General features: G+C 42.8%; 4 protein-coding genes, 1 long non-coding RNA gene and 1 other non-coding gene across 10 annotated transcripts; 3 read left to right on the plus strand and 3 right to left on the minus strand.

The window, feature by feature from the left end:
• The first annotated feature begins 757 nt into the window (after positions 1–757).
• Positions 758–11,088, plus strand: TYMS (thymidylate synthetase). Its single transcript, XM_055558960.1, has 7 exons — positions 758–1,167; positions 3,911–3,984; positions 6,020–6,194; positions 7,565–7,666; positions 8,375–8,550; positions 8,872–8,943; positions 10,511–11,088. Exons 1-7 carry the CDS (start codon positions 951–953, stop codon positions 10,646–10,648), a joined length of 954 nt encoding a protein of 317 aa, XP_055414935.1. The 5' UTR covers positions 758–950; the 3' UTR covers positions 10,649–11,088.
• Positions 11,089–11,229: 141 nt separating this feature from the next.
• ENOSF1 (enolase superfamily member 1) lies at positions 11,230–32,688 on the minus strand. Of its 2 annotated transcripts, XM_055558958.1 has the most exons (16): positions 32,562–32,688; positions 29,579–29,687; positions 25,605–25,720; positions 23,070–23,156; positions 22,698–22,724; positions 21,276–21,348; positions 21,129–21,167; positions 20,638–20,720; positions 19,877–19,911; positions 17,437–17,524; positions 15,493–15,627; positions 14,779–14,820; positions 13,838–13,967; positions 13,495–13,594; positions 12,538–12,619; positions 11,230–11,934 (listed from the first exon to the last, which is right to left on the minus strand). In XM_055558958.1, the coding sequence occupies exons 1-16, from the start codon at positions 32,643–32,645 to the stop codon at positions 11,833–11,835; spliced, it is 1,332 nt and encodes a 443-aa protein (XP_055414933.1). In that variant the 5' UTR covers positions 32,646–32,688; the 3' UTR covers positions 11,230–11,832. The 2 variants fall into 2 exon arrangements, with proteins under 2 accessions (XP_055414933.1, XP_055414934.1); XM_055558959.1 differs by lacking the exons at positions 25,605–25,720; positions 32,562–32,688 and having other exon boundaries at positions 29,579–29,641.
• Positions 20,849–25,904, plus strand: LOC129635787 (uncharacterized). Its single transcript, XR_008706450.1, has 2 exons — positions 20,849–20,982; positions 25,532–25,904. It is a non-coding gene; the product is annotated as an uncharacterized LOC129635787 (long non-coding RNA).
• Positions 32,689–38,725: 6,037 nt separating the features above from the next.
• Positions 38,726–103,113, minus strand: YES1 (YES proto-oncogene 1, Src family tyrosine kinase). 2 transcript variants are annotated; one of them, XM_055559653.1, is made up of 12 exons: positions 102,979–103,113; positions 61,657–61,929; positions 57,737–57,836; positions 54,746–54,844; positions 51,886–51,989; positions 51,650–51,799; positions 50,197–50,352; positions 49,854–50,033; positions 45,145–45,221; positions 43,488–43,641; positions 42,086–42,217; positions 38,726–41,289 (listed from the first exon to the last, which is right to left on the minus strand). In XM_055559653.1, the coding sequence occupies exons 2-12, from the start codon at positions 61,919–61,921 to the stop codon at positions 41,081–41,083; spliced, it is 1,626 nt and encodes a 541-aa protein (XP_055415628.1). In that variant the 5' UTR covers positions 61,922–61,929; positions 102,979–103,113; the 3' UTR covers positions 38,726–41,080. The 2 variants fall into 2 exon arrangements, with proteins under 2 accessions (XP_055415628.1, XP_055415629.1); XM_055559654.1 differs by lacking the exon at positions 102,979–103,113 and adding an exon at positions 102,691–102,806.
• A 9,997-nt stretch (positions 103,114–113,110) lies between these two features.
• On the plus strand, positions 113,111–118,041 carry LOC129636267 (uncharacterized). 3 transcript variants are annotated; one of them, XM_055559656.1, is made up of 2 exons: positions 113,111–113,992; positions 117,049–118,041. In XM_055559656.1, the coding sequence occupies exons 1-2, from the start codon at positions 113,510–113,512 to the stop codon at positions 117,103–117,105; spliced, it is 540 nt and encodes a 179-aa protein (XP_055415631.1). In that variant the 5' UTR covers positions 113,111–113,509; the 3' UTR covers positions 117,106–118,041. The 3 variants fall into 3 exon arrangements, with proteins under 3 accessions (XP_055415631.1, XP_055415632.1, XP_055415630.1); XM_055559657.1 differs by having other exon boundaries at positions 117,052–118,041; XM_055559655.1 differs by having other exon boundaries at positions 113,112–113,910; positions 117,052–118,041.
• Positions 118,042–128,987: 10,946 nt separating this feature from the next.
• On the minus strand, positions 128,988–129,059 carry TRNAE-UUC (transfer RNA glutamic acid (anticodon UUC)). The gene has a single exon. It is a non-coding gene; the product is annotated as a tRNA-Glu (tRNA).
• Positions 129,060–144,179: the final 15,120 nt, after the last annotated feature.

Genomic DNA, 144,179 nt, shown 5'->3' on the forward strand with positions numbered 1-144,179 from the left:
AAATTAATTAGTCTTCCCAGAATGTTTTCCTGTTACAAAAAATTTAACCTTGAGTTTGAGAAGTGCCCTATAGCAGAAAAATTCAAGAATCTTGCTTGTCTATCTTTACTATCAATAAAATTGAGATGAGAGGAGAAAGAAAAAAGAAAAACCATCGACTTTACTGAACGCAAAGAAATAGTGTTTAGTATGTTTCATACAGAGCCCACATCTCATTCTTCCTAACCCCAGATGCAGCAAGAAATTTATTGAGCATCTACTATACCCTCAAGACACAGTTGACTCAAGACTGCTGTTGCATGTACATGTATTAGTACCTTTTAAACGCATTATCAAATATTTTACACCCATCAGTGTTTATATTATAAACATTTCACTAATATTGAAAAATTTGGCATGCAAAACTGAAAAGGGCTGGCTGTCATTAACTTAAAAAGCTGCCTTAATCCATTTGCTCCAGCTCCTGGCCTTGAGTGAGGATGCGGGAAAATAGAAATGCAAATCACTTGCAGGAGTCCCCCTCAGTTGTAGGAAACATCTCAAAGAAATAGGGTTTTGTTTTTCGATTTCATGAACACGTGGAAATTGTTTCAGGCTTCCTTTGATCACGGAAAGGCGCGGTCGACCCCAAGTCTTTCCAACAAGAGTGCCTTTTCTCAGGCAACACACCAAGATATAGCTTTAGAATTTCTTTCTAGGCCAAGGGTTCTTCACTTTTAAAATGGAATACAAGCCACTGGGGAAGGCGAGAGCGTTCATAACCCAAGGCCCCGAGACCTCTCGGGACGCGACGGGCCGTTTCTCGCGGGATCGGGTGGGGCCTACGTCACTGAAGCGTCACAGGAAGGGGCGGAGTCCCGCGCTGTGGCGGGAAAAGAGACTCCTGGGAGGCGCTGGGAGGCCGTTCTCGCCGCCGTCCGGCCCTCGCCGCCGCGCCCGCAACCAGCACTATGTCAGCGGCTGGCCTCGAGCCGTTACGCCCGCCGTCGCCGCCCGGCGTGCAGGAGCAGAGCGCCGAGCCGCGGCCGCCGCCGCCGCCGCCGCACGGGGAGCTGCAGTACCTGGGGCAGATAGAACACATCCTCCGCTGCGGCTTCCGGAAGGATGACCGCACCGGCACTGGCACCCTGTCGGTGTTCGGGATGCAGGCGCGGTACAACCTGAGAGGTGAGGCGGCCGCGTCACGGGGGCGGGCGGGCCCGGTGCGCGCGGAGCTGCGGTGGGGAGAGCGCTGCGGACAGGCCGGGCCCAACGACGGGCGTTTAGCCCTAACCTCTGCAGCGTGAGTAAGGGGAATGGCTTTGGCCCCACTTTACAGACGCCGAAACTGGCTCGGACTCGAGACGTGAACTTGCATAAGGTCACACGGACTGGACGGATGGAGCTGGGAGGTAAAAGCAGGCCCTCTGGCTCTTAATCACCCTGCTATGCTCTCTCTGTCCTAAGCGGGCTTGGCTCTGCAGCGCTAGCCCCAGACTTGAGTGCGGGAGAGGATCTGCCCGGGCTTGACCGAGGCCTTGACTGCAGGGCCTCTTTTTCGCCACTCCTCTTCCCTCCGCGTTGACTGTTCCGCTTTGTTTGTAAAAATTGGAGCCCAGATGAGGTGGGCGGGACCTCGGCGTGAGGAGACCGCTGGCAAGCAGGGGCGGAAACTTGGGGCTCGTGACAGTTCTCCCATCTGGTCCAGCCAGCCAGCTTTCCTCCCTAATCTTGAAACAGAAGCGCGAGAATCCGAGAAGTTCTTATTAATTTTTTCTGCGGGGGAGGGGGGGACCGTGCCACAAGGCTTGCGAGTTCTTAGAACCGGGGCCACTACAGCGAAAGTGGGGAGTCCTAACCACTGGACCTCCAGGGAATTCCCTTATTTGCTTCGCTGATGGCTCAGCTGGTGAAGAATCCGCCTGCAATGCGGGAGCCCTGGGTTCGATCCCTGGGTTGGAAAGATCCCCTGGAGAAAGGAACGGTTACCCAGTCCTGTTTTCTGGTCTGGAGAATTCCATGGATCGTATATATAGTCCATGGGATCGCAAAGAGTCGGACACGACTGAGCGACTTTCACTTTCCTGGGGAGAAATGTGTCTTGGAAGTTGTTAGTGCCAGGCTCTCAGGGGACAAACAGGTGGGATGGGGGTCGGCCTCAGACAAACGTCCGTGAAATAGGTGTGGAGGGTGGGTGTGAGTGGGGAGACCAGCTGTTGAAGGAGGTGCACCCGGGTCAGGGCAGAAACCCTCTGCCACACACCCATCGCAGAGACTGGAAAATCCGGAGCTGCTGTGACCAGATTGGCTTGGACAGCTTGGGGAGTTTTGTCTTGAGTAGAGGGATTCACCTGCCTGCAGCTCCTGCGTGATAGCCTCCCATGAGCCACAGGCGTTATTTTCACTCCAGCGTCTCTGCTTAGACTTGGGCGCTGTTGGTTATCTTTGCCTATCTTCAGCTTCCTCATGTGCTCAACGTGGAGGAAATGATTCCCCAAATGGAGGGAATGTAGGTGCTTGAAGACTCTGCCCTTGTTACATGAGTATCACCTGTACAGTCGGCTGAATAGGTACTGAATTTAGAGATAAGCTTTTACATTTTTCGCAGCTGTTAGATGCAGACTTACCACCTCCTGGTGCCTGTAAAATGGAGATCATAATGGAGCCTCAAGCAGGATTGTATTGAGGATCAGATAGGATTGTGCATATCAGGTGTTTAAACATATAACTATTTTTAGTTCAGTTAAATATTAAAGGTCGAGGGCTTCCCTGGGCCTCCCTGGTTAAGACACCATCCAGTACAGGGGGCATGGGGTTCAAGCTGTTAAAGGGGGAACTAGGATCCCACATACAAAATGGATAACCAACAAGGATCTGTTAACACAGAACTATAACACATGGAACTATGCTCAATGTTAGGGAGCAGCCTGGATGGGAGGGGACGTTGGGGAGAATGGATACCTTTATGCCTCAATCTCTTTTCTGTTCGTCTGAAACTATCATAACATTGTTCATCGGCTATACCCCAGTACAAAATAAAAAGTTCAAAAAGAAAAAAGGAAACAAAAGTTTAAAAAATATATAAATAAAGGTTAATTTTCTTTGCAAATATTTAAGAACTAAGAGAGTCCCTTGGACTGCAAGGAGATCCAACCAGTCCATCCTAAAGGAGATCAGTTCTGGGTGTTCATTGGAAGGACTGATGTTGAAGCTGAAACTCCAGTACTTTGGCCACCTGATGTGAAGAGCTGACTCATTTGAAAAGACCCTGATGCTGGGAAAGATTGGGGGCAGGAGGAGAAGGGGATGACAGAGGATGAGATGGCTGGATGGCATCACCAACTCCATGGACATACATGGGTTTGGGTGGACTCCGGGAGTTGGTGATGGACGGGGAGGCCTGGCATGCTGCAGTTCATGGGGTCGCAAAGAGTTGGACACGACTGAGCGACTGAACTGAACTGACTCACTTTTAGCCAGGGCAATATCGGCTGTTACCTGGTGGTGAGCCCGTTCTCCCTGGCAGGGTAATCGTGCAGTAGGAGCCTTCAGGCTGTGTCCTAGGGCACATTCTGTGTGTTCTCTTCAAACCTCTGGGAAGGGTTTGCACTGACGGGGTAGTGGCTGCTGGCTCTTTCCCTATCCACATGGGCCTCCCCGCCCCATCTGTCTGTGTGAAATTCCTGTGTCTGGTGGTCAAGGGTGCAGGAGGGTGATCTCACCTGAAGTGTGTCACTGACTTGGGGCTGCAGCCTTGGGAACCCCACTCTGATCAGGGGGTGCCCGCGTGGGAGAAGTCACAGGTTTCCAGCTCCTCTGCAGTCAGTTCCCAGGCCTTCTGTCCTGGGGCATGTCCTCTCTTTTTACAGAAAAAGTTGGATGGCATGTTCTGTCTTCTCATCTTGAAATTACATGGCAAACTGTTTTCCAGATGAATTTCCTCTGCTGACAACCAAACGTGTTTTCTGGAAAGGTGTTTTGGAGGAGTTGCTGTGGTTTATCAAGGTAAAGAAGTTGCTGCTATTGGAAGTCAATAATCTGTTGTCAGTACAGCACCAGCGAAATCCTTTTAAAAGCGCATCATGTCACTCCTTGGCCTAAAGTCTTTAGTGGCTCCTGTTTTATTCAAGGTCCTTACAGTCCTGTCTCTGCTCTGGCCTCAGCCAGAGTCATGCTCGCTCTGCTCCTCTCACCCTGGCCTCCTTGCTGATCTTTGAGCACACCAGGATGTCCCCATTTGGGGCTGGTACTCACTGCTCCTGCTCCTTGGAATCCCCACCCCTATGTAGCACCCTCACCTTCAACTCTCTACTCAGTTTTCCCTGCCTCTGATCTAAAACCATGATTACCCCCACTCCTCCTTTGTTTTTTCTCTAGAGAAGCCTCATCTTATATATAAGATCTTCCCCCTTTACCCCCTTCAAGGGAGAAGGCAAACAAATGAATAAAATACTATCATTTAAAAATTTTTTATTTAAAATAAAAATTTTTTGATGTTTAGAAAAGTACTGTAAGCTCCACGAGGGCAGAGAATTTCTCTTGTCTGCTGTTTCGTCCCCTGGAACACAGCCTGCTGCACAGTAGGCACTCACAGGGATTGCTGACTGAATATAGATCCCAGCTGTGCTCTCCTGGGGGGTAAGTTAGAAGAGGCTCTTGAGTATTAAGCTGAGCACGGTGATGGTGGGCAGTGGCCACACCTGTGTCTCCCCTTCATCTCTTCATCTCCCCTTCATCTCACTGGTCTGAGACTCTGGCCAGCACTGCTCACAGGGTGCCTAAAGAGATGGGCTCTCTTTTGGGCTAGGCTCAAGCTTGGGCTTCCTTCTGTGGCTTGTATCATCTTGGGCCAAAGCAGGCCCAAGACCGCAACGCATTTTAGCAAAGGTTGAGGTTTGGATACAGATCTCAGAAGAGGATGTTTGCAGACAAGCTAGAGCCCAGGCTGAATGGATGGGGAGGGAGACTTTTGAAGCAACATGAGTAAACAAGAAATGAGTCACTGGAAGTGAAAATAATTAGTACAAACTCAATGACAGAAAGGGAGGAACTGAGATGCTCAGAAATAGAGATCAGGCGCTTGTTTGATCATAAAGCTGGAGTGCAGGATTCCAGTGAGTCCTCACCAGGAAGACAGCAGACCCGCCTCTGATAGTCACTCCATGGGTGACTCAAGATAGAGGAGTTGGCGTACCTACACTTCAGCTGGTGTCTTTGGGCGAGATGGGGAGATGCAGTCTGTGCCTTGGCTCGTATCTGTTGAGTGCCAAGCATTTGCTTGTATTATCTACTCCTCCCAGTAATGTGGGTGGTGATTGCTACTACTGTGCTCTTTCTTGGGTTCGGATACTGAGGCTGGAGGGGTCAGGGAGCTGGTCAGAGGAGAAGCAAGGAGACAGCAGGCCCAGCGCCCAGGTGTGTGGCCTCACTGCCTGCTTGTAACCATTACAGCACATCCTACCCAGAGGCCAAATGGGGTCTTGACCTGGATGCACCATCAGGATACATGGGCCACCTCTAATGAGATGAAATACATAAGAGGAACATAAAGCTTATACTTGGCACCAAAAAAAAACCCAAAAACCCGCCAGCCTGTACTTTGCAAGTACAGGTTGTTGATGAACATAACTTGACAGTGGATCTTGTAAAGATACGTGACTGACATATTTGACAAAAGCTAATACTGATGTCCATGGAAACGTCCTATATACCAGGTCTAAGATACACCAAACACATTGCGAGTGTGGAATAGATTCCTACTGGGGTGTTACACTTAGTCACAAGACACATTTAGTTAAGAAACAGAACTGTTAGATGGGAGCACTGAAAGGACTTGGAGATGTTTAGAAGTCCTGGTTGAGAATAGGAAAAAGGATTTGAGGGAGTAATTGCAAAGAAGGATCAGACTGTCTCGGGGGTCTTTGGAAAGTGTGGGCTGGGACCAGCCTGCCTAGTGATGGGGCGCGTCAGGTGCTGCCCCATCTGTCAACACAGGCCCACTTGTGGGCTTGGAATTCACCGGATGCCGCATCTCTTACAGGGATCCACCAACGCTAAGGAACTCTCTTCCAAGGGAGTGAAAATTTGGGATGCCAACGGGTCCCGAGACTTCTTGGATGGCCTGGGCTTCTCCGACAGAGCTGAAGGGGATTTAGGCCCAGTTTATGGCTTCCAGTGGAGGCATTTTGGGGCTGAATACAAAGATATGGATTCAGGTGAGGAGCTGGAGGGGGGCCTTGGATTTCCTGAGTGCCTTTCACGGCCTGGGTTTGTCCTGTGGCTGCAAGCGAAGCCTGGGGGATAGGAAGCTGATGATGGGGAAATGGATATATAACTTGGACCTTGTGAGAGGCTGCTTCGCATCCAGGGGGAGGGTCGGGTCACACACCAGGTGGTCAGCACTTTTGGGTCTGGGCGCCTTCCGTACCTTGTTCATCAGCAGACAGTGACCTAGTGGGTGGTCGGTCGCTGTGTTGGAGGCAGGTTGGAAGTTCATCTGGGGATGAGTCCCAGGGACTGACTTCCCTGTGGTCACCTTGATCTTCCTTTTCAAGACTGAACCACCCAGCACGCTGCTGGTGGCGCTGATGGGACAGCACCCGTCTTGATCGCCCTCTCCTCCCCACCCTGGTGGGGTGGAGATGAAACATCTCACTCCTGGACGCCACCCTCCTCGGTCACTTGGTGACACCACCTCTCACACAAATTAGTGTTGGTAAAACCCACAGCACTTAACAGATTTCTCCAGCTTTGCAAATTTGTGTGCAGTTTCAGCCCATAGAGATTTATGTAGCCATCAGCACAATCAAGACACAAAACTGTTCCATTACAGGTCATCTTTTTAAAAATCTTTTTCTGGAACTGTGATAGTGACAGGGCTTTCTTCCCCAAATTAAGAACTCCTGGACTCAAGCATAGTCTGACTCCAGCAAATAGACATTTAACCATAGAGATGGGAGGCTTTGCACATCTCAGCTTCCAGTTCACTCCAGGAGGCGGCAAGTTCAGAGACCAGACATGAGAGAAAAGTACAGGGTGGTATATAATAGACAGGCTTCCTGATGTTTACAGGTCAGTAGCAGTTTAGCTGTTACATTGTAATTTTTGGTGGGAATGTTGGAAGGCTAGTATCTAGAGGACAAAAAGGAATCCTCATCATGGGTTGTTGGACCATGTAGGGTAGGAAACATTCTACTGCAGATGCAGCCCTGCCTGGCAGTGAAGTGGGACAGGAATCGCTGATGGTACAGACACGATGTCCTGTGGGGACTGCTGGAAGAAACTGATTGTTGAGGATAAAGAAGGTTTAGCGATAGGAGAAGGGGAAGGAGGGACACCCTGGCCAAGTATTTAAAAGTCTCTTAAGTAGTGGGAAAATAGACTTATGGCTCCAGAGGACAGACCTAGGAGCCCAGACTCAACATAACCCAGCAAAGTATGAGACATCAGTACTGTTCACTGGATATTGTGTGACTGGGCCGGCGGGGCCTCGGGGGGAGGACAGCGTGCTCGGTGACGTGGGGCCGTCTCCTGGGGTGCCGTGGTTTACATGTGCAGTGGTCTCTTGTTTTTGCCAATTCTGCAGAGTATTCAGGTCAAGGAGTAGATCAACTGCAAAAAGTGATCGACACAATCAAAACCAACCCTAACGACAGAAGAATCATCCTGTGTGCTTGGAATCCAAAAGGTTGATGGTGCCCCAGTCATCCTCCTGTGTCCTAACTGAGCCTTGAGCAGAGGCACCGGGTCGGAGGTGGTCCTGGGGACTGTCCCCGGCTTCACAGCTGCTCGTGTGACCCTGGCCATGGCCCAAGTGGCCCCGTTTTTACCTTCAGAGAGCGAGCTTGGGCCCAGGTGGAATTAATTTGTGTTTACGGGCTTTAATTATAAAATAAATTTAACATTTTAAATTGGGACAGTTGGAATTTCAGATCACCTCCACCTCACTATTATGAGCCTTTTAAACAGTTGTAAAATTAAGTTCTCCCGAGGTGTAGTAAATAGCCTGAGTGGAATTTTTGCATTAATCATAGCAATTTGAGTGCAGGAGGGTGAGCCTGAGTCACCAGTCTCTCATGGTCCCTGCAAATGAATTAATTCCCCCTGTACTTGTGGCTTGGTGCCACGGAGGTGGCCCAAGTAATTTATTTCAGCTCGGATGAGAGCGGGTGGCCTCAGCAGTCCTTGTACATCCACAGAGGTCTTACAGTGATGGGCAGGTCTCTGTTGGCCTTATGCCAATCTGGGGTGGGAATGGTCCATGGGGGTCACTGGCCCAGTGGCTCTTCTCACCATCTCCACTGTAAGAGCTGGCTTCTGCTGCTTTTTGCTTTGCTTAGAGTTGTGTTCCTTAAAAACCACCTCCTCTCCTGACTTGCACGTGTTGGCCCCTCAGATCTGCCTCTCATGGCCCTCCCCCCATGCCACGCCCTCTGCCAGTTCTACGTGGTGAATGGGGAGCTGTCCTGCCAGTTGTACCAGCGGTCGGGAGACATGGGCCTGGGTGTGCCCTTCAACATTGCCAGCTACGCCCTGCTCACCTACATGATCGCACACATCACGGACCTGAAGGTGGGCTGCTCTGGGTGGGGTGGAGTGGGGGACTAGCCTAAACACTGGGCTGGGAGGTCCTGTCACGTGGGAGACCTGACGGCTGAGAACTCCGGCTCTTTGTAGTCTTTAGATGCGCTCTGTGTAAATGAATGAACTGCTCAGGGACTTGCCTGGAGCAGTTAATACGACTTTGGATCAACTTTTCTCAAAAGTGATACTCGTTAAATTTTCTTGTGAAGAGCTCTGGAATGTCTGCATGCCCACATGTTTTTACATGCTGTGTTATAAAGGAACTCGAACTAAAGCCTTGACAGTTTCGCTTTCTTCTGTGGGGTTTAGCCAGGTGACTTCGTGCACACTCTGGGAGATGCACACATTTACCTGAATCACATCGAGCCACTGAAAACTCAGGTAAGAAATGTACCTGTCACACTTTGGGGTCTGGTACCTTCTCTTGAGACCTTGTCCATATGGGAGGTGTCCCTCTTGTAATAGATGTTCTCCTCCAGGCTCTGATGGAGCTAAGAGGACAGTCTTCCAGGTTTGTGGATGGTGGTGGACAGGCAGGGACCAGGCAGATGGGCCCCAGTGGCCACAGACACCGAACGTGACAGGTGCTGTGAGGTACTGCATGTGTATGTATTCTTTCCCATTATGGTTTGTCCTAGGATATTGAATATAGTTCCTGTGCTCTGCAGTAGGTTCTTGTTTACCCATTTTATGTATATCAGTTTGTACCTGCTAATCGCAGCCCTCCACTCCCTTCCCCCTTGGAAACCACCAGGCTCTTCTCTGTCCATGATACTGTTTCTGCTTCAGGGATAGGTTCATTTGTATCATGTTAGATCCCACACTTGAGTGACGTCATGTGGTATTTGTCCTTCTGACTTTGCTTAGTATGATTTCCGGGTCCATCCATATAGCTGCTAATGGCATTTCATTGTTTTCATGGCTGAGTAGTATTCCATTCTGTGTGTACATGTGTGTGTGTGTATCTGTATATATACATGTGTGCAGATATATACATATACACAAACCTGATCTTTATCCATCTGTCCATGGATATTTAGGTTGTGTCCTTGTCTTGGCTATTGTGAATAATGCTGCTATGAATACAGGGGTGCATGTATCCTTGAATTATAGTTTTATCTAGATATATGCCCAGGAGTGGAATTGCTGGGTCATCTGGTAATTGTTATTTTTGGTTTCCTGAGGAACTTTTCATACTGTTTTCACCAGTGGCTGCATCTGTTTACATTCCCACCACTGGTATAGAAAGATTCCCTTTCTCCACACCCTCTCCAGCATGTTATACTTTTTAATGATGGCCGTTTTGACTGGTGTGAGGTGGTACCTAATTGTGGCTTTGATTTGCATGTCTCTAATTAGTGATGTTGAATATTGTTTCATGTGCCTGTGGGCCATCTGTGTATCTTCTTTGGAGAACTGTCTCTTTAGGTCATCTGCCCATTTTGAAATTGGGTTTTTCTTGTTGTTGAGTGTATTACAGAGCTGTTTATGTATTTTGGAAATTAAGCTGTTGTCAGTTGCATTGTTTACAAATATTTTCTGTAGATTGTCTTTTAGTTTTATGGTTTCCTTTTGCACATCTTACAAGCTTTGCAAAAGCTTGTAAGTTAGATTAGGTCCCCTTTGTTTATTTTTATTTCTATTGCTTTGGGAGACTGACCTAAGAAAACATTGATATGATTTATATCAGAATATTTTACCTGTGTTCTCTTCTAGGAGTTTTATGGTGTTGTCTTATTAAGCCTTTAAGCCAGTTTATTTTCAACAAAGGATGATTTAAGTGGCAATTTAAAAAAAGGAGTGTCTTAATGAACTCTGAAGGAAAGGAAAAAAACTTGAACCAGAAACCTTTAGTCCCCATCATGGGACTCAAGTAAGGGACATGGGGAGCAAAAATTAAAGCAGGGCGTATGGATCTGGGAAAATAATGGTCTTGTGTTGTTTTTAGCTTCAGCGAGAACCAAGGCCTTTCCCCAAGCTCAGAATCCTTCGAAAAGTTGAGACAATCGATGACTTCCAGGCCGAAGACTTTCAGATTGAAGGCTACAATCCTCATCCAACTATTAAAATGGAAATGGCTGTCTAGAGTGCTTTTAAAGGCATTGTTTGAAGGAAATTTACACCCAGGTAAAAGTTCACTTGGCTCTAAAGGCGAAGGATCTGGGTCAAAACCTGTTAGTGATCTATTGGTTATTATCCATTAACTTTTAAGAATGTTGCCACTGGCAAATAAGAGCTGTGCTGTTCTCTTAGTAATAAAAGGCCTTGGGTTTGGGTGACTCACTGAGAGTGTCTGTACATACAGTGAATTTGAATAAAGACAGGAAAGAGAATTTATATATATTAATTCAAATTTCATAGTGTTTTTAGGAAAATGGTCAGTGCATTTCAAGAATTATATAGAACTAGTTCCCCAAATCTGAGCAAGCTGGGTAACACCATCAGTCATGTTAATGCCTAGTGTGGTTATGAACGTTTAAAGTTTTATATCTTGTTACAATAAATGTTCTGCGTTCATGTTTAAAACTCTGTATTATTTATCTGTGTAGTTCCTGACTAAAGTAGATTAACTGAACCCTCCTAAATAAACACACATGTGCTGTGTTCTGGTTTGGATGTGGCTTAGAGAGGGAATATTTTAGAAATACTGAGTAAGCTAGTTCACCCTATTTTCATCTAATTCTGGCTTTCTTTATCATTAAAAAACAATGATTATCTAGAATAAAGGTTTTAAGGGTTATAAAAATAGTCTGATACCATTTTACCCTCATTAGCTTCAGCACAGTGTGGATTCTCTCATAGGCTTACACTGAGCAAGAGAAAGATGCTAAACCACCTCAGGGCTATCAGTGATGTTTTTAAACTTTTGTTGCAGAGCAGATACCGCACAGTGCTGCAGCACTGTTTGTATTATACTGATTTATGACAAGTGTGTTTTTTAAAGATTAAGGAAGTATTTCAGCATGCTGCTTGTTTTCAAAGTACAGTTCAATGTCTAGGTATCAGCGTGTGATGAAAAATTTAAGAACATCTTCCTGTACTTTGAATTAATTGGAGCTATTTTTGTCTAAATACTACATAGGAGAATTTTTTCTACTAAAAGAATCAAGTAATAATGATGACTAAGCTGATCCCTGAGGTTAGTATGACTTTTAGCTGAACTTGTCTTGATTGGCAGGATGATTTTTTTTTTCCTTCTATTTTTGTAAAACCAGACCCAAGAAATCTTAAGCCTTTTCACTTAAAGCAAAAGGTGTCAGAGCTGAGTGCTTAATTCCCTTGAGCAGTTAGGAGCTTCTTCCAGACTTCACCATCTGGATAGCGGTGTCTCTTTACCGAGTCCTCCTTCATTTCTGTTGAATAACCAGCGTCCTATCAAAGACAAAAAATGGAGTTGTTAATAACCTCCCAGAACAAAAGCCATTATTTTACTTACTTCTGCTCCAAGAAATGCTTTTAAGTCTCAGCCAGAGGCAACTGCATTAACATTTTTAAAAATTCAGTTTGTTTGAAATGGGGGAGAGGTGCCCTGCTGCTTCACAGGGTTAGGTAACTAATCACACTTCCTTTGTTAGTTCCACCTCTGCTGGTGAAAATGAGCCCCAATCTCTTGAACAGGAGGGTCAATGAAACAAATAAAAAAAAAAAAGGTGCAGTCAAAACCTTTTGCTAACTTGCTAGATGGTGCCTGGTTTTTAGTTCTGTTGCACAGGGCGGGGGGCAAGGAGTGCGTATTTTCAGGTCCAGCTAGTGGGGAAAGGCTGCCGGGAGAGAAGCCTTGTCGGGCTATTTCACCCCAAACCCTGACTTTTGTGCCTGGGGACTTAAGACTAAAGAACCATTTGTTTCTAGATAATGAAAACAGACTCAGAGGAGACCAAGGTTTGTGTCCGGGGGTCTAGCTCTCTAGAACAGTAGGGCAGGGCTGGCAGAGCTTCTGAGGAAGCCTGGGGGTGGGGGGCACTACAGGCTCACCTTTGGAGGCATGTAGGAAGCCTCCCTGATCAGCACAGGATACTTGAAATGTTCATGCAGGTGGTCGACATATTCACACATCCTGGGAGGAAGGAGTCGGGTTGGAGTAAAAATGCCTTCAGTTAGATGGGCTGCTGGGCAGAGGGCCGAACACCACTGAGAGAGATGGACTCGGTCTAGGGGTGGCTGATACCCCATGATTCTAGGCAAACCCTTCAGCCTTTTTCTAATCCCTCAAAACCTGCAGGACCTTTCAAGGTTGGTCGAAACCCACCCCCCTCCTTGGTTCTGTTTTGCAGAACTGAAATGGGGGAGGCAGAAAACCCTAGGAGGGTTTTAGAGTTTAAAATCTCTCAGGTGTTTTAAAACTCAGCTGAAGAACGAAATATTGCTTTATAGAAGAAGTTCCCGTAGACCCTCCCAGGTCCCTGTAGACAGACTCCTCAGTCCTGAACTTGATGTTCACCTTTCCCAGGCATGTCTTCATGCTCTCACTACATACTCCTAGTGATCTGTCTGAAGTACGATATTTAATTCTGGGAAGAAAGAAAAGCATAGTAAAACCTGTGTGCAGGTGACTGGAAGGAGACTGTCCTAATTTAAAGCTCATCTGGGGCATGTTGAGAAATGAGATGGAACTAAAAGATGCAGCCAGATGATGAAGACTCCAGCGTTGGGAAGAGACTGGACAGAGGCAGACAGTATGTGATGAAAGCGAGGCTTTAGAAAGTCAGAAATAGGAGCTGGGTTTTGGGTTTGCATTTGGTTGCAACTCTCCCCCTTCCCCCCCCACCCCCAACTTATGTACCTAGAAAACAGCTACCAGGAAACCACCCTTTAAAAGAAAGAAGACTATATTTAGTGGTGGGTCTCTAAACTGAGTTCTAGGATGTGCCAAGTGGCCAAGGTACTGTGTGGACTGAGAGGCAGTACTGATGGTAACGCCACATCACAGACCTGTCTTGGAGGCTTGCAGAGACAGATATGAAGTCAAATATGATCAGATGCTGCACCAGTTCACAGAGGCCAACTCCCCCAGCGTGCGGGCACACAGGAACTAGAAGTGTAGACAGGTTGCCAGTGAGTGCCAAGGAGGGCAGAGGGGGAGGTATGAAGGGGGAATCTGTGGCTTTTCTTAGTGTCTGCAGGTGATTATATCATTAATATTTAGGACTGAAAATCAAAGATTGCCTGATTAAGCTTGAGTTAGAAAAAAGTCAGCATGGCAACTCCAGAGGGAAGCAGGGTATGTGCTGTGTGGGGAGATGGTGCCTGGTCCGTGGCCCCATGGCACCCTTACTTTCAAACTTCTTGGCCATCAGCAACACTGAGAGGTTCTCGTTGACACTTCCCAGCCTGCAGCTGTCAATCTGCAGAAACTTCAGGGCTTTCGCCTGCAGGAGTTGCTTAAATATCACTCTATTGTGGCACTGGAAAGAGAATTAAAACACACCAACAGGAGAGTCAGCCCTCACCTTCAGGGTCTATGAACCTGGTACCGTGCCCACTCCAAAGTCACTCGACAGTGGCCTCCTGGGAGCCTGGACTGTATGCATTCTTTGTCCTCAGTGGGCGTGAGGCGAGCCCTGACAGGCAGGAGGGGACCTCCTGCTCACCTCATTACAAGTCTGCTGGCAGAAGTAAGTATGTGTGTGTGTCTCATGTAAAAGACCGTAAGACTGTGTGTGTCAGTCTCTTGTGTGTCGCATAAAAGACCATCTATCAGGGCGTGACCGCCGCAGGCACTGGTAAGTGGAAGCAGCAGCATCGGGATGAGATACGGGGACCGCGGTGAGCAGGTGACCCAGGCGACGAACAGACACAGGGCGGAAGAGCGCGGCTCCCTTGGCCAGGAGAGCCAAGAACCCGCCCATCACACAGCGCTGCTCGTGGGCAGTCTGTCGCGGGTTTTCGCAGGCGCTTGTGCTCGCTGACAAGCACAGAGAGGGAACACAGTGTTTAAGTAGTTTTGAGGCTGACTTTCTTAAACGGTGCCTACTAGACCCCTGCAGCTTTAAATTGCTGCCTTGTAAATTCTGATGAGATGCTTTGAAAAAGATCAGTGACCTGAGTCACAGGAATTGTAGAAGAATCTACAAACTCTTGACCATGTCTTGCTGTAAAGTAACCCCATTTCTTAGATGAAGAAAACCTCCCATCGCAGAACACAGGTGGTGTGGCCTCATGGGCAGTGTCCACAGGCAGTGCCAGTGTGTGCCACCCCAAGGAGATGTCTCCTACCTGTTCTCCTGTGGCCACGCCGATGCCCAAGGGGGCCAGTGCCTGTGAATACAAGGCAACCTGATGTCACTTTCCTGTTTTTGAACTGACACTCCTAATGTTTGAAAATATTTTGGGGCTGTTAGCTATTTAGAGCTGAAGAAGGAAAGAGCCCTGCTTTGGAGTTATGTGAAGTTTCAGGTGCCGCAAAAGGGGGGCACTGGACCTCCTGGGTCTGATGGCATCACAAGTTCACATCCCACAGCCTGTTCCTCCCCCCAACTCCTTTATAAGTGACCCCCTCTGGCTTCCTAGTCAGTGCTGTGAACCTAGCTAATGGGAGACTCCCTGAGACACAGGATGTTTCTCACATTCTCATGCACGGAGTTCTTCTGACACCTGAAGGGGAGAGAAGCCAAGAGGGCCCTCAGTTTGGGTGGATCTGTCCTGGTTCAAGGGCTCTAGGGGAAACTGAGGGGCAGCGTTCTATGGGTCTGCCTGACCTTGACCTTAGCAAACCTCCACTTTGTTTCAGTCTGGGTGAGTAAAAGATCTGAACATCAGTTAGATTTCTGTATTTACAGAGTACAGGAATCAGGTCTGGTGACCTCTGGGTTGCTGGTAGCCTTTCAACTTTTAGTGATTACTCTCTAGGATAAATAGCAGTGCGAGAGGGAACAAGCCCAGGAATCCTAGGGTCTGAGACCACTGCTCTAGCAGCAGCAGTTTCTCTACCTTGGAAATGGCAGCGTGTCCCAGAATGTCGTCAGGGGAGGTGGGCTCCTCAATCCACAGTGGCTTGAACTCGGCCAGCTTTGTCATCCACTCCACGGCCTCGGGCACGTCCCAGCGCTGGTTGGCGTCCATCATCTGAAAGGGGAGAGAGACCCTTCGAGGGGAGGCTTGCCCACTGCTGACCCTGCTGCAGGGCTGTGCCTCCAGGGAGGAAGTGCTGTCTGTTACTCGCGGTCACTCGGCGCCACGACTGTGGGGCCCAGCATGTAACCGAACAAAGGGGCCGCTGAGATGAGCCTGACATGCCGTCTCGGAGATGGCACCACTCGGAGCTGCTGCGAGATCCAGAAGTGCCCTGGGCTGGGCCCAGAAGTGCTGGCTGGCTCTGAAGCTCCAGCCTGATCTGCATTTGTGCATGTATGCTCAGTCATGTCTGACTCTGTGACCCCATGTAGCCAACCGGGCTCCTCTATCCATGGGATTTCCCAGGCGAGAATACAGGAGTGCGTTGCCATTTCCTCCAGGGGATCTTCCTGAGCCAAGGATTGAACTCATGTCTCCTGCATTGGCAGGCAGATTCTTTACCACTTTGCCACCTGGGAAGCCCAGCCTGCATTTAGAAACCACCAAATTACATTTGTCTTGCAAGGTTCATAGTTTGTAGGAACTATTTCATCACATTCTGAATCACTCACAGTTAACGCTGAGTTTGTTCTCAATGGTCTCTTGCTATTGTCTACTCTGGGTGGCACGATAATAAATAACCCCAACTGTATCATTAATTCAGCACCTACTGCACAGGCGTTTTACGGATCCTGTCCCATTTAATGTCATAATAACTCTTTATGAGGCAGTTCATATTAACCCATGCTACAGACAGGAAAGCTGACATGCAAAGGAGTAACTTGCAATAAATCAAGTAAATGATGATTTCAAGTCTAGGCCTCTGGAAGCCAGGTGCTGAGTGTGCAGAGGTAAGAAAGGGCTTCTCCATCTCTGACATCATCATGCTTGGCCAAGTCAGACCCAGAGACGGATTTCTCTGGTAGAATGTGCTGAGTGGTACACCCAGAATCGATCTGTGTCATAAATTATTTAGATGAGGATGACCTCAGAAGACAAAAGTAGTGTTAATTCATATACAAATAATGGAGCTTTTGATCCTAGGTCAAGGACTCAAACTTCTATTTTAATATATGAAACATGCTTCCAAAACAATTTAAGACTATATCTTATTGTGACTTTCTTTAAGGAAAATATTTTACATGTAATAAGAAACAGAAAAATACACAGGAGTGGCTGATTCTTACATTTATCTCACCGAAAGTTCCAGATTCTTGAGCAGTGGCTCCCAGAAACCCACCTACTCAAAGGCAGCCGGGCGGATTTGTTAAGAAGGGGGATTAAATGACTGACACACTGGGGCACCAATGGGAGAACTGTTTGTTCAGGCACAGCCACACTAGCACAGAGGAACAATCTCTAAATTGATCTTACTGAATGGTTCTGCAGAATAAAACATAAAAACTATCCACCCCCTCACTTATGTTTGTTGGTTTTTAGCTGTTTTTAAGATTGGCCTACTCCAAGACCTCAAAGCTGTACCTCTGACATACAGTGTTAAAAATTCCCAATGTTCTTTAATCCTTGCTTGAAGTAGCTTGTTTTGGCCCTAGCCAGAGGCTTCCCAGGTGGCACTAGTAAAGAAACTGCCTGCCAATGCAGGAGACGTAAGAGCGATGGGTTTGCTCCCTGGGTCAGGAAGATCCCCTGGAGAAGGAAATGGCAACCCACTCCAGTAATCTTGCCTAGAGAATCCCATGGGCGGAGGAGCCTGGTGGGCTACAATCCATGGGGTTGCAAAAAGCTGGACATGATAGAAGCGACACAGCAGAGGCCTCGTAAGAGGCTGCTTGCTTCTCAGCGGCCGGGGAGGGTACTTACCAGTGTCTTCTCAGGCCCAATCATGTTTCTGATGAGTCGGCATCTACGGATGTCATCCTGGAGATCGGCACCAACTTTTACCTTAAACCTGTAACATAAATTTCATCTCATAATTTAGACCTGTTCACTGACTCAGTGAAGACATTTGGATTTTCTTTAGAAGTGACTGTTTCAGTAATTCTTCCAGTAAACTCTTGCCCTTTCCCAATCAATGTTCAGACAAGCCACTCAAAAATAACCCTGTAAGCATCTCTAAAGAGAGATGCTCAGTATCAGGGCAGTAATTCTAAATGACCTGCTGACCTCAAGTCCAGGAGTGGACAGAGCACTAGAACTTTAATAACATGATGGGTTTTGCTGTGCCATGGAAGGGAATTAAGAACAAGAGGCATGGTCAGACCTGGTAGGTGAGCCATATTCCTCTCCCCTCGCTCACTAGCTTCTGTCCTGCATGCGGGCATCAGCCTGCTGCTCTGGAGCCTGGATGGCCTGAGGTTCCCTACATTCCACTATGCCCACCCTGTGTGCTGACAAAAAGCCCCTCTTACATCCTCTGCGCTCAGCACCAAACACTGAAGACGACCATCCTGGGTGGAAGCCTCAGGAGGACTCTCTGAGCTCAGGGGCCTAGGAGATCTCTCCTGGGCCTTCTCTGACCCCCAGCGGTCACGTGTCAGCCTCTCCCGGCTACTCAGGAGGAAGAAAGGTGCCGGCACTTATGAGCACCTGCTGCCATCCCCAGCTGTGCTGCTCCTTTTCAGAAACAGCAACTTTGAGGAGAACCATGAAATCTATTATTCCCAGTTTAGAGAGAAAACAAGGTTGAGAGGTTGAGCAATATCCCCATGATCACACAGCAGGTACTCACAGGGAATGGGGAAAAGGCACAATGTAGATTCCAAACCCATCCCATCCCAAGTGTCCTTCCAGTGCCCCATGCTGCCTCCATCAAGTTCTCACTTCCCTAGCCCTTAGCTGAGGAGTCAACAGGAATTCCATGCCTCTCAATGTTTCGTGGGCATGCAAATCACCCAGGGATCTTGTTAAAATGCAGATTTTTGGCACATGCATACAATGGAGTATTACCCAGCCACTAAAAAGAATGAAAAATTACCATTTGAAGCCACATGGATGCACCTAGAGATTGTTATACTGAGTGAAGTCAGACAAAAAATATATCACTTATAAGTGGAATCTAAAAAAGCTACAAATGAACTTATTTATAGAACAGAAGTAGAGTCAATGGATGTAGAAAACAAACATGGTTACCAGGGGGTGGGGGAGGGATAAACTGGGAGATAGGGATTGACAGATACACACTACTATTTATAAAACACATAATGAATAAGGGCCTCCTGTATAGCACAGGGAACTCTACTCAATACTCTGTAATGGCCTATATAGGAAAAGAACCCCCCCAAAAGTGGATATATGTGTATGTGTAACTGATTCACTTTGCTGTACACCTGAAACTAACAACTTTGTAAACCAACTATACTCCAATGAAATATTTTTTTTTAAGTCACACAAAAAATACAGATTTTGATGTAGCAGGTCTGGGTTAAGGCTCAAGATCCTGCATTTTAAGTTAACTGGAGACTTTTTTTAGTCCTTTTTTAGTCCTTATCATTTATCAAGCAACCTACACAAATAATTTTCTTAATCTACCACAGCTGCAGCAGGGCTGGCTGGCGCTCCTGCTCCACAGACCATTCTTGGACCGGCAGGTGGCCAGACTCCTGCAGAAATCCAAGTGACAGGCACACCGCCTACCATGAGCCACATGTATGGACTCGCAGTAGCCAACGACAACCACAGCTAACCCAGAGGAAACCCCAGGTTGCCCAGGGGTCCGTAACCACACAGCAGGATGGACGAGAAGTGCAGGGGGATAGGCTGGAGAGGAGCTGGCCTGCGGAAGAGGAGGAGCTTGCCTCTTGGGAGAATTCCCAGGAGAATCACCGGGACCAATGGCTGGAAGGTATAGGGGAGTCCAGGGTTCATTACATCGAAGCTCTTCTAACACTCAGAGCCCTTCAACTACACACAGACGCCCTACCAAGCTCAGTGCGTCTGGAAGTTTTCACACAGAAGCTGAATCAACGCTTGGTACTGCAGTAAAGACTGGCTTTCTATTCTGGATCGATGCTTGAAATCAGTGATCTCATTTTACTCTGATGTGCCAGGATTCTAACTAGACTTGTCCTTGGATAAAGCTGGAAATCAGTGGTCTCTTTTGACTCTGATGTTCCAGAATTCTAACTAGGCTCATATCTTATCTTTGGACAAAGGGCCTCAGATGAAACTTCTGAGTCCCAACATGCCAGGCTGCTCCTGGCGAATCTTGACCTCCCTGGTGCCCTTGGCTTCTGGCTCCTCTCTACAACCGGCCTCACTTGCCAACTGCAGAGTCAAGTTCACGATCAGCCAAATGAGTTACCTGGTCCAGCCGTCCTTGAGCGCCTTGCTGCAGAGCTGCGGGGAAAGGGGCAGAGCCATCAACACACACCCTCCCTGGCCTCAGCAGCACTTCAGTCATCTCTGACTCGGCTTCACAAATGCTGTGGCCGCGCCGTGAACCAGAAGAACAACCATGTGTTGTTGAAATTCAGAGCACAAACAGCTTAGCCAACAGAGCAAGGCTGTTTGGTGACTTTCCTTCCTCATCTCTATGGGAACCACTTCATTCATTGTCACAACATCCCTGGTGGGGGGAATGGAGCATCTCTGTCCCTCTTTTTAAAGCTGGGATAGTCTGCAGTGTCCAGAGACCGAGCCGGTGAATGAGTAACAGCCAGAAGCTGGTCCCCCTTCTCTGTCAGCTGCAGGTGAGCACAGGGCGATGAGAAAGGGGAGTGATGCAGCCATGGGCCACCTCTGGTTCTTGAGCATCACACAGGGCAGCGTTCATCAGGATCCTCAAAACCACCCCTGGGACAGCTATCATTTCCCACCTCGCAGTGAGGAAGCCAACGCAGAGCATGGTCAGGGGTCATTCTGCCTGGAGGTGGCTTGCCCGTCCACAGCTGAGGCGGGCTCGCCAGGCTACAGAGCCCTGCGTCCACAAGGGAAATGCCTCTCCTTTTATGTGGAGTGTGTCCATGTATCCAGGATGAAGCCTGGAACCCACAATGATTCAGGAAGGCCAAGAGGAAAATGTCACATCTCCTGCTGTCTACAGAAGCCGGTTCCGCAGCCCACCTGCTTCAGCGTGGCGTCAGGGTAGCCCAGCCAGGCGCATGATGTGGTGTAGGCGGGGTAGCCGTGTGCCAGCATTTGCTCCTCTGTGGAAACAAAACCATCTTCAACAGTTTGCACCCGCGGGACCTCCAGCTTTAGAATCATCTGTGGCTGAAGTGCTGCCCATGGAGAATCCAGCTATTCTGCCTGCCCTGTTCATCCTCATCTCCCAGCCCCAAGGATGTCACACTGGGGCCAGGTTACCCTCCGGAAGGCCCCACTGGCCAAGCCTTCCCCTGTCGTGCGGTGTGACCCTAAAGCCAGCCCTGCTCCTGGCAGTGGCCGAGGTGAACCCTGACCTAAGAGGTAACCCCTGGAGGCTGCTGCATCCATACCCAACCATCTGTCTGTGGGGGATGGAGGGCGGGACGTGATGTGAGACCCCCAAGGACAGGGACCTGCAAAGGTGCACAACGAGAGAAAAATAATGAGAGAATTTCCTCACAACCCACCTCGCTCTTTTTTCCCGACCTGACTTTGCCGCAGAATTTCTGGAAAAAATAAAAAGCATCATACGCTTTTAGACAATGAGGCTCTGGGCCTGGCAGCTGCCAGGGCAAAATAGACCAGGAAGCTCCCAGTGTGTGGGGACGACTCACCGCAGGCTTCCTCCTCCGTCAGGACGTCAGTGATGTACCTGAAATCGATGCAGGACACCAGTGTCCGGGGGTCCTGGTGGCGAGACAGCAGGATGGAAAGGCCCATGTCAGTCCACAAGTGGATCTCGGTTCTAAGAATCTGCTTACGCTGGGCCTGGGCTCATTCTGTCCAGGAAAGGCCCTTTGGGCCCCCTCCTCCTCCCACCCTGCTCTCGGGGCTCTGGCCTCCCTGGAGAGGCCCACACTCTCAGCTGGGCCTCTGGCTGAGACCTCCCCCTACCAGTCTAAGTCAGTCTGTTGGGAAGCAGGTTGTACCGTGACCAACAGTACCTACGCCACTGTGATCCTTCACTATCATCAAAGCCCTTTGAACGTGGAGATTCGGCTTCTTTTAAGACCACTGGCTTTGAAAGAGGGAACAGGATCCAAAAGAATGAAAACTCCACAGCGGGGCAATCTCAGCTGCCTCCTAGTGGTCATCAAATCATTCAATTCTGGGGGCCACCTCTGGCACCTCCCTGGAGAGGCCAGCCTAGAGCCTGCAGGGGGCCCAAGAGGTCCATGCCCATCCTTCAGGTGATGCCCCCATGCCACCTGCAACCATGTCAGAAATGATGCGACAGCCTTTCGTTTCCACTTTCCTCCAACAATCTTCAAGGGCACGGTTCTTTGTTTCTCCTTAATTATCAGGCCAAAAAATAACCAGGGCCTTTGTTAACCACCAGATTTTCAATGACCATCCAAGACATTGCCCCGAGGTGGCTGAAGCTCAGAGAGGTTAAGAGGCATGCTGAAGGTCACACAGCCAGCAAGTGATGGAGCCCGGATTGAAAGCCAGGTCTGCCTGGGTCTGATGTTCACTCCCTTTAACCTGCCCAGTTTCCTCCTCCTTGGCAGTGAGATGCTTGTCGCTGGTATCAACGTGTCAAGGAGAAAGGAAAGGGCAGAGGCCTATCCTTAGAATTCACCCTGGGCTCCTTCCTCAAGGGTCTGATCTGCCATTTGCTTCTGATGTCAAAGCGACCAGATAATATCTTAGTAATTACACTTTGGTCTTCAGAGTTTGAAGCACTTTTCTCAACTAGTTTTTGAACCAATTCTGTGGAGTTTCTAGAGAAGTTAGGATTATTCCCTTTTCATAGTCAGGAAACAGAAGCTTGAGAATTTGTATCACACATGGAAGGAAGCACCGGAGTGGGGTAGGTGGGACCCATCAGACACCCCTGCCTGTGTGAGCACAGCTCTCTGCCACCTCAAACACCAGAGAAGGAATACTGGACCCGACTGCGTGCTGCCTGATCAGCAGCACAGTGACTGATCCAGAGACAATGCTGAATAACGTATCCACTGATAATCGAAGGGCATGGAATCCATGAGATCCATTTCATTTACGGAAAACAGAGTATTAAAGAATTTACTTACCATGTCAACAAGTAACTTCCACAGAGGCTTGAAGAAAAGAAAAGATTTGTAAAACATGTGTGAGGCACCCACGTGCTTTCCAACAATAAATGTGCTAGTGGAAAATTGCCCCTATCAGACCAATGCCTGCCGGTGCCCCAACCCACTGGCTCCAGCTGGCCCTCACCTCTGTGGTCTGCTTTTCTCAGCCCTTTCTAACCTACTCCGATGATGTCCCAACTGCTGCCAATATCCCTCTGGGCAGACAAGCAATCGAACAATTCTTACGTCCCCTGGGAGCCTGCTGTACATGCTTTTGCTCACAGAGGGAGTTGTGTTCCTCTGTCATTTGCTGTATGTTCCATGGGGTCAGAGATGCTGCTGGAGGATTACCTTCCCCTCCTGCTTGGCCCACAGGTCCCACACGGCGTTGAGCACGGCTGCCGTGGCCAGATGCACCACACCCTTCTCAGGACCGATCTGGTTAGGAAACAAAACACACCAGCACTTCTTAGAAAAGAAAAGGATCTTTAGGTCTCCTAGTCAGGGACATGCTTCATGAATTAAAAGGCAGCAATGGAAGCTCTGCCCTAATGCTGGGTAAGATTGAAGGTGGGAGGAGAAGGGGACGACAGAGGATGAGATGGCTGGATGGCATCACCAACTCAATGGACATGAGTTTGAGTAAACTCCGGGAGTTGGTGATGGACAGGGAGGCCTGGCGTGCTATGTTCACGGGGTCGCAAAGAGTCAGACATGACTGAGCGACTGAACTGAACCTCACTTGGAGGTTAAGCCCTTCTCCAGTAGTTTGCAACCTATAGAAGATCTGGAAGAACATTACAAAAAACTCCTGTATATTTCCTCTCTCTTTGTATTTACATATATATACATGCACAAACACACATATATATACACAGGTAAATAAAATACATAAGGAACATTTATTTTACTGGGTCACTTGAGAGTAAGTTGTAGATCCCATGCCCCCTTAATCCTAAATACTTCAGAGTATAGTTCCTAAAAACAAGGACATTCTCTCACACAGCCATAGTGCAAAGATCAAATTCAGGGAATATAATATTGATAGAACACTATTATCTATGAAGACAGTCCATAATCAAATTGCACCAACTGTCTCAATAATGTACTTTCTGTTATTCACAAATGGCATTTAGCTGACATGTCACTTTAGTCTCTTTTTATCTGGAGCAAATTTTCTTTTCTAAAAAAATAATTATTAGTATTTTCAAGGACAGTGCTCCTCCAGCTGGGTTATCTGCAGCCCCATCGTGATTAGACTGCGATGCTGCCACTGCATTCTTGTTGCTGTTATCCGGGCTGTTATTGTTTAGGGCTTCTCTAGTGGCCAGATGATAAAGAATCCACCCGTCAATGCAGGCGATGCAGGTTCCATCCCTGGGTCAGGAAGACCCCCTGGAGGAGGAAATGGCAACCCACTCCAGTATCCTTGACTGGGAAATCCCATGGATAGGGGAGCCTGGCGGGCTACAGTCCACGGGGACTCAAAGAGTCGGATAGGACTGAGCACGCACATATTATCTTTTAGTGCTAGGGTAAGTTAGTATCCTTTAGGCTTCTCCACTGTGTGGTTACCATTTCCCTTTCGAAGTAAGGAGATTAACGTTGCCCCTAAGTTTTAGCATCCACTGATTGTTCCTGCCTCAATCAGTTACAGCCATGGTGCTTGCAATATGGTGGTTTTCTAACATTACCATTCCCATTATATTAGTTTGTATTCTGTGGTAATGACAAGCTTTCCTTTGTTGGTTGTTTGCTATCTGAATGGACTCAGGGACTCTTAGGTTATTCAATCATTTATCAACCATGACTACCACATTGCTTTTTTCTTAAAGCAAAGGATATAGTAAGAGTCTTTATTCCAAGTACCAAAATTCAGAAATAAGGAAAACAAGTAAAATGCCAACAGTTAAATATTATGACGTAGTTAAATACCACCTTTATTGAATCGCCCCAGATTCGACCAATGGGAACTCCTTCCAGGGGATGCTTTTAAAGCAAGTTTCACTCAGTTTGCAGAAGTTAAGAATGAAATCCGAGGCAATGTGGACAATGACTTTCTCTGTGCTCAGGAGACTGAACAGTTGGAAGAAGACAGAGCTGATGTCAGGAGACACGGGCAAGGTGTCAGCTACTGGACTGACCTTGAAAAAGTGAGTGTTAGTTGCTCAGTCTTGTCTGATTCTTTGCGACCCCATGGACTTAGCCTGCCAGGCTCCTCTGTCCATGGGATTCTCCAGACAAGAATATAGGAAAGGGTTGTCATTCCTTTCTCCGAGGGATATTTCTGAGCTGGGATTGAACCCAGGTCTCTTGCATTGCAGGCAGATTCTTTACTACTGAGCCAGCAGGAAAACCCTGATCTAACTGTGATAAAATTCTCTCTCTAGAATCTCACTTTTTTCATGCTTCGAACTTAAGGTTCAAATACAGTCCTACACACATAAAGGCGCTCTGGTCTCTCTCTTCTTCTTTTTTTTTTTTTAGGTCTCCCTCTTCTTAACTTTTGCTCTTCTCTTACGTTTCTGTCCTTAATAACCTCCCCCCACAACTTCAATTCTTCTATTATTTCTCTCTAAAAGGTTCCCATTTGGCACTTTATCTTCTAGGGAGTCTAGACCACTTCTTTCCATTCAGGGAGCAGAGATGAGGTCTGGAAGGGCAGCAATAGCTCTTGGGATCCAAGTATGTTCCGAGTCAAGTCTCACAGAAAGGACTAGATTACCTTAAAATACTGACTGTCCACCTGGTTCAAGCCCTAATTCATCTAAGATGTTTACCTTAATATCTTAAACCTGTCTCTATTTTCACAGTTGTTGCAATCCAAGGACATGAGACTTCAGGAATGCTATTTACAGAATAGTTTCGCAAAGCAAGACACCTTACCCATCTGAGCTGCCCATCACTCGTGAGCTGCCTGTAGAAACCTCTGAAATCCCCAACAATGTCGCCAAGGTCCTTGTTCAGCACGTGGGGGGCCAGAGCATTCACAGCACAGACAACTGTGAAAGAGGATACAATTCTTGATTAGTGTTGGTGTGAATAAATTAAGACACGCAAGTACCGCAAACGAAAATGGGCATTTTATGAAGATAATTTTAAATATAAAAGGTACATGCCTTTAAAAATTGCCTCAAATATGTCATCTGTGGTTGTTACAACTAATAAACAGAATAGTTGTTCACCTATATTCAGAGCTTAATTTCTGAACAGAGCAAATCCATTTTGATTGGTTGCCACATGAAAAGAACATAGACCTGAAAGTTTAAAGCATGTTCCCAAATCATTTTCCTGTTCACTTTGTAAAGTGTCCATATGTCAGCTGCAAAACAAAATCTTGCTATTAAATTGTTCCCAAGGAATAATAAGACTGATTTATAGAATTTTGAGAAATGTCTTTTCATCATTGTCAAGTATAGAAGATATCTTGAATTCACAATATAACTATATTAAAGATGAAATGAATTTGAAATTAGCTTAATATTTACATGTAAAATGTTAAAGTACATTAAAAAACTTCATGAACATTAAACTAATTTGAAGGTTAACCTTCATTTGGGTCAGCATTACCATCAATTACTTATTTTTGGTACTCTCCTTAAATAAGAATTTGTAGTGTTATTTCAGATGAAGAATCAGTTAAAAAAAAAAAAACTGTCTGCAAAGACCCTTCTCCTGTTTACTCAATCTATAAAACACTCTCAGTCTATGTTTAAATGGCCAGAATAATCAACTTAGCCTCAAAGCAATGAATTTATTATAAAAAATGTTGATTGACTTGTTGTTTGGCATAGCCGTTGCTTCAATATTAAAATTTTCACATCACTTCACAGGGTAGTCTCAGAGACACAGTTTTACTTTAGACAGACCTTAGGAGAAAGACATTTTGAAAGTATTTAAACACGTTCACAGGATACGCTTGGCTTCTGCGTGACACAGCCCTCAGGTGATGCTCATACTGAGTATTTAGGGCTGATCCCCACACCTTCCATGTTCTCTAGGGCTCTTGTAACTAGGATGTGGAATGATTCCAGTTCAGACATTTACCCCCTCGAGCTCTGGGAAGACAGAGCCCCCCTCACCCCTTGGTGATTGGTGCTCTTGGATTAGAGACGTGAAGAGTAAGCTGGCAGCTCAGAGAGACCTGTATCAATACCTGCATCAAACCTCCGTCTCACTAAGGAGAGGATTACACAACAGACTGGTTTGTGTCACAGAGCAAATGCATTTAACGAACCTTGAGGATGAGCCCATCTTTTTTGGCTCCAACAGAAGCACAAACAACACTAATACATTCATCGAGAGGATATGGATTCTCCTCCCTCAGACTGAGTCCACTGAAAGAAGTTTACTAAAATTTGGCGGCTTCCATAGAAACTGGGTTGTGGTGACCTAACTCCAGGCTTCCCTGGTGGCTCAGATGGTAAAGAAACCACCTGCAATGCAGAAGACACAGGTTCAATCCCTGGGTCCAGAATATCCCCTGGAGGAGGAAATGGCAACCCAATCCAGTATTCTTGCCTGGAAGACCCCACAGACAGAGGAGCCTGGCGGGCTACAGTCCATGGGGTCGCAGAGTCAGCCTGATTCCGGTGTCTGAAAAGATGAGTGGGAAATCTGTCTGGAGAAACTTGGGCCTTGAAGGCAGCTTACTGTTGACTGAAGCCAGGGCTCTCTCCTGTGACTACATCTGCCTAAAACTTTCTGGGATCCTCCTGCCCGGGAGGGACAAGTCAGAAAGGCTACAGAGAACGCGGGTCTGAGCTCTCATGCTGCCAGGAACCCTTATGGCTGGCTATTTAGTCTCTTTAAAAATTCCACTTTTTTCATCTCTCTTTCTTTTCCTTTACAAAAACTATACTGGTCTCATCTATACTTAAAAAAACAAATCAAGCATAACCTCTCCCTCTCTCACACATTAAGGCCCTCTCTTCACGGTAATGAAAGCACTGTTTTCTTAGATTATAAAAGAATGATTAGTTAAGTAGCTGATAAAGGCTGCGGAAGACATGATGAGCTAATGGAATTTTTTTCAACTTTAATTCGAACACCATGTAATGGTTCAGTGAGATGGCAGTGAGTCACCTGAAAAACGCAGCAAGGTCACAATTAAAATGGTTCTGTCATGCTGTGGTCTGAAACAGGAGGAAGCCAACTCCGTCACCGCAAAAGAGCCATTTGTTCCAGGCACAGAGAGATGGGAATTGATTTCTCCTGCCGGAGGTGTCCATAGGGACAAGTGGGGGTGGGGAGGAGTACGGGAGGCCCCCACCCCGTGAACTCAGCAGCACACCTGTACCAGGAAACACAGGCCCTTCACGGCAGGCCCGAGCGAGCACAGTTCCAAGTCCTGGCTGTTAACAGTGGTTCCGAAGGCTTGTTCCAGAACACGTCTTATAAGCTTGCTGAGTTTGGCACAAACTTTGGGAGCCACCCTGTATGGTTAGAGCTGCATAAAGGTCTCAACCTATACCAGAGAATTAAAATTGCGGGAGAAGCTGAAACATAGCTCTCCAGCCTGCGGGGTCAGTGGTCACTGCCTGGAGAAACATCGACAGTAAATGGTTGACTTAGGGGGTGGGAGTCTGGGAATCAGTGCCCAGGTGCCTCCATCTGCTTGGCCAATTCCTGGTTACCCTTCAAGGCTCATCACAAAGCCTCACCGTTGCTCTGAAGCTGTACTGACCCTCCTGGACAGTTACCGTGTAGTTTGTACTCACTTTAAAACAAATGGTCCTTCTCATACTGCTCTATTGTTTCTTGTACGCCTGTCTCCCTGAGAAGTTCATGCATTCCTGTTCCTTGTACATGGGACTCTGTCCCCCCTCTCTCTCCTTGTAAAGTCATTCCTGCGGTGCCTGGCAGAACATGTAACACACGGGGGTACACAGGAGGAATCCATGGAAGGCCTGATTGATGGATGACTGGACAGCAACCCTGGGAGGGGTGGGGACAGCCTAATGGCACCCACAGAACGTTCAAGAAAGGTTCCCTTGTCCCACACACACACATCTCTTTTATCTTCTTGATGATATTAAAATCATTCAATCGGTCAAGACTGTTCTACAACTAGGAGAGGGCTGACAGTGCAAATATCCATGAGAGAGGGGTCAAGTCACCATCAAAGTCAGAGAATCTATTTCCTTGTTTCAGCCCCTAAGGACTCAGTGAAATTGATCTGGCAGAGAGGTCTTCTTTTGGTATGTATTGAATTTTGTTCTTTGTGCATGCATAAACCAAATTATGCTTTAAAAAAAAAAAAAGCAAATAATTTGTACTTAAATGTTCTGCAGGACTAGCTGAACAGCTGTCTGGGTCTGTTTCCTTGTCTCCAAAAATGTGGAGGCTCAAGACCATGGCTGAGCCCTCATCCAGCTCTGAGAAAAGAAAGACCGACTTGTGGCTCAACAAACTGCCTTCACTGTCTGCTTTTCCCGAGTGAGAGCTCTGAAACCGGGCAGGACCTACGGCCTTTGCTGCAAAGAAGGGCAGTGAACTTGAAACCGACTCTGTGTGGAGGATTCACAAAAGCAAGTAGACTCTCTGTGTGCACAACAATGAGCCTTGTTCCATGAACACATGTCTCCCCTCTCAAGCCCCTCAGCTGCTCACCCACTTCAGGTTCTCCCAGCTCGGCAGAGAGAGAGGGACTGAGCTTCAAAGATGTGCCTGCAGTTCTATGGATAACCACAAGGAGAGAAGCCAAATTCTGCTATTTAAAAAATTTCTCCCAGTGAAATAAGCAAACCATCAAACATTGTTTTTTCTCACGGCAAGCAACATATGGAGGCAAATGAGGTCAGAACTGGAATGTTAGTGAAATGAAGGCATCCTAGGGCCTCAAGAGAGGCCCAACTCACCAACTTCAGTGCCTCTTCCCAGAGTGAAGGTAATTCCATAGCCCTTGAGTCCGTCTTCCGCATCCGTCTCCAAGACAACATAGGCTGCTGAGTAGTCAGGGTCTGTGTGCTGCAGAGGAAATGCCCCCCCAAACCCGCAAACGTGAGAAATCCCCAAATAAACCCAGTAATGATGTCACATAAGAGCAGATGCAGTAAGAGCTCCCATCGGAGGAAACCGTTCATGTTCCCCAAAGCAAACACAGGAGCTCTGAATGGACAAAAGGAATGTCTTCCTGAAGGATGGCAGAGGGACCTGGGGTGAGAGAGAAGACCCAGAAATGAGATCTCTGTTTAGCAGAGGGAATTATATTTAGTATTATGTAATAAACTACAATGGAAAAGAAAAAGGTATCGGGAGGTGGTAGGCTAGGCTGGATCTGGGCTCTCTGAAACCTTGGTGAGCGCCTGGAACATTGAAGGCCTGAGTGGTCCACATTTCTTAAAAGGCTGGTAAGAAACAATTCCAAGGACAGAGGAGCCTGGTGGGCTAAGTCCATGGGGTTGCAAAGAGTTGAACACAAGTGAGTGCCTAATACACACACACACACACACACGAAATCAGTGGAACCCTTTGCTAGAACAAGTATGGGGAACAGTTTCAGGGCTCCTTCGTGAAAATATCCTACTTGTGACCAGGAAGGCTTGCTGTGCTGGCATGTGGGAGCTGAACTGCTGAATCCAGCATGTGGTGAGGGCTGGGTGGCGGGGCTGGGTGGGATGGGGGCAATCCTGAAAGTCATGGCCATACTGCTGAGAACTGCCACGCAGACTTTCTAGTAAGAAGGCACTCGCGGGGACTTCCCTGGTGGTCCAGTGGTTAAGACTGCACTTCCACTGCGGGGGGCATGAGTTTGAACCCTGGTCGGGGAACTAAGATCGCTATGCCATGGGGTGGCCCCAAAAATAAATAAAATGAAAATGGAGGCACTTGGGAATGAGCACACAACACACACCACATCTCTAGGAGCTAATATACATAAGTATTTATGAGCTTGCAATGCAGGTGTCAGATATAATCTCTCGTGACCCAGATGTCCTAAACCGCTCAGGCCAGAGACAAATTCCATTTCTTATTCTACAGTGAGCCAGCAACCTTAACACTTTACAAATTCAAAGAGGAAAGTCAAGGTTTCAGTTCATCAGCAAGCAGTAATTACAGCCACACCTACTGACAGCCTTCTCTGTGTCAGACTCTCTACACACATCTCATTTACACGGATAAAGCAGATCCTGCTATACTCATTTTATAGGTTAGAAAAACTAGGCCTGGAGAGATTGTGTGGTTTCCCCACAGCTGCTATCCCACAGAGGGGCAGAAGCGGTTGCCCTAAATCAGGTATTTTAATTTTACAAGTCAGCATAACTTCAAACGGATGTTTGGAGATTCACAAAGGACAGCCCAATGGGTGGTTTTTGTCATTTACCATAAAATCATATGGGCTTCCCTGGTAGCTCAACTGGTAGAGAATCCGCCTGCAATGCAGGAGACCCTGGTTCAATTCCTGGGTTAGGAAGATCTGCTGGAGAAGGGATAGACTACCCACTCCAGTATTCTTGGACTTCCCTGGTGACTCGGCTGGTAAAGAATCCGCCTGCGGGAGACCTAGGTTCAATCCCTGGGTTGGGAAGATGCCCTGGAGGAGGGAAAGGGATAGGCTACCCATTCCAGTATTCTGGCCTGGAGAATTCCATGGATAGTAGTACAGCCCATGGGGTCGCAGAGTCAGACACGACTGAGAGACTTTCATTTCATAACATCATATGAGAAAGGACACAAGGGTTTTGAAAATCAGGAATAACCTAATCTCAGAACAAAGGTCTTTTAAATCACTTGAGCACTTTTTAACAAGAGGCCGTTTCAGGTGCACACAGAGAACGTGGAATGTAATGAACATACACAGTGTGGCCTCCACGTTCAAGAGGCAAACATTACAGTGTGAATCGAAGTCCTCGGGTACCAATCCCCCTCAGTTCCCCACCAGTAACAGGTAACCACTACCCTAACAAGGAGGCTTCCCACATTCATTACATGCAGGGCAACTTTGTTTTTCCCCTGTGGCCAATGGTGAGTGGGCGTGGGGTGGGGGGAGGAGCAATGAGCATCCAAGGCAGGCAGGACTCATATTTGGGAGCCACTGCAGGAGATGTGGGTGTGGAGTGCCCTGCTAACACTCTCAGGGAACAAAAACACCTTTCAGGGCTCACTTGCCTGCATCTCCAAAGGCTGACATCTACCTGACTCTTCACGGTGACACATCCTCTGTACTCATGTTTTCTGGGAACTTCATGGCATCATTGACTCAATGGACATGACTTTGAGCAAACTTCAGGAGATCTTGAAGGACAGGGATGTCTGGAATGCTGCAGTCCATAGAGTCGCAAAGAGTCGGACACGACTGAGCGACTGAACAATGAACAACATGAGAGCCCCTTTCACATGACCCAACTGCTGTGAGTTTGTCCATCTGGTTTCCAGCCAGCCAGTGACTCCTTCCTTTCACAGATGGGCCCAAGAGGTCCAGAGAGTCAGGGCCTTCTCCTGGCCACACAGCAAGTTGTAGGGGGAGGCAGGGATCACCACCTGAAAACACCCTGTATGCGGGTTTCCTGGGCTCCATTACGGTGGAGGAGCTCGTGCTGTGTTTTAGTGCTTCTCTGGGGGAGCCCCAACAACATCGTTTTGCAAATACGATTCGCATTTCCAACAGAATGTGAATCATAAATATAAAAACAGGAAATACTAAATGCCAGAAAAGAAAGGAACAATAAGAAAAAGAAAAAAACCTAGGAGGATGGGGAGTCTCTAGATACCTTCTCTCCACTTACAAAAGCAACGGTTCCAAAGGTGGGAAACCTTCCAAAGGGCCCCCTCCGGGTGCCCCGCGCCTAAGGGGTCCTAGCGTCGGCGGGGCGGGAGGGCACCGGGACGGACAGCGCTTACCATGGCATCCGAGCCGTGGCCCCCGAGTGACGTGGGGAAGCGCACGTCGTGGACCGAGAGCCGGGAGACCCTGCCGTGCACCATGCCCACGCGCGCCGGGGCGCCACCAACTTTGCTGGACCGGACGCGGGCGCGCGGAGAGGGAGGGGCAAGGAGCCGGCGTGGATTGGCCGTGCGTCCAGGGGGCGTGGCCGCACTCGAGAACTCAGGGAAATTGTCAAACTTGGTGGGACTGGAGGGGCCGGCCCGGCTAAGGATCCCCTGACTCACACGTTTTCCGCGCCAAGTTTCCGCCCAGCAACGGGGGCACTGTTCCCCAAGGCGGATTCGCTCGGCGTCTCCACCCACCCCGCGCCCACTCCCCTCTCCCGTCCCTCCTCCCCCCAGGATCCTGCTCCGCCCAGACTAGAAACTGTCATGTGACCTTACCCGGAGCGGCGTCCCTAGAGGAAGAAACCCGGTCGATTCAGAGTGCGATCGCCTCGCAGCAGATTTGGACCAGCTCCAAATCTGAAGTCAGTCAAGGCTGGCTCAACCAGGATAGCCTTGGGCCAGAAAATCTTGAAATGACCTCAGCCTGTTTGCCATCTGATAAACTGAGGCGGGTGACCACTTATTACATCCTTGCTGATGCAGAAAGCTTTAAATACAGGACCGCTTATCTACCCAGCCCTGCAAGGTAGGCAGGTATTGTCCATTTTACTGAAGAAATGAGATTCAGAGAGTAAGTAGTTTAAGAGACTTGCCCGAGGCCACACAGCTAGATAAGTGGCTAAGAGTACTAGCTGCAAACCCAAGGCTCTGTCCTCTGGGTGGCAGGAATTGTGGGCTTCAGAGCTATAGGATCCCTTTGACAACATGGTGAGGGCTACGGACAGCCCCCCATGCCCAAAACCGCAGCACTGTGCACAGATGTTAAGTTTTTATACCATTTTAGGGATGGTCCACTTAACCTCTTGTCTTGCCTACAGCACGCCACCTTTCAGTTCCTACTTCTAGGGATTGTTTTGACGACTGTTTGGAAAGCAGTGCTATACAGAAGTATTTTTCCATTAATAAATGTTCCTGTGGGTATGGCAGGGATGTTTTCAGGGATCTCCAGGTCACGTCTGCTGCTCAAGGATGCATACACATAGAACCCTGGCCGATGAATTCCTCTGGCTAAAGACTGCGATGGTTAACTCAGATGCTACACTGAGTTGCTACATTGATGTTAACTCAATGCTAGAGAGGCTGGGTGGGCACGAGGAAGCAAAGAGGGGTGAGATAAGAAGCAGTGACTGCAGCTAAAGGGACAGCCAGGCAGCGCCAGTTGATTGCAGCCCTGTAGGAATTAAGAGCGCAGACTGCAGATCATCCTAGTTTCCAAGAGAAGTCTGAAATTTTAATGTTAATAAGAAATAGCCTTTCTCTCCCCCTGGCCTGTCCTACCCACTCTGCAGTTTAGACAGTTAACTTTTTTTTGCTGTCTTGATTTTTAGGGTGGGGGTGTCTAGCTGGAGTATATGCTTAAGTTTTCTTTCAGAACGGTTCTTGGGGCTGAATGATATATTCTGAGTACTTTGTGTTCTGAACATGTCTTTTTCTTTCAAGATTTGAAGGATTTTACTGTGTAGAATTATTAGTTCAACTTAATACTTTTTAAGGTAATGTTACGTCTCATTCTTTAAGAATTTCTTCTTCCCTATTCTCTGGAAAATGTTTGGATTTTCTCTTTATGGTTTTAAAATAACTACTAATATATACTTAAGATTCACTTAGATACTAATTTTACTCCACAGCTGATGGATTCTTTCAAACCAGAAGCAGCATACTGCTTTGGTAATTTTCTCTACTTGGTTCTTCCTCTTTTTTTCATCTGGAATTTATGTTGGTATGATATTAAACTTTGAATCTATCACCATGCTTTAATTAAAAAAAATTTTTTTTTGATTCTTTGAGTTCTGGGCATATCCTTTGGTTAACTATTCCAGCTCACTGACTGGGTCAGTTTATTATACAGGTTCAGTTCTGCCTACATAGCTATTCCAAATGCTGACACCCCCTCCCCACACCCCTGTAATAGTCCCATTACATTTTAGGAAAAATAAAGTAAAATGGACAGGGTTTATAGTCTTATCGCAGCAACGAAGACCCAGCACAGCCATAAATAAATAAATAAAATTATATATATACTGTGTGGGATGAAAAGCAGAAAACACACTGCAAAACAAGAGATTAGTGAATATGAAGACAGAGCAAAAGTATCCAAAATGAAGCAAAAAGGATTAAGCAGAAAAAGAACAGAACATTACTGACCTGTGAGGCAATATTAAATGGTCCTATATATATATATAATTAAGAGTCCCAGAGTGAACAGGGAAAAACTGAAAAATAATCTCCCAGATTTTCCGACTTTGATCAGAACTATAATCCACTGAATCAAGCCTCTCAAACTCTAAATAGAATAACCTTTAAGAAAGTCATGTGAAGCCACATCATAAATAAATTGCTGAAAACCAGGAATAAAAGACTTCTTTTCAGAACGTTTTAAAAATACTTTTATGGACTTCCCTGGTGGCCCAGTAGTTGAGAGTCTGTCTGTCAATGCAGGGGACATGGGCTCAATGCCAGGTCCAGGAAGACCCCACAGACCGAGGAGCAACAAAGCCTGGCGCCACAACTACCGAGCCTGAGCTTGGGAGCCTGTGCTCTGCAACAAGAGAAGCCACCACCACGAGAAGCCCAAGCAAGGACTGCAAGGAAAAGTAACCCCCCTCACCTGTACTACAGAAAGCCCTTGGGCAGCAGTGAAGACCCAGCACATCCATAAATAAACATTTTTCTGTATTAATATCATCTTTCTAATTTTCTAGCAGTGATACAGATTACAAAAACACAAGTTAGAAACCCAGATCTCTGATCCTTTCGGAGGGTTTGGGATCAGGAGATGTAAACCAGGCATAGTTTGCTAATTCCATGGTATATTCTCTCAGTGTTTTAGGAGACCAAGGCATTCCCAGAAGATAGCAATTATGTGAGTGAGTGAAAGGACTCTGCTAGCCTTTAAGGAACACATCACTTCACATAATTCAGTTTTTCTATTAGGATCACTGTCACTCCTTTGGGCCAGGTGTTAGAAGTTTTTATTTCTCTCATCTCTATTACCACTTAGACTGCAGGCATTTCTTACTTCAGACTCTCAGTCTTGCAGCTTACTCATGCTAATTTGACCTTTAAGATGTGCGTGAAGCTGGACTGAACTGCTTCCCTGTGTATGTGGGAAACCTAAGTGCCTGTGCCTCCCAGTGTCTCTGAAGCACTTAGAAGACTTTCTCCTCACTACATTTAAACTCCTTTGTGTGAAATCCACCCCTCCCCTTTGTCGTCAACCTTTTTGGACATTCTCCTAATCCCTTTACTACCGTCAATGCTACCCACCCAGGTCGTAAAGCCGAGTTGAAGTCAAGTTTGTGGTAACAGGAGAACTTATCAAGCATCTTAGATATCTTGTTTCTTAAAGGTCTGTGGGCCTTTCCTGGGGTTCTCACACTATTTAACTTGGCTTTCATTGTTTTACTCATTTTCTGGGTGCTTCCTCTTTCTTCCATTTCCTCTTTTTCTTAGTTCAGCCCTCCTACTCCCTCATTCCTATTCATCATTCATTCTACTCATGAATGATTCACTCCTTCTTGGAGTGTTATACCCAACTGGTTGGTTTGGTGGCGTTTTACCACATTTGGTTTGCAAATTTTTTGAAAAATAGTTAATTGAAAAATCCTTAAGGTTCAGTTTAGAAATCAGAGTTCTGAATATGCTCAACATCTCATATGTTCTCTCCATTTATGGTAACCAGGGCTTCCCTAGTGGCTCAGATGGTAAAGAATCTGCCTGCAATGCAGGAGACCCGGGTTTGACCCCTGGGTTGCAAGATCTCCTGGAGAAGGGAAAGGCAACCCACTCCAGTATTCTTGCCTGGAGAATTCCATGGACAGAGGAGCCTGGTGGGCTACAGTCCATGTGGTCAGAGTCAGACACAACTAAGCAACTAATACTTTCACTTATGGTTACATTTAACAGAATGACATATATTGCTACTGTACCAAAAATGTTACTTTTGTATGAACTCTCACTTTGATGTAATAAGGTAAGTGGTAGCATGCTGAGTATCAGTCAGGGTCCCACATGGAAACGGATGTCATACTCCAGATAATTCTAGGGTATTTACAAAGAGGCGGGCAGGAAAAGGGAACCACAAGAATCAACACAGCAACCAGTCAGTAGAAGCAGCCCTAAGGCAGAAAAGACAGGGGACAGCAGCTGCTAACAGTCCCCCAAACGAGAGAGGAGGTCATACTGAAAGGAACCTGCAAGTGGAGAGGACACAGCCAGCCCAACTCCCAAGGAGGGAGGCAGGAGAATAAATACCTTGACCTCTCAGGTTTCCTCCAGTCTTCTGCCTGAGCTCCTCGCTGGCTTAGCTCAAGAGGAATCCAGAGCGAGGGAACCCACAGCTGAGGACAGGCAAGCCTTCCGGAGGAGTGAGGCTGTGAAAGGACAAATGGGTGACACCGGGCACACACGGCTGGTTTTACTCATAGCTACTCCTGTGTCTCAACAGCTTGAATGTGAATTAATCAGGACTCTGATTGTTATGAAGGAAACTCAACTTGATGTCAAAAAAAGAAAAGGGAGGAAGGAAGGAAATGGAAGGCAGGGGAGGAGCTGATTTTACGGAAATAAATGCTGCTGGGGCCCATGCTCTCTCCCTCCCCTCGGCATGGCGGTTTGTTTTGGATCTAAGTGGGGACCTGGACTCCAGCAATATCCGGATAGCATCTTTAGAGCAGTATAATCAGACAAGAGATGAGACTCATCTAACAGTTCCATGGAGAAAAGTCTTAGAGACTTTACTAAGAGATGTAAATCAAGATTTTGCATAAATGGGATCGGAAGACTGACTAGAAAAGATGTTAAGATATTATTTCTTACCAAACTAACTTATATAAACATAATATAATCCTAACTAAAATCTCCCCTGAATTTTTCTGGAGTATGAAAAATAAAGTCTACAAAGTTTATCAAGAATTTTCCAGAACATCAACATTGGGGGGAAAAAAAAAAAAAGGCTACTTGCTTAATTATTAAACTGCATTATCAAGTGATTAGTCATTGAAGTATTATCCTCGTGTCAGAATGTCAAGTTAACTGGACAAAAACCAATGGGGTGGGAGATGCATGAACCAGTAATTGCTGCTGGGAAAATTAATGGTATGGGGGGGTGGGAAATCAAGCTAGACCCTTAAGTCACATTTTATGCCCTCAAAACTTCCAGGTGAATTAAAGAGTGATGTAAAACACAAAAGCATCAAATAGAACAGATGAGATGAATATTTAATCTTGGGATGCAAAGGACGTTTTAGGAATAAAAAAGATTTGACAACATACAAATGTACAACTTAAATGTCAAAAAAAATACATGCAAAATTAAAAGGCAAACAGCAAACTAGGAAAACATTCTTAAGTTGAGAACTTATTTCTCTACTGTATAAAAATATTTAATAAATGTTTATTAAATGATGTGTTTGTTCATTAAATGTTACTTTTCTGGAATCATTAGGGAAAAACAAAGCTAATAATTTTAGATAAAATAACACTAGAAAGGAATTAATACTATTACCTTATTGGAAATAACAAATGCTTTTGATTGGCCATTCATAATTTAGCATAATCTTATTTTCATTATACCTATAATACAAGTGTAAAACACACATAGAAATAAGGCTTGCATATTTTTCATTTTTAGAAAATTAAATCCCTTATGATCAAAAGTGGTTATTCTATTTTATATTCTTCACATAGAATCTTCTTCTATGAATAACTTCACTTAAATCTCTTAGGTTTGTCAGTACATTAAAACTGTACTTGCTGATATTAAAACAAACAAACAAACAAAAAAACCTTGTAAAAACAATGTCACTCACCTGACATGGAAAATTAATCACACAGAATAAGTTTAATAATGTTCTGAATTTAAAAAGAATTGATTTAACTCTGCTCAAGAGTCCTAACTCAATACTTCCCCCCCTCCAATGGAAGAAGAAACTCAGAATATACTTTGCTTTAAATGCCATTTTTTAAAAAACTGATAGAACATATGAATAGTGGCTAAAAAGATAAATGGGTACATTCAATGAGAATTTTTATTTCAATTATCCACAAAACAATATAATAATACTTTATAAAAATATTAAGTTTTAGGCTACCATTATTCATTAAAAAAAGTGTTTGTGCTAGAAGGCTGTTTTTACCAACTTCCTTTTTTGGTAAGGAACACAAATTAAGAGGCTGAAGAAAAGCTGTTGGAAAAAATCGTCAAATGTACAAACTTGTTTATTTTTCTCAGGAATTTAAAAATACATAAACCATTTAAACTGAATACACATTAAGTTAGTGTTTTATTTCCTAACTATACAATTGATATTATAAGGAACTGCTCCATTCAATTAAAATCTAATGAATGCCATCAACTTTTTCTGGCTTATTTTTCGGAAGGGAATTATTAGTACATAAACATAATTTTATCCTTTTTAAAATGCTTAGAAAAATTGAAATATCATAGTTCACACAAAGCCCTTTAAAAATCTGAAGTCACAGGTTGAGGCTGTCCAAGGTAAATGATGACAGCAGTCTTCTTGGGAAGCCCGTGACGGCTTCAGTACATGCAAGTTACGCAAGCGTAAGAAACCGCTGCAAGTTTTAGGGCCAGAACGACTGCCAACCTGCATGAAGTTCATCTGTCACATTTTAAAATGGTTTGGATCTCAACACAGATACCACAGCACAGAACTGTTTATTTAATGACCAAATCAGGTAAGTGATGATAGTTAGTAATGATATTCCTAAAATGCTGGGACCGGATGTGTTGCTATATTTAAAATATAACTACAAAAGAGAGTGTTTTAAAACGTAAATACCAGACTTTTGTCAGACTCAGTTCCTTTGCTAGACACTTACACCCATGACGCTGCCATTCAAATTCATAATTTGGGATTTTAATTTTCTTTTTGAGTTGGTCATAAAAATCTGGCGTACTTTAAATATGCAACAACTATCCCCCTCTTTTCACCAATTATACTGAGTACGTTCTCCTCAAACCAACTAAATTCTAAAAGGGGAAAAATGATCATCATTAGGTATACTTAAAAAGGGAATGCAGATTTCAACATGGACTTGAAAACTGGAGTTCTAAAAACGTTCTGCATAGAAGCTGTATCACTGGAATTAGTGGGAAGCCTTAACTTAGCTATTTGAGGCTACAGGACTCATTTAGTGTTTGTGTTAAGAAAGATTAGTTTTATAGTCCTACCTATAGCTCTTAAAATCTCAGAAAATAGATTAAGTGAGGAGCTTTGAGTGCCAGCAAAGCCATTTTGTCACTCCGTAACATCAACATTAAACACAACATCCCATCTCTCTATCTGTAAAACTTTCACATTTTCTTGTCTCATATTTCTTTTAAATACATTTTCCTCTCTGTTAGTCTATATTCAGTATGAGCAAAAGTGCATTCAAGTCCCTGATCTAGTGATATTTTCCATTTGTGGCACCCACCGTTAACTACATATTAGCAATCTCACAGTACCAGTCTACTTTTCAAAGATGACTGTTAAAAAACGCTGAGTTTATTTTTTTCATGCTATCTAAAGATTAAAATATTTCCCCTTGGATTGTACAATTTCAATTATATATTGCCTTTAAAAAAAATCAATGCAACCTTACAAAAGATTAGCTCACTTTCTAATTACCTTCATTATTTTAAACTGAGCTATTAAGAAATGATTAAAATGAAAAATGTCTTCTATTTTCCAGTTTCATGAGTATATTGAGTATTAACACAGTGCATTATACTTTCAAATTCCACTGCTGTCATCTAACATTTAATCAAGTTTTAGATGCAGTTTCCTTTCTGCTTCTAAAAACCTGGCCCACTTCCATGCAAACAGAGGCATATATAAAGGTTGCATATTAACTGTTCAACTTAGAAAAAACTTCTAAGAAGAATAAATGCAAGATATATTAAAAAACTGGAATGGAATTGTTTGGTCCCGTGAAAATTCCATAATTCTAGATTTTATTATGGTATAACTGATTTTAATCTCCCAAGTTTTGCCTATACTGATTGATAAATTTCTCTTAAATTATAAGTTTGGGGAATAAAAGAAAGGGAGTGATTCATAAGCAGTAGCCTTGCTGCTCTTCATTGTCATGCCATCATTCACATGGTCATCCAAATCTTAACTATACTTTCTTTGGACCCTGAAATCAGCTGGAAAAATTCGTCATTGGTACTTTAGAGTTTAACACTTGGAAAAAAAAAAAGTGGTTTTGTGCAACCATGTCTGGAATTCCAGTTTACCATCAAAAACATGCAGGGTGAAGAAGCTTTTCTTCTTTTGATTCCTGTACGTAAGTGAGGAAGTCTACACAAGTTCTTTACAATTTTGGCAGATTGGTGCATATAAAATAGGCTTCTTGGATTATAAATTTTCTCCTGGCTGGTACTGTGGCTCTGTAGCAGTGAAATAGTCTTCCAGGAAGGACTGGATATATTCAAATGTTGGTCTCTCATCAGGGTCCTTCTTCCAACACAGATTCATCAATTCGTGGAGGGACTCTGGGCAGCCCTGCGGGCATGGCATCCTGTACCCTCGCTCCACCTGCTCCAGCACCTCGCGGTTCACCATACCTGACAGACGGGCGCCAAACAGCGAGAAACAGTGAGAAATGGTGCCCCTACACACCATGAGCCAAACAGAACTGACCCCCCACCACTAATTCGACATCTATTCAAGTGAGTTTCTTTACTGAAACGATCCTTTCTGACAGAGAAATAAATGTTAAATGTCAAAGGACATCAGCAAAAGCTTAGAAAAATGCTAATCTGTTTCAACATATCTTTCTTCATTCCACCTAAAATCTGGTTTTTAGTACTCATGCTTTTCAAAGCCAACCCCAAACTTGGGCTAATGAGGAACAGAGACAAGACAGTGTCTGAAAGGAATTCAGAAGAATGAGTTCTAGTTCTGGTTTTGCCAAATATACTGATTATGTTACTTTATATCAAGTCACTTCCTTGAAACAGTTTCCTTATCTAATGTCACCTGTTTGACTTTGCTTAAATTTATTACACAGGTCCTTTCTTGTATTCCTATGTAATCCCCAACTATTTCATCAGCAGCTCACCCTGTGTTATCACAGGCTAAGCATACCCTCAGTTACTTGTGGGAGGAAGGGAAGGAGATGACGGAGATATATTTATGCTCATCATCTGAGAAAACAGTAGAGCAAAAAGACCCTTTTAGAAAAGGGAGAAAGCTATGCATACAGAGCCCCATCTCAAGGACTGTGGCTCTCACAGACTGCTCACCATCCAATGCCAAAAAGAGAGAGGGAGGGAGGGAGGGAAGAAAGAAAACAGATAAACAAAGAGGGAAAAAAAGGCCTCTCCCCCATAAACTCCAGGTACATGAATGCAAGCTCACCTGGATATGGCACTCTGCCCTTTGTTACCAGTTCTGTCTGTAGAATTCCAAATGACCATACGTCAGACTTGATTGTAAATCGACCATACAGTGCAGCCTCAGGAGCTGTCCACTTGATTGGAAATTTTGCACCTAAAACAGTATTGACCAGCTTGCTTCAGTAACTGGTTTCTTTCTGTGCACATATGGCAAAAGCAGGGCTCATTTTCTGTCAGTATCCCTACTGCACCTGTCATCAGTGTCAAATTCTTCAAAAGTACAAGATCTTCTTTAATACTATTTAAAATTCCCGTTAGTAGAAAACACACTTCTTCCCGATAAGATCTTCAATGACATAAAAAAGAGCATGGCTGGTGGGGACAGAAAACCATCCAAGAAGGAACAGAGAGGTAAAGACGCTAGTAAGAAGCAACCAAAAACATGGATTATAGGATCTATAACTTTTTCAGTCAGTCCAGCTGCCTGCGTGCTGCAGTCCGTGGGGTCGCAGAGTCGGACACGACTGAGCGACTGAACTGAGCTGAGCTCCTAGTAGTTACCACTGCTGGCTGCCAAGAGCATATTCCGTTGGTTCTAACGTCCACTGGTTTTCGACCATAATCTCCTTTCTATATTCTGATCTCTCTCTACAAAATTTTACTGTACTATCATTTTGAAAAGCCTGTATTAATTTACTCAAAAATTTAGTGTCTTAGCACTTTTTATGCACATTATGCTAATTGTTAGCCGAGACACAAAAACACAGCCTTTGTGATGTTTATATACTTATAGTGAAAATAAGATTATAGGTGTCTTAAATACTTAAAGTTACTTATGTAGATATATAATGTTGTAAAATACAGTTCTTTAGATGTTCTGACAAACAGAAGATCAATTTTCATTAGCACAATCATAAAAGGTTTCATTTAAAAAGCAGTAGCGAAGTTTAGCCTTAAAGAGTGGTTAGAATTTCCGCAGGTAAAGGCTGAAGAAGAACAGGAAGACCCTCCAGCTGGAGGGGACAGCACACAGGTACGGAGATGGAAAAGAAAGCGCTGGGCTTCTAGCGCTTCATGCAGTAAAACCTGGCTGGTTCTGAGGTTTGTTAGAAACGTTATTTTAAAATGTTTCTTATTTGTTGGCATGCCAAGGGAAGTGTGAAGAGGAGAATACTGCTCGCTGTATTCATAATGCAAACAACACCCACAGTGAGGTGCTTCTCTAGGGGAAAGAGCTATCAGAAAGCCACAGTATTATGCACTATGTATCATTTTATGATCAAAAATCAATGTTTCTATGACTCTTTTGAGCAGGCCTAGAGCTGTTTGCTTAATTCTGCACAACCCTGTATGTTCAAAAGAACGGTAAGAAAATCCATTCATTGAAAATGAGGTTACCAGCATTTATTAAACAGTCATTTTACCTTGTCTTGCCGTATATTCATTGTCTTCAATTAACCTTGCTAAGCCAAAATCTGCTATTTTGCACACAAGGTTTTCTCCTACGAGAATATTAGCAGCCCGAAGATCTCGATGAATATAGTTCATTCTTTCAATATAGGCCATACCATCAGCAATCTTGGGAAGAAAAACAAACATATATGGTATGAAGGGAAGGATGGAGAGGGCAATTCTGGTTAATGTTAAACCAGATCACTGAAGACACGCCTCTGGAAAAGAGATGATGGTAATGGGGCAGAGTCTAGTAGATGATAGGAAAAACAGAAAACCTTTTAATGGAGCAGGGAGAGAAGATGAGGAGGAAGAGAGGGGTCGAGAGAAGGAGAGGGGAGAAGTGGGGAAGGGGGAGAAAAGAGATGGCATGTGACCCACAAAGCCTGAAGCATTCAGCTGGCCCTTCACAGATGAACAGTCTGCCCGCCTCCACCATAAAGGGGCTCAGAGCCTGGAGCTCAGGCGTATGGACGAGGCTTGATATATGCTAAGGTCGCACAGGCGCAGTTTTCTTGGTATAAAGTTTCTCTGAATTGCCAGATCCTGTGGACATCTGGACACTCATTTTGAGAGGAGCCTTAGATTCAATGTGTCAACCAAAGCCAATAATAGGCCCCTTGAATACCTACCACACATCTGAATAAAACTTTTAATAGTTCTCAATTATACTTAAAAACAAAAACTCAGAAGAGTAAAACTATCACATCTTAAACTGTATACCCCGCCATCTAAATTCTTGTTTGGGACTATATTAAAAAAAGAAATTCAGCATATACTTTATTTTTATTTAAAGACCAACATGATTAATTACTTAAGGTATATTGGGCCTTCTCTGGTGGCTCAGAAGGTAATGAATCTGCCTGCAATGTTCTAGAAGACCTGAGTTTGATCCCTGGGTTGGGTTGGGAAGATCCCTTGGAGAAGGGAATGGCTACCCACTCCAGTACTCTTGCCTGGAAAATTCCATGGACAGAGGAGCCCAGAGGGCTACATTCCATGGGGTCCCAAAGAGTCGGACATAACTGAGCGACTAACCCTTTCACTTAGGTATATTACCTTTCCACCTTCTATCCTAGTAGGATCAGTGTGACTCTGTGTTGCTTAGTATCCGCTGATCTACCACAGCCCACTCCCAGCTTTGGTCAGGTCTTCTGAAGTATATACTTCAGATTTCTAATATTTTCTTTGGAACAGCAATCATTCACCGTCTTAACACGTGTCTGCTGAAGTATAAATACGTACAGATTTTGTATTTGTGGATGCATATGTTTCTGAAAGGCCACAGGATACAGGGCAGCATGGTACTGGGATCACTGACTCTAATACTTGTAAGCTGTACAAATCTTAGACACCTGGCTCCTCAGATACTACAGTATCTGTAATATACAGAGATTAGACTGGATTATCTGTAATGTTCCTCCCAGCTCTAAAACTCCATGATTTCACCATATAAACAATAGTATTCTGAGGAGCCTGGTGGGCTGCAGTCCATAGGGTCACAAAGAGTTGGATAAGACTGAAGAGACTTAGCACGTGCACGCGCACGCACACACACACACAAGATTAGTTTACATTTTTAATGCGCACTTGCAGTTCAAATGGACACACGGATGAACACACAAGTACCTGAGCAGCCATGTCAACCAGCTGTGGGAGCTTCAGATACTTTCCGTCTCCCTCCTTCAGGAAATCTAATAAGCTCCCTGTAACAGACAGCAAGACATTCATGAACAATAAACAAAATTTAACAAGAGTAAAATGAACTAATTAGGATATAAAGATGTAATACTGTCTGTTCTCTAAAAAAAAAAAAATCTTGAAGGGAAGGGAAATGAAGGGAAGCAAGAGCCAGAGAGAAGTTGGCGAAAAGCGGACGCTGGGACCACAGGAGGGTTTTCTGTTTAAATGAAAAGATGAAGAACACAGTGTAAGAACTGTCCTTAAACAGAGGAAATGGGACTTCTTTTTAGCCTGCAAGACAGACTGATGATACATAAGCACTCTGCATGACAATGTGGAAATACAGAAAGAAGCAAAAGCTACAGTTCTTTGTTTCTGGGCTCAGAATCCAGATAAAGTGCCACAATCAATCCACTAAGCAGAACATCATTTGGTGTAATGATAATTGCTAAAACAGTACAAAAGCTGCAGAGCCCAGAAACAGCAGGAATCGGGGATTGGAATGTGTCATTTAGACAACTGTTTTTCTTTGCTCTTTAACCAGTTACAACAAATCCCCCCTTCCTTAAGTGTTCCTTATATCCATTCATCGGAGCGTTCTAGGTGTACCAGTGGGCCTTTAACTTTTTTTTGGTCATGGGTTATTTTGAGAATCTGATGAAAACTGCTGACTCTTTGTCTAGAAAAATACACATGAGTATGAAAAAACTGATGGAGAACGTCACAGGAAGTTTTCTGGACCCTCTGAAGCTCATTCATGGCAGAGAGCAGGTACTTGATACTGTGAGACCAGTTCAGAGCAGTCCTTCAGTTTGCCCCATGCACGTCTCTAGCCTTATTTCAAACCAGCTACCTTCTGCACTTTCCACTACCCATGGTTTCGCTCCCCATTTCCTTACAGCTCTGCAGAAATACCAGTAACCCTTCTGTTTACCCATCCACATCCCTCATCATCTTAAAGGACGGTACAAGACTTGTCTTTTCTACTGATTTTTCTCATTTTTATTCCAACCTAGGTAATCTCTCCCTCAATTTCTATGTTATTCACTGAATGTGTCAAACACCTAGAAATTCATTATGCTTTTGCTTGAACTTATTTGTTCATAGCAATCTGTTACTTACTTTTACTGAAAATTAACTTACTGGGTTAGGTCTTCTTTCCAAATTCAATGTAAGTTACTCAGATGGCTTTATTTCTTTGATGCCTTATTAATACTAGCAGACTTTTTATATTAGAAGCATTCAATACATTTCAATTATTAATAATTTCTAGAGTATCCTGCTTCCTTGGTGGCTCAGATGGTAAAGCGTCTGCCTGCGATGCAGGAGACCCGGGTTCAATCCCTGGATCCGGAAGATCCCCTGGAGAAGGAAATGGCAACCCACTCCAGTACTCTTATCTGGGAAATCCCATGGTTGGAGGAGCCTGGTAGGCTACAGTCCATGGGGTCGCAAAGAGTTGGATACGACTGAGAGACTTCAGTTCCAGTTTCCGAGTATCCCGACAATCAAGAGAACACAAGAAGCAATGAGTTCAGTTGGGTTACAGAGGGCCCAATTCTGAGTGCGTGAAGAGCAAAATGGGGAACTACTGAGTTTAAAAATGGAAGGGGCGTTTGTGATCCTGCATTCTAAATATCCCATCTAGATATAATCCTAATCTGTCAATCTGACAACACAGACCTCTACCACATTCCCCAATTAAATACTTCTTGAAATCAATACACAAGCTAAATGGCCCATTAGCTTTATCTCCACAACACTCTTATACTCTCGATATCCTGATTTAAACTTCCTCCTGGTCCCTTTCCTCCTTTTTAGTTCACCCTAACATACTCTGACGTAGGATACCTGGCAGTTTTTCTGGGCAGAGATTCCTTGTTAAAAATGCCATGTGCTCTGATTCATGTTGAGGTTTAACAGAAAAAACAAAATTCTGTAAAGCAATTATCCTTCAATTAAAAAATAAATAAAACATTTAAAAATGAAAAAAAAAAAATGTCATGTGCTTTGGGAGCTTTAGGTAATGTTTTAGCCACCAATTAGTTCAGTTGCTCAGTCATGTCTGACTCTCTGCAACCCCGTGGACTGCAGCACGTCAGGCTTCCCTGTCCATCACCAACTCCCAGAGTTTATTCAAACTCATGTGCATGGAGTCGGTGATGCCAACCATCTCATTCTCGTCGCCCCCTTCTCCTCTTGCCTTCAATCTTTCCCAGCATCAGGGTCTTTTCAAATGAGCCAGTTCTTTACATCAGGGGGCCCAAGTATTGGAGTTTCAGCTTAAGCATCAGTCCTGCAAATGAATATTCAGGACTGATTGCCTTTAGGATGGACTGACTGGATCTCCTTGCTGTCCAAGGGACTCTCAATAGTCTTCTCCAACACCACAGTTCAAAAGCATCAGTTCTTCGGCGCTTAGCTTTCTTTATAGTCCAACTCTCACATCTGTACATGAATACTGGAAAAACCAAAGTTTTGACTAGATGGACCTTTGTTGGCAAAGTAATGTCTCTGCTTTTGAATATGCTATCTAGGTTGGTCATAGTTTTTCTTCCAAGGAGCAAGCATCTTTTAATTTCATGGCTGCAGTCACCATCTGCAGTGATTTTGGAGCCCCCCAAAATAAAAGTCTTCTGTTTCCACTGGTTCCCCATCTATTTCCCAGGAAGTGATGGGACCGGATGCCATGATCTTAGTTTTCTGAATGTTGAGCTTTAAGCCAACTTTTTCATTCTCCTCTTTCACTTTCATCTAGAGGCTCTTTAGTTCTTCTTCACTTTCTGCCATAAGGGTGGTGTCATCTGCATATATGAGGTTATTGGTATTTCTTCCAGCAATCTTGATTCCAGCTTGTGCTTTATCCAGCCTGGCAATTCTCATGATGTACTCTGCATATAAGTTAAATAAGCAGGGTGACAGTATACAACGTTGACATACTTCTTTTCCTATTTGGAACCAGTCTGTTGTTCCATGTCCAGTTCTAACTGCTGCTTTTTGACCTGCATATAGATTTCTTAGGAGGCAGGTCAGGTGGTCTGGTATTCCAATCTCTTGAAGAATTTTCCACAGTTTATTGTGATCCACACAGTCAAAGGCTTTGGCATAGTCAATAAAGCAGAAATAGATGTTTTTCTGGAACTCTTATTTTTTTCGATGATCCAACAGATGTTGTCAGTTTGATCTCTGGTTCCTGTGCCTTTCCTAAAACCAGCTTGAACATCTGGAAGTTCACATTTCACATACTACTGAAGCCTGGCTTGGAGAATTTTGAGATTACTTTGCTAGCATGTGAGATGAGTGCAATTGTATGGTAGTCTGAACATTCTTTGGCATTGCCTTTCTTTGGGACTGGAATGAAAACTGACCTTTTCCAGTCCTGAGGCTACTGCTGAATTTTCCAAATTTGCTGGCATATTGAGTGCAGCACTTTCACAGCATTATCTTTTAGGATTTGAATAGCTCAACTGGAATTCCATCACCTCCACTAGCTTTGTGTGTAGTGATGCTTCCTAAAGTCCACTTGACTTTGCATTACAGGATGTCTAGCTCTAGGTGAGTGATAACACCATTGTGGTTATCTGGGTCATGAACATCTTTTTTGTATAGTTCTTCTGTGTATTCTTGCCACCTCTTCTTAATATCTTCTGCTTCTGTTAGGTCCATACCATGTCTGTCATTTATTGTGCCCATCTTTGCATGAAATGTTCCCTTGGTATCTCTAATATTCTCAAAGAGATCTCTATAGTCTTTCCCATTCTGTTGTTTTCCTCTATTTCTTTGCATTGATCGCTGAGGAAGGCTCTCTTATCTCTCCGTGCTATTCTTTGGAACTCTCTTAAGAATGTCAGTTCTAGTTTTTCTGCTGCTTTTGGGGGAGGTATTTTCCCGAGTCAATGGGCAGCTTGTAGTTGGTGCTGTCACCACTAGGTGGCGGCACCTCACTGACCAAGATGGACATCTGGAGAGCGATGACGCCATCAGAGGCTTTCACTGTGATTAGTGACTCATTAATACTGAAAAGAGGAGATAAAATTCAAGAGGGTAAAAAGCAGGCCTGTCAGCAAGCATTCTTGGTGACTTACTGGTCCCTCTTCCAATGCATCATCAGCAAAGGGGAAAGAGGGAAGAGCAACAACCTTTCTTTCTCCTTTCCCTGCCCTAATCCACCCTGTTACTGAAGATCCCACACCTTGGGGTCTGGGGTTTGGAGAAAGACATCCTTCAGCTGACAGCATTGGAAAAAAGAAGTTTCTAGGAGTCCTCAGAGTATATTATAACTCGATAAAACTAATTTTCTTAACTTTACCTGATTTCTTCATTTAGCACTTTAGACACAAATACCGTTCTGATTGCGTTGTTTTAAATCAACTAGTGCAAATACTTTTTTTCATATTCTACTGCCTCTGGTCAAACGGAATGAAGGACTTTACTTTCAAAATAAATTCAGTGCCTTATTTTCTTTTTCAACTCTGTGCTATCCTTCAGAATAACTGGGACTAATTACTAAGTATTCTGTTAACATATCAGATTTTCTCTTTTCATATGTCTACATAAAAATCTCCAATTAGAAAACACAAAAATCTGTATGCATAAAGATAGAAATGACAAAATTTATTAACACGAATATCCCAGAGATACTGATGTACACATACCTTTTGACATAAACTCAGTGACAATGTAAATCGGCTCTTCAGAAACAACAGCATATAGTGGAACAAGTTTATCATGTCTTAGTTTTTTCATTATCTGAGCCTCTTGAAGAAAAGCTTCTGGCATCATTGTACCTGGCTTCAGTGTTTTGATCGCTACTTTTGTGGTTCCATTCCACGTTCCTAGAGAAACAACCCACATTTCACTATTTTAACCTATATTTTAAGAGATTTACAACAAACTTCAATGAGCAGCAGTAAGCTTACATATTTCAACATATCATAAATGATGGCCTTTTAATCTATGGCCAAACAATGAAAGAAAATGAAAGTTCAGGCTCCTTACCCATCCAAACTTCACCAAAACATCCTTGTCCTAGTTTAACCTCTAGTCGCAAAGACTCTCGCGGGATTTCCCAAGCATCTTTTGCTAGACCTTGAGTCTGGGGTTTCACAGTTGGACACACAGTTGTTAACTTATGGCATAAACCATCGGCATGTTCTAGATAAATGAATAAACTATACTGTAAATGAATGATTTACTAAAACTGAGGTATATATACTTGTACCAGTGTTTTTAAAAGTTTAAATCACAGGAAATAAAAACATGATGTTCTATCAGTTTTATTACAAAGGCACAAACACAAAAATGAAATTGCGTAAAAGAAAACATACAAGAAGTGAAACATTTTATTAAATACATTTTAAAGTTATTATTTATTGAATACTTATGTCCCAACTATCGTGCCAATTCAGCACTTCACAAATTCATATAAAGGAATCTTAGAAAACTTAAGCAACTTTCTCAAGGCCACCCAGTAAATATGTGATGGAGATGGGTTTTAAACCCCAGATCAGACTGCCTCCAAAGTTCTGCTTTTGATCACTGTACTTTATTTCTTCCCCAAAGAGAATGCTACCATTAACAGCTATTTCTAGAATCCACAAGTGTTAAGCAGCACAATAAAATCAAGGAAAAACTTCTTTAAAGGACTGATTTTCAAATAAAGGGAGACACAAAAACAGGAAACTCCAAATTTACAATGGTTTGACTTGCGAATCCTGTTTACACACATTCCGTTCCACTCTTAACAAGTAACCACACACATCCACATTCTAACAAGTGCAATTACAACTGATGCTACTGCTTGGTAATGTGCTGAGTCAATGTCAAGACTGATGATTGACTTGATAGACTCAATTTGCAGCTAGCTGTCACTGAAGAAGAAATTGTCATGGAAACTTGTCACCATTGCCTTCTCCATCCCCTCCCCTAGTATTAATCATTTAAAGACTTGCGGATGCATTTATGTATCAAATTGGAGATTAAACATTTTGAGACAGAAGACTCTAATACTGACTACTGTTCAAAGATCGGTGAAAGACTGATAAATGTCTATACTTGCTACAGCTTAATTTTCCATGAAAACAAAATGCACCTTCAGATCACATTTCATTAGAGTCCCACTTCACCAAGTCTTATGCGATCCAGCTTATGCTGAGGAAGGCAACCCAACAGGACACATGATAACAGCTTTTTACTAATGTGTTTAGTTTTACCTACTTAGTAAATATCCCAAAATAAAATTTTGCTTTTTCATTGTCACATCTATTTGGCATATCATACCGGAGCTCAACTCAGGTGGTAAGTATTTCTGTTCTTCATTTTAAAACTGAAATACACTGGGCACATTCTGTGTGAGAAGCAGCACACTAAACCTTCAGAGGCATGAAGACATGGATCTGTCCTCGTGAAATTAAACACAAGGAAGTAACTTTCACCTGTGAAATGCACGTACCTGTGTAGTGTTTTACCAGTTTCTGCAGAGTATCAAACTGTGCTCTGGTTGTGATGTAGTATCCACCGTTGTCAAGTTTCCTGATTTTGTAGTGCTTCACATTGTCACCCCTCACCTCATCCCAGTCCCGAATAGAGAGGGAATAAGCACCTAGAGGGAAAATGGACACTCTTACTGTGTCTTCCTTAAAATACTGCCTGAGGAAAATTTTATGCTTGTATTAACAATATTCATACCTTTAGTAGTTTCACTCTCTCTTACTAAGAAAATACCTCGCTGATTCCCAGGATTCAGAAGTAATCTTTCTGCATCTTTTCTCCCCATTTTGCCAAAATACCATCTGGGGGAAAGAAAGAGTAGTGTTCTGAGTGAGAAGAGTCTAAGCATCAGAAAAATTAAGCACAGATATTAGTAAGAATGGAATGGGGTAGGGAGGATGACAAAGAATAAAACACAGCTTTAAAATATAGCAGAACAAAATGGAAGGTCTTTCTTTAATAAGAATATTACAAGTATTACTGTCAGAATATATTCTGTCATAGTTTTTTCATGTACTAACTACTCAACAGGTTTCTTAAACTCCATGTGGCAGTCAGAGGAACAGTAAATACAGAAGGAAAGGCAAGAGTGACAGACTGCCTTTTAGACAATGACAGATGGAAATATTCACATTACAACAGCAAGAGTGAAAGGGCTTTCCTGGTGTCTTAGATGGTAGAGACTCTGATTGCCAATGCAGGAGACCTAGATTTGATCCCTGGAGATTTGATATGATCCCCCAGATTCAATCCCCGGGTTGGAAAAACCCCGTGAAGAAGGGAATGGCAACCCACTCCAGTATTCTTTCCTCCAGAATCCCATGAACAGAGAAGGCTGGTGGGCTAGGTGTTGCAAAAAGTCGGACACGACTGAACAACTAGCACACATACAGAAAGAGTAAAAGTGGTTCTCTGGCAGCGGTGATCATTTGTATTCTGTTTTGTTGTTCAATCGCTCAGTTGTGTCCAACTCTTTACGACCCCATGGACTGCAGCACGCCAGGCTGCCCTGTCCTTCACTACCTCCCAGAGCTTGCTCAAATTTATGTCCATTGAGTCTGTGATGCCATCCAACCACCTCATCCTCTGTCGTCTCCTCCTCCTGACTTCAATCTTTCCCAGTATCAGGGCCTTGTCTAATGAGTCGGCTCTTCACATCAGGTGGCCAAAGTATTGGAGCTTCAACATCAGTCCTTCCAATGAATATTCAGGGTTGATATCCTCTAGGATGGACTGGTTGGATCTCCTTGCTGTCCAAGGGACTCTCAGGAGTCTTCTTCAACACGACAGTTCAAAAGCATCAATCCTTTGGCACTCAGCCTTCTTTACGGTCCTACTCTCACATCCATACATGACTACTGAAAAAACCATAGCTTTGACTAAATGAACCTTTGTCGGCAAAGTAATGTCTCTGCTTTTTAATATGCTGTCTAGGTTGGTCATAGCTTTTCTTAAAAGGGGAAAGCATCTTTTAATTTCATGGCTGCAATCACCATCTGCAGTGATTTTGCTGCCCAAGAAAATAAAGTCTGTGCCACAGAAGAGTGGAGAAGTCAAAAGGACAAAATCGAAAGTGACAAGTGCCAAAGCATAACAGAGAGTTATGGACACATTATACATCACAAATATAAGCAAACAAACATCGATCGAGCACCTACTATGTGCAGGGGGCTGTGTTAACTGCTGTGATACAAAGTATTTATGGATCCCAGGCAAACCTGCTTTGACATAAAGGTACAGGCATGTCTCAACTGCGTTTTGCTCTACTGCACTTTGCAGATGCTGTCTTTTTAAAAACTGAAAGTTTGTGGCAACCCTGCTTTGAGCAGCTCCATCAAAGTCATTTTTCCAAAAGCATCTGCTAACTTTGTGTCACTGTGTCACGTTTTGCTGTCTTGCAATATTCCAAACATTTTTTTCCACTTAAGACAGCAAATTTAATTGACAAATGTTGTGTGTGATCTGACTGCTCTATCAACTCTCCATCTCCTCTCTGCATGCCCCCGAATCTCTGAGACACGCAATACTGAAATCAGGCTTACAATGATCTCGAAGTTTTCCTTTCTCTGAGTGAAAGAACAGTCGATCAATGCAGCAAATTTCACTGTTCTTTTAAGAAACTGCCACAGCCACCCCAACCTTCCGCAACTATCACCCAGACCGTCAGAGCCATCAACACGGAGGCAGGACCCTCCATGAGCAAAGCGATTATGGTTTGCTGAAAGCTTAGATGACGGTGAGCATATTTCAGCAATAAGTATTTTTAAAGAAGGTATGTACTGTTTCCTTTAGACACAAGCTATTGCACACTTAACAGACTACAGTATAGTGTAACTATAACTTTTATATGCACTGGGAAACCAACTCACTTTACTGTAATATTTACTTTATTGTGGTTGTCTAGAACCAAATCCACCATATTTCCAAATATGCTTGTAATGTCACTGAAGGTGAACTTTAACGTTTTAAAAGTTGTAAGAATGGTATGTAGAACTCCCATTTACCCTCCACCCAGGATTCCTGTTAACACTGCTTTGTCATATCCTCTTTCCCTGTGACGTGTGTGTGTGTGTGTGTGTGTGTGTGTGTGTTTTCTTCTGAACTGAATGACAGTCACAAACATGCTGAAGCACTGCCCCTGAACACCCCAGTGTGCACCTCCTAAAGACGAAGACTCCCCCACACCGCCGTGCAGGAAGCGCCTAAGTCCAGGAGTGAACACTATGACACAGTAACACCAACTGAGGGCAAGTTTCTGAAGTGAAAGAGTCTGTGGAATATCAAAAGGGCTAATGCGATGTTTCTAAAGTGGGGAAAAAAAAAAGAATAGGGACTAGGCATAATGCAGTATTATAAATGCAGCTTCATTTATGATCCTACTGTAAGCAAACACTATGGCATTAATTATTAATTCTCAAGTAACATCTATTAATACGAAACATTAGCTGTATTAAGACTGGCATGTAATTGTGTGTGTGTAAAATTGTGGCTAAGCAAAATGTGCATTAGACATTTTAAAAAATCAAAATAATTAATAAAATATGAAGTGGAGCCGTACTCTTCAGCCTGAATGGAATCCGCCGGGGCTACGTAATTGCTTGGGATGTAGCCGTTCTTTCCTGTAGCGATTGATCTCGCCTCCCACCAGTCTCCTTCCCTGCAACACACAGAACAACAGTGACCACAAGGCGGACCGCAGCCCAGGACACAGTCTGCCGCAGTGCCGTCTTATATCTGAAATGGACAAGAGAGGTACTTCCAGTTTTAATTTATGCATTCGTTTGATCAAGAATTAAACTCAAAGAATAGTATTTAAAAAATAGGTTACATGAATTAAGGAAATAAGGCTAAGCAAAATCACAAAAGCGTATTTTTGCTCTGAATCAAAAAACAAAACAAAAACCCTGAAAAACAAACCCCCTTAAAAAACCAAAACCCACCTTAATTTTACTTACAAGATCTCTTTTTTTACATAACTCTTTCAACCTAAGACAATAAACTATACTGAATAAAACAATTTGGCAAGTAAATCTTTCAGATTACTCAGTTTCGAGTACATGTTTTCTCCTTTAAAAGCTTTACTGAGATATAATTTGTATACCATAAGATTCCCCTAAGATTTTTTGAGTTTTGCAACCATCAACACTATCAATTTCAGAACATTTTCAATGCCCACCAAAAGAAACTGTGTACCCATTAAGAGCCACACCCCATCCCGACCCTTCCCCATCATTTCCAACCACTAATGTGCTTTCTGTTTCTGTGGACATGTCCATTGTGGGGCCATTTCATGTAAATGGAACCACACAATATGTGGTCTATTTGAGTGGCTTCGTTTACTAAGCATAATTTTTTCAGCATTTATGAGGTTTTTTTTTTTAATTGCTAAATGATCTTCTTTTTAACAGTACAAAAAAGTAATGTTCCTTTTTAGTCATATTGGGGGGGAAAGTTCAGATGCCCTAGAACTCTTATAGCCAAAATATTTAGCAATGAGCGATAATAAAAAATTTAACTCCTGGAACAGTACATATTTATAAGAATGTTATCCATGAATATCCAAATAAGACTAAAATTAATTCAGAACATGAGATGTACATGTAATTTTTAACATGTAAGCCTTGAACTTTCCCCGAATTAAAGGAAAGGAGTGTATATTATCAATCTACAATGAGGAAGACACATGGATTCTGCTGCTAAAGATTAAATGCATGTTTGGCTTCACCAGAGGAAAGGTACTGAGAACACTGTCTACACTGCAATTTTATAAATGCCTGAGGTGAATTTGCTCTCCAAAAAATGAAATGGAAAATCCTTTGGATTTTCAAATGTTTACAAACTCAAGCACTTGCCTTGTAGCTTCCTGGGATATATTAAGTACATTCAGACACACAAACTGAAAACTCTGACCCTGATAACCGTTCAATGATTCATTCAGACTTTCACTACCTTTTTAAGTGACAGACCTTACAATAGGGTGTACCAGAAACAGGGGAAAAGTCCTTAACTTCAGGTAACTCTGTGGAGGGCAGGATCTGTCAACCTGAGCATGACTGACCTCTGGGCTGGCTAACTCTTTGCTGTGTGAGACTGGCCTGCGCACTGTCTGATGTTGACTAACAGCCCTGGCCTCTGTCCCCAGATGACAGTTGCAGCTCCCTGGCTGTAACAACCAAAAATGCTTCCAGACATTACCAGACGGGCCCTGGCTGATGCGGCCTCTGGCTGAGAACCACTGGTGTACAAGAATGACAGTGAAGTCAAGTCACTCAGTCGTGCCTGACTCTTTGCAACCCCATGGACTATAGCCTATCAGGCTTCTCCGTCCATGGGATTTTCCAGGCAAGAGTACTGGAGTGGGGTGCCATTGCCTTCTCCAGGGGATCTTCCCAACCCAGGGATCGAACCCGGGTCTCCTGCATTGTAGGCAGAGGCTTTTACTGTATGAGCCACCAGGGAAGAGCCAAAAGAATGATAGGCAAGTGATAAACTACAATTCAAAACTGTGGTGGCAGCTGTAACTGAGCTTGGCACAGGCTGCTACGTGAACATTTAAGAGAGACACCCAATCCAGCAGGAGGTGGGGACTGGGCCAGGCAGGGAAGGTAGAAAGAAAATCAAGGAAGGTAGCCTTGAGAAAGGACACAGGAAAATACACTTTGAACGACAGATAGAGTTGGCTAGATAAAGGAAGAAAAATGGAGACAAGAAGTCACATTTCAGAAAGAAGAAATCACATGCGTAAAGGCACAGAGAAGGGGAAAACCCTGGTGTATCCAGAGCCACAAGTAACTGAGTCTGGGAGGGCAGTGGAGTGGGGAAGGGGGAGAGGCTTGATGAACGATGCCCGCTCTTATTGCTGTTTCGTCTTCACAGCAGTGAGCAGTTACTGAAGGACTTTAAAGAAGAAAGACAGGATTGTATTTCATGTTCTCGAACAATAACTGGTAGCAAGTGGGAATAAGGATGGAAGGAAACATGCCTGGATGCAGAGAGACCATAAATATCTATTTTGAGTAGTTACAAAGTGGCTGCTGTGCCTGCTAATGAAATTATGGGATCTGTTTTTCATAACAAGCATTGAATTTTCTAAGGTGGATCACTAAATGACCAAAAGTCTGAGAGTCACAAAAGGCAAGAGACAGTTTGGGACTGCAGGGGCTCCTCAGCCTTTTTCTTGTTTTTTGAGAAAGAGATAAAATCTTTACACCACCTGGTACTTAGAGAAAAGGGATCATAGAAATCTCTTTATAAAGGCTTTTTTTTTTTTTTTGAAGTAATGTACTTACTTTCATATATTCTCTCAATCCTCATTCTTAAAACTGTTTATGGCAGAACCACAGCAATACAATTTGTAGAAGTTGTAACTTTTGGCTTGAGCAGTAGTCTTCTGCCACGTGTCTAAAAGAACCAATGTATCATCCAACCCAGTGGGCAGAGACCCATGCCCCACCACTCTTGTCTCTGAATCATCAACTAGGTCAGTGGTTTCAGTGTAAAGTAGGCTGCCACTGGTATTTCTCCCTTGTAAAAAACTTGTAACACTTACGTGTTGTTAATTATTTGAAATCTTTCACCTTTCTTAAATGAAAGGTCTTCTGTAGTTCTAGCTTCATAATCATATAAGGCCACAAATACTGTAACACCACCTATTGGGTGAAAGAAAGACCAAGGTAAATTATACAGACAAATTAACAACACAGAAATTTATTAGTAAAAACATTGCCAATGATGATAAAGAAAGCTTAAGCATAGTTCTCTGCCTAATGTCCAGAATCAATTTTTAGAAGTTAGAGATTTGGGCCACTGAAGTTTTCAAGTTAATAAGATGATGTCTTAAGGTCTTCCATGAGACTACTATACTGTACAGATTCTAAAATTCTATAGAGCCAGAGAAACCTTTTTAATCATGATTCATATTTGCAACATCTCTAGTTTGAGAAGTGATGTGGTGATCAATGATTTAGTCACTAAGTTGACTCTAGCAACCCCATAGACTGTAGCTGCCCGCCAGGCTCCTCTGTCCAGGGGTTTCCCAGGGAAGAATACTGGAGTGGGTTGCCGTTTCCTTCTCAAGGGGATCTTCCCTACCCAGGGATTGAACTTGAGGTTCCTGCATTGCAGGCAGATATTTACTGCTGAGCCACCAGGGAAGCCCAAGTTCAAATCAATTTTTTTTGGCAGAAAAACCATTAACAAGTATTATAAACTACTGGCATGGATCATCTCAAATTCTTAAAAACAACAGGTGAACATTTCTATCCTTAATACTTACTGTGTAGCACAAGGAACTCTACTATGTGGGAATAGAAATAAAAAGAGTATATATAACTGATTCACTCTGCTGTACAGCAGAAACTAACACAACCTTGTAAATCAACTATACTCCAATAAAAATTAATTTAAAAAGACTAATGATTAACAGTAATAGCTAGGTTTTTAATTAATATTATTTATTATATTTAACAGAGATAAAAAACAGCATGTTTTTCTTAGAAAGTAAATGGTATGCCTGGTAAGGATTATAAATTAAAAAAATAATCATGTCATATAAATCACTGTATGTGGATGCTTAAGAGATTAGCAATTTAAATAATCAAATTATTATCTGCAAGGGGAAGAACAGAATCTCATTTATCTGGCTTTGCTCCTGAGGCCCAGCCATGCATTAACTACCCATTTGGCATCTCAATGTCTATCAAGCATTTACAACTTATTAGGTACAAAATAAAGGTGTTGATTTTTCTCCTCCAACCTGTATTGCTGAAGTCTTCACTATTTTAGCAAACACTACCAGCCAATCAGGTACTCAAAGCCAATCCCATTAACAGCATTGCCAGTTCTACCCCTTAAGTACCTTATCCACTTCCTTGTCCATTTCAGTGCTTCCATCCTAATCCAAGGATGTTATTCCTGTTATTTCTCACTGGGAGTGTAGTAGCCCAACTCACTCTCTATCTGCTTTCCCTATATCCATTCTCTACACAGCTAGCCAGAGGGAGTGTGGGGAATTCAGAGTTATGGGGAATTCAATCGCGCAAATCCTGTACTGATCTCTTCAATAGCTTCCTTCTGACTTTGAATAGAACCCAAACTTCATACTATGGTCTGTGCATGTGTTTGAGTCACTCAGTCATGTCCAACTCCTTGGGCTCCCATGGACTGTAGCCCATCCGGCTCCTCTGTCCATGGAATCTCCAGGCAAGAATACTGGAGTGGATAGCCATTCTTTTCTCTAGGGGATCTTCCTGACCCAGGGATCGAACCCGAGTTTCCTGCATTGCAGGCAGATCTATGAGATCCTGAGAAATCCTGGCTCTTCAATCCCTTGTCATGTAATTCCACCCTCTGCCCGTACTAGTTCTCATGACTGCCAAGGCCACCTGTACCTCCTGAACTGCATTTGCTGTTCTCTCTCCCCAGAAAGCTTTTTTCCTAGTTCTGCACACATTTAGGTCATTTTCATCAACCAGACCTCAGCTCAAATAATTTCATCTCAAGATGGTTTTTCCTTGATCATTTAAAGAGCCTTCACCAATCATTCTGGTTAGCTCCTTCATAGTATTTATGAACTGTTAAATCATCCTGTTTAGTTGTTTTTATAATTATTACCCAACCCCCCTTAAAATGTAAACTCCATTAGGACAGAAACCTTGCTTCTCTTGCTTACAACTCTCCATACTGTACTCAACACACAGATACTCATTAGTAAATGAATATCCATGAATGGACTATTTCACATAAACATGCTGCTTTAGGTAACATTTAATCATTTTGGATTACTATCTTTCCAGAACATGTAATACTGAAAATAAACTTATTCTGGTGATGGAGAAATAACCATCATGACCATCTATTACTATGTTATTATATTGTTAAGTATTTAGAGTCAAGGGGCTGAAGTTGGGACTCTAACTGGCTCTCTGATGTCCACAACTCCTCAAGTGAACAGTCTATAGATGAATGTCTGATATTCTCTGGTCACTATTTTTGTCCTGGAGGTGAGCAGAGGTAAGAGACAAGTTTATAGTCCAAGCCTGTAGAAGACATTCTTCTTTTCTCCCCAAAAGTTGCTCAGTTTGATGCTGGCAGCTGTTTCCCCAAGTCTAAGGATAAAGAGCACACTCCAAGGGCTGCAAGAGGGAGAGACCAAAGAAACTCGAGTCCTTGATGACATGAAAAAACTACTGGTTCAAGGAATCCTAGAACCTCCCCTACCTTTAAAAGTCAGTTGCACTTCTGTTTGTTACTCAAGGGAAAAGCAACCTGGCAGGGGACCCTTCACAGAAGAACTACTTCTCTTTATAAAGTTTCTGACTACCTCTTTTTAGAGCATTTCTGGCTCCATGAAAGGCTGTCGGCCATCACTTCTGACTGTTCTCTGCAAAGACACTACAGTGTAATAAAGTTTTAGAACAGGGCATTAAATATGTGCCCTCCTGGTTATCATCTGTGACTGAAAAAAAAAAAAAAAAAATCACTTAACCTGTGAGCCTCAGGATTTTTCTTTTTTTAATCAGCAGTACCTAACAGAACTGTACTATGATCACGAAATTGCCTTTACCTAACACATTAAATAACTATTATAATACTTTAATAATGGCCAGCACTTGATAATCCTCAGAAGTTGGTAGCATTCTAGAGGGAAGGAGATACATTTTTAATCTTTATATTCCCAATGCCTGCCACACAGTCAGCTGCTGCTGCTGCTGCTAAGTCGCTTCAGTCGTGTCCGACTCTGTGTGACCCAATGGACGGCAGCTCCCAGGCTCCCCCGTCCCTGGGATTCTCCAGGCAAGAACACTGGAGTGGGTTGCCATTTCCTTCTCCAATGCATGACAGTGAAAAGTGAAAGTGAAGTCGCTCAGTTGTATCTGACTTTTTGCGACCCCATGGACTGCAGCCTACCAGGCTCCTCTGTCCATGGGATTTTCCAGGCAAGAGTACTGGAGTGGGGTGCCATTGCCTTCTCCGACACAGTCAGCACCCAGTAATTATTTGAAAAATGAATTAGTGAAGTAATTAATGGTAACAGTGTGTGCGCCAGTCACTCAGTCATGTCCGAATCTGCGATCTCATGGACTGTAGCCTGCCAGGCTCCTCTGTCCATGGAATTCTCCAGGCAAGAACACTGGAGTGGGTTGCCATTCCCTTCTCCAAGGGATCTTCCTGACCAAAGGTTTGAACCTGGGTCTCCCACATTGCAGGTAGATTTATTACCATCTGAGCCACCAGGGAAGCCCAATTAATGGTATAAACCAGTACATAATCACCATCAGATTACTGCCAAATTTCTGAGAATAATATCCATGTAGGGTTTACTTTGTATGTTGGAGATTTTTAATTTTCACATAAACTTAAACACCCCATCCCTAGCCCCTGGTAACTTATTTCTCTTACAGAAGACCAACTTGATGTATCTCTTGCCCAGGGTCACATTCTCAAACAGACTGTCCATCTAAAGCTCACCTGTTAAACCAGCAGGATATGAACTTGGCACCACTGAAAACGAGGAAGATGCTCCTCCAAAAGGTGTCACCGCTGAGGACCCTCCGAACGGCGTCATGGAGAGGCTGCTGAAATTGGCAGATGTGCTCTTCGTGGAGGATGTTGGTGCCACCACAGCGTGTTCTCCTCCATAATGGCTGACTCCTGTGCTGACCGGCTCTGGCGTGTTTTCTGGTCTATATTTAATGGATGGACTTTTGTTCTCTTTACTTTTAATGCAGCCCATTATCAAGCCTACAAAGGTGATAAGGCAAAGTGTGAGAAGCAGTTAACATAAAGGATACTTCAAAAGAGGTATACTTTAACAGTTGCCTTTAAGCCAGGCATTTCTCTCCTGCAAAAAAGTAACAATAACAAATAAACCAAAAAATCCTAGGCAGCTAAAAATAGTCTCTCCTCACTTATTTTTATTATAGTTCTGCTAACATATCATTCTAATCATGTCATTCTCCAGCTCAATCACTATTAATGGCTCAACGACAACAGGCCACAGCGTACTGGGAAAACCGTGGGCTCTGAAGACAGAAGCCGAAGGTCGAATCCTGGCTTCCTACTTTCTAGTGGAGTCATTTCAGGTCTGTTGCTTAACTTCACTGCAACCTCAGTTCCTTGAAAAAGGAGAACAATATCACCTACTTCATAAGGTTTTCCATGAGAAGTAAGTTTATTTATCACAACTTCTAGACTATCTCTGGTACACAGCAGGTACTAGCAAATTCTGGCAGTTTTCCTTCTATCTATACCAGCGCTGTATAACAGAAACAGAATCTGAGCTGTATCTATAACTTTATTTTTTCGTATCTATAATTTTAGATTTTCCAGTAAACACATTTAAAAAAAAAAAACAGGTCAAATTAATTTTAGTAATATATATTTCAATATGTCATCAGTATGAAAAATGTTAATGAGATTTTTATACTCTTCTTTTGTACTAAATCGTAGAAATCTGATGTGTATTTTAAACTCACAGTACACCTCAATTTGGACCAAGCACATCTCAAGTGCTCAACAGCTGTATGTGGCTAGTGGCTACTCCACTGGACAACGCAGTGCTATATCTTCTCCCTAGTGATGGACACACCCTCAAAGCTTGCCAAATCTGATTCCAGTCTATCTTTCCCACTTTACCTCCTATCATTTCCTCACTTATCTTGTGCATAAAAGAGAAACAGTCTCAGAGTTGGAATGTCTTTAGATCACTATCTTAAAACCGGTATATTCAGAGGACGTGACAGTAAAGCACAGTATAGGAACATGACTGGGACTGGAAGCTTAAGTATCTACTGAAAACCCTATGAGAGAATGACAAGCTAAATGTATGAAAGGCAGTTGCTTCTGAAAGTGTTAGAAGGACTATAAGGTAGGTTGGTTCATAATGTGGTAGTTGGAAAAGAAAAGCCTTTGAAGTATGTGAAAGTTTCTAGAAACCCTGAAGGAAAAGACGAAGAGATATATGATTAACTTGGGGGTGGGGGGCCGGTATGGGCATAGAAACTTTTAAGTGAAACTAAAGACATGAGAAGTAGGGAAAATGTCCCTGTACTTGCTCATGCTCTTACTTGCTCTCTCAACACAGGAATGTACCTTATAAAAATTAGTTGAGGTTCTTAATATAGACAAGGGCTTCCCATGTGGCTCAGCTGGTAAAGAATCCGCCTGCAATGTGGGAGATCTGGGTTCGATCCCTGGGTTGGGAAAATCTCCTGGAGAAGGCAACGGCTAACCACTCCAGTATTCTGGCCTGGAGAATTCCATGGACTCCATATATAGTCAGTCCAGGGGTTGCAAAGAATCGGACACGACTGAGCGACTTTCACACATTCACACAATATAGACAACTCTTACACATGAGAAAATATACATAGCCCCTTAGAAAAATCTGAATGCCTATCAGGAGGCAATTCACAAATGAAACATGAAAGGCCAATTAGCATATGAAGACATGTCCAATCACCCCAGTCTTCAAATAAATGCAAATCTCTAAAGGTATCCTTTTTGCTTATCAGATTGGCAAATTCTGACTCAATACTCAAGGCTGAGGCATGAATTTTAATCATCAATATATACCCACAAAATACATTAAGTTGCAAAAAATATTTTAAAATCTGTACAGAGGATTTTCAATATTACCAATATCTGAAGTCTAAATATTAAGAAAATATTTTAATAATGACACAGACTTTGAAAAAACAGCAGCTGTATGATGGAAAAAAAATTATGAAAGCCAGAATGGGTGCTAACTTACTTTATAAACCAATTGAAATATATCATTTCATAACCAAAGTTACTGTACCCCTCACCCACCCTCATTTCCATTTCCAGCTTTCTTAGTTCCTCATTTTCACCTTTTTCTTCACTCAGGATTCCCGTTAAGGTCTTTTCTTCCCATAAGACATCACTTCTAACCTAACTCTTCCTCCGTAAGTTCTATCTTTTTCCCCCTCAGCCTTCCAGTTTTCCATGACTTTTCTTAACCTGTCCTCCAGTTTCTTTTTCTTAATCCAGAATCTTTGGTCCAACTAGTCCCAAATACACAGGAGCCATCACTGCTGCCTACCTCTTTTGGAAACATAATTATAAATGTGGAATGTGACTTCTATTTTTAAGTAATCTTCAGGTGTAAAATGTATTTAAGATTTTAATGGATTCTCTTAGAAACATGATTTAAAATACTTATAAGTCAAAGCCTCTTTCAGGTTGCAAGCTACTAGCTTACAGATATATTAGTTATTAATAACATATATTTATTAGACACTCTAAAGGGAGCCAAAGATGGCAAGAAATGGTTCTTTTTCTTTAAAAAGGTTGCAAGTAAGTGTAAGAAAAATCATAGTATTGTACAATGTGAAAACCCTGGAGGAAGGCATAGCAATCCACTCCAGTATTCTTGCCTGGAGAAGCCCATGGACAGAGGAGCCTGGCAGGCTATAGTCTATAGGGTTGCAAAGAGTTGGACATGACTGAAGCGAATTAGCACGCATGTATGTATGCACAATGTGAAAACTGCCAGAGTGAAAACAAAAAATGCCAGAGCAGAGGTATATACGAACATGTTGGGAATACCATTGAAGTCATCAGCTCTGCTTTGAGAGCTTGGGAAAGAAAATTCTGCAGATGGTGGCACTGAGCTAGGTTTTGAAGGGCTGGAGATTTAGGAAAGAATATTCTAGAAGGAATGAAGAGTGAAGAATGGTTCCAACGTTTAGAAAAGCAAGGTGTATCAGGGAACAGAAAACTGTGGCAGAAATATAAGGGGGTGTTTTTGAGAATGGTGGGACAGGCAGCTAGTTAGAGGAGAATTTACATACACAGAGGGTTATTTGCTAAGAAGTAACTTTTAGATTTATCCAGGGAGCACTGGAAAGTTGAGATCCTTAAAAAGCTGAAGAGCAGAAAATATGTGTTTGAGAATAACTATGGTGGAAGTACGAGTTATAGACTGGAAAGAAATAATGATGGCAGTTAGTTAATTCATAAAACTACTGCAAAGATCCACGTGAGGAAGTACAAAAGCAGGAATACTGTGGGGCCAAAGGTGAGGGGGAGATGAGAGGTCAACACTAAATACAATAATCAAGTTTAGATGGTTTGGCTGGTTATGGGTAGATGTGAAGAAAAAGGAGTCATTTAATGGCACCCCACTCCAGTACTCTTGCCTGGAAAAATCCCACGGGTGGAGGAGCCTGGTAGGCTGCAGTCCATGGGGCCATGAAGAGTCGGAAACGACTGAGCGACTTCACTTTCACGCATTGGAGAAGGAAATGGCAACCCACTCCAGTGTTCCTGCCTGGAGAACCCCAGGGACGGGGAAGCCTAATGGGCTGCCGTATGGAGTCGCACAGAGTTGGACACGATTGAAGCGACTTAGCAGCAGCAGCATGCACTCCCTACAATTATCGGACACTTTAGAAGTAGTGACTAACTGTGTGCTAAAGGGCTGGATGACTCCAAAGTTTCTAGTTTGAACTGAACGGAAAGCAACACCATAACGGAGGTAGAGAAAAGAGAAACAGGTTTTTCTGGACCAGCATGTTCAGTTTCAGAAGTTAGTTTTGGGGGCCTGCCGCGAATGATGTTGCAAAATCGAGTGGGGGACTGATAATAAAATCTAAAACTCACAATGAGGCAGAAACCAGAGAAAAAGTAAATGAAAATATTTTCACAGTGTTATCACACCTTTTGGAGATAATAAAACTCACCCAAGGTACAGATTTGGAGGGGTGTGAAAAATTAATACAGTGCTGCAGGACACCTACAGATAAGGGATAGGCGGGCAAGGAAATTAGGAAGCAGCAATTAAGAGTCGGGAGTGCTTTCATAAGTTTCAAAACACAACCGGAAAGGATTATCATTGATTTCAAGATGGGGCAGAGGGAAATGGCAACCCACTCCAGTGCTCTTGCCTGAAGAATCCCAGGGATGGGGGAGCCTGGTGGGCTGCCATCTCTGGGGTCGCACAGAGTTGGACATGACTGAAGTGACTTAGCAGCAGCAGCCGAGTTTCAACTGTCTTTGTAGCACTTTTCTTTTTTCCTTAAAAGAAATATGGTAATGAGCTAAGTGTGGGTGACATATAATTCTTTTTGTTAGTTTGAAGTATTTAACACATTTTTAACAAGTAGAATAGTAAAGTGGGAACAGCGAGATAAGACTTTCAAGAAGAAAATGGCTAATAATGATAAAGACCAACATGAAATCAAGTAGCATTTAAACTGATTTTAAAAGGCCAGCTGATTAATAATCAGGAGCTCACTGATGACTTTCACAAGAGCATTTCTTAGCATCATGAAGAGAACAGATTGCAGTAAATAATAAATTTAATAACTAGCCCATGAAAATATGGTAAATTCTGGAATGCAACATCTTCGTAAGTTGGGAATGTACACTTTTAAAAATTTTTAATTGACGATTGCTTTACAATATTGATTTCTGTCATACATCAACATGAATTAACTATAGGTATACATATGTCCCCTCCCTCTTGAATTTCCCTCCTAACTCCCACCCAGCTCTAGATTATTACAGAGCCCCAGTCTGAGTTCCTGGAGTCACACAGCAAATTTCCACTGGCTACCTATCTGCATGTTATGTATATGCTACCATGCTACTCTCTCCATCCATCTCACCCTCTCCTGCCTCCCCCCAACCCGTGTCCACAGTCTGTTCTCTATGTCTGCATCTCCACTGCTGCTCTGTGAATAGCTTCATCAGTACCATCTTTCTAGATTCCACAGATATGCATTAATATACGACATTTGTTTTTCTTTCTGATTTCACTCTGTGTAAGAGGCTCTAGGTTCATCCACTTCATTAGAACTGACTCAAATGAGAGAACGTACACTTTTTATCAAAATGTTTTCTATGATTCCTTTGTCTAGTCCACAGATCCTCTCCTTCAGAGTCTCAGTGTAATCTACTTCAACAGACACTCAGTTCTCAACAGCCATTCTCCTGCTGTGATAAAAGAACCCTGATTTTGTTCACTTTCCTCCCACTTGACAAGTCCTTCATCTGTCCAGCCTCAGGAAGAAAATAATGACTGATTTAAGCCACTCATATAGTCGTATCCCTTTGCCAATTAACCATGTAAGCCTCGAACATGGGCTTCCAGGAAGTTTTTCTCACTTGTAAAAAGGAATACAAGACGGAAATATTCCATTTCCATTCCCTAGATGTCATTACTGTTCCTGCTAAATCTGAGATTACAACACACCCGTGTGAGAGGAGGACACAAACATACTGAGAAAGGGAGGGTAGGAAGAGAAAAGGAACGTGGGTCCTTGACGCTGCTGCTCAGGTATTGAACTGTGTAACCCTATAACTCAATGAAATAACCCAAAGAAATGCTCCAAAAATCTTATTACGAAAGATAAAGTAGCTATTGTAAAAGTCAGTTTTCTTGTTTGGTTTTCAGTTGCAGTTGAAAGGATATTAAATAATAAACTACTCAAATCACATGACAATGGTTAATGCATTAAATACCTTTTCAACATATCCAGGTACAACAGCTTTGAAAAAAACTGATCTTTTCTCAAAGTATTTACATAAAGTCTGAGCTATCCTCAAAGTATTTACATAAATCTGTAAAATTTATAGTCTATAAAGGTAAACTTATATTTTGGGGGGACTTCTCTGGTGGCCAGGGGCTAAGATCTCAGGTTCCCAATGCAAGGGGCTTGGGTTTGATCCCTGGTCAGAGAACTGAATCCCACATGTTGCACCTAAGAGTCTGAATGCCACAACTAAAGATCCAGCAAGCGGCAACTAAGACCTGGTGTAGCAGCCAAAGAAATAAAATACAATTAAAGAAACTTTTTTAAGCAAACAATTTCATCCTGATATTTGCTTGAGCATAAGGTGCACAAATATTTGCTGAAAAAGAAGGCTTTACCTCAATTTGAATGTTACTTTAAGATTTTCGGATAAATATGAATTTAAAATTTAGATTATGGAAATTTCTTCACTTAGACCCTATCAGATAGTCTTTCTTAAAAAATTTTTTTAAAAATCAACTTTGAGGTATAATTTACTTACAATAAAACGCACCCATTTAAAGTGTATAGTTCAGTAGAGTTTTGGCAAATGTCTATTATAACTGTATGGTCAATATTATAATTACAATATAGAATATTCCAATCATCCCCAAAAGATACTATTGTACCCTTTTCCCAATTAACCTAACCCCCAACCCCAGCCCTAGGCAACCACTGATTTGTTTTCTCTAACTATAGATTATCTTCTCTAGAGTTCCATATAAATAGAATAATTCTATATATAGTCGTCTTTGTGTCTGGCATGTTAACTAGCCTCTGTGGAGGCAGCTATGCTCACCACTGTACCACCAACGCTTTACTGGGCACTGTGTAGCTGAGATACTTCCATATTGTTGCCTATACAGGTAGTTCATTACTTTTTACTAAGTAGAATCCCACCATATACCATAACTGTTTATCCATTCACTTGCTGATGGCTATTTGGGCTGTTCCAGTTTGGGGCTGTTATAAATAAAGTGGCTGTGAACAGTCCCGCACAAGTCTTTGGGAGGGTAGATATGTGTCCTTCTCCCCCACCTCACCCCTCCTCGTCTCCATCAATTCCTAGGAATGGACCTGCCTGATCATATAAAGTTAAGCATGACGATAAGAAGCTACTAAACCGGTTTCCATAGTGACTGTACCATTGTGCATCCCCACCAGCAATAAAGGTGAATTATCTATAACAACGTGGAATTCCTGCAACTGCCAAGATGGTTGCCCTGTTCCTGCCATTGCACCCCCTCACAGGCTTTTCTCAAAGTATCAGACCTAGCCTTTTCCTTCTTTCTTTCTAAGTATTTTATTAACTTACTTTTGGCTGCACTAGGTCTTTGCTGCTGCACATGGATTTTCGCAAGTTGTGACTAATGGGCTCAGTAGTCGTGGAACACGGGCTTAGTTGCCCTGAGGCATGTGGAATCTTCCTGGACCACGGATCAAACCTGGGTTCCCTGAATTGGCAGGCAGACTCTCACTCACTGGACTACCAAGGAAGCCCAAGCTAGCCTTTTCGATTACAAATCATTTCACATCACTCTATGCCACAATCCATCCAAGACCTTGCATTGACTCAGAATAAAAGCTAAAGTTCTCATGATGGCTTTCGAGTTCCCACCATGGAGCTCCCAACACTTCTCCTACCTCATCTCCCACACTCTGCCCTTACTTGCCCCAAGGCCTTGCTGTCCTTCAGATGGGCCAGGCAACCCCCATCTTGAACCACTGCACCTTCTTCTCTCTGCCTGGAAAGCTCTTCAGCTGCATAACTGCCTGGCTCGCCCCTCAGCCTCGTCAGGTCTCTGTACCGCAATCACCTTCTCTGACCACCCTACATAAAGCCGCAATGCAACACTCCCCAGAGCACTGCCTACTCCCCTTTTAACCTGCTTTATTTTTTGATAGCACTGACACTATACAAAACATAAGGGCTGAGAGCACAGACTGTTCGGTTACTTGTTTACTGGATGTACAGCACAGCGCTTAGGAACACAGACTTTAGAAACAGAATGTTTGAGTTCAAAGTCCGAGTCCACTGCTCAGCAGCTGTGGGAGTTTTGGCAAGATACTCAACATTTCTATGCCTCAGTTTCCTCATCTGTAAAATGTGAATAATAAAAGCAAGACTCAAGGGTTACTGTGAGGATTAAATGAGTTAATATATGTAATGTGCCTACAAGAGTGCTGGCATATAATAACCACTAATGTTTGCTATGATGGTAATGACTAAGGATAACGTTGGCTTTCCCCTCCAGAATATAAGATTGAGCTTTTTTTTTTTTTTTTAATTTTACTGAGGTATAACATATATGCAGAAAAGTAAATATAACCAATGTACAGCTCAATGAATGAGCACAAACCAAACACCTATGTACTTATCACCCAGATCAAGAAACATGACTTAAACTACCACCAACCATCCTACTGGAAATATACCTGAGAGTAGACTGCTGGGTCACAGAGTGTTTCCAGAGTGCTGTAGCAATTTATAATCCCATCAGCAGAATAGGAGAGTTGTCAGCGCTTCCTGTTTTCACCAAAACTTGGTATTTTCGATCTTTTAAGATGTATCTGTTCTGGTGAGTATGTAGCGAGTGGTCTCTCACTGTGTTTTAAAATTTCATGTTCATAATTATTAATGAAGTGAGCACCTTTTCATATGTTTATTGGCCACTTCTCTTTTGTGAAATGTCTATTCAAAACACTTATTCACTTCTGTACAGGACTGTCCCTTTTTCTTATTGATCTATAAGGCATTCTCTGTAGTATTCCCAGAACCTAGAAAAGAGTGAAAGTGTTAGTCAGTCAGTCCTGTCTGACTCTTTGTGACCCCATGGACTGTAGCCCACCAGGCTCTTCTGTCCATGGGATTTCTAAGGCAAGAATACTGGAATGTGTTCCTGTTCCCTTCTCTAGGGGATCTTCTTCACCCAGGGATTGAACCTGAGTCTTCTGCATTGCAAGCAGACTACTGTTTGAGCCATCAAGGAAGCCCATTAATAGCTGCAATACAGGAGACTGGGGTTCAACCCCTGGGTTGGGAAGATCCCCTGGAGATGTGAATGGCTACCTACTGCAGTATTCTCACCTGGGAAACCCCATGGACAGAGGAGCCTGGTGGACTACAGTCCATGGGGCCACAAAGAGTCCCATATCCAACCCAAGGAGGTGCTAACGTGAATAATTTTTATAAAGGAAACCTCTGTCTAGAACCTTGTCGAGGACAAGTCTTTCAATGAGAATAAGAACCAACTCCTTAACTTCCCCAATTTACTTTCCCAACCACCTGCTTATCTTTCAAATTTAGATCTGGGATTGGGGGACACAAAAAAGCCAATCAGACTTTACTATTCGAATCAGAGAGCAGAGACTGTCCTTTAGGTGGGGTAACAGGATGTGCCAAAGCTCAGAGATAGGGGAGAACAAAATGGGCTTTTGAAATCCTAGTTTGGTGCTCTAAAGTATAACCAGGAGAAGTACGAAGGGGAAAGACGAGGCCAGAAGAGACAGCAACATGGAAGAGAGCCTACACTACAAGGATCTTCTACTTCCTTCTCCTTAACACAAACTGCTTTAGATGCATGAGTATTCATTTAACTTTTGTTGAAAGAATAAATCACCGAATCGTAACTTGATTCTGACATATTCTTTTCAACAACTTGCCTAACATTTGTTTCTCTCCAAAGGGCCAAGCATAGCAAGCATTCTAGAAATACTTGTAGGTTTTTCCATTTCCTTATCAATTCCGTAAGTCAGAAGTTTTTCAAATTTGTATCAGGCACTTATATATCAGAGTTACCTATAGGGTATCAGAATATGCTTTGTAACAGCATGTTTTGCAGAGCTGGAGCAAATTTGAGATGGTCTGTTTACATCCAGCTCAGTCATTAGCAAGCAGCACTTCACTTTGTACTTTGTTAGGGTATTTTGTTTTGATGATATTTTACACTTTGACAGTGTTTCATGTTTCAAGAATATCTTTTATTATTCAATTTGATCCCATAATAACCCTAATGTTACGGAGAGGGAAAAGTAGGTGTAATCTCCACATCTTTTATTTGAAGAACCTGAAGTCTGGGTGGGGGAAGTCACTGGCCCAAGGAGATGAAGCTAGAAATGAGCACAGCTAGGGAACTGGGTCTAAATGCAAGGCTGTCCTCTTTCCCCCACACCCATACAGCCTCTGGGGGTGCTTGAGCATAAAATTTTCTTTTCTTTGACAAGTTATTAAATATCTGCCTGTCAGAAAATGCTACAAACATGATAACATTATTGGCAGTCAGCTTCACTGCTCCACCCACAACACAAATCCACTAACTCTGAAAACTGCAGCCCACCCCTCTCCACCATGGCAATGTTGTTTTATTACTAGTGATAGTGACTAAACATTCTCGATGACTTATATTTTTGAACTAAAAAAAATTTTTAAACGTATATCATTTCTATAAACTAACTCTTGCAAGTTAACCAACTGTGATATTATATGCTATATCCAGCAAGGGGGTAAAAAGCTCTCATTTGTCCCTGTGCTCTACAGATTAAAAACACATTCAGTGATCTTTTCTCTAAGTTTCATTTTTAAATCCCCTCCCTTCAGCATAAGTACAGAAGATAAGCAGGACACAAAAGAACAGAAAACAGACGGAGAAGAGGAAACATCACCCTGCTGAAGGGCGTGTACTCTGTCTAGTAAAAGCAAACAAAGAACTTAATTTTCCAAAAGTCAAAGGAGAATAGAAAGTGTGAGCAATGGAAAACTGAGCTTGCAGTCTCACTGACAGCAATCTTCTACCATCTTTTATTTTTTTTCTTTTTTTGTACTTTAAATACGCAAACAAGTGATCTTAAAGAAAAAGCCAACTCATTCTAAATTCTGGGTTACTCCCTATGGTTTCTTTAATGAAGTCTGGCATAGGATCAACCATAAGGACATGATGTAAAGAACACTTAAAATGTACTGTTAGGAAATACAGTAACAAATTACAAATTAATGGGAAACCCCAAGATATTTATTACTTGTATTTAGAAGCATCCTTCTCTCCACAAATTCAGTCAACTCTTAAAAAAAATTTTTTTTTTAATCTTCTCAGGTTTTCATGCCTTACCTACTGTTCTTTGTCAAGGTTTTTGCCCGAGAAACTACAGTCAACAATTAGATACTACTTTCAAGTCCTTATGGAATTTAAATGCCCCTCAGACATTGTATGAATTCTTTTTGCATTGTAGTTTTAAACCTTAAAAATATATCATGCAACTATTTCTAATGTATATACCTTTTGTTTATCTTTTTAAGACTCAAGAAATTAGATACACGCATTTTTAGAAACATCAGTTTATAAAACTGACCTAGAACTCTTTTGCTTTCTCCAAATTCCTGTAATAATTTTTTCCCACTATGTTTCTCCTGTGACAATATTTTGAGTTTCAATGCCTGTTTTAGTCAATAGATTTAAAACTGCAAAGTTTAATTGGTAAATAAAATACACAACTGTAAAGATGAAATGAACACAGATCTGGAGAGAGGGAGCTTTTGGCAACCGAAGTAACAGCAAGGAATAGTCAGGTGTGTTTCAAAAATGAAAATAAGTCACAAGGGGAGGAACGTGGGAAGAGTTCAGGGAAGCAAGGCGAGAAGTGAGTCAGTTTAACCTGTTTCCACCCTTAAGAGACCTGGAACCTTTCTGATCTTTGACACCCTTTGGTGCATGTCTTGTACCCTGTAAAATCATAGTCTTTTATCAGCAATAAGCAGAAGCTGTGTCCTTGCCTCTCAAACTCAGGCTAGCATTTCTAGTAGTAAGAGAGGTTTTAAAAAATACATTCTATTGGTATCCAAGAATTTAACTGTAGCATGTGCATATTATGCAGGTTTAAAACCACTATTTAAAACAACTGCTTATTCTGAAATAATATTAGATGTATGGAATAATTATAACCTTCTTTTAAAACCCTGTCTTTTTTAGCTTATTTTGCTACCTAACATCCCTTCTCAAACAAGATGTTATATTACTCCATGAAGCAAACAGTTTACTTTGCTTTAAAATACTTGTTTCAAAATCTGAATTGTCAAATATGTTAAAAAGATATTTAAAAAAATTTTAACTTCCACGAAGAAAATTCTGTCCTGTCAGCAATAATTTTTTAACTACGGTTTTGTCATATAATATGTACTTAACAAATGTTTATTTTTCTCTTTCTTGGCATTGATTTTGAAGCAAACAAAAGCTAATACAAATCTCTAGATATCTACTAGGTAAAAGGATATGTTAAGTGCCAATTGTGCCTTTAAATAGGTCTGTTTTTCCTTCTAAAAATAGAAGTCTACAGAATAGTGGTAATCACACAGTAGAATGGCAAAGACAAGCAATGACTTTCTAGTGATTTGCTGGGAGTGAACATGACATTATTATTATTTTTTATATTAATGGAAAAGTCTTTCAGATTCTCTAAAGTATCAAAATTCACTAGATACCCACAGGCATTCCCCTCCAGAAACACAAAGGGTGAAGACGAAAGACTAGTTTTATAGTCTTTATATCCACTAGTCAAAATATCCACTCTCTGCAAGAGGCTTTGTTAACTGGGACAGCTGTCTTCCAGGGATCTCAAATTCATCACGTTCAAAATGGAACCTGCCGTCTTTCCCACCAAAAGCCACTCTTCCTTCTCTCTGTCACCAGGTCAGTGAATGGTAAGTACACTGTTCTACTACCCCGCTGCCTCAGTAAGACATCCGAGAGTCATTCTTAACTCAAACCCCTCCCAGGCCCCACATATCCAGTCAGTCACTACTAACTGACCATATAACCTGTAATCGCCAACATTCTTCCACCTTCCCCTCAACTAATTACTACTTCCCTTGGCTATTAATCATTTACTATCTGGATTATTGCAAAAGCTTCCTTCGCTGACCTTCACTGCCTCCAGTGTTAAAGAGTTTCTCCAGCCTTTCCTGGGTGTAATGTGAAGGATGTCTGTGTTTTCCGAAGAGAAAATCTATTAGGAGCCTTCAATGTCCCTGTCCAGTACTCTTTCCAACATAAAGTCTAACTTCCTTAATGTGAAATAGAAGCCCTTGAAGGATTTGCTTTATTTACCTCTCCTGGCTCATCTCTTTCCAACCATGTCCTTGCTCTCTGCATATGAATTTTTTTTAAAGATCCTCAAATGCACCATTTTCTTTTCATAAATGCTTGCTACAACTTACTTCTCTCCTTACGGTCAGCTCAGTGACTACTCAGCCTTTGGCTCTTAAAGGTTCGAGGCATCTTCCCTGACCTCTCATGTGCTCTTATAATACATTTCATTCCTTCCCCAAAGCATGTACTAAATTGCCACTGCCTGCGAGTCTCTGCTGTAGCTTGGCCTAGTGTCTAGCCCACAAATGATGGCCAATAAGTATCTTTAGTGAGTAAGAATTGACTTTGGGATTAGACATACATTTCAATTCTGGTTCTATTTCTTTGTAGCTACTGGGATCCTTGATCAAATTATTTCATCTCTCCTAAAGCCCGGATCACTCATTTTTCTAGAGGAATGATACCTATCTTGCAAGGCTGTGAGAAATTAGCTGATACTGTATGTAGAGCAGCTACCAGGACCCTACCAAAAGCAAACGCTCTCTTTAGTTAAGACTATTCTGGCTACAAGGACAGAACTAACTAGAGACAGATTAAGCAAAATGGGGGTTTTAAATAAAGGTTACAGCAGTGTCTCAGGAAATCCAACCCAAGGTCATAAGAAAAAAAGCTAGAACCAGGAGCCCAAGTCATCAATAGTTACTTTGTTCCTTTTCTCTCTTCCTCTTGGGTCCTCCTCTCTCTGCTCACTTCCTCCCAATATCCCTCTTCTTTCCTCACCTCCCTCTCTCCTCCCTGCCTATTTATCCCCTCTCTGTTCCACCCCCTTCCGGTATTTGTCCTAGTTTCTCTCTTTCGCCTGATCTGTCTCATCCTTTTCTCCTGTGGCACGATGGCTTTTGGGCTCTTCACATGCTGGAACATGGATGTCAGCAGTTCCACTGCTACAATCTTCATTTTAGAGCCAGAGGGTTCTCAGTATCAATTTCAAATTTTTAAAGGACTCTAGCCCCTATGGGTCAGCTACCTGCCTCTGGGTTGGTCTCTATAGCCAAGAGGTGGGATCACCACCTGAAATAGCAGTTCCCTCTTAACCATGAAATGGTGGAGAAGGTCCTAGAAAATGAGAGTCTTAGCAATCAAAAATGCTAAGCTTCCATCATGTGAAAGCTATTAACATTTAGAGAGCATTATTTTATTCAAATGAATTATCTCCAGTAAGAGTATATTAGTAATTAGTCAAATTTTAAGTTACACTTCGATTTTAAATTTTATATGAATAAAAACTGTGATATCAGCATATATAAAAAGAATTAACTCTATTTCTAACTTCCTGAACTTCTGATCTCAATAGCTAGCTAATGATGCAAAACAGAATACAAAGGTTTATTTATTATCTCTTATTGCCATACTGGCAATAAAACATTTACTATAAAAATGTCATCATTAATAAATCCTCATTATCATGGATTCCACATCTGCAAAATAATCTGCTTGTTAAGATTTATTGCCAACTCCCAAACCAACGATAACTTTTGGTGCTTTGGTAGGTTTTTGCAGATATGAGCAGAGCTGTGAAAAATGAGTTGCCAGATCCATACCTCCCCAACTCAGGGCAAACAAGGCGCTCATACTGTAAACAAGTATCCTTTCCACAGCTTATCTAGTGCCACTTTTCTTTTTTGTTTTTGTTTTTTGCATTTTTGTGTTTTTTTGTTGGTGATGTCACTTTCTATTTTTAAGGCCATACTGTTCAGCATGGGGTATCATAGTTCCCTAGCCAGGGACTGAACCTGCCCCCCTGCACTGGAAGCCTGGAGTCTCAACCACTGGAACACCAGGGAAGTTCCATCACTGTTTAAAACAGGATCCCAGGCACTACTGCTCAAGTGCTGTCTACTGTTTCTAAGCACAAGCAGGGTGTGGTGTGCCTCTGGAGAAAATGTGCTGGATAAGCTTCATTTAGAACCAAGTTATAGAGCTATTTGTAAGTTCAAGGTTACTAAATCAATAATATACAATTAATAAGGTGTGTATTTAAACAGAAGCAAACATAAAATGGATTATACACTGATCAGTTGACAAAACGTTATAACCAGGGGCTTACAGGAACCTAACCTTGTATTTATTTCCTCTAGGAGCAGTGGCTCAGTATTCATTAAACAAGTGTTCAAGGTGACTTTCTAGAATATAACTACTGCAAATAATGAGAAATGACTGTACATAATTATTTTGAGAGAAGATTTTCGTAAGTATGTCAAAAGTTAAACTTTTTGAAAACTGATTCAGTTCAGTTCAGTCGCTCAGTCGTGTCCAACTCTCTGCGACCCTATGAATCGCAGCACGCCAGGCCTCCCTGTCCATCACCATCTCCCGGAGTTCACTCAAACTCACATCCATCGAATTGGTGATGCCATCCAGCCATCTCATCCTCTGTCGTCCCCTTCTCCTGCCCCCAACCCCTCCCAGTATCAGAGTCTTTTCCAATGAGGCAACTCTTTGCATGAGGTGGCCAAAGTACTGGAGTTTCAGCTTTAGCATCAGTCCTTCCAAAGAACACCCAGGGCTGGTCTCCTTTAGAATGGACTGGTTGGATTTCCTTGCAGTCCCAGGGACTCTCAAGAGTCTTCTCCAACACCACAGTTCAAAAGCATCAATTCTTCGGTGCTCAGCCTTCTTCACAGTCCAACTCTCACATCCATACATGACCACTGGAAAAACCATAGCCTTGACTAGACACACCTTTGTTGGAAAAGTAATGTCTCTGCTTTTGAATATGCTGTCTAGGTTGGTCATAACTTTTCCTCCAAGGAGTAAGCGTCTTTTAATTTCACGGCTGCAGTCACCATCTGCAGTGATTTTGGAGCTCAAAAAAATAAAGTCTGACACTGTTTCCCCGTCTATTTCCCATGAAGTGATGGGACCAGATGCCATGATCTTCATTTTCTGAATGTTGAGCTTTAAGCCAACTTTTTCACTCTCCTCTTTCACTTTCATCAAGAGGCTTTTTAGTTCCTTTTCACTTTCTGCCATAAGGGTGGTGTCATCTGCATATCTGAGGTTATTGATATTTCTCCCGGCAATCTTGATTCCAGCTTGTACTTCCTCCAGCCCAGCGTTTCTCATGATATACTCTGCATATAAGTTAAATAAGCAGGGTGACAATATACAGCCTTGACGTACTCCTTTTCCTATTTGGAACCAGTCTGTTGTTACATACTGCTAAATTTCTCTCTAAGAATATACTTTTAAATAATATAATCTAAAATGTTTTAAAGTATTAAAGCATTTTAGATTGTATTAAATACATTAAAAATGTATAGCTTATTTTTCTATTTTAAAATTATATCTTTAAACGTATTAAAACGCTCCAACAATTTCTATACCACTTTTGCATTTTTGAGTGAATTAAAACTCATGAGATATTACATTGTATTGTTTTGCCCCAAATAGAAAAGTATTGAATTTGCTAGCTATGTATTTAATTATCAATTACTAAAACAAAAATCAATAATGTAGCAAATCAAGAATAGGTAGTCAAGACATTCAAATTTTTTGTGTATCTAATACTATACACATTTACTACATTTTGTATTTTTTAATAAATGAGTAGAATAAGTAATATACATAAGGTAAATACACTGAAACAGCTGCCTGATTAAGCATGTAGGTAAAATAATAAACGAATTTAATCATAATCAAGTAAAAATGTTTCTCCTGATTAGATGACAATGATAATTTCAAAAAGAGCTAACACTCACTGAACAGTATGTTATAGCTACTGTGCTTATAACTTAAAAATGGATTATCTCATCTAATTTTCAAAACACTCTTAAAAAAACAATTACTGTTACTTTCCTTTACAGATGCAAAACCTGATACACAGAGGGTTAAGTGACTTGTCCAAGATCACACAGCAAGTAAGGCAGTAAGACTCCAGAGCTCCATGGTTTACCACGGTCAAACTGAACATCTTTAAAGTTTCAAGTTGTATAAATGTGTCTCTGTTTTCTACTTTTCCATACTACCTGCAAGATATGGTCTGAGGTATTTAGTACAAATGAAATTCCTTGCTCTGAATCCAGGTTTACTGAATTAGAATTTCTGGAAGCAGAACTTAGGAGCCTACATTTTATCAGACAGCCCCAAGTGATGAGCAGGCACTTATTTTTAAGTAATGATGAGAGCCACCATTGTTAAGTATATGACTAACCCCTTATTCCTATGCATGGATATTTAACATTCCATGAAACAAGTTAACTACACATTGCTTAATGAATTTCTGACTGGACACAATTTTCTCCTGTAAGTACTGACAACAGAATCCTATATGCTATAAAACATAAAGAAATGGTACACAGAAAGTATTTTTTCAACTTTTCCTAAATAAGATGAATACATCAAGTTTTTCATGATCCAATATCACTTCAAGGAAGAAACAAAAACTGAAATTATAAAATAAAAATAACAACTTCCTACCAAATTAGTGAGCTACAGCTAAGGCTGTATTCAGAGCAAAATTCATAGCCTTACACACCTATTACTACAAATAAACTACTTAAAACTTAGGGAAAAACAAAACCAAGTGAAAGTGAAAGCCACTTAGTCGTGTCCGAGTCCGATTCTTTGTGACCCCATGGACTCTAGCCTTCCAGGATCCTCTGCCCATGGAATTCTCCAGGCAAGAATACTGGAGTGGGTTGCCATTCCCTTCTCCAGGGGAACTTTCTGACCCAGGGATCAAAGCCAGGTCTCCCACATTGCAGGCAGATTCTTTACCATCTGAGCCACCAGGGAAGCTCAAGTAGCCACCAGAAACCCCAAAAGAGGATTTTTATTTGTAAATTATACTGAGATTTATTTTCCTGCTATTTCTAATTAATTTTTCTTTTAACTTTATTTCATTATTATAATGGAAAAACTTACAATACGATTTACAAATAAAAATCAATGAAACAGATAAACCACTAGATTTCATCTTAAATCCAAACATGAAAAGGGAGAGTACACAGTTTTAGGTTTGAGAATACTAGAGGAACAGAGGATCTGAAAAAACTATAAACAGGAACTTTGTACAGCTCTCTTCTAATAAAGTTTTAACAACTAGATGAAAGAGGTGCCTATCTAGGCAAATGGAAATCAATTAATTTAGCTAAAAAGACAAAAAAAAAGAAAGAAAAAAGTTAGTAACTCAGTTAAAAGACAGGAGACCTAAATAAATCAATAAGCATGAAAGCTGTCAAAAACTCTATGAAAAAAATTATTAAATATGTCATGGGTAAATTACTTGACACTTCTCAAGAAGAAATTAGTTCTATGCTCTTTTGGGCTTCCCTGGTGGCTTAGATGGTAAAGAATCTGCCTGCAATGTGCGCGACCTTGGTTCAACCCCTGGGTTGGGAAGATCCCCTGCAGGAGGAAGTGGCAACCCACTCCAGTATTCTTGCCTGGAAAATCCCATGGACAGAGGAGCCTGGCAGGCTACAGTCTATGGGATCACGAAGAGTCAGACACGAGTGACTGACTATGCTCTTTAATCTCTGGATGCTTCTGAGAAGTTCCCTTCTTACTTTTTACTGGCATTCAGTACCTGACACTGGTTTGGGGCTGCTATGGAACAAGCTGGGGAAACAGGGAAATCTAGTGAAGAGTTTCTGAGTCAGGCCAATCTTCCCACTCTCAAGAATCTTCTCTCGGGAGGACTGCTAACAAGTATCAGTCCCTAGCAAATTAAGAGTTTTTCTGAGGAAGCACCTGCACTGAAAAGCCCTTAAAATACCAGCCATCAACAACCAGTAGCAGCACTTTCCTTGCCCATCACCAGATGTGACCACTGACGGTAGTTTTTTTTTTTTTTTGACTTAGAATTTTTATTGAGAGTCTAGACCAGCCCAGCAAATGCAATGCAAATAATAAAAATGTATATTTTCTACTTTTTAATCTCAAAATATATCTTTTGATTTTTCTAATATTTTTGGTATAGAGATTTTCTAAGAGTGAGGCCATTTGTCTTTTTAGGGATGCAATTTTCTTAGTTCTAAATGTCTTTTCAACAAACACTGGGTAATCAAGAGACCTCCTTCCAGATCATCACCTAGGTTACTCAGAAATTCTCCATATTCATTCATGAATTCAAAAAACACTTTGAGAGCCTAAAAGTGGAGTTACAGCAGAGAACAAAACAAAGCGCCAGTGCTTAGGCAGTTTGCACTCTTACTGGGAACAGTGACAGACAGCACTGGGCATTGACTGTATGCCAGACACGAAGTACTCTGGCACACGATAACCCACTTCATCTTTAAAACCACCCTGTGAGTTAAACGCTACTTTTTCTTTTCCTTTAAGGATGAGAAAACTGAGGCATAGGGATAATGCAACTTGCCTCAAATCAAAGATAGCTCCAGGCAGCCTGGCTCCAGAACAATGATGCGAGTCACATTCGTAACTTTAAATCTTCTAGCAGCCACATTTAAAAAGGCGAAAAAATAGGGGAGTGGTCCAGTGGTCGCGACTCTGAGCTTTCATGGCTGAAAGCCTGGGGTTCGATCCCTGATTAGGGAAAGGGCAGCGAAAAACAAGCAGGTGAGAGTATTTGTAATAACATCTTACTTCAGTTCAGTTTCCTGGTGGCTCAGAGGGTAAAGCGTCTGCCTGCAATGCAGAAACCTGGGTTCGATCCCTGGGTCAGGAAGATCCCCTGGAGAAGGAAATGGCAACCCACTCCAGTACTCTTGCCTGGAAAATCCCACGGACAGAGAAGCCTGGTAGACTACAGTCCATGGGATCGCAAAGAGTGAGACACAACTGAGCGCCTTCACTTTCACGTTCAGTTCAGTTCAGTCGCTCAGTCGTGTCCAACTCCCTGCGACCCCATGAATTGCAGCACGTCAGGCCTCCGTGTCCATCACCAACTCCCAGAGTTCACTCAAACTCACATCCATCGAGTAGGTGATGCCATCCAGCCATCTCATCCTCTGTCATCCCCTTCTCCTCCTGCCCCCAATCCCTCCCAGCATCAGAGTCTTTTCCAATGAGTCAACTCTTTGCATGAGGTGGTCAAAGTACTGGAGTTTCAGCTTTAGCATCAGTCCTTCCGAAGAACACCCAGGGCTGGTCTCCTTTAGAATGGACTGGTTGGATCTCCTTGTAGTCCAAGGGACTCTCACGAGTCTTCTCCAACACCACAGTTCAAAAGCATCAATTCTTCGGCGCTCAGCTTTCTTCACAGTCCAACTCTCACATCCACACATGACTACTGGAAAAACCACAGCCTTGACTAGACGGACCTTTGTTGGCAAAGTAATGTCTCTGCTTTTCAATATGCTATCTAGGTTGGTCATAACTTTCCTTCCAAGGAGTAAGTGTCTTTTAATTTCATGGCTGCAGTCACCATCTGCAGTGATTTTGGAGCCCAGAAAAAGAAAGTCTGACACTGTTTCCCATGAAGTGATGGGACCAGATGCCATGATCTTCGTTTTCTGAATGTTGAGCTTTAAGCCAACTTTTTCACTTTCCTCTTCCACTTTCATCAAGAGGCTCTTTAGTTCCTCTTCACTTTCTGCCATAAGGGTGGTGTCATCTGCATATCTGAGGTTATTGATATTTCTTCCGGCAGTCTTGATTCCAGCTTGTGCTTCTTCCGGTCCAGCGTTTCTCATGATGTACTCTGCATAGAAGTTAAATAAGCAGGGTGACAATATACAGCCTTGACGTACTCCTTTTCCTATTTGGAACCAATCTGTTGTTCCATGTCCAGTTCTAACTGTTGCTTCCTGACCTGCATACAGATTTCTCAAGAGGCAGGTCTGGTATTCCCATCTCTTTCAGAATTTTCCACAGTTTATTGTGATCCACACAGCCAAAAGTGAGTGAAGTCGCTCAGTCGTGTCCGACTCTTTGCAACCCCATGGACTGTAGCCTACAACGCTCCTCCGTCTGTGGGATTTTCCACGCAAGAGTACTAGAGTGGGTTGCCATATCCTTCTCCAGGGGATATTCCCAACCCAGGGATTGAACCCGGTCTCCCACATTGTAGGCAGACGCTTCACCATCTGAGCCACCAGGGAAGTCTTCCGCACACAGTCAAAGGCTTTGGCATAGTCAATAAAGCAGAAATAGATGTTTTTCTGGAACTCTCTTGCTTTTTCGATGATCCAGCAGATGTTGCTTAACATACCCAAAATATTACCATTTCAACATGTATCAACAAAAACAGCTGAATTATTTACATTCTTTCTATCATACCAAGTCTTCACAATCTGGGTATATTTCACATCTCAATGTGGACCAGCCACATTTCAGCCGTTCAACTTCCCATGTGGCCAGGAGCTACCTGACACATGATAATTAACACTAAGAAACATGTATTTGCTTTTCCTTCCTATTCCTAGGGCTTCCCTTGTAGCTCAGCTGGTCAAGACTCTGCCTGCAATGCGGGAGACCTGGGTTCGATTCCTGGGTTGGAAAGATTCCCTGGAGAAGGGAAAGGCTACCCACTCCAGTATTCTGGCCTGGAGAATTCCGTGGATAGTAATATAGCCCATGGGGTCACAAACAGTCTGACACGAAAGAGCGACTTTCACTTCACTTCCCTATTCCTAGCCCAGAGCTCCTAAAACCCTAGGAATCTCCTGATAAGAGCAATAAAAAGTGAAGGAACACCTTCTGTTACTTACAACAAGGCCCTGAGTTTCTCTCAGTGGTAACCCCTAGAAAGCCCTTAATGGTGGGGCAAGGCTGGATGCCAGAGGAACCAACCAGGTCAGTGAAGTGGTGGAACTCTCAGACCCACCAAATACTCCCACCTCGGGGGAAGGAACAGAAGCTGGAGGTTGAACTAGCCACCAAAGGTCAATGATTTCATCACTGAGTGAGTCCTTCAGTTGTGTCCGACTATTTGCAACCCCAGGGACTGTAGTTTGCCAGGCTCCTCTGTTCATGGGATTCTCCAGGCAAGAATACTGGAGTGGGTTGCCATTCCCTTCTCCAGGGGATCTTCTCAACCCAGGGATCAAACATGGGTCTCCTGCACTGCAAGAAGTGAGGCCTCTGTAAAGAAGCCTCCAGAAAAATCTTAACTGAAGGGGTTCAGAGACCTTCCAGGTGCTGAAGCGACCTGGGGGTTCTGGGAGGGTAGCTCACCTGGAAGCCCCAAGCCCTTTCCCACGCCCCTTGCCCCTCTTCTATCGCCCATTTCCAAGCTACATCCTTTTATAATAAACCAGGAGCCAAGTAAATGAACTTTTCCTGGGTTGTTAGCCATCCCAGCAAATTATCAAACCCCAAGAGGTAGACTTGATAATATGAATGGAAGGTAATGAAATAGAGATAAATGAGGTGAGAATTTTTAGGTGAACTCTTCAGGTGTAATTATGCTTTGCTACCATGTACTTCCCAGGTAGACGGTAAAGAATCTGCCTGCAATGTAGGAGACCCTGGTTCAATCCCTGGGTCAGGAAGTTCCCCTGCAGAAGGGCTTGGCAACCCACTCCAGTATTCTTGCCTGGGGAATCCCCATGAACAGAGGAGCCTGGTGGGCTACTGTCCATGGGGTCTCAGAGTTGGACACGACTGAGCGACTAAGCACAGTGCATGTCTATTTAAAAATAGTTTCTCCAGATTTTTGGTACTTGAAAGTTTATAGAGTTCTGCTAAATTAGGTTAGGGGCTTCCCAGGTAGCTCAGTGGTAAAGAAGCCACCTGCCAATGCAGGAGATGTGGGTTTGATCCCTGGTTCAGGAAGATCCACTGAAGTAGGAAATGGCAACCCACTCCAGTATTCTTGCCTGGAGAAACCTGTGGATGGAGGAACCTGGCAGGCTACAGTCCATGGGGTCACAAAGGGTTGGATACCATTGAGTGAGCACATGCGCATGTGCACACACACACAAATTAGGTTAAATGATGGGAATTCACTGAATACCCAGATCATTTCAAGTAAGATAAAATACTGAAACACTGACTGCTAAGCAAGTCTAAGTTTCCCTACTTTTTGAGAAAAAAACTAAAGATTCTTGGGTTCATTAGAAATATCCAACTAACATAATATTGTAAATCAACACTTCAATTAAAAAAAAAAAAGAAGGACTTCCCTAACGGTCCAGTAGTTAAGACTGTGCAGCAGGGCCAGGTTCAATCCCTGTCTGGGGAACTAAGATTCCGCATGCCCGGCAGTGCATCATATGGCCAAAAAGAAAAGCAAATTATGCTATAAGGAAATGAATGTTTCTGGAGGTTATAGAATACATTCGTCAGTTTGCCAATGAGAAAATGGTGGTATGATAAAGAGTCCACAATTGATTACTTCTTAGTTTTCATCAGAAATTGAGGTTGTTAAGAGTTGAGAATTTTAATTAATATATATAATTAAAACTAAAAATTAATAAGGAAAATATCTTTGTATGCAAGTAAAAAAGTATAAGGAATGGAAATGCATTTTGTTAAGGGAAAGAAAGTAGGGGACAAATTAATATGGATACAGAAAGTTTAGAAGATTTGCAAGAGAAAACTAAAAAATCTTTAGAAAGGAATTCTGTGTGTAGTCAGGACTAAGATTAGAATGAATTTCACTCAGTTAATGAATTTTAATATTAAAGGCAATATGGTACAAAACTTGAATATGTTTTCTTTGTTAAGAGAACAACATTTTTGGGGGAGGAAATACTGGGCTGCTAAGTTTCCTTACCTTTTAAGTAATTTGTTAGAACCTTCTGTATTTCCTGTTGAAATCTTTTATTGTCATTTTATTAAATGAAAAGTACAAGTATTATTTCTCAGCGACCTGTGATCCTATTTGAAGCTTGGCATGCAACATGTCCATCCCCCAGGCTGAGGCAGAGCTACACCCTGTTTCGGCAAGAAGTAGCCAGAGCAGCTGTCACTCCAGCCCCTCAAGGATCTGGGGAAAGCTCAAACAGTAGCGGGGACTGAAACGAAGTCCTCCCCAAACCAAGTTCCATTATCAAGTTTAGGATTAATCTCTTTATCCAAAACTTTATCCTTTTTTTGTCCCCTCTGACTGCAATCCTGTGCTAACTGAACACTAATCAACCGGAATCAGATCCCTACAACAGCTATTGTAGATATCATCAGTAACATACAAGATTGGGTCATTTCTTTAGGGCAAGACAGCTAACTGACTCCTGAGCCATGGACCACCTGGGCAGAGAATCATAAACCAGAAACATCCTGACTCCCAAAATTATGATCCAGAAATGTCACAAGACCATGGTTAATCCCCGCCTCTTTGTTCTTCCCCTTTAAGAATGTCCCCAACTCCAAGACCCACTCCGGTATTCTTGCCTGGGAATCCTATGGACAGAGAAGCCTGGTGGGCTACAGACCACTGGTGTCGCAAAGAGCGGGACACGAAAGACCAAGTTGCAGTGGACCCGAGGCTTGTCTCCCACTGCCTTGCGCAGGGCCCTTCATCAAATCCTGTTTTTGCTAACAACTCCCGCTGTCGAGTTTGCCTTTCTGCACTGCAGACACACCAGCTCTCTGCTTGGTTTCAGAGCCTGGGACATCTTATACCAAAAAATAAATAAGCAGTAATCAAAACAAGATGTGGATATATCGTAGTGTACAGGAAGCATCCTGAAGAGGCTCTTGCTTGCCAAATGTAGGATGAAATTGAGTAAAAGGAATAGCAACACTAATGGATTATAACCTGTTGGCTAAAGAGAAAATCCAAAAATCACTCTGATAACACAGGAGAGTGAAAGGAAGATTTTCTTAGAGAACTCCAACTAATAAATGTAGAAGGAATTACAGGATTAAGAAAAGCATTATTCTGCAGTCATTTAATAACCAATTCAGGAAAGACTCACATTCATGGAAACTAAAACTATTTTCCCATGTATCAACTATTAATGAAGAAGAAAAAAATGCTAACTTTACAGTGGAGAAGCCCGACAGATATCACATTACCAAAGCAGAGTTAATACTGCCAATAACAGGACAGACTAACAAGGGGTGCCTTGCTCCTGACGGGCTCTACACGGCAGGGCACAATACCCAGATGCAGTATTCCTCCCGTAATCTGCATCCAATCACGAGGAAGCACAGAGAAATCTCAACAAGGTACACTGCACAAAACAAGCATTCTGACTTTTCAAAAATATCAACATCACGAAAGATAAAGGCTGAAGAACTATCCAGATTGAAGGAGACTAAAGAGACATAATTAAATGCAGTGCATTGGATTCTGGATTTTTGCTATAAAGGACATTATTGGGATAATCAGAAAAATGTGGATTATGGACTGCTGCATTAGCATCCTAGGGCTGCTAGAAAAGAAGGAAGGAATAAAAGAAAAGAAAAAGGCTTAAAACAACAGAAAATATTCTCTCACAGTAAGGGAGACTAGCAGTTCAAATCAAGGTGTTGGCACGACCATGCTCCCTCCAAAATGCTGGAGAGAACCTCTCCTGCCCCTAACTTCTGGTTGTGGGTGGCAGCCCGTGGGGCTTGGTTTGAAGCTGTATCACTCCACCCCTGTCCCTCTGGTCACATGACACTTTCCTCTTAACAGGACACCGGTCATAATGCACTGCTGCTACTGCTGCTAAGTCGCTTCAGTTGTGTCCGACTCTGCGACCCCATAGATGGCAGCCCACCAGGCTCCCCCATCCCTGGGATTCTCCAGACAAGAACAATGGAGTGGGTTGCCATTTCCTTCTCCAATGCATGAAAGTGAAAAGTGAAAGTGAAGTCGCTCAGTTGTGTCCAACTCTTAGTGACCCCATGGACTGCAGCCTACCAGGCTCCTCCGTCCGTGGGATTTTCCAGGCAAAAGTACTGGAGTGGGGTCACCCTAATTCAGTATGACTACATCTCAACTAGATCACATCTGCAGACACCCTGCTTCCAAATCAGGCTGCATTCACAGGTGGTGGGGCCCAGAACTTCTAGCAGAACTCAATTCAACCTACGACAATGGTCTATTAGATGACTGCATTATGGGGATGTTCAAACCCCCGAATTCTATTTGACGGTACTGTGGGTGTATAAGAAAGTGTCCTTGCTTTAAGGAATACACACTGTAGTACTTATGGGTAACAAGAATGACACTTGCAAGTAACTTTCAAGATGGGGGTGGGGGTGGGGAGGATACCCACCTCCAGGGGAATCTTCCTGACCCAGGGATTGAACCCCAGTCTCCTGCATTGCAGGCGGATTCTTTACTGACTGAGGCAAAATGTTAGCAACTGGTATATCTGGGTGAGGGAGCTCGAGGAATTCTTTGCACTATTTTTGCAACTCTTCCATAACTTTGAAATTATTTCCAAATAACAAGTTTTTCTAAAACCACACATGAAATAATACCTATGAATAAGCTTAACAAAAAAAATGTTCAGAGTCTATATTGAAAAAATAAAACACTGTAGGATATAAAGAACCTTAATAAATGGAACCATGCCACTTATTTTTAGATAGTAAGATCCATTATTATGATGTCCATTCTTCCTAAATAATTAACAGTATCTACATCAAAATCACGATGTTCACATGAAGAAGTAGATGCATAAGAACAGCTGAGAAATTTCTGAAGAGAGAAAAAAATGAGGAAATGTGTCCCACTAGTAACCACAACCTCATGGTTCAAAGAATAGACTGGAGTTGGAAAGCTGGTGGCAGTCTTAGGTTGTAACTTGAATAAACATAACTTCTCAAAGCCTATTTCTTCACTTGCAAAAATAAAGACATTGAGAATACTTAACTCAGTTGCCTTCTCTGGCAGCACATGCGCTAAGACGTGAACCAGACAGAGAAGACAGACACAGCCCCCATGCAAGGACAGGCACGCTTGTGAGGGGCTTAGGGCTTCAGAGATTTCAAGGGAAGAAAAAAGAAAGGAAATCCTTTCATTAAACAAAACGGCTACACATCAGAACATTTAAGCCAGATTTTCAAAAGAAAAAAAGAATACCCAACTCAGAGTTTTGTAAGAAACAATCAGGTAAAATACGTTACAAGTATTTGTTGTTGTGATGGACACACATGTAAATAATAATTAGCTGCTGCTCCTGCTGCTGTTATCAAGGTCACAATTACCCTCACCTAGCTATGTGGTACTGGCCAAGGACTAAACACGTAAATATCAGAAAATAAAGAGTGCCCTCAAACAAGCCTGAGAGTAAGAATCTGTAAATGCTAAAGGTGGCATTCGGAATCAGTGGGAAAAAGGAAGAGATTTAATAAACAGCTGGTGTGCTCCATCATCTGATGAAGGAAAGAACTGGAGTCTTATCTCACAACATAGATAAATTTCAGAGTAAAAAGCTAGATTATTTGCAATATAAACCAAAACAAAAACCCATAAATAGAATTTTTAAAACGATTGTCAGTTGTGGAAAGTATTCTTAGAATACAAAATCCAGACGTTACAAAAGGAAAATTATTTGCAATAACTTTTTAAGATTAAAGAAAAATATTAGAAAAAATAAAGACAAGCAGCGATATGAAGGAAATGCTTGCAGCATTAAAGATGAGTATCCATAGTATACGAACAGTCTGTAAACATCTATCAGAAAAAGACATCTCAAGAGTAAAATTGGCAAAGGTTACAAGCAACCAGTTTACCACCTGGAAAAATGCAAAGTAGCCTTCAACTGAAAAAGCAAATAAAAATTGTTCACATATATAACTAACAAAAATAAAACAATGTTCACAGACATTATGGGACAAACACCCATGCTCATATACTCCAATTTATTTTTTCTTTAAAAAACAAAACCCAGAAATACATAAAAAGAGCTCTAAGCGTGTTAATATCCCTGACTCTGAATATCATCAAAAAGATAAAGCAACGTTTATAGGGACATTAGAAGATTTAATAATTGGAGAAAGGGGAAAATACAACAGAAAAAGAAAAAAAACATGGAAAAGGAATCACTGGCCCTTGCCTTTAGAAGGAAACGAAGCTTTATCAGGTCGGACCACTCACCAACACAGGAAAAGTACCACTGACAGATGACCCAGAGTGAGTATTCCTGCAAACTCCAAAATGTGGGTAAAGGATTCCATAAAGCGCTGCTGGACAACTGTTAAAGGTTCCTTCTTTGTATTAATAACATTCCAATTGTTTATAAATGGTAACTGTTTAATAAACTGACAGAATTCTGTCCAGATTCAAAGGCAACTTTCAGTGTCTGCATTTATTAAAATTCACCTTTTAAGACGTCATTTAATTCTTTCTTTTTTTGAGATGTCTGTCTCCATGATTTCTATTACTAGTGGGGTCCTGCGAGTATCAGAAATGTCTTTCAGAACCTTCCAATGGATTCGTTGAGACCTAAAAGCCTGATATCAGTTAAAGCTAGATGCCCTCTTATTATCTCCTAACTAGTTTCTTTTACTTTTTTACTAGCTTTTCCACGAAAGAATATCCTCTTGTTACAGAAGTCAGGAGATTAAGAAGACATGTCAAGCTCTTTTTTACTACCTATTATTTCAACTTTCTGAAACTGCAGATCTGTGGTTTCTTTCTTCTGGCTGTGGATTTATCTCTAAGAGTTGTCTATGCTGTCAGATTTTCCATCTTGTAAGCATCAATCATCCTAAAAGTCCTACTCATCCTCTGATAATATCCTAAGAGGTTCTTGACCCTTTCTTCCACTTGACCTTTATTACAAGCTCCTCCTTCTGACTTAAGTTCTATTCATTAAAAAAAAATTCAAAATCAAAAATTAAGCCTCAGGAGAAGTGGCTTAAAGGAGCAGGGTGGGGGTGAGGGGTGGGAGGGAAAGTGCGCCTTGAGATTGGGGAAAAGGGAGGTTTTAGCTCCATTGTAATTTCCACCTACCACTACCCCCAAATTCTTTGATACACCTACTGTCTTTTCTCAATCACTAAAAATGCTATAGAAATGTAGATAAAAGTCCCGTTCTATTCTGACCCCCTCCCCTCCCAGAGTGTTTCCTAAACTTTTCTATTAAAAAGTCTAGGGCATTTTTAGAGTTTTCATTACTTTAGGTGGTAAACTGCCCATTACAGTCTTAAACCATCATTATTAGTTTGCTTCTGTACTCAAATAAAGTGCTGCATTCAATATGCCATCAAATATGGAAAACTCAGCAGTGGCCACAGGACTGGAAAAGGTCAGTTTTCATTTCAATCCCAAAGAAAAGCAATGCCAAAGAATGCTCAAGCTACCACACAATTGCACTCATCTCACACACTAGTAAAGTAACGCTCAAAATTCTCCAAGCCAGGCTTCAGCAATACGTGAACCGTGAACTTCCTGATGTTCAAGCTAGTTTTAGAAAAGGCAGAGGAACCAGAAATCAAATTGCCAACATCCACTGGATCATTGAAAAAGCAAGAGAGTTCCAGAAAAACATCTATTTCTGCTTTATTGACAGTGCCAAAGCCTTTGACTGTGTGGATCACAAGAAACTGTGAAAAACTGTGAAAGAGATGGGAATACCAGACCACCTGACCTGCCTCTTGAGAAACCTGGATGCAGGTCAGGAAGCAACAGTTAGAACTGGACAGGGAACAACAGACTGCTTCCAAATAGGAAAAGGAGTGTGTCAAGGCTGTATATTGTCACCCTGCTTATTTAACTTATATGCAGAGTATATCATGAGAAACGCTGGGCTGGAGAAAGCACAAGCTGGAATCAAGATTGCTGGGAGAAATATCAATAACCTCAGCTATGCAGATGACACCACCCTTATGGCAGAAAGTGAAGAGGAACTAAAGAGCCTCTTGATGAAAGTGGAAGAGGAAAGTGAAAAAGTTGGCTTAAAGCTCAACATTCAGAAAACGAAGATCATGGCATCTGGTCCCATCACTTCATGGGAAATAGATGGGGAAACGGTGGAGACAGTGTCAGACTTTCTTTTTCTGGGCTCCAAAATCACTGCAGATGGTGATTGCACCCATGAAATTAAAAGACGCTTACTCCTTGGAAGGAAAATTATGACCAACCTAGATAGCATATTGAAAAGCAAAGACATTACTTTGCCAACAAAGGTGTGTCTAGTCAAGGCTATGGTTTTTCCAGTGGTCATGTATGGATGTGAGAGTTGGACTATAGAGAAAGCTGAGCGCCAAAGAATTGATGCTTTTGAACTGTGGTGTTGGAGAAGACTCTTGAGAGTCCCTGGGACTGCAAGGAGATCCAACCAGTCCATCCTAAAGGAGATCAGTCCTGGGTGTTCATTGGAAGGACTGATGTTAAAGCTGAAACTGCCAATACTTTGGCCACCTGATGTGAAGAGCTGACTCACTGGAAAAGACCCTGATGCTGGGAAAGATTGAGGGCAGGAGGAGAAGGGGAAAACAGAGGATGAGATGGTTGGACGGCATCATTGACTCGATGGACATGGGTTTGAGTGGACTCTGGGAACTGGTGATGGACAGGGAGGCCTGGTGTGCTGCGGTTCATGGGGTCACAAAGAGTTGGACACGACTGAGCAACTGAACTGAACTCAAATATTGTTGCCTGAATTAAGAAGATACCATCTATGTCTACATCTTTCAAATAAATATCCTAACCATGTTTACCCAACTAAATTGTACAGCTTCGGGCAACTACTAGGTTACTTCCTCTCCCCTACCAAGGCAGGGCCTGCAACTTTTCCACTAAAAAGCCCGTCTCCCCTTCTATGGTGCGACGTTATTACTGGAAGGTAACTGCCCTGCCAAGGACTATTTGTCTCAGTTCTACTTTCAATCAAACGCCCGCATATGATACCATCAATGAAGGGAAACTGACAAGTGCCAGAGTTCTTAAGAGCATGGCTGCCAGAGACATAGCTAGGGACTTCCCTGGGGGCTCAGACGGTAAAGAATCTGCCTGCAGGAGACCCAGGTTCAATCCCTGGGTCGGGAAGATCCCCTGGAGAAGGGAATGGCTACCCACTCCAGTCTTCTTGCCTGGAGAATCCCATGTACAGAGGAGCCTGTTGGGCTATAGACCATGGACTCTCAAAGAGTCAGACACAACTGAAGAAGAAAAAAAAAAAACAACAACGAAAAATAAAAGCTAGGGACTATGATATAAAGAAAAACCCACTTACTAAAAGTACTTTTCTCACCTCTCCTTACATTTACACGTCACTGCTAAATCAAATTTCAGTTTCTCCATCAGACTCGAGTAGTGTTTATTTGAATTCATCCTGAGCATCAGTGCCGTTGTTTAGCGCTGGGCCTGCCACTGCAAGGAGTCCTGAGGTTACCACGTGAGTTTTCAGCGAGGAGCTAGCTGCTGACATTGCTTTCTCCCATGCCCAGGGTAGAAAAACACTGTCAGCAAACTGTTGCACTCTCCCACATTAAAATATACATATATATTTAACATGTGTCTACTATGTGTTATTGTTCTAGATACATGGGATAACTTCAGTAAACAAAAGCAAGATCCCTGCCCTCGTGGAGCTTACATTCTAGTAGCAGCCATTGCAAGCATTTAGAGTTGGCACAGTTTTTTGCTGTTTGGCTGCGCTGCATGCCTGGCATGCATGGAGGCCAGCTCCCAACCAGGGACAGAACCTGTGCCCCCTGCAGTGGGAGCACAGACATGTAACCACTGCATCATCAGGGATGTCCCTGGCACAACATGGTAAAACCTATCTGCCAACCCTCATGGAGACTCAATACGCACAGGCAGTAATGGAAAAGTGCTGGTGGTGATGTACTGTAGATGTTCTATGTGGGATAATAATGCTACAACATCAAGCTGTATTCCCATAGGAAACAGTGCTCCAGCTTATTAATGAAGATAAAGGGTACATTCTTAGATGAGAAAATGCAAGAAATAAAAGGAAGCCAAGGTGGTAAACGAAATCACTGCCAATGTAACGGACACAGTGGCCACAGAGTAGCAAACAAAATTTCCATTCAGAGCTTGAGATGACACTCTTCATCCAGAGAGCAAGGAATTCAAAGAACAATAAGATTTAAAGGAACAAGCCAGTATGGAAGAATCCTACTGGATTTCCTCTAGAAGGAAGTGCAGCTTTGAAGGCTGGTGGGTCTGCACCAAGTTCAGGAAATCACCATCCTCCCCATGGAGCAAACCAGAAAGTTTATCTCCTCCTGCAGCATGAGCCCAAAACGTGATAAGGACAACGTAGATAAGACAGAGCTTTCAGCTATTTCTACCAACTCATCTAGGAATAAATCATGTACTCAGCAGAAAAGAAGGCAATACTGTACAGCTTGATCCAGCTTTGAAATTGGAAAACTGATACGAGCATAAACTACAGACATATATATGGGGGAGGGGTGCTGACTTTATACATACAGACTATATATACACTTTATAAACCCAAGCTTACAAAAGAACAGCATTTACTACAGTTGAGTTAGAGTAGTAACCCATTTCTGCATGCTTCTTTGTTCTTTTTATTAATAAATTTGAAAAAAAATTATTTAATTGAAAAACATTTTAATGTAATTATTTTCTTTATCCACACTGTATGGCTTGTGAGAAGCTTATGAGATCTTAGTTCCCTAACCAGGGATTGATTCCGGGCCCTCGGTTCTAACCACTGGACCGCCAGGGAATTCCTTGATGAATTAAATTTAGATAGGAAAAAAAAACTTGATTGGAAAAGCATGTGAACACTGTCTCTTTGCAATCGGGCTGTACATCCTGTTTCATAAAAAAGATAAAGAATGCTTTGGAATTAGTACATTAATTTTCCATTACAAACCCAAACTTGTAAAAGGAAAGCATTTGCTACAGTCTACTGTAATAACCCATCTTTTTCAGCACATATAGTATCTGACTTTGACACCTATTATGAAATATGCACCACAAAGCTACTTCCATTAAAAAGAAAAGTCTAGGTGTTGAAAATTCTCAGCCCCAATGCAAATGCACACTTTAAAGAAAAAGGAAAAAGATAAGAAATCCCCCTTTCCATGGCTGCTCCTTAACCCTAAGGAAGGCGTCTCATAAGAAACAAGCTTGCTGTCAGTCATTCAGGCACATCAACTAGTCATGTGACCTCGGCAAATTACATATCCTTGTTGATCCTCAATTTTCCTTTGTGTGTAATGAAAGCCTATCTTACACATGATTCTTCTGTGTTTTTGGAAAGGCATTTCAAAGATTTAAGTTAAACATGATAATGTATAGCAAAGCATATGTCATAAAACAGGTTTTATCCCTTCCTTACCCAACGCCTAAGAGGAGGAGTGAACGGGTGTGAGACAGATAAAAGGACGTGAAAAGGAAAATCACAGACTCCGCATTACGTCCACTGCCCAGTTTTCCCTTCTGCCTTCCTTGTTTTCGTTTCTCATTCCCAGTCTTTTGACCTGCTTCCATTTTTCACACTGTCCTACAGGGTCGGAGCAGGAGGCAAGCTTCAGTACAAGCGGGCGGGAGGAACTAGGGAATCTCCTGTCCTTGTATCAAGCTTAGAGTCCTCACATCCTAATATGGAGCTCAGAGCAGTGATTTTTAAATAGTGAAAAGCAGGGAAGGTGGGGAGAGAGGGTGGCTGGCAGAAATACAGGTTCACCCACTGTATAATCAGAGCATTTGGTAGGTCAGGTATTTCCTGTGTTCACGGAGCCTGGTGAATTAAAAAAACCAAACCAAACCTGAAACCAATCAGAACATATTTACCATAGAAACACTGTTATATCTGTATATTAGGCTTTTACAGGTAAACTCTAACGGGCTGCCCAGAATCTAACCAAAAAGACAAACCCTACAGAAGAGAACTTTTTGCGGAAAAAGTATTTTTACTTTCAACCTTAAAATTGTAGCTTCTTTTCTTTCCCTTCCTTCTCTTTCTTTCTATTCAATACTCTGGAAATCTTAAAAAGCTAACCATTTTCAAATGCCCATGGCTTGTTCTAAATATTAATTACACATATTAAAGAAAAATATCCAAAACTACTAGTCTGCCCTTTTGTCAATTAAAAAAGTCAATTCGTTTTAACACTAATGGCTCTTTTCCTGACACAATGGGGCACAGCTGCCATCCAGGCATGACTGTTAACTGACATCACAACTATGAGCTTCAGTGAATCAGTAAGTCCTCACTTTTCTAATTTTACTGCAAAATAAATCTTAAAAAAATTTTAAAAGCCTTGCTTTCAAATGTGTTTTCTTCTAGTAAAACTTCTAGGTAGGTGTTGGGGAGCCTGTGTATGTGAGTCACTAACACCTGTAAAGAACTAACATCTAGAAAAACATCAACTCAAGCCTAAATTCAATCCGTTTACTAGAATCTAAATCTATGCAGTGCAAAGAAAAGTTTCAGATGTATCACACCCTAATACCACCAAAAACCAGAGAAGTACTCTAACGGATTATCACACTAAGATCAATCTAAAAAATTCATTACAGCCTCCTAATTATAGCCAGCTCCACCCAACTGTGAATTCCTAGAAGGCAGTAGTCATGCTGCCATCATTTTCATAACATCAAAACTGGCACTGTATTTGCTGCATCATAGGTTTAATAAGTGCCCACTTATTGAATGGAATACACTGCATTTGCTTGAGAAGTCCAGTGTTAAGTCCATTGGTCAATTTTTTACCCTAACTTTTACTTATATGATATCTAATCAGATCTCAAATTTTAGACTCCAAAGCATTTCCTTAATATTTTTATCAACATAAAAACCTTCAACTGTAGTAGAGTCACATAAGGCGTTAGAGAACATGTGGCTGAACTATACCCCCATTTCAAATGGTGAGACTGAGGCCTATGGAGTTCACTGAATTGACCAAGACCACATAGCTTAGTGGCTAAGAATCCACTTGCCAAAGCAGGAGACGCGGGTTCGATCCCTAGGTTGGAAAGATCCCCTGGACAAGGAAATGACAACCCACTCCAGTGTTCTTGCCTGGAGAATCCCATGAACAGAGGAGGCTGGCAGGCTGCAGCCCATGGGGTTGCAAGAGAGTCAGACACGACTGAGTGACTAAACACCAACAAACACAGCTCTTTTCCTGTCAGAACTGGAGTTAAATCCAGGTGGCCTTCCACCTTTTAGTCTGTCCTTATTACATTATGTTACCTTCTCTGCTCTTTTTCAAATGCTTGACTGCTGTTATTTAAAAAGTATCCGAAAAAAATAAAAAGTATCTGTAAGGTGGAAAATATCAATACTAATTGCATTAGAGTAAATGTAAGAAATCCATTGGAGAAGGGAATGGCAACCCACTTCAGTATTCTTGCCTGGAGAATTCCATGGACAGAGAAACCTGGCAGGCTACAGTCCGTGGGGTCTCAAAGAGAAGGACACGACTGAGCAAGTAACACACAAAAAATCAATAAACTTGCCATGGAACGGTTTTAAGTATTGACTTATGCAGCAAAAGCCACTGATTTTCTCCACCTCATCCAAATTTCTACTTAATGCTAAGAAACTGAAAGTTACATTAAAAAAATTCAAGAAGTGACTATCTCCTGTAATCAGTTTAGATCAACGCATTGTTAGGAACAGAGGCTGAAACTAGACAGTCTTTAAATTTCAGTGGTCAGTCTTTTCCTCCCAGTACTTCCTGTCTCCACCCCCACCAATAATTCAGCAGACATACCCTATGACCTATGCATTCTTTCATATGTTAGTTACATCAAGAAGATGAAGATTTCTTCATCGTTTTGTCCTTGAATATATGAATATAATTAAGTCATAATTATAATACTGTCACTGATAGGATACCACATGTATTTTCTTAGAGTCTAAGATCTTGGGTTTTCAACATTCATTAAAATAGTTTTTAAAAAATTAACATAAACTTTACTAGAAACTAGTATAACTTCAACAACAAAGTTTCCAGTTTATGTTAGAAATATCAAAATGATTTTTAAGTTCACATTTACAGTTGAAACTTTTTAAAAAGTTTTGTAAAAGTGATTTTCTAGGCCAAAACTTTGAGGGTTAAAAATCTAAACAAACAACTTGTTTTAACATTAGCTTCTGAAAAAGCATTAAGCTACTTTTGCAAAATTTTAGTACAGGTATGTTCTTGCCTGGAGAATCCCAGGGACGGGGGAGCATGGTGGGCTGCTGTCTATGGGGTCGCACAGAGTCAGACACAACTGAAGTGACTTAGCAGCATCATATCTTAAAAACATGTGTGGATAAAGTCTGTGTATATAAACTCATATAAATATACACTGAACCACATCCCTGTATACAATTCAAGATTTATTAAGGATTTATTCTCCTAGGGACTGATCTCAAAGATTCATGTGAAACAATTGCTTACTACAGGTCAAGTATATCACGGTCAAGAGATGAAATAATTGGAAAGGAAGGAGAACTATGCTTTGATACCAGGGTTCTATGGGAGCACAGAGAGGGGGTCAACACACCAGTGTCTACTTGTAGAGTATGTGCCACAATAACAATGTCAAGCGTGCGGTCTTTGGAACGTCTTCCCTCCTTTTGGCTATGTAAGTTTGAGAGCTACTTCTCCCAACACTCTCTATCCCCTACCCCAAACTGACCAAATCTTGAACCACTAAATTTGAAAACCTGAACCAGCAAGGGGAACTACCTAGATCTTCCAATGGTATGGTAAAGAGGGGCTCCCTTGGTGGCCAGAGACAAGGGTTCGATCCCTGGGTGGAGCAGATCCTCTGGAAAAGAAAATGGCAACACACTCCAGTATTTCTGCCTGGGAAATCCCATGGACAGAAGAGCCTGGCGGTCTACAGTCCATGGGGTGGCAAAGAGTCGGACACGACTGAACAACAACAATGGTAAAAGAGAGAACAGATGTCACTGCTCTCTGCTTGGCGTAATCATAAACTGAGAAACATTTCAGAACCTGCAACAATTTGCCTGCAGCATCTTCCAGGCTGGGGCTTGCCATATACAGCTGATGCCGTGTATGCATTTGCTGATGTCCATCTTCTCATACCCCAGGAACAAAGGAAGAACAACAGGAAAAATAATCTGGGGTTCCCACTTGCAAAACTCAAGCAGTCACAGGGGAGATGCCCTGTGCAGCTAGCTCTAGAAATAATCCCTCTTGAAGGTCTTCCACTTCCTGGAAGAAAAGCTGAGAGTCCAAAGAACCTGTGTATCAGCTCTGCCACCCACCAAACAACAGTAACAGCAGCAGCACTTCCAAGAGACACAGTTTAAAGCAGCCGAGTATGTGGTTCATATAAGCTTCAGAGAATCTGAAATCCCAGCTATACTCAAATAAGGGGCACTGCTCTGGTGTGGGGGGCGGGGCAGGGCGCGCGGGAAGCAGGCTCAGTCCATCAGTAACCTCATTGTACGTTACCCTGTACTCTCAACTTACAGCATTCCCTCTCTGTCCTGGAGCGAAGTTCAAGATCTTAAAGAATAACACCAGGTAAACCCAAGCCAGGAGGTGTTGCTATCAAGTCTGCTAGTTCCAAGACAACAGTGGTGCTGCTGCAGCCAACGATTCCTTGGCACATAGACGTGTTAAAATGATACTGGCAGCGGCCCCGGCTCTTCTCTTTCACCCTCTGCTGTTACTACAGCTCCTTTGGCTAAATCTGCCTCTGAGTTTAGACAGGAGCTGGATGGTTCATAATCACCCAGCAGCTGCAGCTGAGCAATAGGCAGCCTAATTGTGGCGCTGGAGCAGCTGAGAGGAAGAAAAGAGAGACGATATATCCCACTGCAGCCACACACAAGACCAACCAGACACCAAGATACTTTAAGAGGAACAGATGACTTCCTGTAAAGAAAAGCAGTTGTACCTCGCTAGAGGAACTTGTATTTGTGTTATAGACCTGTTTAAACGTGAACTCAAGGTGACCTAAGCCATGCAGCGTTCTGAACAATGGAAGATCTTAACTAAAACTTCCTGTAAATATTTCACACAACAAAGCCAGCGCCACAAACATCACCATTATAACATAACTGAAAGTTCCTGTGATGTAAGAATGTGGCACAGACATGATCTCTTCAACTCTGCTTTACAGCAAGGCCAAGAAAGAACACGGCAACTACAGCAACCCATTCCATACAGCAAGTAAAGCACAAGGCAACGATTCACAGCATTTCAGAAACTCCAGTACCATAGGGTCCCCTGAAACAAAACACTATCTCTTCAGGTGCTGTTCGGCACATCTTCATGAAGTCTGAGTAAACTAAAACTTATTTTAAGCTGATAATTTTAAGATATCCTTAAGAACATCAGAACAGAGGCTGAAATGACTGATCTGAAGGATTACTGTTCCAGAAAACTGAAAATGGATGAAAAGACCTATTGCTTTGATACCACAGTTAAATTGAGTCTTAATTACCACAACTTGCTGAAAAATAGGGTATATTTTATATCTGATGACAGAACAGTGTCCACTAGTTTAAAAACATACTCTGATTACCTACTATTTGTTATGTACAACATGCAAAACTGAAGACGATTTCAAGTTAAATCTGGTGTCTTGTCTCAAAATATTAACATAATTAACATGTTATTTACATGCAGAAGTAGTTACATACACCTGCTGGTTATCTGCCAGTTACCATTTAATAGGTCTAACCTGTTTGCAAATGGGCAACGCAAGCAGTGTTCTAAAGTCATCAAATATTAAGTTCTTCCATGAAGTCTTTCATAAAGCACATTACACATAGGCTTCTTTAAAGAGGGGAAAAAAAGTTTCACACAGACTAAAACACAGATTCAGAAAAGCAATCATGGCTTAATGAACCACACACTTGCAACACCCTTGTAACCACTATCAGGTGAAAGAACACTCCAGGAGCCAGGTCCCAATCACAATTTCCTCCCTCCTCTCTAATCTTGGTACTTCTCTAGAAATCACTTTCTTGCAGGTTTTTAAAAAAATACATAGTTTTATCACCTAAGTTTGCATTCTAAGTCACCAGACCTTGTACTGCTCTTTAAACATTTTTGATATTAGGCTGCTGCTTTTTTTTTTTTTTTAAAGCTATAATGCTAATAGGAACTAACAATAAGCCTTGTCTATGTTAAAGAGATTCACTAGATTAAGAGCTAAATGTATATATAGAGAAAAATTACATTAATTATTTACTGCCTAAAGAGATGCAAAACTGACCTCTATTATATAAACAAGACCTAGAGCACGTGTCAGTAATGTTTCATTTACACTGGTTCACTGCTATTCTTTAAAAATATTTATTATTTTAACACAACATATCATGAAGATTTATTTGCACATTGATTTTTCAGCTTGAGAACCTACTGATTTATAAAAAACAACTTGAGCCATGTATTAGTATTACACTCCAGCCATAAGACAAATTCCACCTATCCCATAAGATAGGTCAAAGCTGTAATTTCACTTTCGGTTAAACAGAAAGGAGTCAATTTTGTGGTTTATGAAGTCAGCAAAAACATACTGCAAAATTAAAGCTATTATAACATTATGGTGGTTACAGCAGAGTATGTATTTTAAGAACCCTTTTATATTTCATCCTGGAAACGTGGATATGAACTGTCTTGTATTTAGATTCAGAGCAGTCTTTTTTTTTTTTTTTTTCAAATTTAGGACCCAATGAATTGTCATCTAACATTCAAAATCTCCACTGAAGTTTAGCTAATATCCAAAAATTAAAATACAATTAAATGTCCTTTTCTTAAAGGGTCAACTATGGCAGGGGTCTAATCTATTAGTACAACAGAATAAAATATAAATATTGAAATACAACTTTCTCACAGAATAGATGAAAAACCATACTTAATGCATACAAGATCCTCGGCTTGTAATACAGGACACTTCATTACCTGTCCATTCAAAGTGTGTCCTGTCCATTGTGTGCTAACCATTGCGCTAGTTAAGAATTAACTTTACCCCTTTGCCTTAAATGCCTAGAGTCACATGTATGTATTAGTAATATTTTCCTTAGCGTGTAGTTTTAACTACAGATAATTTAACGGGATGGCTTAAACACACTTAGAACTGTCAAGATAACTTTGTCACTGCATTCCTGGAGCTGCAATGCACGAACATACCACAATCACATGTGTGTGTACGTGAGATCACCTATGTGCACGCACGTACCAGTGGGAACACACACACATAATAAATGGCATATACATAAAGTTTGATCCCAGTGGAGACTGAACTTTTCATTTCTCTAACAACTTACAAATCGTTAGACCATGTGTCAGGCCGTGCCTGTTTTAATTAATTAAGCAGAAAGTAATTCTACCCGATCCGAACCGCCTCGGGGCCCACCCACCACAAAACAAAATCAGTCCCTAGGTCGGACTTGATTTTCGAAGAGCTTCTTAAAACAACGCTGCCCCATGCCCAATAGAGCGAAAGCTGGAAGCAATTACCAAGAAGAAAAACACACATTAAAACAAGATTTTCTATAACACATGCGGACAGAGAACCGAACCAAGGCGGGAGGCGGAGCGGCAGAACGGCTGTAAAAGCGCACGCTGAAAACGGCATATTTCCCAACCCCCAACCCAAAACAAAGGAAAACTTTAACATGTTGCGGTTTTCAATCAAACCAAGTGCAGCCGGAGGCTCCCCCGCCCCACCCCCGCCCGCACTCCCGGCACAGATGCCGTGGGCACAGCCGACCCGTGGACCCGCGACCCCGGGCCGGGAAGGGCCGCTGCCTCCGTCTCCCATTTCGGCCCGAAGGGGCCTCGCCGCCCCCTCGCCGGGAGGCCCTCCAACCTTACAGACGCGAGTGCGGGACTCCCGCCGCTCCGGGGACCTTAGGTCGGACCTGGGCGGAACCGGGAAGGACTGGACGGGGCGGAGACCGAGCAGGGGGCGAGCAGGTAGCGCCTGGAAAGAGACACGCCCGCCGGGCCGGCCGGGCCGGGGGAGGGGAGAAGTTTCCCCCGAACTTCCCGACTCGGAGCGGCGGGGGCGGGAGCGGCGGCGCCTCCGGGCGCTGGGCCTCGCGCTGCGGGGCCAGGGTCGGCCGCCTCCACCCGCGGCGCCCCCGCCGGCTCCTTACCTGCGCTCCGGCCGCGCTCGCATGAGTCGCCGCAGCAGCGGGGAAGGGTGGCGGGGAGGGGGCGGCGGGCGGAGACCAGGCCCGCGGCGCCCGCTCCCGTCCTCCACCTCCTCGTCCCGGGCGCCGGGCGGCAGCGACGACGGCACAGCCGGCCTCCGGCTCTCCACTTGAGGAGGAGGGAATTCCCGGGCTCCCCACCCCGCGGCCTCACGCTCCACCTTCTCCCCGCGCGGGGCCCGCCCTCACTCCCGGCCCCGCCCCCCATGCCGGCCCGGGGGCGGGGGCTACCTGCGCGCGCGGTCACCCGCTCACCGGAACTCGCGCCGCGCCCGGCCCGGCTCCGACGACCCCGCCTTCCGGCACCGCCTCCGCCGCCGTCGCGCGCGCCCCCTCGGGGGGCGGGCCGCCCCTCCCGCGGTCGCCGTCTGCGGCGAGACCGAGTCGCTAATCCCGACCCAACATGGCGGCGGGGCCCGGGGCTGCTTCCCGGGGCGGCTTCCCGAGGCGGCTCAGGCTGAGGGGGCGTGAGGAGGCGGCTTTTCTCCACGCGGAGAGCAGGCCCACAGCGCCCCCTCCCCGCTCGCGGACCCCGCGGGTGCCGCGCGAGATGGGGTGGGCTGCCCGCCCCCTCGCTTTCTCGCGTCCCTTCGCCTCGCTCTGTGTAGTCCCGAGGGCTTTGTTTTCGTGGGGGAGGACCGGGGAGTTTGGGGGGCTGGCTCTTGGCTCCTCGGTACTAGGCTTCCGCACCCTTTATCGTGGGTAGTAAAATCTCAGTCGCGCCGCTTGAGCCAGGGGGGCGTTCCTAACAACCTCATCACCCGCCTGATCGCCGTCCAAAAACGCTCGCGTCTGGCCGCCTTCCGACCCGGGGATCCTGTCCCAGCCCCGGGAGCTTCCTGTTGACTGTAGGTCGAACCAGCCTTGCCGGGAGAGGGGACCGAAGCCGAGTTCTGTTGGCGACTCTCTCGGTAATGGTGGTTTGGGCTTATCTTGGGACCAAGTATTCTTAGGCGATGCTGGCGATGTCCCAGCGGAGGAACTGCGGGGCCGGGGGGCGCCGGAGCGGGCGACAGGTATTACTGTCCCATTTGACAGCTGTGGAAACTGAGACTGCCACTCCAACGAAGGCAGAGCACCCACCAACTAAGACTCCTATATTTTACAGCCGGTCGCTAGACGGAAAGGGGAGAGTGCCTAGAAGGACCCGGAATTCTAAAATGTGGGCCAGTCAGTGTCAGAAAGGGCTGAATACGGAGTCTCTTCTGCTGAAATCACTGCCCTGTCAGACTCTTAGATTAACTTCCTCTTCGTATTTCCTCTTTAGTGAGGTTATTAGAACTACTAATGTTGGGACTGTTGGTTTCCTTTGTGGTTTTCAGCGAAATTCAGAATCATCCTTGATATACACAAAATGATACAATCATATGTGTCAGTATTCCGGTATTCTAGGAATTTAGGAAACTCTATATAAGGGTATGAAAAAAATGTTTTTTCAGCTCACTAGATGAACCAAAGATAGGCTTAGACATTTACATTAACTAAAAGGTACTTTAATATTAGATTTAGCTACCAAACCCTCATTTGCTCTTGCGTGTCATGGGCATTAAAAATTTCATGATGGTTCACCAACCACGGTGGTCCACTGGTTAAGACTGCACTTCCACTGCAGAAGGCAGGAGGTTCCATCCCTAATCCAGGATCTAAGAGCCTCCTGCCTCTTTGGCCAAAATAAATACATGAATAAATAAACATGTCATGAAACTTAACATTTAACTTTTTTTTAACTAGAAAATAAATTCCTTGAACTGTTACTTTTCTAAACTTCTATATAAAACAGAGATTATATCTTTGTCCTAAACTCATCTTCAAAACAAAAAAAACACTTCTCAGCTTCATAAAATCAATTCTAAAATACTAGTTAAAAATATGCTAAAATCAATTCTAAAATACTAAAGTCAACTCTATAAGGGGTGAGGTGGCTTTGAAAATATTCTGTATGGAGTTTTAAAGGTGGGCGAGGGTGTCAAAATCTCTCCATGTTTTGTTACATTCACTCATCCTTGTTTTCATCTCTTAGCCATCATTTTTATTTTATTTTTTTAAACCTCATTCCCTGTTTTTTCTTCTAGAATATTCATCTTAATATCAAGCTTCAGTCTGTGAATATTCTTGCAGACTTTTCAACCTTAAACTCAGTGGCTCATTTATTTCTAGGCATATTTAAAACAAATGGGACAGGACTTTTTTGGTGGTCCAGGGGTTAAGAATCCAACTGCCAATGCAGGGGACCCGGGTTCAGTCCCTGCTCCAGGAAAACCACCACATGCTGTGCGTCACAACTACTGAGCCCTCGGGCCCACAAGCTGCACTAAAAGAAGCCACTGCAGAGAGAAGACTGTACCTGTAAGGAAGAGTAGCTCCTGCTACCTGAAAGTGAAAATTGCTCAGTCCTGTGGACTCTTTGCGACCCCATGGACTATACAGTCCATGGAATTCTCCAGGCCAGAATACTGGAGTGGGTAGCCTTTCCCTTCTCCAGGGGATCTTCCTGACTGAGGAAGATCAGACCTAAGGATTGAACCTAGGTCTCCTGCATTGCAGGCGGATTCTTTAACAGCTGAGCCACAAGGGAAGCTCCTACAACTAGAGAAATCTAGTTTCTGCTTCCTACAACTAGAGAAATCCTGCACATAGCAATGAAGACCCAGCGCAGCCAAAAATAAATACACACACACACACAAACAAAAAACAAGCAGGACAAAGAACCTCAAGTCTCACTGAGTTTGGTTTAATAGAAGTTGCTTTCAAGTGACTTCTGTTCATTTGTGAAAAGGACAAATGAAGAAGCATAGCCTCCCACAGGGCAGGGAGATCTGCTATGCATTAACCTTATGGGTTAAGGGTTCAGGAGTCAAGGAGCCCAAACCATGGGGTCCCTGGGTGAGTCTGTCGGACAAAGGGGAAAGCTTGAAATAAATGAGTGAAATGTGTTAAGTCCTTGCAAAAGTGAAGCGCAAAATTTGTTTATTAATACTTAGAATTACTTGACTGATGTACAGTTTACAGTACATTTGGAGTTTAGCTAGGGCCACACCCTCTCACCCTGAAACATCTGATTCTGCCAGGAAATGGTTGTGTTTGGAATAAACCTTTCCTGCCTGCTGTCAATCCTCTGCTGCTGCTGCCTCCATCTCTCAGGCTATGATGATAATCTTCTCTTCCTGGTAACTAGAGAGCCTTGTATTCCTACAGAGGGTGCATGCACTGGTCTCTGCTCTTTATCCTCACTACTACCCCCTACCCAAAAATGCCTTCCCCCAGGCTTGAAGTACCTGCCCAAAGCTTGGCGCTCCTTAGGTCCACTCAGCGCCTCAGGTTATCTTCACTACCCCAGCTTTGCCTCCTCCACCTGGCCAATTAGGGCGAACATGAGGAGCCCTCTAAGCAAAGATTTGGAAAATCAGGCAAAAGGAAATTATTCATCCTTGAATATTAGGCTCATTGTGCCAAGCTCCGTGGAGAGGTGCTGTAACCCATCCATTTCTGATACCTTCGTTGCTTCACAGACTGGTGCTCAACTGGGCAATTCATTGGATGTGTAAGGACATCTCCGACAATGAATAGACATAAGAAATGGCAGTCTTACATGAGCTTCAGCAAATCCAACCCATCTTTTTGCCCTGTTTTGTTGCTCTCTCCAGTGTCTAATTTCTTGACCACCTGGTCTATGATCTTAGATTTCCATCCTGTGCCTGGTATGCCTCCCCAGCTCCAGGACTATTTTTTGGAAATCTAGTCTTTGCTGTTGGAATCTATTCTCGGGTCATCCTGGTTTATTTCTGTGACTTCAGTTCTTCCTAGTTCTCCTGCATTTTGGTCCCAGGCCTGTTGCATGTAGACAAGTCCCTACCAGCGTCAGCAAACTTACCCCCACCCCCAACCCTGCACCACTTTGCCTATTCCTAGGTATTTTATTTGGCTATACGAAATGGCATGTGAGATTTTACTTCCCCAACCAGGGATTGAACCAGTGCCCCCTGCAGGGGAAGTGCGGAGTCTTAATCACTGGACCACCAGGGAAGTCCTTGCCTATTCCTAGATATTGTTGTTTTTCTGTCACTAAGTTGTGTCTGGCTCTTTGCAACCCCATGAACTATAGATTGTTGGGCCCCTCTGTCCTCCATTGTCTCCCAGAATTTGTTCAAATTCATGTCCATTGAGTCAGTGATGCTATCTAACCATCTTCATCCTCAGTCACCCTCTTCTCCTTTTGCCTTCCATCCTTCCCAGCATCAGGGTCTTTTCCAAGGAGCCGAAGAGTCAGCTCTTTGCATCAGGTGGCCAAAGTGTTGGAGCTTCAGCTTCAGCATCAGTCCTTTCAATGAATATACAGGGGTTATTTTCTTTAGGATTGCCTCTTTTGATCTCCTTGCAGTCCAAGGAACTCTCAAGAGTCTTTTCCATCAGCACAATTCGAAAGCATAAATTCTTCCAGGCTCAGCCTTTTTTATGGTCCAACTCTCACATCCATTCATGACTACTGGAAAAACCATAGCTTTGACTATATAAACCTTTGTTGGCAAAGTGATGTCTCTGCTTTTTAATACGTTGTCTAGGATTGTCATAGCTTTTCTTCCAAGGAGCAAGCATCTTTTGGTTTCATGGCTACAGTCACTGTCTGCAGTGATTTTGGAGCCTGGGAAAATAAAATCTGCCGCTGTTTGCACTTCTTCCCTTCTATTTCCTATGAAGTGATGGTATCAGATGCCATGGTCTTACTTTTTCTAATGTTAAGTTTGAGTTTCAAGCCAACCAGCTTCAAAACTGCTATCACAGGACAGAGTAAGGAACCAGGTTGAGAGCTGGGAAGTCTGAGGTTATGGCTGAGGTTCCTAGGTAATCTAGCCTTAGCCATACCTTCAGACTTTCCTGTCCTCAACTTGGCTCCTTACTCTGTCCTGTGACAGCAGTTTCAAAGCTGGATGGCACCTGGCATCTTCTCACGTGCCCTCAGCGGACACACAGACTGCGGTGGACACCTTTGGAAGGTGTCTCTGGAACCCAAGGTCCTGTCCTCTGAGAACCCCGCCTCTGCCCGTAGCCGGTGTGTAGCCCTTTGGTCTGAGTACCCAACTGTCAGGCTCTAGCTTGAAATTTGGAATTCGGAGGAAGTGACACAAAGGTGACCCAGGTTATTCCTGGTAGGGTGGTGAAGTTGAGGGTCCAGTGGCAGTAGGTGAGCCTCCAGGGGTGGGGGCAGAGGAGCCAGGAGCAGCAGGCAGTGGTTTTCAGAGAGAGAACAAAGCAGATGCACAGTGGGAAGCCTGTGTGCAGATAAGAGCTTGTAGGACCCCAATGGTAACTCTACTTGCCTTGAGCCACATGTAAGACCCCAAGAGGGGAACACAGCTGGCCAATCAGCCCCACCTCTGGCTGCCCCGGGGAGTCACTGCTTTTAGATCACAGCACAGAAGCACATACATACGTCTTCTCCTAGAGCAGCGGTCCCCAGCCCTTTGGGCACCAGACCAGTTTTGTGGAAGACAATTTTTCCACGGACCCGAGTGGAAGGGGATGGTCTCGTGATGATTCAAGTGCGTTATACATTTATTGTGCACTTTATTTCTATTATTATTACTCTAGCTCCATCTCAGATCATCAGGCATCAGATCCTAGGGGTTGGTGACCCCTGTTCTAGAACACCACCTCCATCCTCAAAAGACTGCTCAACACAGTAATTCAGGCAGCAGACACCTGAAATTGACATTAGATGTTGAAGTCCATTTGCTAGCTCTGCCCTATAGGCTTGTAATTTCCTCCCAGGATCTATATTTGCAATTCCTGTAGCCATTATCCAGTGGTTAGCCTGATACATTAAGCCAATGTGTGGTCAGAATAAGTCAGTGTCTCTGACAGTGAGTTTAAACCCCCGACTAAAATTGCTACCAGATTGCTACTTCCTGGAAATCTTTTACAAATGGGTTATAGAAAGTAGAACATAACTTTGCTTGAAGGCAAGAAGTTAGAATGTTTACCTACATCAAAGATTTAGAAAAGAAACTGCAAGTCAGTCAGGCTCTTATCTCTTGAATTAACTGACATCAGATCATAAAACATAAAGGATTGGAATCAGGGAACTTTTTATTTTTAAATATTTTGCAAGATAACTTTGTGGTCTGGTTAAAAATATGTTTAGAATAAAGCTGTGTTTTTGAAAACCTGTTTTAATATTTCTTTAAGCTAGGCCTTCTTTTCGTATTTTCAGTGGTAGAGATCATTATTTTTTACATCTGTGAGCAATTAAAATCAGACAAGATCTTATTATGTGATGTAAACCATAATGCATTTTTAATCCTTTAGCAAAATGTATTTAAGCTTATTTTACTTGTATATGAAAAGGGCTTTTCAGTACTTGAAATAGCTCTTCCTTCTAAGGGAATAAGTGTTAGTTGCTCAGTCGTGTCTGACACCTTGCGACCCCATGGACTGTAGCCTGACAAGCTCCTCTGCCCATGGAATTCTCCAGGCTAGAATACTGGAGTGTGTTTCCATTCCCTTCTCCAGGGGATCTTCCCCACCCAGGGACTGAACCAGGGTCTCCTGCATTGCAGGCAGATTATTTGCCATCTGAGCCACCAGGGAAGCCCCTTAAGGGAATAAGGTACACAACAAATACTTAACGTAACATCTATGTTTTGATGAAATGTCCTGTGAATGAATTACTGTGACCAACAGTACAGATACAAGGATTACCTGCATCTTTCACTGAATCCTCATAAACACCCTGGAGGTTGGCAGTATTATTCCCATTTGAAGACTGGATCCCTTCAGCTTAGAGAGGTTAAAAAACACACAGCTAATAAGAAATGCTCCAAAACCTGTTCAACAGAAAGTCACTGTGATTGCAGAAAGGAATTTTTCTTTTTTTAGTGTTATTTCAATGACTATGTAAAACTGCATTTATTTCTCCAAATTCTAAAATAATTAAAATTGGTAAACTGCCTTTATAATTAGGAAATGCAAATAAAAAATGTGGGATTCTGGGACTTCCCTGGCGGTGCAATGGTTAGGACCCAGCACTTCCACTGACATGGGCCTGGGTTCAATACCTAGTTAGGGAACTACGATCCCACAAGCTGCTCAGCCTGACCAAATAAATAAGTAGATAAACAAACAAAAAAAATTTTTTTTTAAATGTGGGATTCTGTGCTTCCCTGGTGGCTCAAACAGTAAAGAATCTGCCTGCAATGCAGGCGACCCAGGTTCAATCCCTGGGTCGGGAAGATGCCCTGGAGAAGGCAATGGCAACTCACTCCAGTATTCTTGCCTGGAGAATTCCATGGACAGAGTAGCCTGGTGGGCTACAGTCCATGGAGTTTCAAAGAGTTGGACACAACTGAGCAGCTAACCCTTTCACTTCATTTTATATCTTCACATTCTATTTCTAATCCTACCTTTGCTGTCATATGAAAGCCATTTATTAAAAAAAATGTGGGATTCTACAAATTCATAGGAAATTCTTTATTGGGTAATCTTACATCCCTAAGAAAGAGTTGGGGGCAAACTTAAAAAGATGTATGAGATTAGCCTTAAAAGAATGAATTCAATTCAGAAAGAACATATGAATTAAGTATAACTTTCTGGAGATTAGTATTTGGCATCTATCAAGGCAGTCTTCCAAAGACATTTCCCTCAAATCATGGTCTTCAACTGAAGAACCTAATATCTGAAAAGTGACTGTATGTACAGCATATATAATTTACCTTGCCAAATACAAAGGATGTATGTTAAATCAACATTAAAGTTTACACTTTAATCTGCTAAAGTTAAGTAACTGTAGTTAAACCTTCCAAGTCAACTTAACTCAGTGCTCACAGTCAGTAAATAGGTCATAACCCGCCCCTCCCACACAAAAAAGATAAAAGCAAAACAGAACAAAAACAAAAAAACAGGTTCAAGAAGGAAGGGATATAGGTATACCTGTGGCTGTTTCATGTCAATACATGGCAGAAACCAATACAATATTGTAAAGCAATTATCCTCCAATTAAAAATAAATAAATTAAAAAAAAATGGCTAAGAACCCAAACGAGGTAAGGTTGTTGAATCTTTTAAAAATCAGCTTATTCATTGGTTCATAAAACATTTATAGAATATCTCCTAACAAATTCTGTATATTTCACTTTATGCTGTATTAAAAGAGATCTTATGATTTTATTAACTTGAAGAACTGGAAAAATCAATGGCAGGATACTGTCTTTGTATTGGAATTCAACAAACCTAAATATTAAGATTTTCAAAGATGTTATGTGGATTTTTTTTTCAGAGAAAAAGGAATTACTATACTACCAAATTTAATGTTAACATACATAGTTTTGGACATTTTCATTAAAGACTAATAAAATTAGTGTTTATAGCTAATTTAATTTTTAAAAGAGATTTTGTTTTGTTCAGAAGAGCTAGCCACTATTTAAAAAATTTTTCTTTTAGCTTTATTGTCATCATCATTTTTATTTCTTTATAGTGGACTAGGGCTTCTCAGGTGGCACTAGTGGTAAAGAATCTACCTGCCAACACAGGAGATGCAAGAGATGTGGGTTCGATCCCTGGATCAGGAAGATCCCCTGCTGTAGGAAATGTCACCCGACTCTAGTATTCTTGCCTGGAAAATTCCACGGACAGAGGAGCCTGGTGGGCTATGATCCACTGGGCTTCAAAGAGTCAGACACAACTGAATACACACACACACACACAGTGGACTAATCTACAGCTATTTCAAATTTTTGAGCACTGAGTTCTGGTCATTGATTTCTGTGGGCCCCTGTGCTTCTGAATACTTGAAACCATGTTTACTAAAGAATTAACAACCGTGTACTGAAGAATCAGTGTACAATGATTCATACTTTAGAGGATGCTATTTAAAAATTCCAAATGTGACTAACTTCAAAGTAGAGATTTTTTTTTTTTTTTCGGACACCTGGTAATTTTGGCATAAAATAGAAAATTGACATTCATGTTCATTTTATGTAAAATGAATTCCAACAAGTTTAAGTAGAAGCAGAGTTGGAGACTAAGTAATGGATGTTTTGAAAACCAGACTGGAAATTTTGTTTATATTAGAGTGAAGCCCTTTTAAAATTTATTTGAACTTCTGTTCAGGAAAATATTTAGATTCTCCTTCGCCGTCTTAAGGACCTATTGTCTAGGTCCTTAAGAGTTATGGATTTTATTTGAAAACCTTGAAACAGAAAAAAAATAATTCCTCCTTTTGTAAGAGTCTCCAAGTCTCACATATTCTCTTTAAAAATCACCGGTCTCATTTCCTTTGAGATGATGAGCTATACATCCAAAGAACAAAGCATTTCCTGAGTCGGTTTAGTGTACATGTACACAGGGTTAGTTCCTGAGTGTTTGTTACGTACCCTCAAGAATCTGGTAGAAATTAAAAAACAAAACAAAAAAGTCAGAGAATACAGAAATTTATATAAAACCCTGAGATGATAAACAGCACAGAATTATGTAAAGTCCTAGCAAGGATTTGATAAATTTGGTCATTTAGAAGTACGTATAAACACTTAATAAGCTTTACTTACCTTAAGGTAATCAGTTTGAAAATCCATAGAAAGCTATGACAGTGGAAAGATGTTTGGACTGGGAATAAATATCAATTCTTGTCCAATTGCTAGTGGGTATGAAATTTCTTTAAGGGTGAAGAAAATATTCTGGAATGTGATAGTAATGTTTGCACAACCTTGTGAATATACTAAAAACCATTGAATTGTACACTTTAAAGGGTGAATTTTATGGTATGTAAATTATGTCTTGATTAAAAGAAAATCCTGGTTCCAGAATTTTATGCCCTTTTGGAACTCTAATCCTTTCCCCCCAGCTTTACTGAGGTATAACAGATAACATTGTGCAATAGGGGAGACCTGGGTTCGATCCCTGGGTCAGAAAGATCCCCTAGAGAAGGGAATGGCTACCCACTCCAGTATTTTTGCCTGGAGAACTCCATGGACAGAGGAGCCTGGCGGGTTACAATCCGTTGGGTGGTAAAGAATCAGACACAACTGAGCAGCTAATATCCAACAGTAAAAATTGTGCAAGTTCAAGATGTACAATGTGATGACTTTGATGCCTGTATACATTGTAAAACATTATCACGATAAAGTTAGCACATCTAGCACCATTTATGCTACATAGACTAGATCAAAGCAGTAAGTATAAAACGCATGCTAGGACTTCACTTTCACTTTTCACTTTCATGCATTGGAGAAGGAAATGGCAACCCACTCCAGTGTTCTTGCCTGGAGAATCCCAGGGACGGGGGAGCCTGGTGGGCTGCCGTCTCTGGGGTCGCACAGAGTCGGACACGACTGAAGCGACGCAGCAGCAGCAGTAAGGAAAGAAAAGCTATTATGTAATTTCCAATGGAAAGAGTAGGATACTGGGACAACCGACTATCCATTTGGAGAAAGGAAATTTTCTTCAAGATTTTCTGCAAATTTATTGGCCATTCATATTTCTAATTTTGTGATCTGTCCTTTAGCAACTTCCCGTTTAGGTGTGACTGTCTTTATGAATTTTGAAGTGTTCTATTTTGAGATTTTGAATTCTTTACTTTTCATAAATGATGGCAACATTTCCCCCAAGTTTTCACGTGCCGCTTAATTTTATTTGTGGGTTTTCTTTTAGTACAGAGAAACTGAGAACTATTTTAGTCAATTTATCAATCTCTTCCTTCTTGGTGTCTTCATTTTGTTTTATTTTAATTAAAAAATTATGTATTTACTTTGGCTGCACTGGGTCTGCGTTGCTGCATGGTCTTTCCTTTCTCTAGCTGCGGCGAGCGGGGGTTACTCTTCCTAGTGGTGCTCCGGCTTCTCACTGTGGTGGCTTCGCTTGTGGCGCATGGGCTCCAGGGCGCAGGCGTCATGGGCTCCAGAGCGCAGGCGTCATGGGCTCCAGAGCGCAGGCGTCATGGGCTCCAGAGCGCAGGCGTCATGGGCTCCAGAGCGCAGGCGTCATGGGCTCCAGAGCGCAGGCGTCATGGGCTCCAGAGCGCAGGCGTCATGGGCTCCAGAGCGCAGGCGTCATGGGCTCCAGAGCGCAGGCGTCATGGGCTCCAGAGCGCAGGCGTCATGGGCTCCAGAGCGCAGGCGTCATGGGCTGCAGCACATGTGCTCAGCAGTTGTGGCGCACAGGCTTCAGCTGCTCCCAGGCACGTGCAATCTTCCCGGACCTGGGATCCAATCCATGTCCCCTGTATTGGCGGGCAGGTTCTTCTCCACTGTACCACCAGGGTAATCCCTTCTTTTAAATCACCGGTCTTAAAAATCTCCTTTCCAACCTTAAAATTATTTATATACTTCTTCCTAGTATTTTTGTGATTTTCTTTTGCATTAAAAAAGTTCATCCATTGGCCCGCTGTACAGCACAGGGAACTCTGCTCAGTGTTATGTGGCAGCCTGGATGGGAGGGGAGTTTGGGGGAGAACGGATACATGTATATGTACGGCTGAGCCCCTTTGCTGTTCACTTGAAATTATCAGAACATTGTTAGCGGGATAACCTCAATACAAAATAAAAAGTCCAAAAAAATTTAGACCATATGAATATGTTTGATGTTGTAGGACAGGAAGTAACAATTTTCTTTTTCTTTTTTCCCCCCAGTGGATGGTGAGTTGTACCACTATTCTCTTCTTTCCACTGGGATTGCATTTATCTCTTTTTCTTGCTTGGTTGTTCTGATCAGAACTTTTGTACTGTGCTGAATAGGAGTTGTGAGAGTGGGCACTTTTGTCTCATTCCTGATTTTATAGGAAAAGCTTTCCGACTTTCACCAGTGTGATGATAGCAATGAGTTTCTTAGATATAGTTTATGTTATGTGAGCTATGTCTCTTCTACATTTGGTTTCTTAAGAGCTTTGATCATGAAAGGGTGTTGAGTTTTGTCAAATGCTTTTTCTGCATCTATGGAGAGGATCATATAATTTTTATGCTTCATTCTATTAATGGGATGTATCACGTTTCGTAGCTACTTAAGTAAGTTTCCCAAGTTCTTAACACTTCAGTTTTTCCATTGTAAATTGAAGGGAGTTTATCAGAGCAAAGCTTTTCATACTGTGGTTTGTGATTCCTTGGTGAGTGGGAAAATCAGTTTAGTGGATGGCAAGCAGCATCTTTTAAAAAATGAAACAAATATATGGGCATATTTGTTGCTGTTGCTTAGTCACCAAGTTTTGTCCAACTCTGCAATCCCAAGGACTGTAGCCTGCTGGACTCCTCTGTCCATGGAATTTTCCATGCAAATGGAGACATAGCAAATAGATTTTTTTTCTTTTAGGATTTTTAAAAAAATGTGGATCATTTTTAAAGTCTTTATTGAATTTGTTACAATGTTGCTTTTGTTTTATGTTTTGGTTTTTTGGCCATGAGGCATGTGGGGGATCTTAGTTCCCTGATCAGGGTTCGAACCCATGCCCTCTGAATTGGAAACAGAGAGTCATAACCACAAGATAGGTGGAAAAATTTTTTTTAATTCTTTTTTTTGTAAGGAGCATGGTATGCAATGGAGATAATAGTTTTTGTAATTTGGTATAAGGATCATATCCTTAACACCAACTTAAGACTCAAGTCATTTTTTGTTGAAATGATAATTTTGACAAGATGATAATATAATTAGAATGACCCCACGGCTGCAACTCTGATGGTGTAGTTATTTGGTATCACTGCGTACTTTTCTCCTGCTATTTCATCCGTCAAGTTGGTTTCCCAAAGCCCCAGCACAAATGGCTACCTGGTCATTTCCAGTGTGAGGACCGTGTCTTTCACTTCTGTATATCCTCTTACAGTATCCAGAACCATGCCATGCGTGCGGACAGGGCTAAATGTGTGCTTGAGCAACGAATATATACATGAAGCTGGTTTGGAAGAGACGTAGGAATACTTTCTTTGTTAGAAGTGAAAAAGGATGCCTCAGCACTGGGACATCAAGAACGACAGTCCCGTGCAGCAGTGCTGAGAAGCAGCAGACAGCAGGGCAAAAATGCAGTAAAGTCCCCTACGTACAGACCAGTTCTGTTCTGAGATCGTGTTCATTTAAGTCTAACAGAATGAGCCTAGGTACTCAGCCAACACGACCAACTATGTAGTACCACCCTGTAACAGGTTTGTAATACTTGTCACACAAATAATATTTTAAAAAAACAAACACACAAAATAAAGAGAATACTTTGAATTTCACAGTACAGTACCTTGTTGTACTATACTACAGCTGGCATACAGAGGTTGACATCGAGTGAACAGGCAAGAAGACACACTGCCTGGAGGAGGGAGAGGAGGTGGGAGATGGCAGAGCTGAAGGGTCGTCAGCAAGAGGAGATGGAGGGCGAGCTGCAATGTCACTCCCATCTGACGCTGATGGAACCCTGCTCGCATCTTTGAAAGTTTGAAACTTGAAGGTTCGTGTGTAGGAGACTTACTGTATGTAGAGGCGGCCCAAAGGCCGCTCAAGGAAATGAAGGCAAACTGCGACCCGGAGACTAAGGGCAAGTTAGGGCAGGGGTGATGTCATCAGAACAACAGTAGAGGAAGACAGTTTTGGCAGCAGACTTTGAAGAAAAAAAAAAAAAAAAAAGAGGGGAAAAAGGAAACGGGAAAAGGAAGTCTGCTCAGCACGCAGGATGACATTGGGGTGGGAGGGGAGCTTCCTGTCACAGCTTGATGTTTGCAGCATCTGGTCACCTCTCATAACAGGGAGACTTTAGAAACCTGAGCTTTCTCAAGCTGCCGGTTTACAATACGTCCGGATTCCATGGCCTAACAGTGCTGGCAGACGGGCACATCCGAAGGCAGAAACAAAACACAGATGGAAGACAAATGTGTCTCTTACACTGAGGCCATTCCCGTTAGTTTTTCCTATTTGGAAAAGTATATAGGCTTCCTCTGTTTTGGGAATTTACTAGTTTTGTGTTGAAAGTTTTCTTTTAATAAAGTGATTTGCAGATCGTGACATGTGGCTAAGAGACCAACAAAGAAAACAGTTGTTTCCAAAGCTAGTGATATTTTCCACGACCTATTTTTCTGTTGCATTAATTTTGCAAGATCCCACACCTTACTACATATACAGTATGGTTCCAAGTTTCCTGCAACGCCATTGTGCCCTCTAGCGTTTGTTAGTATATCATGACGGCTATGTTGGAGTTTTAAAAAGTGCTCAGAGGTGCACTGACTTGAAGAGCAAGAAAGATAAGGATTTCCACCTTATCATTTCTATCAGTCATAGAAGTGTGGCTATGTTATGGTAACAAATCTCAGTGGCTGAAAAAAACTAAAGTTTTTTTTTTTTCTTTTTCTAGCAGAAGGTACCAGGCAGGCTGCTCACACCCATCTACACGCAGCATCTTGGGATCTAGGTTTCCTGGGTCTTGTGAACTCTGTCACCTGGGGATTCAGCAGGACAGGGAAACACACGGAGAAGGCCTGCTGGCTCTCATCTACTCTACCCTGGAAAGAAAACGTGTCACCCTGCTACTTTCCACTGGCAAGAAAGTGTCCCCAGCCCAATAACCAGACAGCCTGGAGGGCAGGGAGAAACACAGGGAAGACGTGGGGGGCACCAGCGGCCCCTGCTAAATCTTCTATGGGAGCGCCTGGGAACGAACGCATGAGAAATTCCAGCTGAATTATTTTGGGAAATATTTTTGAAGTTTTCCAGCAGGAGATTATTCAATCAAAAAGAGAATAACAATAGCAGTTTTAATGTTCATAATTCTTTATCTTTCAATATGACACTCAAATATCCCCTCTGTGCAAGAGCAGAAGTGTAGGGATAGATTTTTTTTTTTGATGTGGACCATTTTAAAAGTCTTTATTGAATTTGTTACATTATTGTTCTGTTTTTTGTTTACTTTTAATGTTTTGGTTTTTTGGCCAGGAGGCACGTGGGATACTAGCTGCCTGATCAGGAATTGAACCCACACCCCCTGTATTGGAAGGTGATGTGTTTACCGCTGGACTATCAGGGAAGTCCGAGGGACAGACTTTTAAGTTAGTGTCTGTTCTGATTGACTTTTGTGTGAAATGAAACGTCCCTTCCTTCCCTATTCTTTGTGAGAACTACCCTACTCCTCTTGCCTCTCTTCCTTTGATGTTTAAGTTGTGATTTTATTTTAAGAACTTCTTTCCAACTTTGATTTGGAAAGCTGTTACCCAAGCTGTTCTTTTTACTGATATCCCATCTTGGAGACATATATTGCATTTATTTAAGAAAGTTTGCAAATTTTATCTATTATTAGCGAAATATATTTAAGGAAACCTTATAGTTATTAAGTATTGAGCTTGATGGCTCTTTTGATTTTTTTAATTGTAAAATATATATAACATTAAAATTTACCATTTTAACCATTTTTGTCTTTTATTCATTTTAAAAAAGTTTTGGCCACACCCTGTGGCAATGTGGGACTTCAGTTCACCTGAACAGGGATCAAACAAACCCTCACCCCCTGTACTGGAAAGCCATCTAAACACTGGACCACCAGGAAGCCCCTAAACACTCTTTTCTGCTCTGTAGGACTGCTGTGAAGGCTAGGATGAGTTAGTATATATAACTCTTAGTACCGTACCTGGAGGCCTCAGGGGTGCTTTGTGCTAGGTAGCCAAGGGCTGGTGGCTGGGTCTCTGAGGGATTAGAAGAAACATCCAGAGATGAGAGGTTGTTTTGGTTTGAAAACCACTGGGATGAATTTGGGATTGACAGCGTGGAAACATGGACTTTGATCCTGCCTTCACCAGAGTAGCAGTGCGATTGGCGTCAGGTCCCTTACCTTCTCTGGATAGCAGTTTTCTCCTTGCTGAAATGGGCGGGGGCGCTCTGACACCCCCACGTTCGAGTTCGCGGAGGCTGGGATTCAAGCAGTGCCCCTCCGCAGCGTCTTTTGAGGTCCGCGGGCGCCACCCTGTGGTAGAAATGGATAATGCCATCAACCGGCTCGGCAAGACTGAACACGCAGGGACCCAGTTTTCTAGATGGATTTTTATCTACATACAGAAAAATTTCTCCAGGGACAGGGGGCCTTAGCCAGAGTGGGAGTGCCCTCTTATTAAAATAAATGGAGCATGATCTGGACATGGCACGGTAGGCAGAATCTTATTATGGCAACGGGAATAACTCATCAAAACACCTGAATAATGTATAGCGTGCTCGGCCAGTTCCAGAGAGTGGGGTCCAATAACACTAACTAAAACTTGGAATCTGTTTAATTCAATGCGTTTTTTTCTGTGTTGAAACCGTGACCTTGAAAATGACTCTATCTTCAGAGTCAGGCCTAGCTCATGAGTTTCTGGGTATACTTGTTAAATCTGCTCTGTGTACTGTTTATGTCCTGGCGTTTGTTGAACTGAAAGTCAAGGTCACTCTGCCATGAGACCCAAAAGCCTCTTCTGTCTCTAAAGGATTTTTAAATGTCTGATTAGTAACATTGGAGAGCTGGGTGTATGATTCAGAAAGGTTACTGGGACAAACGCTTCAGGGAATGACCTTGGCTTCTGAATTTCCTTCCATGGGCAGAGAGGGTGTTTGCAACAGAGGCTGTCAGGAAACAAATATAATAAAAAGATAACAGACCAGAGGTCAGAGGGAGTTGTTCTGTCATTTCACCAATGTTTGAACTCTGGAGGAGCAAGATCCATGCCTCTGGTTTGGGACTGCATATACCCTCTCCCTAGGTTTAAACCCACTTTTTTTTTTCCCTCCCAGCAAAACTTCAGACTGAAATTTTACCTTCTGAAGAGCTAGCTTCAAAAATTGCTCAGAAAATCTCCTGTTCCTTTATATTTAAGGTCATTTCATTCCTTCTATGAAGAAATCTGTGGATTACAAACTATATCATCCTGGGAATTCCCTGGTGGCTTAGTGGTTAGGATTTTGGGTTTTCACCGCAGTGGCCCGGGTACAATCTCTGGTCAGAGAACTGAGATCCTGCAAGCAATGCTGTGTGGCCCCCCACCAAAAAAACCAAGAACTCCCAACTCCCTCAACACCCCACCCCCATAGTATCCAAAAATTGTTATAGGCTGATATTAAACCACTCAGCCACTTTTGTAATCCTATAGGTCAGTCCTCCCTAGAGAAGGAAATGGCAACCCACTCCAGTATTCTTGCCCTGGACAGAGGAACCTGGCGGGCTACAGTCCATGGGGTTGCAAAGAGTTGGACACGACAGACCACAAAAAAAAAAAAGCACCCCCCCCCCAAAAAAAAACCCCAGTCAATCCTGTCATCCTATCCTTCAGCTCCTTGCCCTGCAGTCTCAGATCTAACTTTCCAGCCAGATATAGACACCCAAAGAAATGTAGACTCTACTCCTGTGTGTACAATGTTGGGATATTTATACTCATTTGTATTTCCTTCTCGTTTCACAACAGAAGGTGTGCACCCTCCACTCATGTTCTGGATCCTATGAACTCTTATCTCCTACCTTGCTTGCTTTGTGCCATGTGCTCAATTGTGTCTGACTCTTTGTGGCTCCATGGACTGCAGCCCACCAGGCTCCTCTGTCCATGGAATTTTCCAGGCAAAAATACTGGAGTGGGTTGCCATTTCCTCCTTTAGGAGATCTTCTCCACCCAGGGATCGAACCCATGTCTCCTGTGTCTCCTGCATTACAGGCAGATTCTTAATCTGCTGAGCCACTGGGGAACCCTATGTCCTACCTATATATCAACTATCATCCTCTTGTGTATTTCCAGCTTCTCCTCCTGAACATATAGTCAGTCATGCGTAAGTGATTCCCATCTTCAAAGAAAGATGGAAACTCGATCCTATTCTCCACTTCAGTTACTATTGACAAGGAATTCTCCACTCCTGGTCTGAGTCGACCCTCCTAACAGGGCAGGTGTGTTAATCTTTCTGCACCTCCACATAGGAGAATAATTCCCTATATGATAGTCATAAAACTTCCAACTCAGTCATGCTAGGGAAACTATTCTGCTAAAATGACCATGGCCCGATTCAGCAGTTGATTTTCTGACCCCTCTCACATACTTGTGTGTAATGATGCCAGAACAACCAGATCCTCCCCTGTGATTTCCTTTCCTGAACATCCTGAGATCATTCACTCTACTAATTACATGTCTCAAACGGGTGATCTATCTCTTCTTGTCATTGTTTAGTTGCTAAGTTGTGTCCAACTCTTTTTCAACCCCATGAACTGTAGCCCACCAGGCTCCTTTGTCCATGGGATTTCCCAGGCAGGAATACTGGATTGGGTTGCTATTTCCTCCACCAGGAGATCCTCCTGACTGAGGGATTGAACCCACGTCTCCTGCTGGCAGGCGGATTTTTTTTTACCACTGAGCCACCTGGAAGTTCATTGCCTGATGATTAACTTCCTCTTTTGTGACGGGATAGGAAGGGAAGCAAGGAAAAATCCCAACCTCTCAACTCGCTCAGAGGCTTTCATAAGATGTGTTTACAAAGGGACGATTTTAGAACACCAAACCAAGCCAAACAAAATCCTAGGGCCACAGTTTTCAATCCTTTTCTTGTTCACTCATCGGAAAAAGTAAGTGGTGCTGATTGGCGTGACCAGCATGGCCTTTGTTAAGATTAAGAACATGTGAGTTCTCCTGATGTATGTTTCTGGCTAGTCCTGCTTGAATGTATACACCTCTGACTGCTGTGCGCTTGGAACTTCGGATCTGGAGCAAATGTGATGACCCACTGAGCGCTCATTATTGCTTAATAATGTTAGGGAATTCAAGCACTGGGACGTACACTGGCCCCTATAAGTCTCAGCCACAGGAAGCGTGGGGTGGAGATTGCTCTCCTGGGGCCCATTACTCAGAGAATGCTTGCCTGCACCAAATGGAAACCATCTGGCCAAGTGAATTTACTGTCACGAGCTGATCACACTGTATATTTTCATGTAGATTTAAAGGGCTAGGTTTTTCGGGGGGGGGGGGGAATTGGCACTTTAATCCACTTAAGCCATTTTTTAAAAATTAATTTCAGTTTGAGACAGATATTTTATTTTATATTTTTGGCTATGCCAACAGCCTGTGGAATCTTAGTTCCCCATCTAGGGATTGAACCCTCGCCCTCAGCAGTAAAAGTGCCAAGTCCTGACTACTGGACTGCCAGGGAATTCCTGAGGTAGGTATTTTAGATCAAATTAAAAGTGATCATTTTCCTTTATAAGTATATTTGGTCCCTCAATATTGTTGCTTTTCAAAAGTGTGTCTGACTGTCCTTAACCCATATAGTAAGATAATGGTGATAAAAATACGAAGGAGAAGTAGACATCTTTTCAATCCCATGAATAAACTTTCCAGCCAAAGTGTTTCTGGCAGAGGATTCCATTTTGTATAGTAAAAAGATTTTAGACAATCTGGAAACAGCCTAGATTGCTTGATGTAATAATAGCTATCAGTTATTAAGCATACAGAGGCTTCCCAGGTGGTGCTAGTGGTAAAGAACCTGTCTGCCAATGCAGGAGATGGAAGAGTAGCGGATTTGATCCTTGGGTGGGGAAGATCACCTGGAGAAGGGCCTGGCAACCCACTCCAGTATTCTTACCTGGAGAATCTCATGGACAGAGGAGCCTGGTGGAATACAGTCATGGTGTCGCAAAGAGTCAGACATGACTGATGGAGCACACACATACACACACACATTAAGCATAGAACACATATGTGCTGCTACATAGATGTGCTGAGTGTTTTACCTGAGCTATAGCTCACTTACGGAGAAGGCAATGGCACCCCACTCCAGTATTCTTGCCTGGAAAATCCCGTGGACGGAGGAGCCTGGTAGGCTGCAGTCCATGGGGTCGCTAAGAGTCGGACATGACTGAGCGACTTCACTTGCACTTTTCACTTTCATGCATTGGAGAAAGAAATGGCAACCCACTCCAGTGTTCTTGCCTGGAGAATCCCAGGGACAGGGGAGCCTGGTGGGCTGCCGTCTATGGGGTCGCACAGAGTTGGACACGACTGAAGTGACTTAGCAGCAGCAGCAGCTCATTTAATCCGTACACAGTAAATACAGAGTAGTTAGCAGTTTTATCTTACAGATAAAGACACTAAAGTTTGAAGGAGCAGAGTACCTTGCTTCCTGCATGATGGGTGAAAACCCAGATTGGTCCAGATTCTAAAGTCTCTTCCTGGGAGTGTCTTAGATGCAGAATCTCAGGGCCCCTCCCTGCCCCCACCTGTTGCATTTTAATAAGACTCCCAGGTGAATAGTATGTACGCTGTGTGTGTGTGTGTGTGTGTGTGTGTGTGTTGCTACAGTCGTGTCTGACTCTTCATGACCCGATGGACTATAGCCCGCCAGGCTTCTCTATCCAAAGGATTCTCCAGGCAAGAATATTGGAGTGGGTTTCCATTTCCTCCTCCAGGGGATCTTCCCCACCCAGGGATTGAACCCACGTCTCCTGCATTGTAAGCAGATTCTTATACCCACTGAGGCATCAGGGAAGCCCAGTATGCCCATTAATGTTTGGAGTTAGATTACACAGCGATTTGAGAAGATATCTGAGATCTCCCTCCTCTGTCCCCCACCTCCAATTTTCTTCATCAATCTGTTAAAATAACGAAAAACAAATTTTTTTAAAATTTAGTTGCTGCTGCTGCTATTTAGTTGCTAAGATGTGTTGGACTCTTTTTCAACCCCCATGGACTGTAGCCTGCCTGGCTCCTCTGTCCATAGGATTTTATAGGCAAGAATACTGGAGTGGGTTGCCATTTCCTCCTCCAGGGGATCTTCCTGACCCAGGGATCGAACCCACATCTCCTGCATTAGGCAGGCAGGTTCTTTACTGCTGAGCCAGCTGGGAAGTCCCCTGTTTAATTGCTATCACTCACCAATACTTCACAAACACTGCCACATTTAAGCCTCATACCAAGCTCATAGTATCAATACTATCATTCATACTCATAGGTAAAGAAATTGAGTCTTAAGGAGATCAGAGAGCTAATATAAGAATTGGAAAAGGTACTATAAATACGCTCAGGTGAAATTAAAGTTCAAAATGGTATAAAATATTGCTTCTTTTGATTTCCCTTTTAACGAATATATCATAATAAAAAAGCTAAAAATTGTAGTTATTTGTTGAGTGCTCACAATTTGCTCAGCACTACAGTAAGTGCCTTATTTAACCTAAATATGTGAAACTATTATGTAAATGAATTTATTCTCTCTGACACATGGACCAATACCATAAAACCATTTGGCTTGTTTCATCACAAATTTATGGGGGCTTCCCTGGTGGTTCAGTGGTAAAGAACCTGCCTGCCAATGCAGGAGACACCAGTTTGATCCCTAGGTCGGGAAGATCCCCTGGAGGAGGAAGTGGCAATCCATTCCAGAATTCTTGCCTGGGAAATCCCACGGACAGAGAAGCCTAGAGGGCTACAGTCCATGGGATCCCAGAGTTGGACAGGACTTAGGGACTAAACAACAACAGCAAATCTCAAATTTATGGGTGGAAAGGAGGAATGACAACCATTGATTAACTGTTATCAGCAAGCCATCTGACCATCAGCCAGAGACTCTCAGTCAGGTGTGGGGCTCCCTGCCAGGGACATTTGGAGCCACATGGGGGCCATTTATGGTGGTCATGGAGCATGGGAGGCACAACTGGCACTTAGTGTCCTAGGATAAGAGATGCCAAATGCTGCCAAGTATGGGATCTCACACAACCGAGCCTCAACTATCCCCAAATGCTCTTGGTACTCTCCTCGCGGAACGGAGGGAGACCTCTGCCACAGTTTTTGTGTTTATAAAACAAGGCTCAACCTTGGAAACAAGTGTACTGATTATTTCCATTCACAAACACTTACCACATCCTGCTGCCAAATCATTCTGATGAACCCACTAGGACACAGATTATACTGAGAACCTGGGGGCTTTGAAGCCATCAGAAGTGCAATGGTCAGAGGGACCACGAGGATAGAGCTCTTCTCCCCTTACCTAGCCTTCCGTCCCCACCCTGGCCGGTGTTGGATCATCAGACATCCCTGGGAAGAGGAGGACCAATCTGAGCATGAGCCTCACTGAGGCAGGTTTTCCTAGCAGGTGGGGTTCCGTGCTTGAGCTCCTCTTCCTCCATGACTTCCAGGTGTAGGAGTTCCTGCCCAAGCCCCAGACTAAAGGCGAAGGTCAGGAGCATGTGTGTGTGTGTGTGTGTGTGTGTGTGTGTGTGTGTGTGTACTTCACCCTTTGAGGAAAGCAGCAGGAAGTGCACTCTCTACCCTTAGGCCTAAGCCCTTCTCCAGGCCTGCTATTAACAGAATTTATGTTAGGGGCTTTGCTTAGCTATTAACAAAGAGCTTCTGTCTTTCCTTTGGTGTTCCTTCCCACCGCGCGTGCTCTTCAGTCAGCCTGCGGAAAGGCGCTGGAGGAGGGGGCTGGGGGACACTGAACTTGGACTACCGTTCAGTTGTAGGAGTAGCTGCCATGTCTATGAAGCACCCACAGTGTGCCTCAGTGCTTTTATTTACATTATTTTCTTTTCTCAAACAACTCTGATAGGTATTGTCCCTGATGTGGAAGGAGAAACTCTGAGTAACTTGCCCAGGATTACTTGATTGCTAGATACAAGAATTGAAACTAAGGGACTTTCCTGGTGGTCCAGTGGTTAAGACTTGGCAGTTTCCACTGCACGGGGCACTGGTTCCATCCCTTGTCTGGGAACTAAGATCCATAAGCTGTGCACACCAGCCAAAAAGAAAAAAAAAAAAAAAAGCATTGGAATTAAGGTAGTTTTCTAAGGTCTGAAGACATTAAATAGTTTAAAAGACAAAGCAATTTCTTCTATGTTTTATGATATAAGATTTATCAACAAAGTACTTAAAAAAAAACTTTATGGGTAGATTCTGTTGGCTGAAATAAAAACACATGGTGTAAAAGTTGTGAATTAAGTTTTATTCAGGGGTAGAAAACCTGCTTACCAATGCAGGAGACGGAAGAGACTCGGGTTCAATTTCTGGGTTGGGAAGATCCCCTGGAGGAGGGCATGGCAACCCACTCCAGTATTCTTGCCTGGAGAATCCCATGCACAGAGGAGCCTGGCAGGCTGTGGTCCACAGGGTTGCAAAGAGCCAGACGCAACTGAAGCAACTTATGCTCCCACACACCTTACTGAGGACTGTATCTCAGGATACAGGCTCTCAGATAGCTCTGAGAAATTTCTCTGAAGAGTTGAGAGAGGAGTCAGGATATAGATTTTTTTTTTTTCTGGGAAAAACATATAGTTAAGCATAAAGATTATTGCTGATCCCAAAGAACAAACAACTCAAGTTAATGATTTTAGTGGTTTTCTACGTATGGGAAGATTCAGGAATCTGGGGTCACTGAAAATTTTCCTTGGATAAGTATTTTAACTATCTGGAGATCAGTATATTCAAAGCACAGAATGCCTCCTGTTTTTCTCCATACTAGTCCCCTCAGGGTGCGCTGTCAGTGGGCCAGTACAGTGACTAATGGCTTCACCCCAGTAGAACTGGAATGGTAGGCAAGATTTTTTTCTTTATGATCCAAAGTTGTATTTTGGGAAAAAAAATTCACTGTTTCTTCCCTAGGAATGTAGGTTGCTCTGATTCTCTGGCAAGGATATAAACCAGGTTCCTAAATTTTCCCAACACTTTCAAATGTGCCATCTGCGTGTCTGGGATCTAAAGCATATGTATTTTCCTCCATTCAACAACACAGAAGACTGGCATTTTAGTCATTTGTCACTACGAATTGATGGCAATTCAGCTCTTGCCAGAAGTTTGCTCATGACATCTGATGAGAGAAAGAGAAAAGAAAAAAGATTTTTGGATATTATTATGTTTATCTCTTTTTCTAGGGTCTCTATGTTATTGGATTGTGTTATGTTAAGTGATTGGAGAAGGAAATGGCAACCCACTCCAGTGTTCTTGCCTGGAGAATCCCAGGGACAGGGGAGCCTGGTGGGCTGCAGTCCATGGGGTCGCTAGGAGTCGGACACGACTGAGCGACTTTGCTTTCACTTTTCCCTTTCATGCATTGGAGAAAGAAATGGCAACCCATTCCAGTGCTCTTGCCTGGAGAATCCCAGGGATGGGGGAGCCTGGTGGGCTGCCGTCTATGGGGTCGCACAGAGTCCGACATGACTGAAGTGACTTAGCAGCAGCATGTTAAGTGAATAGAGAATAATGTTCTGACTCAGTGTGTGTGTTTGCACATGTGTGTGTGTGGATAATCATGGTGGTCTCACTAAGTTGTGTCAGCCTCTTGTGACCGCATGGATGTAGCCTGCCAGGCTCCTCTGTTCATGGCATTTCCCAGGCAAGGATACTGGAGTGGGCTGCCATTTCCTTCTCCAGGAGATCTTCTCAACCCAGGGATTGAACCTGGGTCTTCTGCATTGCAGGCAGATTCTTTACCGACTGAGCCACCAGGGAAGCTGTGTATAATCATACTTCCTTTAAAAATATCCTTATAGGAGGATGCTGTGCTCCAAATAGCAATGCTCTTTGGCTAATCTCCCATTTGACTAATTTCTAGTGCTGCTATAATTGATCTAGCAGAAATGATGGGTGTTCTTTCTTATCTTACCGTTTAGGGTCTGTTTCACAAAATTGGATGTCTGATGGGGGAAGACTTTCTTTTCAAATACAGAAGGCTGGTTCTTCAGTCAAGGTATACAAATGTCCAGATTTTCACACTGTTTGAATAATTATCCACTACCTTATTGAACGTATTTATATAAGTATCCTTTGCGAAGTTCCTGCTGGAGTCTAGTTTGCCTTTATGGAGGAATATTGAACTCCGGGAGTTGGTGATGGACAGGGTGGGCCTGGCGTGCTGCGATTCATGGGGTCGCAAAGAGTCGGACATGACTGAGCAACTGAACTGAACTGAACTGAACTGGTATGTGCCTTATTCTATTTGGAAGTGAGAGTTCTTACTTAATATCTTTGCTTTATTGTTTTTGGTTCCCAGAAAACTCATGGCCAAATGAGTACTTGACTGTACTGCTTAATTAATTCCAGATGATAAGTATACATATTATCTTTAAAACATTATATTTAAATTTTTAATTGTCAGCTTGTGTCTTAATATTTTGTAAGTTATCTAAAACACCTTCTCCCTCTTAATTTTTGGCAATAGGCTTAGAATTATCCTACAGATTACTTGCTAACTGCCAAGGACAAAAATACCTAAAATGGAGAGATCTGGCTTTTACCATCCCAACCCAAAGATCAATTTCACAACCACTAACAGTAGGACAATCAGACATTACGTGCCTCCTGATGAGATACAATATGATGTATGTATTATCACTTGCCAGATAATGTGAACTTGAATCATGTCTTTGGGTCTTATTTCCAGTTCCTAGAAGTAGAAGGGATAAATTAAACAGCATCACAAAAAGACAGATCTAGAATGAGGGAGATTATATCATACAATGGACTGGGCTTCTTAGAAAGCTAAATGTTGTGAAAATAATTGGGAAGACAGAGTCAATTCTAGATTAAAAGAGATGGAAGAGGGAATTCCCTGGCAGTCCAGTGGTTAGGACTCCACACTTTCACTGCTGATCCCACAAGCTGTGCAACTCAGTCAAAATAATTAATTCATTCATAGGGATGGGAGGAGGTGCAGAAGGCAGATTAACAGTCATTATTTTTAAGCATGTAAAATAGTGCAGCCACTTTGAGAAACAGTTAACCAGTTACAAGTAAATTCACTATATGACCCAGCAATTCCTCTTCTAGGTATCTTCCACCCTGAAGAAAATATATATCCACAAAAGGATTTGTATGTGACTATTCATAGCAGTATTATTGATGAAAAACAAAGGCTGGAAGCAATTTAAATGTCCATCCACTGATAAGTGGATGAACAAAACATGATCGATCCATACAATGGAATATTACTCAGGCATAAAAAGAAAAAAAAACTACTGATACATATTATAACATGGATGAACATCAAAGACATTATATCAAAAATGTTACACGAAGCAAAAGAAGCCATAAGACCACATATTGTATGGTTCCATCAATCTGAAATGCCCAGGAAAGGCAAATCTAGAGAGACAGTTGGTAGGTTAGTGGTTGTTGGGGGCTGAGGATAGAAATGACTATTTACTGTACAAGGTCATAAGGGATATTTTTGGGGTGAAAAAATGCTTCAAAACTGGATTGTGGTGATGGTTGCACAACTCTGTGAGTTCACTGCATTGTCCACTTATAAAGAGTGGGTTTTATAGTACATAAGGACCTGGTTGCTCTCCTAGCAGAGCCACAGCTTGTGGGAGCTTAGTTCCCTGACCAGGGATTGATCCTGGATCACAGCAGTGAAAGTGCTGAGTCCTAGCCACTGGACCACCAGGGAATTCCTTCTATTCAATTTTCTAGTGGGTTATTTCTCTCTCTCTCCCTTTTTTGCTTTTGATTTGTCAAATTTCTGAATATGTTCTTGATACTAATCATTGGTAAGGTACATGAAATACAGATATCTCCTACCACTCTATGGTGTGTCTTTTTATTTGTAACTTTCTGGGAGTTTGTTTTGTAGCATTTGAGCTCGGGACATCCACTAGAAGGGTCTGGGTGGGTAAAGATCTTGGGATGTTGACTGTTGAAATTTAAATCTCGCTACAACTTGTATAGGGGGCTTTCCAGGTGGCTCAAGGGTAAAGAATCCACCTGCCAATGCAGGAGACTCAGTTTAGGATTCCTGGTTTGGGAAGGTTCCCTGAAGAGAGAAATGACAACCCACTCTAATATTCTTGCCTGGAGAATCTCATTGACAGAGAAGCCTGGAGGAGTGCAGTCCATGGTGCTGCAAAGAGTTGGATGCGACTGAGCACACATATTAAAAAACAAAACACAACACTTGGGCAAATTATTAAAAACTTGGGCAAGTTATTCAATTTTCCTGTGCCTCATTTTTCTTATCTGTAAAATGGAAATATTAATAGTACATAGATTATTGTAAGGATTAGAGTGTATTAGTTTTCTATCAATGGTTAACAAACTGTCACAAACTTAGCAGCTTAAACAGCACAGATTTATTATCTTACAGCTTCTGTTGGTCAGGAATTGGGTCAGGAAGCTCAGTTCTTCCTCCTGTGTCTCTTTTACTCCCTCACTACTTCCAAACTCATGACAGTTCCAACAACAGAGGTGTGGGGATTCCTCCCCACTAAGTGACCATGGCACTAATGGGGTGTCCGACGACTTAATTCTGACGCTATCTACCTGAGGATAGAGGTAGACCTATCTAGGTAGGTAGACCCAGAGGTTAAGCTCTCAGTTCTATAAGACTTCTCCCCCACAACCCCTTTTCTTTGGCTGCACCAAGTGGCTTGCAGGATGTAGTTCCCTGACCACGGATCGAACCAGGACCTGCTGCATTGGGAGTGTGGAGTCTTAGCCACTGGACCACCAGGGAAGTCCTTTCATCTTCTTCTCAGGGTGGGACTGACAGCTGAAGCCAACGACAGGTCTTGTGTCCAATGGTTGGTTGCCCAGATGAATAACGTGTCATCAGGTTTTCTCATTCACAGTTTAATATGTCTTCATTCTCTTTAGAGTCTTTGGCAAATTAGATTTCAGAGTCATTTTATAAAAATTTAAATTAGTTATTTTTAATAATGACTGGAGGAAGGAAATGAAATCATCCTTCACAGAACTTTTAATGGGAAAAGTATTTTCTGTATTCTTTTGGGTGAACACTTTTGGACAAACACTTTTGGGCAAAAGTTATTCATAGAATCCCAATGATTATTACTTCAAATATGAACCTGAGTCAAAAGAAGAAAGATTTGCTATTTTATGTGTTTGAGATTCATGTACCTGAGGCACAGAGAGCATTCAATTTATTTGTAATACCATAAATTATGCAGTAGATGAAAATTTTTTGGTGATTCATTTTCTCACTTATTAATTTAATGAAGACAATGTTTCACAGTGAGATTTATTATTGTGAGTAATACAGTGGTAGTAAGGGTGAGGCAGACATTTATTCTGGGTTAAGTGAGTACACCTTCATTTTCATAACTTAGAGCATTATCCGTCATATAGAGAGACTGAACTAAATGTCACACTTCCTGTATTTGTCCAGAGAGCTTATCAGGATGGTTTGTTCATGAGGAAACAGCCTGTGTTTGGCAGAAAGTAGCAATTTAGGGAAAAACTCAGGAAACTTTTAGGAACTGAACTGATTTCATGCTTCTAAGAATAAATGAACTAACTGTGCAAATGGGAAGAAAAAAAGATTATCAACAAGGACCTACTGTATTGCAGAAGGAACTCTGCTAAGTATTATGTGGCAGCCTGGATGGGAGGGGAGCTTGGGGGAGAATGGGTACATGTATGTATGGCTGAATCCCTTTGCTGTCCACCTGAAACCTTCACAACATTGTTAATGGGTTATACTCTAATAGAAAATAAATAGTTAATTGGCTATATAGCCAGTAGCAAATAAAAAGTTTTAAAAATGGTTATAATAGATAGCCAGTGGGAACTTGCTGTACCACACAAGGAGCTCAAACCCCATGCCCTGTGACAACCTAGGGGGGATAGGAAGGGGAGGGAGGGTGTTCAAGAGGGAGGGAACATATGTATATCTATGGCTGATTCATGTTGATATATGGCAAAAACTAATAGTATTGTAAAGCAATTATCCTCCAATTAAATAAAATTTAAAAATAGTTATAAAGATTATTTCTCAGCTTGAAAGAATATGAACTATGTGTCATCAAGAACTTAAAAACCAGTTTTGGTGATACATATGGGATATAAGGAACAAAACATTATGTTCTATCTTTTATTCTAAGTATCTGTAAGCATATAGCCAACTAAATAACATACCTAGCTTACAATAAAGCTGTGAGTCACTGGGGTTTATGAAAAAGAAAATTCATCAATAAGCTTTAGAAGAAAAAAACATACTCAACCTTGAGTCCTAAGATGCAATGGTATTACCCAGTGTGTGTGTTGAAAATGCAACTTGCCAACACTGAGAGAGTCAATTCCTAGGCAGATTGATAAGAAGTCCAGGGGTCCCCAAGGAGAGAGGGGTTTGGAGTTCTCTAGGAGGAGGAAAGGACAAACTTTTTTGTCTCTCTACATTCCTTAGGATTATATAATGATCATGTATCCTGCTTGGGGATAGTCTCTGGAAAAAACCTTCTGGCTAATCCTGTTATCTTAAGGTGTAAATTATGGGAGTAGGTCTAGTGAGGTCTTTACAACCTCCAGACATTCGTTTGATTCACTGTAATAACTAATTAGAGAGTATATAACTCCATGGCTAACACTAGCAAGGGGGTACTCTCTCTGCCTCCTTCTGATGCCTATGTCAGAAGCTTTCTCTATCTCCTTTATACTTTAATAAAACTCTATTACACAAAAGCTCTGAGCGATCAAGCCTCGTCTCTGCCCCCAGATTGAATTCTTCTCCTCCAGAGGCCAAGAATCCCGGTGTCTTTGGGTCGTTCAGCAACAACCTTTCATCTTGGGGGCTCATCCGGGATACTTCAGGACAAGGTAAGGATGCTTGGAGCTATATTTCTCTGTTCTCCTAGAGAACACATTTTCTGCTGTACTTTACTAACTCTATGGTGTGCTTGCATGAATGAATGAAACGCCCTGTGCAAAGCAAGCGAGGAGCCCTGCTCTGCGGTTCCACTGAGACCTCATACGGCTTATGGCAGAAACCTGTATAAACCGGGGGTTTATACCGACCTGCCAATGCCAAGAGGCACCCAATGTCTCCTTCGGTGACCGACCATCAGTGGGCAAAGCATGTGGACCGGACTCTCCTTCCTCGGTCTAGCTTTTCGGTCTCTTTGACCATTTCATAACTCCTTGGAAATTAGAAGTACTAACCTTATCTGTTGCATCATAGACTTTCAAGGGACTCGTGATCTATGCTGTTATTGTGTACTATGACTTAGGTCCCAAACTTGGACTGGTAGTCAGGAAGCGCCTAGCCTTGCTAGGAATCGAAAGTTTGGAAGCTAGATGGAGCTCTAGCTACAAGAGCATCTCTGAGGTTAAAGGTTACTTGGATTGGAACTGCAATGGGGTTTTTTCCTTTGGTAGTGCTGGCTCTTGGTGGACCAGAGTAGACTCTTATACTGGTGAGGTGATGCTTGGAAGGAACATCTCAGTTTTATGTTCATATCGGTCTTATCGTGGTGAGGAATATACTCAGGGTCGTGCACAGGCACTCAGGTGACAAATGTTTCCCCCAGAGGTTTAGCCTGGGAGGCATTCTGGAAGGTTACTCTGATTGCACCCCGGGTAGCATCAGAGGTAATGGTGAACAGCTGGATGTCAGTTAGGGATGCCATCAGGTCTACCCCTGAGGCATCCCCACCCCATCTCGGTGGTAGAACCGGGAGGAATGAGTACGGTGCCTGCATCGGTAAGGGACAGATTAAGTCCAATCAGGAAAGAAAAGCTTTGGTGTAAAATCTGTCTACACCCCCATCTAGAGCAGGGAGGGACGCCTCCAGTAGAAAGAGGGTGCTGGTCGCTTTTTTTCTCTCTTACATATGAGAGCTAACAATTCCAGCCTCACTCCTTTGAACTGTATCCTGAAAAACTGGGATAGGTTTGATCCCCAGGGCTTAAAGAAGACACACCTGGTCTTCCTGTGTGATACTGTATGGCCATGGTATGCATTGGAGGATGGTGAACAGTGGCCAGCTGGAGGGTCTCATAAGTATAATACTGTTTTACAATTAGACCAGTTCTGTAGAAAACAAGGAAAATGGGTAGAAGTAGCATATGTGCTGCCCTTTATCTCTCTGTGAAATATGCCAGACTTGTGTCCTAAGGGTATAGATTTGGGTGTGACTCCTTCAGCTCCCTCCTGTCCTCCAACTTTGCTAGATGAGATGGAGGACAGGAGACAAAGAGATAAAGAAAAGCAAGTTTCTCCGATCTATCCCTGGGATCATATGCACAGAGCAGCCAGAGAGACTGAGAAACAGACACACAAGCTGTTGCCTCTTCATGAAGCACCCACCGGGAGAAATAATCAGTCTATGAGAGTTAATAAGCCTTTTTCTTATCAAGAAATACAAAAAATCAAGGAAGATTTGGGAGACTATTTAGAGGACCCAGAAAAATATATTGGAGCTTTTAAAGATGTTACTCTGCTTTATGACCTTACTTGGAAGGATGTGATGTATATCTTGGGACAAATGCTGACTCCCAACTCAAAAAGTCAAGTTTTGGGAAGAGCAGCGGCTTATGGAGATGAATGGTTTGGTAATGAATCAGTAGGGAAGAGGGAGGATGAGCTAACCGCCCTCTCCACTGGGAATCAGGTGGTCCCAACTACAGAACTAGGCTGGGACTATAACACAGCTAAAAGAAGATGGAATCAGAGTCATTTTGTCAGATGTATTCTTGAAGGACTCAGGCAGGTGCGTGCTAAGCCTTTAAACTGTGGCATATTGGCAGATATAGAACAGGAGGAGAAGGAAGCTCCTGGTAAATTCCTAGATAGACTGAGAGAAGCCCTTCACAGATTCACTGAGATTGATTCTGAAAATGAAGAGGGAAAAGTGATCTTAAAGGATAGATTTCTCACTCAGTCAGCTCCAGATATCCTCTGTAAGCTATTAAAACGGGTGTTTGGACCAAATCAATCTTTAGATACTCTGTTACAACTGTCTCAGACAGTCTATTATGGTAGGGAATATGAGGAATAGAAAGAAAGGCAGAAAAAGACAAAGGAAAAGGCGGAAGCCTTTGCCATGGCCATGAAAAACGTTCTTAAACAGCCTGAGAAAAATGCCCAGAGGGACCCAGGTGAAAAGGGATGGGCTTGCTATTACTGTGGAAAGGAGGGGCGCCTCAAGTGAGATTGCCCTCAGGCATCTAAGCCGCCCCCGACTCCATGTCCCGTCTGCAAAGGACCACAATGGAAGAGAGACTGACCCCAGAGGCGTAGGTTTCAGGGGTCGGACTCTTAAGACAATCAGGACTGAAGGTGCCCAGGGGTCCCCACACAAGCTCCGGTCTTAATTACACCTGAGGAACCCTGGGTATTAATAATTGTGGGGGGGCCAATCCGTCAATTTCCTTTTAGATACTGGGGCAACTTACTCCGTGCTTACTGAAGCCCCTGGCCCACTTTCTTCCCGATCCGCTTCCGTAACGGGACTGTCTGGACGAGCCTAAATGTATTACTTCAGTGTTTCTGTCAGTTGTGACTGGGATTTGGTGCTATTTCACACGAGTTTCTGATGTTCACATGAGTTTCTGATTGTGCCAGAGTCTCCCTCACCCCTTTTGGGGAGGGATATACTGAGCAAGGTCCATGCCTCTGTTTTCATGAATATGGAGCCTTCCCTTTCTTTCCCTTTAATTGAACAAAATGTAAATTCTAGAGTATGAGCTGATGGAAAATCTGTGTGTCGAGCACAAAATGCTATTCCTGTAGTTGTCAAGCTCAAAGACCCACACTTATTTCCTCATAAGCAGCAGTACCCACTGAAACCTGAGGTTAAGGAAGGGTTAAAACCCATCATCGAAAATTTAAAGGAGCAGGGACTATTAAATCCCTGTAACAGTCCATGCAACACTCCTATTTTGGGTATAAAGAAATCAAATGGTAAATGGAGACTAGTTCAAGATTTACAAATAATAAATGAGGCTGTAGTTCCTTTATACCCCATGGTGCCTAATCCTTATACTCCTTTGTCTGAAATTCCTGAACAAGTCAAATATTTCTCAGTAATTGATTTGAAAGATGCCTTCTATTCAGTGCCTTTGGCAGAGGAAAGTCAATTTCTATTTGCCTTTGAGGACTCTACACAGCGAGCTTCTCAGTTAACCTGGACAGTTTTGCCCCAGGGATTTTGTGACAGTCCTTACTTATTTGGACAAAGTTTGTCACGGGATCTACAAAACTTTAATAGCTCCGAAGCAGTGGTGTTACAATATGTAGATGATATTTTGCTCTGTGCTAAGACAGAGGAAGCTTGTTCGCGAGCCTCAGAAGATTTCCTAAACTTCCTGGCAGGTTGCGGTTACAAGGCATCAAGAGAAAAGTCTCAGCTTTGTCAACAATCTGTTACATATCTGGGCCTAATCATATCAGAAGGGACTAGGGCCATAGGCCCTGAGAGAATTACCTATGACTTTAAGGCTGCGTGGGCGCAGGGGGCTTAGAGGAGCTACTCCACGTTCAAGGTCAGGAGGGGCCGCAGTGAGGAGATACCCCTGGTCCAAGGTAAGGAGCAGCAGCTGCGCTTTGCTGGAGCAGCCGTGAAGAGATAGCCCACGTCCAAGGTAAGAGAAACCCAAGTAAGACGGTAGGTGTTGCAAGAGGGCATCAGAGGGCAGACACACTGAAACCATAATCACAGAAAACTAGTCAATCTAATCACACTAGGACCACAGCCTTGTCTAACTCAATGAAATGAAGCCATGCCCTGTGGGGCCACCCAAGACAGGCAGGTCATGGTGGAGAGGTCTGACAGAATGTGGTCCACTGGAGAAGGGAATGGCAAACCACTTCAGTATTCTTGCCTTGAGAACCCCATGAACAGTATGAGAAGGCAAAATGGTAGGATACTGAAAGAGGAACTCCCCAGGTCAGTAGGTGCCCAATATGCTACTGGAGATCAGTGGAGAAATAACTCCAGAAAGAATGAAGGGATGGAGCCAAAGCAAAAACAATACCCAGCTGTGGATGTGACTGGTGATAGAAGCAAGGTCTAATGCTGTAAAGAGCAATATTGCATAGGAACCTGGAATGTTAGGTCCATGAATCAAGGCAAATTGGAAGTGGTCAAATAGGAGACAGCAAGAGTGAAGTCGACATTCTAGGAATCAGCGAACTGAAATGGACTGGAATGGGTGAATTTAACTCAGATGACCATTATATCTACTACTGTGGGCAGGAATCCCTCAGAAGAAATGGAGTAGCCATCATGGTCAACAAAAGAGTCTGAAATGCAGTACTTGAATGCAATCTCAAAAACGACAGAATGGTCTCTGTTCATTTCCAAGGCAAACCATTCAATATCACAGTAATCCAAGTCTATGCCCCAACCAGTAATGCTGAAGAAGCTGAAGTTGAACGGTTCTATGAAGACCTACAAGACCTTTTAGAACTAACACCCCAAAAAGATGTCCTTTTCATTATAGGGGACTGGAACGCAAAAGTAGGAAGTCAATTCTTCACAGAGCTAGAACAAATAATTTCACAATTTGTATGGAAATACAAAAAACCTCAAATAGCCAAAGCTATCTTGAGAAAGAAGAATGGAACTGGAGGAATCAACCTACCTGACCTCAGGCTCTACTACAAAGCCACAGTCATCAAGACAGTATGGTACTGGCACAAACACAGAAATATAGATCAATGGAACAAAATACAAAGCCCAGAGATAAATCCACGCACATATGGACACCTTATCTTTCACAAAGGAGGCAAGAATATACAATGGATTAAAGACAATCTCTTTAACAAGTGGTGCTGGGGAAGCTGGTCAACCAATTGTAAAAGAATGAAACTAGAGCACTTTCTAACACCATACACAAAAATAAACTCAAAATGGATTAAAGATCTAAACTAAGACCAGAAACTATAAAACTCCTAGAGGAGAACATAGGCAAAACACTCTCCAACATACATCACAGCAGGATCGTCTATGACCCACCTCCCAGAATATTGGAAATAAAAGCAAAAATAAACAAATGGGACCTAATTAAACTTAAAAGCTTCTGCACAACAAAGGAAACTATAAGCAGGTGAAAAGACAGTCTTCAGAATGGGAGAAAATAATAGCAAATGAAGCAACTGACAAACAACTAATCTCAAAAATATACAAGCAACTCCTACAGCTCAACTCCAGAAAAATAAATGACCCAATCAAAAAATGGGCCAAAGAACTAAATAGACATTTCTCCAAAGAAGACATACAGATGGCTAACAAACACATGAAAAGATGCTGAACATCACTCATTATAAGAGAAATGCAAATCAAAACCACAATGAGGCACCATTTCACGCCAGTCAGAATGGCTGTGATCCAAAAGTCTATAAGCAATAAATGCCGGAGAGGGTGTGGAGAAAAGGGAACCCTCTTACACTGTTGGTGGGAATGCAAACTAGTACAGCCACTATGGAGAACAATGTGGAGATTCCTTAAAAAACTGGAAATAGAACTGCCTTATGATCCAGCAATCCCACTGCTGGGCATACACACTGAGGAAACCAGAAGGGAAAGTGACACGTGTACCCCAATGTTCATCGCAGCACTGTTTATAATAGCCAGGACATGGAAGCAACCTAGATGTCCATCAGCAGATGAATGGATAAGAAAGCTGTGGTACATATACACAATGGAGTATTACTCAGCCATTAAAAAGAATACATTTGAATCAGTTCTAATGAGGTGGATGAAACTGGAGCCTATTATACAGAGTGAAGTAAGCCAGAAAGAGAAACACCAATACTAACGCATATATATGGAATTTAGAAAGATGGTAACAATAACCCTGTATACGAGACAGCAAAAGAGACACCGATGTATAGAACAGTCTTTTGGACTCTGTGGGAGAGGGCGAGGGTGGGATGATTTGGGAGAATGGCATTGAAATACGTATAATATCATATATGGAACGAGTCGCCAATCCAGGTTCGATGCACGATACTGGATGCTTGGGGCTGGTGCACTGGGACGACCCAGAGGGATGGTATGGGGAGGGAGGAGGGAGGAGGGTTCAGGATGGGGAACACATGTATACCTGGGGCGGATTCATTTTGGTGTTCAGCAAAACCAATACAATATTGCAAAGTTTAAAAATAAAATAAAATTTAAAAAAAGAAAAAAAAAAAGTAGGAAGTCAAGAAACACCTGGAGTAACAGGCAAATTTGGCCTTGGAATACAGAATGAAGCAGGGCAAAGGCTAATAGAGTTTTGCCAAGAGAACACACTGGTCATAGCAAACACCCTCTTCCAACAACACAAAAGAAGACTCTACACATGGACATCACCAGATGGTCAACACTGAAATCAGGTTGATTATATTCTTTGCAGCCAAAGATGGAGAAGCTCTATACAGTCAGCAAAAACAAGACCGGGAGCTGAGTGTTGCTCAGATCATGAACTCCTTATTGCCAAATTCAGACTTAAATTTAAGAAAGTAGGGAAAACCATTAGACCATTCAGGTATGACCTAAATCAAATCCCCTATGATTATACAGTGGAAGTGAGAAATAGATTTAAGGGCCTAGATCTGATAGATAGAGTGCCTGATGAACTATGGACGGAGGTTCGTGACATTGTACAGGAGACAGGGATCAAGACCATCCCCATGGAAAAGAAATGCAAAAAAGCAAAATGGCTGTCTGGGGAGGCCTTACAAATAGCTGTGAAAAGAAGAGAAGCGAAAAGCAAAGGAGAAAAGGAAAGATATAAGCATCTGAATGCAGAGTTCCAAAGAATAGCAAGAAGAGATAAGAAAGCCTTCCTCAGAGATCAATGCAAAGAAATAGAGGAAAGCAACAGAACGGGGAAGACTAGCGATCTCTTCAAGAAAATTAGAGATACCAAGGGAACATTTCATGCAAAGATGGGCTTGATAAAGGACAGAAATGGTATGGACCTAACAGAAGCAGAAGATATTAAGAAGAGATGACAAGAATACACAGAAGAACCTTAAAAAAAAGATCTTCATGACCAAGATAATCACGATGGTATGATCTCTCACCTAGAGCCAGACATCCTGGAATGTGAAGTCAAGTGGGCCCTAGAAAGCAGCAATGGAGAAGGCAATGGCACCCCACTCCAGTACTCTTGCCTGGAAAATCCCATGGACGGAGTAGCCTGGTAGGCTGCAGTCCATGGGGTCACGAAGAGTCGGACACGACTGAACGACTTCACTTTCATTTTTCACTTTCATGCATTGGAGAAGTAAATGGCAACCCACTCCAGTGTTCTTGCCTGGAGAATCCCAAGGACAGCGGAGCCTGGTGGGCTGCCGTCTATGGGGTCGCACAGAGTCGGACATGACTGAAGCGACTTAGCAGCAGCAGCAGCAGAAAACATTACTACGAACAAAGCTAGTGGAGGTGATGGAATTCCAGTGGAGCTATTTCAAATCCTGAAAGATGATGCTGTGAAAGTGCTGCACTCAATATGCCATCAAATTTGGAAAACTCAGCAGTGACCACAGGACTGGAAAAGGTCAGTTTTCATTCCAATCCCAAAGAAAGGCAATGCCAAAGAATGCTCAAACTACCGCACAATTGCACTTATCTCACATGCTAGCAAAGTAATGCTCAAAATTCTCCAAGCCAGGCTTTAGCAATATGTGAACCGTGAACTTCCAGATGTTCAAGCTGGTTTTAGAAAAGGCAGAGGAACCAGAGGTCAAATTGCCAACATCTGCTGGATCATCGAAAAAGCAAGAGAGTTCCAGAAAAACATATATTTCTGCTTTATTGACTATACCAAAGCCTTTGACTGTGTGGATCACAATAAACTGTGGAAAAATCTGAAAGAAATGGGAATACCAGACCATCTGATCTGCCTCTTGAGAAACCTATATGCAGGTCAGGAAGCAACAGTTAGAACTGGACATGGAACAGCAGACTGGTTCCAAATAGGAAAAGGAGTTCATCAAGGCTGTATATTGTCACCCCACTTATTTAACTTCCATGCAGAGTACATCATGAGAAACACTGGGCTGGAAGAAGCACAAGCTGGAATCAAGATTGCTGGGAGAAATATCAATAACCTCAGATAAACAGGTGACACCACCCTTATGGCAGAAAGTGAAGAGGAACTAAAGCCTCTTGATGAAAATGAAAGAGGAGAGTGAAAAAGTTGGCTTAAAGCTCAGCATTCAGAAAATGAAGATCATGGCATCTGGTCCCATCACTTCATGGGAAATAGATGGGGAAACAGTGGAAACAGTGTCAGACTTTATTTTCTGGGCTCCAAAATCACTGCAGATGTTGACTGCAGCCATGAAATTAAAAGATGCTTACTCCTTGGAAGGAAAGTTATGACCAACCTAGATAGCATATTGAAAAGCAGAGACATTATTTTGCCAACAAAGGTCCATCTAGTCAAGGCTATGGTTTTTCCAGTTGTCATGTATGGATGTGAGAGTTAGACTGAGAAGAAAGCTGAGCATCAAAGAATTGATGCTTTTGAACTGTGGTGTTGGAGAATACTCTTGAGAGTCCCTTGGACTGTAAGGAGACCCAACCAGTCCATTCTAAAGGAGATCAGCCCTGGGTGTTCTTTGGCAGGAATGATGCTAAAGCTGAAACTCCAGTACTTTGGCCACCTCATGTGAAGAGTTGACTCATTGGAAAAGGCTCTGATGCTGGGAGGGATTGGGGGCAGGAGGAAAAGGGGATGACAGAGGATGAGATGAGTGGATGGCATCACTGACTCGATGGACGTGAGTTTGAGTGAACTCCGGGAGATGGTGATGGACAGGGAGGCCTGGCGTGCTGTGATTCATGGGGTCGCAAAGAGTCGGACACAACTGAGCTACTGAACTGAACTGAACTTAGGACAATTGAGAAGATTTTTGGGAATCACAGGTTAATGTCGTATTTGGATTCCGGGTTATGGAGAACTTGCCTGGCCTTTATATAAACTTATAGCTGAAACTCAGCAGGCCCAAACTGACAAACTGGTTTGTCTTCAGATACTCAGAAGGCTTTTCAGGTTCTTCAGACTGCTCTCCTGCAAGCTCCAGCTCTGAGCTTGCCCACAGGATCAGAATTTAATTTGTCACTGAAAGAAAAGGTGTGGCATTGGGAGTTTTGACGCAACCCCGAGGGCCTCACCAGCAACCTATTGCTTATCTAAGCAGAGAATTAGATGTAATTTCAAGTGGGTGGCCCCACTGCCTAAGAGTAATTGGGGCAGCGGCTTTATTAGCACCTGAAGCTTTAAAAATAATTAATGGACAAACCCTTACTGTATTGACTTCTCATAATGTGAGTGGAATCTTAAATTCTAAGGTTAATATTTGGATGACAGACAGTAGGCTTCGTAAATATCAGTCATTGTTGTTAGAAGGACCAGTAACTAAGCTTAAAGTTTGTGGGAATTTAAATCCTGCCACTTTCCTTCCTGAGAAGCAAAATGAAACACCTGATCATAATTGTTCCCAATTCCTAATTTTAAACTATGCAGCTCGGGAAAATATAATGGGTACCCCATTAGACAATCCTGACATGGAAATATTTACTGATGGCAGTTCCTTTGTTCGGGATGGAAAGCGTAAAGCAGGTTACACCGTGGTGACTACTGAACAGGTTTTAGAGGCAAAATCTCTCCCCCAGGGAACCAGTGCTCAGTTAGCGGAGCTTGTGGCCCTGACCCGAGCTCTAGAGTGAAGCAAAGGGCAGCGGGTAAATATCTACACTGATTCTAAGTATGCTTATTTGACTTAACACGCTCATGCTGCAATATGGAAAGAGAGACACTTTAAAACAGCAACAGGAGAACCTATTAAACATTTCAGAGAGATCGAGAGACTTTTAACTGCTATATATTGTCCTAAAGAAGTAGCTGTTATGCATTGCAAAGGACACAACAGGGATGGGAGTAAAGTAACTGAAGGTAATCAGCTGGCCAACTGTCAAGCCAGAAAAGTGGCACTTTACGAAACCCCTTCACTACAGACGCCTTTGATCTGGACAGGTCCTGTGGAACAGGAAAAACCACAATATACTGAGGAAAAATTAGAAAGATATGAGAAAAGAGGAGCAAAGATTACTGATAAAGGATGGTTACAGTCTGAGGATGGACAATTAATAATACCTGAAAGTGCTCAATGGAAAATTCTTAAGGGTTTACACGAGAGTTTTCATTTGGGTGCAGAGAGTACTTACCAGATGGCTTCTCATTTGTTTGAAGGTAAAAATGTAATGGAAAATTCTAAAAGAGATGGGAATACCAGACCACCTGACCTGCCTGTTGAGAAACCTATATGCAGGTCAGGAAGCAACAGTTAGAACTGGACATGGAACAACAGACTGGTTCCAAGTAGAAAAAGGAGTACGTCAAGGCTGTATATTGTCACCCTGCTTATTTAACTTATATGCAGAGTACATCATGAGAAACACTGGGCTGGAAGAAGCACAAGTGGAATCAAGATTGCTGGGAGAAATATCAATAACCTCAGATATGGAAATGACACCACCCTCATGGCAGAAAGTGAAGAGGAACTAAAAAGCCTCTTGATGAAAGTGAAAGAGGAGAGTGAAAAAGTTGGCTTAAAGCTCAACATTCAGAAAACAAAGATCATGGCATCTGGTCCCATCACTTCATGGCAAATAGATGGGGAAACAGTGGAAACAGTGTCAGACTTTATTTTTTGGGCTCCAAAATCACTGCCGATGGTGACTGCAGCCATGAAATTAAAAGACGCTTACTCCTTGGAAGGAAAGTTATGACCAACCTAGATAGCATATTGAAAAGCAGAGACATTACTTTGCCAACAAAGGTGCGTCTAGTCAAGGCTATGGTTTTTCCAGTAGTCATGTATGGATGTGAGAGTTCGACTGTGAAGAAAGCTGAGCACTGAAGAATTGATGCTTTTGAACTGTGGTGTTGGAGAATACTCTTGAGAGTCCCTTGGACTGCAAGGAGATCCAACCAGTCCATTCTAAAGGAGACCAGCCCCGGGTGTTCTTTGGCAGGAATGATGCTAAAGCTGAAACTCCAATACTTTGGCCACCTCATGCAAAGAGTTGACTCATTGGAAAAGGCTCTGATGCTGGGAGGGATTGGGGGCAGGTGGAGAAGGGGATGACAGAGAATGAGATGGCTGGATGGCATCACCAATTCGATGGATGTGAGTTTGAGTGAACTCTGGGAGTTGGTGATGGACAGGGAGGCCTGGCATGCTGCGATTCATGGGGTCACAAAGAGTCGGACACGACTGAGCAACTGAACTGAACTGAACTGAAAAATGTAATGAAAACTTTAAAGAACATTATCAAAAGGTGTGAGGTTTGTCAGAAAAATAACCCAAAGACTGAAAAGCTAGCAAAATCTGGATTACAATGAAGTGGGAAGTATTCTGGAGAGGACTGGGAAAATGATCTTACTCAAAAGCTAATGGATATTCTTGTTTACAAGTTTGGTGGATACTTTTACTCAATGGATTGAGTCTTTTCCCTGTCGTAGTGAGCAGGCTAAGGAGGTTATAAAGATTTTAATCCATGAAATTACCCCCAGGATTGGGCTGCCATGGAGCCTTCAGAGTGACAATGGCTCTGCCTTTAAAGCTGCTGTAACTCAGGGGGTGTCTAAAGCTCTAGGAATAGAATATCACTTACACTGTTCCTGGAGACCCCAATCCTCAGGAAAGGTTGAAAAAGCTAATGACGTTATCAAAAGACATCTGCGCAAATTAACTCAAGGAACGCAGGACAATTGGATTAAAGTCCTACCCATAGCTTTAATGAGGGCTTGAACTGCCCCCGAAAAGGAAGGA

The sequence above is a fragment of the Bubalus kerabau genome, chromosome 21, assembly GCF_029407905.1.
Source record: "Bubalus kerabau isolate K-KA32 ecotype Philippines breed swamp buffalo chromosome 21, PCC_UOA_SB_1v2, whole genome shotgun sequence".
Lineage (NCBI taxonomy): Eukaryota > Metazoa > Chordata > Mammalia > Artiodactyla > Bovidae > Bubalus > Bubalus kerabau.

Coding starts and splice junctions, on each gene's coding strand:
- TYMS (XM_055558960.1), top strand. CDS start 951: ATGTCAGCGGCTGGCCTCGAGCCGTTACGCCCGCCGTCGCCGCCCGGC. Junction 3,985..6,019: donor AGTTGCTGTGGTTTATCAAG/GTAAAGAAGTTG, acceptor CATCTCTTACAG/GGATCCACCAACGCTAAGGA. Junction 8,551..8,871: donor CACACATCACGGACCTGAAG/GTGGGCTGCTCT, acceptor TGTGGGGTTTAG/CCAGGTGACTTCGTGCACAC.
- LOC129636267 (XM_055559655.1), top strand. CDS start 113,510: ATGGTCTTTCCTTTCTCTAGCTGCGGCGAGCGGGGGTTACTCTTCCTA. Junction 113,911..117,051: donor CAGGCTTCAGCTGCTCCCAG/GCACGTGCAATC, acceptor TTTTTCTAGCAG/AAGGTACCAGGCAGGCTGCT.
- YES1 (XM_055559653.1), bottom strand. CDS start 61,921: ATGGGCTGCATTAAAAGTAAAGAGAACAAAAGTCCATCCATTAAATAT. Junction 45,222..49,853: donor CACTGAGTTTATGTCAAAAG/GTATGTGTACAT, acceptor TGTCTGTTACAG/GGAGCTTATTAGATTTCCTG. Junction 43,642..45,144: donor TGGTTGACATGGCTGCTCAG/GTACTTGTGTGT, acceptor TTTCTTCCCAAG/ATTGCTGATGGTATGGCCTA.
- ENOSF1 (XM_055558958.1), bottom strand. CDS start 32,645: ATGGTGCACGGCAGGGTCTCCCGGCTCTCGGTCCACGACGTGCGCTTC. Junction 25,721..29,578: donor GGGAAGAGGCACTGAAGTTG/GTGAGTTGGGCC, acceptor CCTCTTTCACAG/TTGTCTGTGCTGTGAATGCT. Junction 22,725..23,069: donor GGGCCAAGCAGGAGGGGAAG/GTAATCCTCCAG, acceptor CTTTTCTTCAAG/CCTCTGTGGAAGTTACTTGT.